The following is a 121,896-nucleotide window of genomic DNA, read 5'->3' as shown; positions in this document are numbered from 1 at the left end:
CTCAAAGAGTTGTATGCATTTGAAATGTGCTGCCTGGGAAATTGGTAGAGGCAGATTTCACAGGAACTTTCAAAAATTGGATAGGTATTTGAAAGTGATGAACTTCGAGGGCCAAGGAGATAGGGCTGAAAAACGGGACTAGCCTCTTTCAGAAGCGGGTACACACATGATGGGTCAAATGGCTTCCATATGTACTGAAAAAAATTGATCCAACTGTCACAACTCCCTCGCAAATGACAGAAATTCTAATATTTATACATTGCTTTTCACACACTCAAGTACGACTGCAATTTGTTTGAACCATATATCACAAGAGCACAACATTGTCTTCTGCCTGTCTTAGCTCTTTGCAAGCAGTGTAAATGTGTTATTCCTGTGCGTTTTCCCCTTTAAATTTTTATCCACTTGTTTTTATGAATGCTACCAATGATTGTTGCATCTACAATTCTATCAGGTTCGAAAATAAAATTTAGTTAGGTGAAAATAAAGTCTCCTTAGATGCTACTGGTTCTTTTGCCATTGACGTAACATATATACCCCCCGATTATTGACCCTACCATAATTGCTCTTTATTTATTCCACCAAAATTGCTCATGAAGTGGAAATACCCGATCCGTTCACTGGTATAAAGAGAACCCTGGCTTCTGCACCTGAATGAAGTCCGTCCTCCCTCATACCATATCCTCCACCCTCTAAAACTAATTAACATCCTTCAAAAGTGAGCACAATACAGTTCCCTCGAAAGAGACTATGCCTATGGGCATTATTGAAGATAACATCAGAGTATAAGAATATCATTCCAAATCAAACTGCTGAGGAATGTTATTACACCTCTCGGATGCAAGTGTGACTTGAACCCAGGCCTGCAGATTCAGATATGTGAATTAGAAAGCCACATGACCCTAAGATCAGAGGGTATTGACTATTAATGGGAGCACCAGAGACAGATCTGGGACCAAAATACAGCCACGTGACCAGGCAGGCGGCTGGCAGCTCGCTGATGCCGTCATGCCGTTCCCTGGGGAGTTCACGGGCTGTGCTCTGATTGGTCCGCGCCGGTCAAAACACCCGAGCGCGCGGACACGGATGTCACAATCAAGCGACGGAATTCAAATTAACGGAAGAGGCGCGAGAAACAATGAACGGGGAGGCGGCACTGCCCCGACTGGTGAGTGACCCGGGGGGGGGCACTGCCCCGACTGGTGAGTGACCCGGGGGGGGGCACTGCCCCGACTGGTGAGTGACCCGGGGGGGGGGCACTGCCCCGACTGGTGAGTGACCCGGGGGGGGGGCACTGCCCCGACTGGTGAGTGACCCGGGGGGGGGCACTGCCCCGACTGGTGAGTGACCCGGGGGGGCACTGCCCAGACTGGTGAGTGACCCGGGGGGGCACTGCCCGGTGAGTGACCGGGGGGGCACTGCCCAGACTGGTGAGTGACCCGGGGGGGCACTGCCCGGTGAGTGACCGGGGGGGCACTGCCCAGACTGGTGAGTGACCCGAGGGGGGCACTGCCCAGACTGGTGAGTGACCCGGGGGGGGGCACTGCCCAGACTGGGGAGTGACCCGGGGGGGGCACTGCCCCGACTGGGGAGTGACCGGGGGGGGGCACTGCCCAGACTGGGGAGTGACCGGTGGGGGGGGGGGGCACTGCCCCGACTGCTGAGTGACGGGGGGGGGGCATTGCCCAGACTGGGGAGTGACCCGGTGGGGGGGCATTGCCCAGATTGGGGAGTGACCCAGGGGGGGGGGCACTGCCCAGATTGGGGAGTGACCCAGGGGGGGGGCACTGCCCAGATTGGGGAGTGACCCGGGGGGGGGGCACTGCCCAGACTGGGGAGTGACCCGGGGGGGGGGCACTGCCCAGACTGGGGAGTGACCCGGGGGGGGGGCACTGCCCAGACTGGGGAGTGACCCGGGGGGGGGCACTGCCCAGACTGGGGAGTGACGGTGGGGGGAGAGTGGGGGCGCTGCCCCGACTGTTGAGTGACGGTGGGGGCACTGCCCAGACTGTTGAGTGACCCGGGGGGGGCACTGCCCAGACTGGTGAGCGACCCGGGGGTGGGGGGGGGCACTGCCCAGACTGGTGAGCGACCGGGGGGGCACTGCCCAGACTGGTGAGTGACTGGGGAGGGGGCACTGCCCAGACTGGTGAGTGACCTGGGGTTGGGGGGGGGGGCACTGCCCCGACTGGGGGGTGACGGTGGGTGGGAGTAGGGACACTGCCCCGACTGGGGAGTGACCGGGGGGGGGCACTGCCCCGACTGGTGAGTGACGGGGGGGGGGCATTGCCCAGACTGGTGAGTGACGGGGAGGGGGAGCACTGCCCAGACTGGGGAGTGACGGGGAGGGGGAGCACTGCCCAGACTGGGGAGTGACGGGGAGGGGGAGCACTGCCCAGACTGGGGAGTGACGGGGAGGGGGAGCACTGCCCAGACTGGGGAGTGACGGGGAGGGGGAGCACTGCCCAGACTGGGGAGTGACGGGGAGGGGGAGCACTGCCCAGACTGGGGAGTGACGGGGAGGGGGAGCACTGCCCAGACTGGGGAGTGACCCGGGGGGGGCACTGCCCAGACTGGGGAGTGACCGGTGGGGGGGGGGGCACTGCCCCGACTGGTGAGTGACGGGGGGGGGCATTGCCCAGACTGGGGAGTGACCCGGGGGGGGGGCACTGCCCAGACTGGGGTGTGACCCGGGGGGGGGGGCACTGCCCAGACTGGTGAGTGACGGGGGGGGGGGGCGTGGGGGCACTGCCCCGACTGTTGAGTGACAGGGGGGCACTGCCCAGACTGTTGAGTGACCCGGGGGGGGGCACTGCCCAGATTGTTGAGTGACCCGGGGGGGGGGGCACTGCCCAGACTGGTGAGTGACCCGGGGGGGGGCACTGCCCAGACTGGTGAGTGACCGGGAGTGGGGCGAGGGGGCACTGCCCAGACTGGTGACTGACCGGTGGGGGGCACTGCTCGGACTGGAGAGTGACCGGGGGGGCACTGCCTGGGCTGGTGAGTGACCGGTGGGGGGCACTGCCCGGACTGGTGAGTGACTGGGGGTCGGGGAACTGCCCAGACTGGTGAGTGACCTGGGGGATGCTGAGGGGCACTGTCCAGACTCGTGAGTGATCGAGGGGGGGAACTGCCCAGACTGGTGAGTGACCGGGGGGCACTGCCCAGACTGGTGAGTGATGGCGGGGGGGAGTGGGGGCACTGCCCCGACTGGTGAGTGACGGTGGGGGGGAGTGGGGGCACTGCCCCGACTGGTGAGTGACGGGGGGGGGCACTGCCCAGACTGGTGAGTGACCCGGGGGGGGGGCACTGCCCAGACAGGTGAGTGACCCGGGGGGGTTGGGCACTGCCCAGACTGGTGAGTGACCGGGAGTGGGGGGGAGGCACTGCCCAGACTGGTGACTGACCGGTGGGGGGCACTGCTCGGACTGGAGAGTGACCGGGGGGGGCACTGCCTGGGCTGGTGAGTGACCAGTGGGGGGCACTGCCCGGACTGGTGAGTGACCTGGGGGGGGCTGAGGGGCACTGTCCAGACTAGTGAGTGATCGAGGGGGGGAACTGCCCAGACTGGTGAGTGACTGGGGAGGGGGCACTGACAAGACTGGTGAGTGACTGGGGAGGGGGCACTGACAAGACTGGTGAGTGACTGGGGAGGGGGCACTGCCCAGACTGGTGAGTGACCGGGCGGGGCAGGCACTGCCCAGACTGGTGAGTGACCGGGGTGGGGCAGGCACTGCCCAGACTGGTGAGTGACTGGGGGTCAGGGAACTGCCCAGACTGGTGAGTGACCTGGGGGGGGGCTGAGGGGCACTGCCCAGACTGGTGAGTGACCGGGGGGGGGCACTGCTTGGACTGGGGAGTGACCCGGGGGGGGGCACTGCCCAGACTGGGGGGTGACCCGGGGGGGGGGCACAGCCCAGACTGGTGAGTGACGGGTGGGGGGGGGGGAGTGGGGGCACTGCCCCGACTGTTGAGTGACCCGGGGGGGGGCACTGCCCAGATTGTTGAGTGACCCGGGGGGGGGCACTGCCCAGACTGGTGAGTGACCCGGGGGGGGGCACTGCCCAGACTGGTGAGTGACGGGGGGGCACTGCCCAGACTGGTGAGTGACCGGGGGGGCACTGCCCAGACTGGTGAGTGACGGAGGGGGCACTGCCCAGACTGGTGAGTGACCCGGGGGGGGGCACTGCCCAGACTGGTGAGTGACCCGGGGGGGGGCACTGTCCAGACTGGTGAGTGACCGGGGGGGGGGGGCACTGCCCAGACTGGTGAGTGACCCGGGGGGGGGCACTGCCCAGACTGGTGACTGACCGGGAGTGGGGCGAGGGGGCACTGCCCAGACTGGTGACTGACCGGTGGGGGGCACTGCTCGGACTGGAGAGTGACCGGGGGGGCACTGCCTGGGCTGGTGAGTGACCGGTGGGGGGCACTGCCCGGACTGGTGAGTGACCGGGGGTCGGGGAACTGCCCAGACTGGTGAGTGACCTGGGGGATGCTGAGGGGCACTGTCCAGACTAGTGAGTGATCGAGGGGGGGAACTGCCCAGACTGGTGAGTGACCGGGGGGCACTGCCCAGACTGGTGAGTGATGGCGGGGGGGAGTGGGGGCACTGCCCCGACTGGTGAGTGACGGTGGGGGGGAGTGGGGGCACTGCCCCGACTGGGGAGTGACGGGGGGGGGGCACTGCCCAGACTGGTGAGTGACCCGGGGGGGGGGCACCGCCCAGACAGGTGAGTGACCGGTGGGGGGCACTGCTCGGACTGGAGAGTGACCGGGGGGGGCACTGCCTGGGCTGGTGAGTGACCAGTGGGGGGCACTGCCCGGACTGGTGAGTGACCGGGGGTCGGGAACTGCCCAGACTGGTGAGTGACCTGGGGGGGGCTGAGGGGCACTGTCCAGACTCGTGAGTGATCGAGGGGGGGAGCTGCCCAGACTGGTGAGTGACCGGGGGGCACTGCCCAGACTGGTGAGTGATTGGGGGGAGGGCACTGCCCAGACTGGTGAGTGACGGTGGGGAGGAGTGGGGGCACTGCCCCGACTGGTGAGTGACGGTGGGGAGGAGTGGGGGCACTGCCCCGACTGGTGAGTGACGGTGGGGGGGAGTGGGGGCACTGCCCCGACTGGTGAGTGACGGTGGGGGGGAGTGGGGGCACTGCCCCGACTGGTGAGTGATGGGGGTGGCACTGCCCAGACTGGTGACTGACCGGTGGGGGGCACTGCTTGGACTGGAGAGTGACCGGGGGGGACACTGCCTGGGCTGGTGAGTGACCGGTGGGGGGCACTGCCCGGACTGGTGAGTGACCGGGGGTCGGGGAACTGCCCAGACTGGTGAGTGACCTGGGGGGGGCTGAGGGGCACTGTCCAGACTAGTGAGTGATCGAGGGGGGGAACTGCCCAGACTGGTGAGTGACTGGGGAGGGGGCACTGACAAGACTGGTGAGTGACTGGGGAGGGGGCACTGCCCAGACTGGTGAGTGACCGGGCGGGGCAGGCACTGCCCAGACTGGTGAGTGACTGGGGGTCAGGGAACTGCCCAGACTGGTGAGTGACCTGGGGGGGGGCTGAGGGGCACTGCCCAGACTGGTGAGTGACCGGGGGGGGGGGCACTGCTTGGACTGGAGAGTGACCGGGGGGGCACTGCTTGGACTGGTGAGTGACCGGGGGGGCACTGCCTGGGCTGGTGAGTGACCAGTGGGGGGCACTGCCCGGACTGGTGAGTGACCGGGGGTCGGGGAACTGCCCAGACTGGTGAGTGACCTGGGGGGGGCTGAGGGGCACTGTCCAGACTAGTGAGTGATCGAGGGGGGGAACTGCCCAGACTGGTGAGTGACCTGGGGGGGGCTGAGGGGCACTGCCCAGACTGGTGAGTGACCGGGCGGGGCAGGCACTGCCCAGACTGGTGAGTGACCGGGGTGGGGCAGGCACTGCCCAGACTGGTGAGTGACTTGGGGTCAGGGAACTGCCCAGACTGGTGAGTGACCTGGGGGGGGGGGTACTGAGGGGCACTGCCCAGACTGGTGAGTGACGGGGGTCATTGCCCAGACTGGTGAGTGACGGTGTTGGGGGCGGGGGGGGGGGAGTGGGGGCACTGCCCAGACTGGTGAGTGACGGGGGGGGGGCCCTGCCCAGACTGGTGAGTCACGGGGGGGGGCACTGCCCAGACTGGTGAGTGACTGGGGGGGGCACTGCCCAGACTGGTGAGTGACCTGGGGGGGCACTGCCCAGACTGGTGAGTGACGGGGGGGGGGGGCACTGCCCAGACTGGTGAGTGACGGGGGTGGGGGGGGCATTGCCCAGTCTGGTGAGTGACGGGGGGAGGAAGGTTACTGCCCAGACTGGTGAGTGAACGGGGGGCCGGGGTGTCCTGCCAGGCCCGGTGAGTGACCGGCGCCTGATGGTGGGTGGGCACTGCCCAGATTGATGAGTGACTAGGGGTGGGGTTGGGGGCACTGCCCTGACTGGTAAGTGATTGGTGATCGGGGTCACTTCCCAGATTGGTGAGTGTCTGTGGATGGTGGGCACTGACTGGGCAGCTCAGTGCCCGGGGGTGTCGTGGGGCCACTGCCTATGCTGGTGGGGCCACTGCCCAGACCGATGAGTGACTGTGGCCTGAGGATGGGGGAGGCACTGTCCCGACTGGTGAGTGACTGGGGATCAGGGTGGGGAGGGGTGCTGACTGCACTGTTATGTGACCAGGGATTGAGGGTGAATGGCCCACACTGGTGAGCAACCAGTGATCAGTCAGTACTGCCCAGACTCGTGAGTGATCAGGAGGCACTGCCCAGACTAAGTGACTGGGGATTAGGAGGCATTGCCCGGATTAGTGAGTGACCAGGGATCGGTGGGGGTTTGGGCAGGCAATGCTGAGACTGGTTAGTGTTGGGGGTGGAGGGCGACTGTCCAGTCTGGTGAGTGACCGGTAATTGGAGGGCAGTGCCCAGACTGGTGAGTGATTGGAGGGTGGGGATGTGGGGCAGATGTGTCACAGAGATGTACAGTGTGGAAACAGATTCCTTGGTCCAACTCATCCATGCTGACCGGATATCCTAAATTAACCTAGTCCCATTTGCCAGCACTTGACCCATATCCCTCTAAACCCTGTCTATTCATACACCTATTTAGATGTCTGTTAAATGTTATAATTGTACCAGCCTCCATAACTTCCTCTGACAGCTCATACACGCATCATCCTCTGCATGAAAAAGTTGCCCCTAAGGTCCCTTTTAAATCTTTCCCCTCTCACCGTAAACCTATGCCCTCTAGTTCTGGATCCCCCCACTCCAGGGAAAAGACCTTATCTATTTATCCTATCTATGATTTTCTATACCTTTTATAAGGTCACCCTTCAGCCTTCGAAGCTCCAGGGAAAACAGCCCCAGCCTATTCAGCCTCTCCCTCCAACCCTGGTAAAAACCTGTAAGTCTTTTCTGAACCCTTTCAAATTTCCCAATATCCTTCCAATATTGTGCACGATATTCCCAAAGTGACCTAACTAATATTCTATACAGCCACAACATGACCTCACAACTCCTATGCTCAATGCTCTGATCAAAAAAAGAAAGCATACAGCTCCCAGATTTCTGGCCCTCTGGCTCAGAAAGGAATGGGGAGAATAGGATAGTGATAGTGATAGGAGATTCAATCATGAGGGGAACGTACAGGAGATTCTGTGGTCACGAGCGTGACTCCCGGATGGTGCCAGGGTCAAGGATGTCTTGAATTGCATCTACAGGATTCTTAAGGGGGAGCGAGAGCAGCCAGAAGTTGTGGTACCAATAATATAGGTAAGGAAAGGGAGGAGGACCTGAAAAGGAAGTTAGGTTGAAAGCTAGAAGGCAGGACGAGCAGTGTAGTAATTTTAGGAGTGGGCGGGAGATTTGATAGAGCTCTTCGGGAGCGTTTAAACTGGATTGGCATGGGGCTGGGATCAGATGATGGAGTAGGTCATGAGCTGCCAGATACAGCATGTCGTGAGTCTGTGAGGAGGGATAGGCACTTGAAAAGGCAAAGGTGCAGTCAGTGTGATGGATTGAAGTGTGTCTATTTTAATGCAAGAAGTATCAGGAATAAGGGTGATGAACTCGGAGCATGGAACTATGATGTTGTGGCCATTATGGATACTAGAGTATCACAGGGCAGGAATGGTTGTTGGATGGTCCAGGATTTAAATGTTTAAAAGGAATAGGGGGATGATAAAAGAGGTGGGGGAGTGGTATTGCTAATCAAAGATAGTACACAGCTGCAGAAAGGGCGTTTGTCAAGGAGAGTTTGTCTACAGAGTCAGTTTGGGTGGAGTAAAGGAACTGTCACTTTATTGGATGTTTTCTACAGGCCCCCAATAGCAACAGAGACACAGAGGAGCAGTTTGGGAGGCAGATTTTGGAAATGTATAGAAGTAACGGGGTTGTTGTAATGGGTGACTTTAACTTCCCTAATATTGATTGGAACCTACTTAGTTCAAATAGTTTGGATGGAGCAGTTTTTGTCAGGTGTGTCCAGAAGGATTCCTGACGCTATTTGTAGATAGGCTGTCTAGATTTGGTGCTTGGCAACGAACCATGCCAGATGTCAGATCTCATGGTGGGAGAGCATTTTAGTGACTGTAATCATAACTCCATGACCTTTATGATTATTATTATGCTATTAGGTAGGAACTGGGGTGCCTAAATTTTGCAGATGTTCTCCGAGTAATGCATAACAGAATTGTGGAGGTTGTTTAGGAAACACCTGCTGATAGTGGGACAAACCTGTCCAGTACTGAGGCAAGGAAGGGATGGTAGGTTGAAAGAGCCTTGAGTGACAAGGAATGTGGAACATCTAGTCAAGATGAAGAATGAAGCTTACTTAAGGTTGAGGAGGAAAGGATCAGACAGGGCTCTAGACGGTTACAAGGTAGCAAGGAAGGAACTGAAGAATGCACTTAGGATAGCTAGAAGGGGGCACAAAAGAGCTTTAATCAGGTAGGATTAAGGAAAACCATAAGGCGTTGTACACTTGAGTTGCAAGAGGATGGCCAGAATGAGGGTAGGGCTGATCAGGGATAGTGGACGGAACTTGGAGTCAGAGGAAGTAGGTGAGCTGCTTAATGAATACTTTGCTTCAGTATTCACTACTGAGAGGGACGTTGATGCTTCCGAGGACAATGTAAAACAGACTGATATGCTAGAACAGGTTGATGTTAGGAATGAGGATGTGTTGAAAAATTTGAAAAACCTAAGGATAGATAAATCCCCTGGGCCAGATGAGCTGTACAGGAAGCGAGGGAAGAGATTGCTGCGCCTTTTGCGTTGATCTTTGCATCCTTGCTATCCACTGGAGTAGTGCCAGATGATTGGAGCCTGGCAAGTGTTATTCCCTTGTTCAACAAAGGGAATAGGGACAATTCTGGGAATTACATTTTATGCTGACTAAAGTGCTTTTGTATTTTAGATGAATTTTTGTTTTTTTTTAATCAGATTGGAGTGTCTGAGTTAATTTTCAAAAAGAATAATTATGCATTTTTGCACAGTCTAAACCATTTGTTAATAAGTGTCGCTTGGAGAAGGTTTCATGATATCCTAATAATGTGTTCAGAAAAGAGCCTAGTTAACATGTTTCTGATGCTGAACTAAATACAGTCTGCTCTTTTTAAATTCAGGCTTTGTGACCACTAGAAGAGTAGGAGTAGCAAAGGAATCAGTTCATCTCTCCAACCCTGATCATAATCATTAGTGATAAGGGTTTAAGAGAAATAGGAAACAAAGATTAGTAACGTTAGTTTCTTTTCCCGAGGTTTCATACATGAGATGCAATTCACATGTACTAACTTCTGCGAACAGTTAAAGTTTATTAAAGCCTGTGCAAGCTAGGTGACCCCCTTTGACACTCTTCGCAGGCATGCAAAGTAGAGTCAAAAGAGGCCCCGAACAAAGAAAACCCATCCCCTTTATACAGGTCAGTTGGTAATGCGCACGGGTACTCCAGCCACTCCTCCTCCATAATCACGTTACCCCAGGTAATATGGTAGGATGAGGTCATCCTCTGAGATAATGTAAATACCCAAATCCTGGAGAATCGTTATGCAAATGATTTCCTGACTCACTGATTCTCCAAGACAAAGTAGGTGTGATATACTTCAGTATCAGGGGATGGCTATGAAAGCATTTTTGAATGGAAGGGACTAAATGAAAGTTTAATTTGATAATAGCAGTAGAATAGTAGTAAATAGCTGAGCAAATGAAGTGTGAGCCATCCGTATTGTTGTATGAATGTTGTCCCCATCCACTTCCAGAATGTTCAGCTTCTGGTGGAAGACAGTGCAGTTTAACCTTTAACATTACATTAATATCCAGAAAGAGTACAATTTAATCTTGTAACATTACAATAATGTTAAAAAAGATGGTAGAGAGAAGGCAAATCCATGGAGCTGTCCAGGCAGCCATAATACTGTATCTGATTGAAGAATAGGAAAACTAAGTAATTTCTTTGGATTTTTTTTTGCAGATACCTGTGATTAATTTGTGAGATGCGTAAACCTCATGGTCAGTGAAGCTTGTTTTAAAAAGTAATGAAATAGTTATCACTGATAACTGGGTGAGATAGAATGTAGAACATTACAGCGCAGTACAGACCCTTCGGCCCTCAATATTGTATCAACCTGTGAAAATAATCTGACACCTATCTAATCTACTTGGAAGGTGAAAGGGAAGATTTTAATAATTGTATCTGCTTTGAAAGTATTTGATATTGAATTGGTTAGATTTTTACATTTGTCCTTTTGCTTTGCAGGAATTGCCAAAACAGCCATATAGAAGTAGATACTACAGAGATAATGCATTTGCGAGGTAATAGAATTGTGAATTGTTTTAAACTAAAACATGAAGAGGAATCTGTGCTAGTACTCATTACATATTTATGGATTTAAAGATGATGACCACTTTATTTAATTTAAAAATCACAAAGTTGCTGCTTGTACAAAATCATTCAATTTGTTTTAATTGATTCTGCTCAGGTTATTGAAACTGATTTTTTAAAAAAAACTGCCACATTAATAAAATGAAAGAAGTGGGGATGCTGTAAATTTGAAACAAAGACTCACATTGCTGATGAAACTCAGCAGGTCTGACTGCATCTATGCTGAGAAAGCAGAGTTACATTTTGAGCCCTTTTTCAGATCAGACTGTGTTTTCCGACATGGGGTGCTGCCAGACTTACTGAGTTTCTTCTTGTTTCATTTATTCATTCATGGGATATGGGATCACTGGTTCGTCACCTTGAGAAGGAGGTTGTAAGCTGCCACCTTGAACCACTGCAGTCCATGTGCTGTAGTTAGATCAACAGTGCCTTTATGGAGGGAATTTTAGAGTTTGAACTGATTTTTGTTTTTTTTTTCCAAGTTTCATTGGTACTTTGTTTTGTAGTTCATGCTATAGTTATAGAGTCAAAGAGATGTACAGCACGCAAACTGACCTTTCAGTCCAACTTGTCCAAGCCAACCAGATATCTTAACCTAATCTAGTCCCATTTGCCAGCACTTTGCCAATATCACTCTAAAGCCTTCCTATTCATATACCCCGTCCAGATGCCTTTTAAGGAGCACAAGTACTTCCAGAGGAATGGTGAGCTACCTTTTCCATAAATCTTTGGGTACAATAAAGAGGGATAAAAACAGTCACCTGCGATGTTGATGGAATACCTATTTACAAGGTGAAATTTTGGAAAATCTTGGAGAATTCTGAGAACTTTGGGCTGTAATGATGAGTATGCTATGGGCAAAGTGGAATGGGACCTAAATGTTGGGATATTATTCTCGTTCTGAACTCCCCCAGCTCAGAGCAAAGACCTTGTCTATTTATCCCATCTATGTCCCTCATGATTTTATAAACCTCGATAAGGTCACCCCTCAGCCTCTGATGCTCCATGGAAAACAGCCCCAGCCTATTCAGCTTCTCCCTATATCTCAAATCCTCCAACCCTGGCAACATCTTTGTTAATCTTTTCTGAACCCTTTCAAGTTTCACAACATTCTTCTGATAGGAAGGAGACCAGAATTGCGCGCATTATTACAAACGTGGCTTAACCAATGTCCTGTACAGGTGCATCATGACCTCCCAACTCCTATGCTCAATGCTTTGATCAATAAAGGAAAGCATACCAAATGCCGCCTTCACAATTCTATCAACCTGCGACTCTACTTTCAAGGGACTATGAACCTACACTCCAAAGTTTCTTTCTTCAGCAATACTCTCCAGGACCTTACCATTAAGTGTGTAATACTCTGATCTGCTTTTCCAAAATGCAGCACCTTGCATTTATTTAAATTAAACTCCATCTGCCACTCCTCAGCCCATTTGCCTATCTGATCAAGATACTGTCGTTCTTCGCTGTCCTCGGCAACACCTATTTTGCTAACATCTGCAAACTTATTAACTATACCTCTTATGTTCACATCCAAATAAATTATATAAATGATGAAAAATAGTAGACCTAACATTGTTCCTTGTAGCACTCCACTGGTAACAGGCCTCCAGTCTGAAAAGCAACCCTCCACCCGAAGACAGGAAGACCACCCTCTGTCTTCTACCATCGAGCCAGTTCTGTATACAAACAGCTAGCTCTTTCTGCATTCCAGGAGATCCAACCTTGCTAACCATTCTCCCATGAGGAACCTTGTCGAATGCCTTACTGAAGACCATATCGATCGCATCCACTGCTTTTCCGTCATCAACCCTCTTTGTTAGTTCAAAAAATTCAGTCAACTTTGTGAGACATGATTTTCCACGCATGAAGCCTTGCTGATTATATGTAATCGGTCCTTGCCTTTCCAAATACATGCACATTTTGTCCCTCAGGATTCCCTACAACAACTTGCCCACCACTGATGTCAAACTCACCTTTCTTAAATAGTCGCACCACATTAGCCAGCCTTCTATCTTCTGGCACCCCACCTCTGACTCTCCATGATAGAAATATCTTAGCAGGGGCCCAGCAATCGTTTCCCACAGAGTTCTAGGGTACACCTGATCAGGTCCTGGGGATTTATTCACTTTTATGTGTTTCAAGACATTCAGCACCACCTCCTCTGTAATATGGACATTTTTCAAGATGGCACCATCCATTTCCCTGCATTGTATAATCTTCCATGTCCTCCACAATAAACACTGATGCAAAATTATCGTTTAGTATCATCCCCCCCATCTCCTGCAGCTCCACATGTGGGCTGTCTTGCTGATCTTTGAGGGGCTCTGTTCTGTCCCTAGGTTAAACTTTAGTCATCGACGTATTTATAAAATCCCTTTGGATTCTCCTTAACCCTATTTGCCAAAGTTATCTCATGTCCCATTTTTTCCCTCCTGATTTCCCTCTTAAGTATATTCCTATTGCCTTGATACTTTTCTCAGGATTGACTCGATCTCTCCTGTTTATACCTAACATGTGCTTCCTTCTTTTTCTTTACCACAATCTCAATTTCTCTCGTCATCCAGCATTCCCTAGATCTACCAGCCTTTCTTTTCACCCTAACAGGAATATACTGTCTCTGGACTCTCATTATCTCATTTTTGAAGGCTTCCCATTTTCCAGCCATCCCTTTACCTGCTAACATCTATCCCCAATCAGCTTTTCCAAGTTCTTGGCTAATTAAAATCAAAATTAGCCTTCCTTCAGTTTAGAACTTCAACTTTTAGATCTGGTCTATCCTTTTCCGTCACTATTTTAAAACTAATGGAATTATGGTCGCTGGCCTCAAAGTGTTCCCCCACGGACACCTCAGTCACTTGCCCTGCCTTATTTCCCAACAGTAGGTCAACTTTTGCACCTTCTCTAGTAGGTACATCCACATACTGAATCAGAAAATTTTCTTGTGAACACTTAACAAATTTCTCTCCATCTAAACCCTTAACACATGGCAGTCCCAGTCTATGTTTGGAAAGCTAATATCCCTTACCATAACTACCCTGTTATTCTTACCAATAACTGAAATCTCCCTACAGATTTGTTTCTCCATTTCCTGCTGACTATTCGGGGGTCTATAATGCAATCCCAACAAGGTTATCATCCCTTTCGTATATCCCAATTCCACCCAAGTAACTTCCCTGGATGTATTTCCGGGAATATCCTCCCTAAGTACAGCAGCAATGCTATCCCTTATCAAAACTGCCACTCCCCCATCTCGTTTGCCCCCTCTCCATCCTTTCTAGAGCATTTGTGTCCTGGACTATTAAGCTGCCAGTCCTGTCCATCCCTGAGTCACGTTTCTGTAATTGCCATGATATCCCATTCCCATGTTCCTCACCATGCCTTGAGTACATCTCCCTTCCCTGTTAGGCCTCTTGCATTAAAGTAAATTCAGTTTAATTCATCAATTTGTTCTCTGCTTAATTCTTGCCTGACCGTTTGACTCACTCCCTATCCCAACTGTACAATTCTCAGATTGATCTCTTTCCTGGCTATTTCCCTAGTCCTAACCACTCCCACCATACTAGTTTAAATGGTCCTGAGCAGCTTTAGCAAATCTTCTTGCCAGTCTCCTTCCAATTCGGATGCAATCTGTCCTTCTTGTACCCCAGAAGTGAATCCAATGATTCAGAATTGTGAACCCTTCTCCCATGCACCAGCTCCTCAACCACACATTCATTTGCTCTATCCTCCTATTCCGATCCTCACTAGCTCATAACACCAGAAGTAATCCAGATATTACTACCCTTGAGGAAATCCTTTTTAAATTGCTGCCTAACTTTCTATGTATTCCCTTAAGAATCTAATCCTTTTCCCTTCCTACATCGTTAGTACCAGTGTATACAATGAGCTCCTGCTGGTCCCCCCTCTCCTTTTTGAGAACATTCTGCACCCGCTCTGAGATATTCTTGATCCTGGCACCAGGGAGGCAATGCACCATCCTGATTTTTCGCTGCTGGCCGAAGAAACATATGTCTGTGCCACTGACTAGAGTATCTCCTATCACAATCGATCGCTTGGAACCCGATGTACCCTCTTTACATTGTAGCCTGTCTTGATACCAGAAACATAGCTGTTCGCGCTACATTCCCTCGAGAGTCCATCATCCCCTACATTTTCCAAAACAGCACACTTATTTGAAATGGGGATAGCCACGGAAAACTCCTGCACTAGCTGCCTACCTTACCTGGAGTTAACGCATCTACCTGACTGTATCTGTGACTTTTCTCCCTTCCTCTCAGTGCCATCCATCACACCCCCTAGCTCTTGTAAATTCCTCATTGTCTCTAAGTGCTGCTCCAAACAATCTATACGATTTGATAGGATTCACAACCAAAGACAGTTACTGCAGACATAATCATCAGTCACATGGAAACTCTCCACTAACTCCGACATCCAAGAGGAAGAGCATATCACACTTCTAAAGGCTATCTGACACATGTAAAAATTGATTCCCAACTTTTAGCCAAAAGTCCACACTCTGGTGTTAATCTGCTTGACAGAATTATGGAATGCCAGCTTTGAAGACAGCTATTCAACTGAATGTATGTCATTATGTAATGTTAAGCTATCACACATGCTACATTTGTGCAAATCATTGCCTTTAATATGACAATATGGTATCAAAAGGAATAGCAGATACATAGTAGAATTCAAACTTAAAAGTTGATGAAATTGCAGAGCAGCCAAATAATTTTGCAGGAGCTAAAGAATTGAAGGTATCAACGCAGAACATTTGTGACTGGAGGAAGGATACTTTACTTCGTTGCCTAAGAATAAATGAATAAACACTGACAAAGACCTACATGTGGCTGGTGTTGGACGGTGAGGTTGCAAAGTTAATGTCAACAAAAATTGCTAGAATGGACTTGGTTTCTTGAGGATCTATCCGAATCTTCACTCTGAGAAAAGACATTGCAAGGTTTTAAAGCTAGCCCTTATTGGAATGCTGCATTTATATTATTGTTCTGTGGCAGAAAGTCAACATTTCACAACGTCTTCCAATGAAATCTGATGACAGCTTACCCCATATAAATTTATTATCAAACATTGCTAGAACAATCAAGATGTATAGAGAGCAGGATTAAGACACCCATGAACTTTGACATGCCAACCAGGCAAACAATGAACAGTGTTGGAGAGAAAATAATGTTACTGAAAATATTTGCCTAAAAGAGTAGATTCATCATTGTGCTGTTGTATATGTCAGATGGGACAAAAGTAAATCCAGTGGCGATGTTCAAGAGAGAAACCCTCCTAAGACACGAATTCCCAAAAGGGTAGTCCATAATAAAGGCACAGGTGCCTTGAAAATATGGAGATTCTGATCATTATGTGAAGAAGGCTTATATAAAGAATAAGTCTTCTCTTTTGGGACTTTTTTCAGGTCATATTTTATTGATAATATTACTGAAGCTAGATTGCAAAACAGAGATATTGCATTAATTTCCAATGGTTTTACTGGTTTTTGTTTAACCATTAAATGTTTCTCTAAACAGGCCCTTCCAGCTTAGCATAAGGAAAATTGCTGAATGGCTGGATGGTCAGAGAAGAAAAGATATTCACCAAGGGAGGGAACATAGGACCGTTGATGTTAGCAGTCATATGTGAGTGGATTGTTTAGGCCCAGGATGAAATCAGGATGGAGATTTTCAACAAATCATTCAAGAAATGTGGAGAATTAAATGTGCTTGATAGCACAGAAAACTATTACTTGGAGAATAATAAGGCCAATGATGATGTGATTGCTAATGCAGATGATATTAGTTATGAAGTGAGATTGGACAGTCAAGAGTTGGTTTTCTTGGAGCAGAGGAGACTGAGGGTAACATGGTGTGGATGTATAAAATTAAAGGGCATAGACAGGAAGGACCTTTTCAGATTAGCCATTTTGTGTAATCACCGCTAGCTATGTTTTTAAATTTGGCTATTTATTAAAAAACACTCACAGACAGTCAAGTACTGAAACAATGATTCAAACTTTATTGCATGTACCCTTGAAGTAAGCAACTCAACTTGGCTGTTCCCTGAATTAATGAATTTAGCTATGATTCCAGCCAAGTGTTTTTCTCTGGAAGTGTCCAGGGTTCGAACCTTGTGCAGTGATGTTCTTCAAAGATTTGCTGCTGAATTGTTTTGGTGTTGGATTCTTGTTGTTTCTTTTGTTCTTCAGGTGATGATGTGAGACTATTGTTGATTCTTTAGAATCTATCTAAGTTATTGACTCCAGCCCAACAAGTCTGCAGCAAGCTGTCTCATCAGACGTAGCTTCCCTGTTCCTTGTAATATTTGGCATTGACTGTTTGAAAGCACAGCTTGCTTGTGATTAACTCTTTAAATTCTTTTTGCAGGGCAATCAGTTGGCCTTGTGGCAATAAAGCAACGAGTTGTCGAGTGGGTGTCTAAGCAGTTCTGTTCATGTAGCTTCGACTCCCTCTTTTCCCAGACATGGCTAAATGATTTTATTTCCTATATAGGTTTTCCTTGCCACTTACTAGTTTATTTCAGAGTTATTGTGGCTTTATTCCCTGTATAACAGTTTATATTTGATTCTTTCAATGAATGAGTAGTTATTAAATTTCTGATGTTTGTAATATCACATCACAATCTCATTGAATGGCTGAGTGGACACAGTTGGCTGAATAGATTAACTATCCTAACTATCATGGATACTACTGACTGTTTAATTTTAAAAACCTGGTTTATCTCTTGGTGGGCAGTGCTTGTTATTCATTAGTTTAATTAGTCAAATGGGTGATTTGTTCTTTTTAAAAAACTGGGTTCTTTGTAATTTGTCCATTTGGATGTTTAGTTTAATTAGTGCTGAGTTTATTTTCAAAACGAAAGCTGTTTTCTTCTCCATTGGGTTGTTGGTTTCTGGATAGGGGAAGATAGAAACTGGCATCTGTACTCAACTGGATTTATAATAAAACACTTGAAAATCTCAAAAGTCTTTTGCTGCCTTATTCAAGATGTGGTTAGCATTCTGTTAAACGTATTGAAATCCATTTTAAAGAAAAAAAACTTTTATACCTGTGATAAGAGCAGTCATTGTTGTGTATTATGTATCTCCTGTCAATTTCACCTAATTCATGACTTAGGTGAACTCAAACTCAGTATATTTTCAAAATTGCATGATAATTTAAGAAAAATATTATTATAGACTTTTTTGGAATTCATATTGAAAGATTGTGGATAGTGGTGCATTTGGATTCCTGAAGCTGTTTTCTTTAACAAGTCAAAGAAAGTATAGTTGGGCACCTTTTTTTTCCGAACCAGTTATTAGAAATAAAATGGTGCTATTCAACCAGCTGACTTTGTGGAGCTTCTGGATTTACTGAAAATCACATGTTGTCAGTTAACTGCTTGAATTACTGGAAATCACCTGCTTCAGGTATATGGCTTTGTTTTGGATGTTGTTTGGAATTTTTCTGGGTTACAGACTTTTGAAAGAAGGAAGCCTCTGACTCTCTGAGAAACCCTTTGTATGGGTTCAGTATCAGAATTGAAGTTTTGATGCAATTATTTTCTTGATAAGCATTTGAAATACTTCTTCTCGACATTTCCTGAATGAACTTGAGTTTCGAAAGTCCCAAAGACAACAGCCTGCATTTAATGACACCCCTCAACCTGTGCCAGAATGTTGACTGTAAACTATCTGGAACATTTCATTCTTTATCCTTTCTTTCCTTCAAGGTTGAACAATTATTGTTCAAAATTCTTTTCCAAAGTTAATCTATGCAGAGAAAATCCTTATTTAGAGGGATGTATATTCAAATTTTTGTACTGTCAGCTGTGTTAACCAGCCTTGCATCTTGGCTGAGTAAGTTTTGTTTTATAATAAATCTATTTTATTTACGACAGAAGCTTGATTGATGGATCTTTTTATTCCAAGCCTACTTTAGAGATGTACAATTGTCTGTATTGATATCTGGGTGAAGCATACATAGTGTGACTAACGTAATATTAGGACCAGAGGGAAACTGTGCACTCCACACAACCTCTGCCATATCAAATGGGCAATGTAATTTATTTAATTTGGGCGACAAATCAGTTTTAGTTTGAATAAAAGATTTTGGCTTTCAAAATTATCCACATTTTTAGATTGTTTTCAAAATATTGTTATTCCTAAAACCTGAACTGGGACTAATTTTCTAGTCAAAGTGAAATCTGAAGTGCAAAGGAAACAAATATCACTGAAATGATTGATCACCTGTTCTTAACAAAATATGAAATACTAAATTAAAATACTTTACTGTGTAAAATCCTTTTTTAACCAAGGCATCAATTACAACCCTGACACAAACTTATATTCTTGTCGCTAAGGTGAAGGGGATTTGTTACATTATGCAAACTGATGCCTGAGTTTGATCAGTGAAGTTTGACAAGAATCACTGTTGGTATTCTAGCTTTTAGCACAATGCATAAGCAAACTAGAAGGTGGTATTTGTATTACAAATATTTTTCAATACTTCAAAAAATTAAGTTTTCAAAATGACCTGACATAAGTATCAGAGTAATGAACACTAGGATTATTTTATCAGTTAGGCAAAAGTGAGGACTGCGGATGCTGGAAACCAGAGTTTAGATCAGAGTGGTGCTGGAAAAACACTGCAGGTCAAGCAGCATTCAAGGAGCAGGAAAAGTGATGTTTCAGGCAAAAAACCCTTAATCAGGAATGGAAGCAGGGAGACTCCAGGGTGGAGAGATAAATGGAGGGTTTTATCAGTTGATAGTTAGAACTTCTATTTTGAGATAGTATTGTGCACATAAGTAATATTCTCTTTGCCGTGGTCCAGTTGCACTTTAGATGTTGCACTCTTTGTTGAATGCTAATGAGAGACATTTCAAAATGAGCATCAGTGCAAATAAAATAATTCATTAGAAGGTAGTTGTAACCAACCAATTGTAGTCAATACCCTGAAACAAATATGTCATGAAGGACTAGCAAGATAAAAGACGAGCAAAACCGTATTGATTGTCATGGTTGTCATTGTGTATAACAGTTCCTCACAGCATTGTAAAGAAGTGAAAGTGAATTTCTTTATTTCCCTTTAAGTAGTGGCTGGCCATCTTTGTGTTTGAATTTCCATTCAGATTGTAGTGGGATAATGACTAAAATTCTGTTTATTTCATAGTCTTGCTTGGTGTTCTGAATGTCACAGTCATTTCTTTTGCATATTTTCAGATCAGTCTATGATACTTTATAAAATTGGAAAATCTGCACTGTTCTTTCCATGGCGCGCTCGCCTTATACCGTCATTATATGGTGGTTCAAGAATTCAATAAAGATCTTGTTGGTTAGTTTTAATTTGAATTTTGGTGATCTCTGTCACATCATTGCATATCATTATCATTGTCATCTAGATCTACAGCACAGAAAAATGCCCTTTGGCCCATTGTGTCCACTCTGGTTGTCGCTGTTGATGGAGGGTGTCTATATGTCATGACTATTAACTTTGGTTTTCCTAATACTGATTTCAGTTTGAGCTCCTTACAATCCTGAGGGAACCAACCTACAAGCTGCTGTGAGTGTACTTCATTACGGCATGACAACCCAGCATCAGCAAACAGCAACTCACTAACTCAGATATTGTGCAGATTGGTTTGCTGTCTTATCCAGTGATAAGAACATATTAACTCCGAGCTGGTGTAAGCATTTTGGGTCATCAGGGCTGTTGCATATTCAATACGATCGTGATCTTTTACCTATAGAGAAACAGAAGAGGCAGAACAAAGTAGGAGAAGAAGACTAACAAAGGATAAAGATTGTGAAAGTATTCAAATGGGCAAGACTTTGGGGCAGGGTAGGTTTGGTGGGCTTTTGAAAATGCATGCGATTTCTTGTTTTTATACTGTCTCTATTTATAAAGCAAGTATTGCCCAACTGTTAGAAAATATTGCTTATGTCCTAGCTGTGTCTAATTTTGGGTGCGCGGTTTAACAACAATGTTGTCTGAAACAAGATGTGAAAGTGATTCACTTGAATGGTACCAGTGATAAAATATTTAGTTATGTTGGCAACCTACAGACTAGTGTTGTTCTCTTTGGAATAAAGTCAGAAGTCACACAATGCAATATTGTTGTCCAACAGATTTATGTGAAATGACTAGCTTTTTGAGCACTGTTCCTGCATTAGGTAAACCTGACAAGATGAAGGAGCAGAGCTCCAAAAGTTTGTGATTTCAAATAGCCACATGCAGCTTTTTCTGTGTTTTGATTGGTGCAGTGAAATTATTTTTTTCAATTTGGACAGGTATATGGATAGGCAAGGATAGTAGAGTATAGCCAGATGCAGACAATTGAGGCTAGTTTAGTTTGGGAAACTTGGTCGGCGTGAATGAGTTGGATTGAAGGACCTATTTTCGCATTGTATGACTCTATGATTGTACAGATTAGTATAAAATCGCACGCTCCAATTTTTTCTAATGTTAAAAGTAGCCACAATTTGGTGGTTTAATTTGGATTAGAATATTGAGTAAATTCATAAGCCTTGTATCAGCTGGGGAATTAATTCACATTAAAAATGGTTCAAACTGTCTTAGATTCTGGACAAATATCTAAGAAGTTAATGTATTTAAAGATTATATAGCAATAACTCTACAGTAGTGTTGTTTAAAAGAGTTGATATCAAATTTTGGTACACTTGCAAGACCTTACAACTTCACTTTCAAATCAGCATTAGTTACTGAAAAGAAATCAGTGCTGTTTTGCAGCATTTTTATTATCCAGTAAGAGATGTAACATGCCACAAAGGCGAAATGTAGAGAAATTATGAAGGTTTATAAAAAAAGAGGTCTTTGCTGGTGTAAGTCCCTATGTAAAAACAAACTAACCATAACCCCTGGAAAGCTAATATTTAAAAATGTAGGCTGCTCGGAATAATGTTTCTTTATTCCTTAGGCTTGGGCATAGTATACTCTGAAATATTGATTAAGATAGGGTCTAATATTCACTTATGTAAGGTTCATGTTGCAATATTATGTTTGCATGGAAAATTAGTAATTTGAATTTTATTATTTTGGCTGTTTATGTTTAAACATTTACTTTTCTCAAGATATCATTGTGCTTTCTACTCAAATAATTCGACGATCCTGAAATTGATAGGGTCTCTTCTTGGCTCATCTTTCTGATGTATGCCTGTGATTAAAGGAAGGGGCGAAAATAACTGAATAACTAAAACTCCTTATCACTGACGTGGCTTTAATTTGTTGCACTTGATAGCTCTAAATGAATGCAAACGTTTTAGGAAGATTTGCCTCGTTATTGAACTTTCTAACTAGCTTTCAGTTTGTATGTTAATATATTTTGACAAATTGTTTTGTGTATCATTTGTTTAGATTTTAGATGTAAATTATAGGTGAAACAAAAACAGAAATTACTGCCGAAACTGCAGGTCTGGCATCTTTTGCAGAAAGCAGAGTTACCGCTTTGAACCCAGTGGCTCAAACGAAGGGTCACCAGATTCAAGATTAACTGCTTTCTTCCCACAAGTGCTGCCAGATCTGCTGAGTTTCGCTAGCAATTTGTGTTTCTGTTTCAGATCTCCAGCATCTGCAGTTTTTCATTTGATTTTAGTGAGTTATACGTGTTTTTGGGTGCACTAAAGTATGTCTATTTCTTATTATAATCTTTTTCTTTCTTTCAAATCTTTCTAGACTGCCAGGAAAACCCATGACCATCATCTCCGAGAAAAATATCAACACTTCGACCATTCTAAATAACTTCTTGGCTGGATTAGGTGAACTATTCTTAAATATCCAATTTAAATGGGATATATTGAACTCTATTCCATGGTGCTCTTATATGATTTGTGAACACGCTGAACTGGGATAAGTGGATGTGGTTACCATATTTGTAGAAGACCTGATCTTGATTGCATCTGCTAGACGGAGGACTGCAGGTGCTGGAGATCGGAGTTGAAAAGTGTGGTGCTGGAAAAGCACAGCAGGTCAGGCAGCATCCGAAGAGCAGGCGAATCAATGTTTCGGGCATAAGCCCTTCACCAGAAATTCCTGATGTCCCTGACCTGCTCTGCTTTTCCAGCGCCACACTTTTTGATTCTGCATCTACTAGATATCACAGTAAAGGAAAGGCATGAAAGGTCTTCAGAAAGTACTTGACAGTGGTTGAGTGGCAGTATGCTGCAGCCCTTTAAAGTAAATGCATGCAGATTAGTCTGAAAAATTGGTGGAGAAACCCAGAAGGTCTGGCAGCATATGTGAAGAGAAAGCAGAATTAATGTTTTGGGTCCAATGACCCTTCTTCAGAAAGGTCTGTTTTCATTCCACAGATGGTACCAGACCTGCTGAGTTTCTCCAGCATTTTTTGTTTCAGACTTCCAGCATCTGCACTTCTTTGTTTTATTTTAGAATGCAGATTAGTGTTTTCTCAGACATATATTCTGAGAGTTAGCAAATCTTGGATATGTAATTGTGATGAAAGTTTATGAAATTTATTTGGGAGCTTGGGTTCTAAAGTAGACCGAAGCATCTACAGCTCATTATTTGATTGTATTTTTTGATTATGTGGGTTAAGAAGGACTTAATTCCATTCTTGAGTTCTAAAACAGGTGTCTGGAAATTTGCTTACATGCATTTTAAATAAGGAAATGTGAACCCTTGAGGGGATTAGCTCCTTGTTTAGAAATGGAAGAGGAGAAAAAAATTGGACTGATGTCTTCTGTCCTAGGAACAGGGAGATGGACTGAAGTAGTTGGCCGGTTAGAAAGGGAGAAGTATTCACAAGTTCAGCATGCAGATTTCTTTCAGACAAAAGATCATTCAAGAGAAAATGCCTGTAAGACCAGTGCCATTCACCAGTCTCCAGAAGAATTAGGGCAGGAGAAAGGTTGTTTGGAGTAGTTTAAGTATGAGAGCTCCAGAAACTAAGGCTGTGGAAGAGGAGATTAAGGAGTCCGTTCCATATTAAGTAATAGAAGCAGTGTCAATAATTTATTTAAGGTCTCATGAAGTGACATTAATTTTAGAGGATGTAATAGCAGAGCATTTAGAAATACATAACATGATCAAGCCAAGTCATCATGGCTTTGTGAAGGAGAAATCATGGCTGACAAGTTTATTAAAGTTCTTTGAGGAAGTTAAAAAGCAAGATTGATTTGAAGGTGAAGCAGTGGGTGTAATATATTTGCATTTTCACAATGCATTTTATATGTTATCATAGAATATCTCCTTAGGAGATAAAAACCTGTTAGACTTAATACGTTAGCATGGATAGTTATACAGCATGGAAGCAAACACTTTGGACCAACCAGTCCATGCTGATCATAATCCCAAACCAAAATAGTCCCACCTGCCTGCTCCTGACCCATATCCCTCCAAACGTTTCCTATTCACATCTATCCAAGTGTCTTTTAAATGTTGTTGTAATTGTACCCATATACACCACTTCATCAGAAATTTTATTCCACACGTGAACACCCCTGTGGGTAAATGATGGTTTCATTTCTTTTATGGGAAATTAGCCGCCAGGATACATGAACATCAACTAGTCACAAAAAGACATGATCCACTCTCACTAGTATTCTTACGTACAGATGAAGAAGAGCACCACTTTGACTGGGATACCGCATCCATCCTAGGGCAAGCCAAACAGAAATGCATGAGAATTCCTAGAAGCATGGCATTCCAAACAGAACTCTGTCATCAAACACATATGATTCGGATCCCATTTACTGCTCCCTGAGAAAAAGAAAGGAAATGATGTCACCGACCCAAGGAAACCTGAACACATGAATAGAAAGTCAGCCATACCACCAGTGCTTCATGCGGAGGCTCACTGATGATGTTACCTTGTTTGGTGACAAAATGTTTGAAAAGGAACCTTCCAGCTCAGCGAGCAAACCAATATTACTGGATGAAACACAAACAAAAGAGATTAGAATACAGAATAACAACCTATCTGAAAACCCAACAGATTATCACAACCTAATGATGATGTCGCAAGTATTTGGAACAATACCCATAAATACCACTTGGCACACAAGGTAAAAATCAAACACAGGGTCTTCCAGGAGAAAGAGATGGCAGAGGGATTCAGCATGCAAAACCTTCCATGTGGCTGTTTCTTGGACCAGGAGCATCAAAACAGAGTGACTGCTTTCAGTGAGCAGAGTCAAAAAGTGTGGTGCTGGAAAAGCACAGCTGGTCAGGCAGCATCTGCGGAGTAGGAGAGTCCACATTTTGAGCATAAGCTCTTCATCAGGAACGTGAAGAAGTTCTCCTCCTCCCTCTACAAGGGACATTCTTGATGAAGAGCTTATGCTTGAAACGTCGACTCTCCTGCTTAACTGGTTGTGCTTTTCTAGCACCACAGTTTTTGACTCTGATCTCCAGCATCTGCAGTGCTCATTTTCTCCTGCTTTCAGTAATCAGTCAGACTGCTAAAAGACAAACTAAAGAAGAGAGAAGCTGAGCTGGGAGAACTGGCCACTAGCCTTTCATTCTGCATGTGTTTTGTTTTAAACTTGAAAGCCTTTTGCCTGAGGTAGTATATGTCATCTATAATCAAACTGGCCCCAAAGCCCTTCAAATCTAGACATTTTGGAACCATTGCTTTTACGACCTCCCTAGGAAAAAACCCAAGGACAACATAACCTTGTTAAAGGAGCAGCAGCATCACAGAATTACCATTAACTCTATCTATTCCTCTCATTATTTTATAAACTTCTATCAGGTCGCCTCTCAACCTCCAACAGTCCAGTGAAAAAAGTCCTAGCTTATACAGTCTTACTTTATAACTCAAACCTTTCATAGGCGGCAACATGCTGGTAAATTTCTTCTGAACTCTCTCCAGCCTGAGAATGTCCTTCCTATACCTGGGTGACCAGAACTGGGCACAGTATTCTAGATTTAGGCCTCCCCAATGTCTTGTACAACCTTAATGTGACTTCCCAACTCCTATACTCAAAAGACTGAGCAATGAAGGCAAGCATGTGAAATGCCTTTTTAACCATCCTGTCTTTATGCGACAGAAACTTCAAAGAATTATGTACCTGGAGGATTGGTTACCTTATAGAAGACAGAGTTGAGATAAAGGGGCATTTCAGAATGGTAACCTGTTATTAGCGGCCAGTGGATCACTGGTGGGACCACAAATATTTAAAATAGATATTAATGACTGGAATAAGGAAAGTAAATATGATATAACCAAGTTTGTGGCTAACATAGAAACAGGTGGGAAATGACCAGGATGATAGAGTGCAGAGGAATAAAGACTGGTTAAGTGAGTCAGCAAAAACTTGAAAGATCAAATATAATGTATGAAATTGTGAAATTATGCATTGTGGTAGGAAGACTAGAGGAACTGCATATTATTTATGATGTGGAGGTGCCGGTATTGGACTGGGGTGGACAAAGTTAGAACACATATAACACCAGGGTATAGTCCAACAGGTTATTTGAAATCACGAGCCTTCAGAGCGCTGCTTCTTCATAAGGCGAAGTGTCATGTGACTTTTGAATATCATTTAAATAGAGAAAGCTGCAAAAAGCTGCAGATCTGAGATTTGAAAGTGCTTGTGCATGAACTTCAAATAGATAGCATAATGTAATAGGGAAGGTAAATGGAACATTGGCATTTACTTCAATGGGAATGGAGTAGAAAAATAGAAAATAGGGGAGTCTTGATAAATCTGTTTGGGTCATAGCCAGACCTCAATCATAAAACCGTGAACAGTTTTACACCCCTTATTTAAGGAACGATATACTGGCATTAGAGGCAGTCCAGAGAAGGTTCAGCAGGCTGATCTTGAGATGAGAAGGATTTTGTTAGGAAGACAGGTTGTGTAGCTTCGGCCTGTACTCTTGCAAATTTAGAAGATTGAGAGGTTACCTTATTGAAACATACAAGAATATTAGCAGACCTGATAGGGTAGATATGGAAAGGTTACTTTCTCTTGTGGGAGACTGTAGGATTAACAAGTATAAACTCAGAATAAGGGGTAACTCTTCTAAGACAGAGATGAGAATTTCTTTTGAGGGTAGTGAATCTGTGGAATATTTTATCGCAGAGGGCTTTAGAAATGTATCGTTAAGTATATTCAAGGTTGATGTTATTACTTGGTAAGGGAATCAAGGGTTTCATAGAATCCCGACTGTGGAAACAGGCTATTTGGCCAAACGAGTCCATATTGACTCTCTGAAGAGTATGCTGAAAATGTGTTGCTGGTTAAAGCACAGCAGGTTAGGCAGCATCCAAGGAACAGGAAATTCGACGTTTCGGGCCAGAGCCCTTCATCAGGAATGAGGAGAATGTGCCAGGCAGGCTAAGATAAAAGGTAGGGAGGAGGGACTTGGGGGAGGGGCGATGGAGATGTGATAGGTGGAAGGTGGTCAAGGTGAAGGTGATAGGTTGGAGTGGGGTGGGGGCGGAGAGGTCAGGAAGAAGATTGCAGGTTAGGAGGGCGGTACTGAGTTGAGGGAACCGACTGAGACAAGGTGGGGGGAGGGAAAATGAGGAAACTGGAGAAATCCGAGTTCATTCCTTGCGGTTGGAAGGTTTCCAGGCAGAAGATGAGGCGCTCCTCCTCCAGCCGTCGTGTTGTTATGTTCTGCCGATGGAGGAGTCCAAGGACCTGCATGTGCTCGGTGGAGTGTATCCCCTCCTACTCTACATTTCCCCTGACAAATGCATCTAACCTACACATCCCTGAATGCATGGCCAGTTCACCTAACTGCACATCTTCGGATTGTGGGAGGAAACTGGAGCCCTCTGAATAAACCCATGCAGACACGGGGAGAATGTGCAAACTCCATGCAGAGTTACCCGAGGCTAGAATTGAACCCAGGTCCCTGGCGCTGTGAGGCAGCAGTGCTAACCACTGAGACATCATACCACCATGGGGAAAAGGCATGAAAATGGTATTGAAGATGATCTGATCATATCAGCTATGATCTCATTGAATGGCAGAGCAGACTCAATGGACTGAATGGCCTGTCTTTTGCTCCCATGTCTTGTAGTCAAAAGAAGATAATATTGAATTAATGCAGATGTTTGTTAGAAAGAAATGAAATATAACTATGCCAGCAGAACAAGGAGCTTTGAAGTGGGAACAAAATGACCCTTCACTGAGTTTTGAGCATTTTTAAGGTTGTTGTAGGGTGAAAGGGTTGAATATCTACTTTGAAGATTTTATAATGAGACTTTCACATAGTGCTTTTATGGTGTCAAATAGTTATTTTTCCCTTTATTATGAAATAAACTTGGGTGTTCTTTTGTTAAAAGTACATTGACAACCTCTGTGAATATGTTCAGTGACTGACCTTCCAGGTAAGCAAATTGCAAAAATAAAATTTACCTGCCATGGCATGTTTCACTGTAGGATCTGACATGTTCATTATTACCATCAGCTAAGGTCATGACATGAAACTGGAACAAGCAAATGAGAGGGTAAAAGATTAGTGTGTCTTATGTTGAATATTAAACATTCAAAAGAGCTCAAGTGTAAAGTTTGTGGTTACCCTTTTGAACAGTACTTTTAATTGTTTCACAGTAAGGATAGGAAACATTGTTTTATTGTTTCTCTTTCTTGTCATTTGGCATTCTATCAAAGGATAGTAAGTAGCAAGTGGCTGAAAGCATAGATGTTCTTGCTTAATTTTTCCATGGGGCAAATGACAGTTCAGGGTGTTATAATTTAGCATCTTCTCCCAACACCACCACTTGCATTCAAAGAGAGTTTCTACAATCAGATTGGCTGCTATGAAGAGAAATTTCTGCACTTGTATATGTCCTGTGTAGAATACTGTACCATGAGCAATTGTTTTTAATTATATACGCAATGCTTCAAATTATATGGGATACTGCAAGTGTTATCCAGTCTTGTCCTTGGAAAGAGAATTGAAACAAATATTTACATTCATGAAGTGTCTGGACAGAATAGATAAAGAGAAACTGGAGAGATTAAGAGCCTGCTCTAAGATGTTTAACAAAAGAAGAGGGATATGAAGATGTTTTTAACGCGGTAAATACTTGTAATCTACAATACACTGCCTGAGCATAGTGGATTTAAATTTGAAGCCTTTGAAGGAAAATTGGATCACTAAAAGAAAAGTAAAAGCATTTGCAGAACTATTTTTTGAAGGTAAGTCCTTCCAGACAGCTGGCATGTAAATGAGAAGTCAGGTGGCTGCCTCCTGTGACAAAATATCATATGATTCTATAACTCTGCAAAGTTATGCAATTAGACTAATACATACTTATGTTCAAGTACAGTAATTGCATAGTTGAAATATATAGCAAGAACCAGTGGTACAGATGTGCAGATAACAATTGAATTAGATTAGATTAGACTTACAGTGTGGAAACAGGCCCTTCGGCCCAACAAGTCCACACCGACCCGCCGAAGCGAAACCCACCCAGACCCCTACATTACCCCTTACCTAACACTACGGGCAATTTTAGCATGGCCAATTCACCTGACCCGCACATCTTTGGACTGTGGGAGGAAACCGGAGCACCCGGAGGAAACCCACGCAGACACGGGGAGAACGTGCAAACTCCACACAGTCAGTCGCCTGAGTCGGGAATTGAACCCGGGTCTTCAGGCGCTGTGAGGCAGCAGTGCTAACCACTGTGCCACTGTGCCACCGTGCCGCCCACCAATTAATTCCACGTTAGATGAGATGTCATCTTTAGAATGTCCACAAGCGTGACCAGGATCTTCTAATTGCTTGCAATTTGTATGTAACACCTTGTTCCCATGTTTATACTTCTGCCTGAAACATGTTGCAATGTTCCAGTCCAGTATCTCACTTTCTACTAAAGCACTTACCAGCCTTGTGGACTCAGTGCAGAATTGTTGTTGTTGGAGAACATTACTGCACAAACTCCTCACGGCAATGGTCATAGGTCTGACTGTATTTAGCTGCTTTCATTTATGACATTCCCTCCAGCATAAAATGAGTGGGGAAGTTGGTGATTGCGCAATGTTCCATACCATTCTCAACTCATCAGATACTGAAGAATCACTGCCAATTCCTAGGCTCGGGCTAAAAAATGACAAGAAATGTTTCTACCACTCAAGTGGTAAGCATTGGCCATCTCAAACAAGAGAGTCTAGCCATTGTCCCTTGACATTCGTTAGTATTGCCATTGCTAAATCCCCAACTATTAACATCCTGGAAATTACCATTAAAATTGAAGCGGATCACCTGTAGCTCCTGCTAAGATAAGGCTGGAGCTGGGAATTCTTAGGCAAGTGTATCACATCCTAACTTCTCAAATCATCATCTACAGAGCATAAATCAGGATGATGTTGGGATACTGTTCCTGTCAGCTGGATGAATGCAGCTCCAATAATATTCAAGAAGCTTAATACAAGCTGGACTGTACTTGATCAACAACTCCTTCGCAAACTTAAACATTTACTCCTTTCACCACTGATGTGCAGTGGCAGCAGGGTGTAGCATATGTAAAATGCACTGTATCAACTTCGATAGCACCTCTAAACCCATGAACCCTATCCCTGGAATCAAATAAGAGGGGGGCAAGGGGGCATGGGAATATCACATTTGCAAGCCCTTTTTAAGCCAAATATCATCTGGATTTTGAACTATATCACTGTTTCTTCATTGACACTCAGTTTGATTAGATTAGATTACTTACAGTGTGGAAACAGGCCCTTTGGCCCAACAAGTCCACACCGTCCCGCCGAAACGCAACCCACCCATACCCCTACATTTACCCCTTACCTAACACTACGGGCAATTTAGCATGGCCAATCCACCTGACCCGCACATCTTTGGATTGTGGGAGGAAACAGGAGCACCCGGAGGAAACCCACGCAGACACGGGGAGAATGTGCAAACTCCACACAGTCAGTCGCCTGAGTCGGGAATTGAACCCAGGTCTCAGGCGCTGTGAGACAGCAGTGCTAACCACTGTGCCACCGTGCCGCCCATAAAGAAGGCTGGCAGGAAGAACAAGAACATAATCAAGACTAGACATAATGCGAGGTATTGATAAGCTCCTGTGAGACCAAGACCTGAGAGCTCTCCTGCTGACAGCACTGTGCATGTATCTGTACCAGATAGATTGCAGTGGTTTAAGAAGACAACTCATTGCCACATTCTCATGAGTGATTGGGGTATGCAACAAAGGTTGGCCTTGTCAGCAATGCGCACTGCCCAAGGAGGAAAAAATTAAAAATGCTTCTAATCTTCAAGGATTGGTCACAAAATACCTCTGGCTAATTTCGTAATGAAGCATGGGCAATTCCTTTCTGACTACTGAAGATGTCAAGCGACATTACAGATGGAGAAATACAATACTTCACGAAATATCTATTATCCATATACAAGTTTTTGTCTTTCATACTCTCCAGTTCATTTTTGAGTGTTTGCTTCATGTTCCAGGAACTTGTGAAATAGATTGACCACATGATGAGAAATACTTCTCAGGTTTGTATTCGCTTTTGTTATTGGGTATCTTTATTCTTATTGCCCCAGTCCTCCTGAATTTATTTATATTGTACAGCCTGTTCACTTTGGCTAAATAATGCTTTCAAAATTTTGAAGAAATTGTATCATATTTCTTTGAATGTTTTGAAGTAAATCTCAGCCTTTCATGGTAACTAATGTATGTCCTTTGGCCCAATTTGGAATTGTTTCGGGGGACTAAGGTCACTCATCACATGACTGACCCAGGCAGTTGATTTCAAACCATAACTCTGAACGGGATGTACAATTATGTGTTGAATAATGGTGCAGACCTTTGTCTTGGTCTCGCAGAAGCTTATCAATACCTCTCATTATGTCTAGACTTGATTATGTTCTTGTTCTTCCTGCCAGCCTTCTTTTACTATGCTCCTTAAATTTAAAGCCAAATGACACTGATTATGTTCTAACCTGTGCCAAATCTTTCACTTATCCCTAATATATAATCCTATAACTCTCTGAATATTTATCTGCGCATTTCTTGAGTATCTCTTATTTTGATTGTTACAGCATTGGTGACCACATCTTGAGGTGCATGAGTTCTAAGTCTGGAATTGATTATTTAATCCTTTCCACTCTAACATGCTTTGCTTTTTGAAGGCAGTTCTTTAAAACATATATTTTACCAAATTTTTGGTTATCTGCTGTAATATCACCTCATGTGGCTCCGTATTTATGATATCCTATGAAATGCCTTGGATTGTTGCATTCCATTTAAGACACAATATAAATATGAACTGATATTGTTAGGTATAATTAGAACAACAGCTAAACTGCATCCTCACTATGGGTTTTGAATTACAGACTTATGCTATGTGTCTAAAACCAAATACAAAGTACATTCAAAAGCTGATTTTTGACATAAAGAATTGTTTTAATTATTTTGTTAACATTGAGGATGTCTGTTTTTGCCTGTAATAAAGTTTGAAGTGCATAGCTTCTTGATAGTGCTGCTGTGTAACAGTTACGATTAACTATTAAGGAATTCTCCAACCACAAATGGATAAATAATCTGAATGTTACACTACAAATTTAGCGTAATGGAATGAGTTGAGAAGTTACTTTTGTTTAAGTTGAACCCATATTACTGAAGCATGATTGGCTACAGTTATTTTTGGTGTTTGAAGCTTAAATTAATGAAGACTGAAATTAATTTGGTATTAATTTTTGACTATTTTTAGACAGTATTAATAACAGTGGTTCACATCTGGATTCTGCATCTTGCTTTAAAGTCCAGCTTCCAAAAGAGAAAAACCTAGTCAAAGAATCACCAACAGATCTTCAGGGTAACAAGGTAATAAAATACATAAATTTTATTTTATCTTGTTTGGGGTTTTTACATCACTAATTTGATTTTCTCTAATCTCTTAACTAGTCTTATTAGAAGTGTGTATTGTGATTGTTGTGATTTTTAAAAATCATAGTAAATTGGAGGTTGTATGGGGAATTGCTATTTTATTAGGAGGGAGATGAATTTATGTTTCTGTGAGAGAGTTAACATCGTTCCAGTGTTAACATTTGCAGTTTTCAGACCAGCTGCATATGGTTAACTGCTCTATGACAACTTCCAATGTGTCTTATTTCAATCTTCTGTTATGTATAGTGTGCTTCTTATTAACACCTGTATAATATATTTGGTGCACTTTATCTACTCAGAAATGTATTGATACAATGAGGTTAATTTCAGTTACGATCCTTGAAAGCAATAGAGTAATGAGATCTTCATTCAGCAGGTTTGGTTAGACTTGAGACAAGACCCCAGAGGTAAAAGGTTTCATAACTGTAGCTATTGGTCCGTTAAACACAAATTTAATGTGAATCTCTTCACTTAGTATACAAAAGAAAAGATACAATACTTTCCTGCAGGCTGGGTAAGATGGGGCACAATGATTGAAAATTAAGGGTTGGAGACACTTAAATGAAGGAAAGTGTTTAGTTTATATGCTTTTTTAAAAGATTATTTATTTTTTCCTCTTAGACATTGACTGCTGCCAGAACTCCATTGCAGGTACCTGAAAATAATCAGTCTCAAGTTGAAGATTCTTTCATAGACAAGAAAAAAGAAAGCAATGGTTTGTGCCACTTATTTCATTTTGTTATTTTGTAGTAATGTTGCTTCAGCACTTTGATGCATTTGCTGGGTTGATTGTAAGATGCAACATTGTAGGGTTTGTCACTTGCAGATTGGAGAGATAAACAGTCCTATGGAAAGTTCGTATGGCTTTTTTTTTCAATTTTGAGCTGTAAAATGTTCAAAACCCAGCAAGTGCTAGTTATTCTGTTCTTGAATATAATCAAGAGCTAAAATAAAAACAAAGAACTGTAGATCCTGGAGATCTGAAATAATATCAAATTGCTGAGAAACTCAGGTCTGGCAGCATTTGTAAGGTTACTGGACTCAATGTTAACTCTTTCTCTCTCTACAGATGCTGCCAAACCTGCTGAGTTTCTGTTCCCTGTTTCTGTTATAAATAGGAACTGTTCTGTTCAACTTAAAATATCTACTTTAGAAGTTTGTTTGAAATATCTACAGCATTGATTTAAGTAGACTCTTTAACAACACTTCATGTTTCAATGAGTTGGGTGAAAGAATGTAAATTATATAATTCGTGCTTATCAACTTCTTTAAAGTATCAAGCAAACTTAGTTAAAATCAATGATACTACCTTTATAAACTGGGTGAGAATTTACAGAGATGTAAATCTAGCAGGTAACAAAAATGACCAGACAGGGCTTTCTGTTTACTGTTTTTTTTTGGCTGTGTTATCAAATATGTGCCTCAATGTGAAGTTGAGACTTGTGCATAATGGGTATGATGGCTGAAATAATATAGAGCCAAGATGGCATCCAAAAGCATAAAATCAATCGGGCCAGATGGTGTGATTGGACATTTGTGTAAAAAACAAAAGGAAATTTAGACTAGATCATCTTGCACACATTATATTTAGCGTTATGTGCTGTCAGATTTTTGTCATTTATGTTGCAATCATGAGTGCTCAATTTTCTTTTCTACTCTCTCTCTCTCTCTCTCTCCGCTGGTTAAAATTAAAAATTAAATGCAACTAGATTGACGATGTGGTCAATCTCAGACCATATCAGGTTCGATATTTAAAACAAGTCTAAATTCCTTTAGTCAATAAGAAATAACTGGGTGATTTAAAAAAAAAACAAACATACTCAAATAAATATGCGAAGGTGAAGAAGCAGTTTGGGTTATGCAAGTATGTAAATACACACGCACCACACCCTGGAGAAAAAAGGTGGTTTAAAAATGACACTTTTTATTGAACTTTATTATCCCGCACTTAAAGTTTGGTAGAATATACATTATTGAAAAATACAATATTTATCTTGCATGAGAGTAAAATGTTTATGTGTTGGTAGAGATGCCCACCAGCTTTGACAAAGTCTGTCAAAAAAAGATAAAAGCATGGCTTGTCTTAAACACTGTTCTGATTTTGCAGTTATTCACTTACCCAAGTTGCTGGCACTTGTTGTCTTCCTGGTTCTAGCTGGTAGAATTCCTTACGCTGGACATGAATTATCTCCAGGCATTTTCCATGAGTGGCAGTGATGAATTCCAGTGGATTTTCAGCTCAAACTCTTTGCTGAAAGAGGTATTAAAAAGAGGGTGCATTACGCTGTGATGTTCAGTAACGTCAAATGCTCTCTCCGAGTGAGTCCAAAATGCAGTTGTAAAATGAAATCAAACTACAGGAGATGCTGGAATCTGAAATAAAACAAGAAAGTTCTGGTGTGTCTCAGGAGGTCTTGCGGCATCTGTGGAAGAAGAATCTTGAGTTTTGAGTTCAATATGATTCTTCTTCGGAATTGAAGGGAACTGGAAAAATGGTGTGCTGTATATTGTCGAAACTGTGGGAAGAGGAGCAAGAAGAAGAAGTAGTTAAGGTATCTTGCAGCTGGAATTAAACTTTTCTTCTGTCATAGCAATTCATCTGTAATGTTTAAGATATGGGGCATCACACATTCTTTGTGGACTAACAATTGGAAAAATATTTCTTTTATAGCAATTATTATTAAAAACATATTAGTTGCCATAATTAAAAATCTTTTCTCTGACTTAATGGACATCATAATTTAAATCTGTGCACTGATTTTAATGGCAACTAAAAAAAACCTCCAGATTGACATTGGTGCCTCAGTGAGACTAATTTCCCTCGGGAGGGGAAATTGAAGTAACAGATTTCCATCCAGGAAGATTATTTTCTTGGCCAGAATAGAACCTTTCTTGCACTGCCTGAAATATTCAGTCATTGCAATCTTTTGACACTACACCCCAAGCTCAGTTGGAATCAAGCTGTGCTTGTTCTACGACCATTGAATCAGATGACATGTTAATGGAATGTTCTATTTTGACCTTGAAGCTCTAAGTGCCATTCTAAGATAAGAAAAGATTATCCTTCTGGAGACATTAATAGGGTTGACTGTGACATGATGTCTAAAGAGGTACCCTTCGGGAAAAACAGTGAGAGAATTCAATTTGAACTTTGTTGTCCTCCTGACAAGGTGTTCCCTGCTTTGGCCTCGTTATAGTAATCATAAACTTCATAAATATTTTCTGCCAGAGGACAAATATAAAAAAAACTCAGGCCATCCCACATCAAATGCTGGCACCTCCTGAATTATGCAGTAGTTTGTGTGCTTGGAACTGATGCCTGCTGAAGCAACTTAGTCGATTGGAAAAGAATATCCAACTAATATAAAGACATTATAAGAAACAAAAAAGAAATGAGCAAAAGATCAATGTCTTAGCTTGACCAGTTGATATCGTCAAAAATCTTCATGCACCCAACTTGGTTTCAAAACAGTGGGACAAGTCAAGTCAGCTATACTGGACACCAGTGTCCAGACCATTGGCTTTAGACAACACTGTCGCCAAGACTAGTTTGACAAAAAAGATGTAGAATATCTGACCTTCTGGAACAACAATGAGCAAATTTTCTTGACTGTCAGAACAACTAAAGGTCACAAGTCAAGAAGATAACATTCCACTTTGAGGCTGACATCAAAAGCGAAATCTGGAACATGTGGTGGAAAGAGAGAGAACCTGAGCAATCCACGAGAATGTTCACCGTGCCACATACACATCATTGTTTGAAGCCACTAAAGCCATCGTTGAACAAATTCAAAATGGACAAAGTCATCTTCATTCATAGGATGGTGTATCCCTTCTTAAGAATACCAATGTTATCCTTCATTGCAGTTAAGTGAATTAATGTATATTGAAAAGAGCAGTGTATTGTGACAGTGATGGTGTCTCTACCTCTGAGCCAGGAAGTCTGCAGACAAGTCATAACATCTCGGAACAGGTTGATTAGAAATATCCATGTTGATAAAGTGGTGAGGCTCTTCTGGAGTAGTGAAGGTGTCCCTGCATCTGAACTAAAAGGTCTGGATTCAAGTCCTGCCTACCTCAGGTGTGTGTAATAACATGTCTGAGCAGGTTGACTCAGAATTAATATGTTGAGAAAGGAATGTCATATAGCTTTATTCAGGAAAAGATGATTGAAATAACTACACAAGGCTGGTATCATGTCACCAAGTCACCCTTTGTTTACATGTGCACAGTACATAGATTCTGGTGAGCCAGTCCTGACAAGATGACTAGATTCCTGTCTCTCGTGCCCAAAGTGTCTATGGAGAGTTTTCTTCTCTTTAGCTGGAATCAAGGCTGCATCCGTCTTGGTCTCTGAGGTTTCCTGGACACTACACGAAACAGGAGAACCCACAGTTCCTGACAGGCCTTTCGGCTGTTCTAAGGGGCCAGATATGTTTTGTGCCTGCCCAGTTTGTGAGGTAACAACTTTCAGGTGATCCATGTTTGTTCAGTACTGCCTCACCTATCAAGCTTTATATGTCTTGGGACTTGACTTTGGGTTGACTTCACCTCGTACTCATGCAGGGCCATTTCTATGGTTTTGACACCAAACCTCATCCCTGAAGGATTGGTGTTCCTGCTGCCGTTTCACTTTGCCCCCGGAGAGGGAGTCTTCTCCCTATTAACAACTTTGCTGGGGCTATCCCGTAGTTGCATGAGTGGTGGTCCTACAATCGATCAGGAACCAGGACAGTTGGTATCAAATGAAGCTATAGTTGTTTCTTTAAGTCTGTCTTGATCATTTGGCCTGCTGTTTCTGCTAGACTGTTGGACGATGGACAGTTTGGAATTAGCTGAACATGCTAAATGTCAATCAAGTGTTTCTGAAATTCGAATTCCCTGCAGTAAATGACATCCCATTGTCTGTGGTCAATACTTCCAAGAGTCCTTGTATTGCAAACAATGCTCGCAGCTTTTCAGTCATCATTCCTCACTTTGCCAATCAACTCTATGCACATCCAACCACTTTGGGCATCCACAAAGACCCAGGAACATCGAGCGCATGAAAAGACTGGCATAATCAATGTGTAACCGAGTCCAAGCTTTACTTGGCCACTCCCACGAATTTGGGCGGCGCTGCTGAAGGTAATGTTTGTCCTTTTAGGTACTCTGAGCACTACTGCACCAACACAGATATGTTGGCATCCATTCCTGGTCACCAGACATATATTTTTCCTAACGTCTTTTTGGAAATCCCTGAATGACCCAGTATCTGGCAGCGACCTTTACTTGGGATAATTGCTCTTGCTCCCCATTATTGCACCGGTATTGACCTCCATGAGAACTGGGTGACCATTTAATTAAACGTTTATTTTGTTTCTGATTTGGATGTTGCTATTCAATTTAACTGTTCCAAAGTACATGTAGGTGGCGTTTGCAGGGAATGCAGTCTTCTGGATACCAATCTATGAGTTCTCCTCCTCAAGTCAGGCCTCGTAGGACTCCTTTGCTGTCTCGAGTCCGCATACTAGCAACAACTACAATGGCTTGCTGGCCCGGATCCTGAAGAGCATTTCAGCCATTTGGCGGAGGCTCAGTTTTGTTTTGGCATTTTGCTGTGGGCTGACCTAGGGTCCTTCTCACAATATGCCTTGTGTGAGACTCTACGATTGCTTACGCTCAGACAGATAAGTGTTCACTTCCATTGGGATGCCCTCTAGTTCCCATGCTCCACTTGCTACATTTTGTCATGACAAATCCAGTTCTCATGCTTGCTTGAAGTCCAGTTAGCTTCAGGTAGTAGGCGTTTTTGCATGGTTATGTTATTAATCCCACATACCAAACAGGGTCTGAGCATCTTTTTCATGGTTAACCCAAAATCACATGCCTCTACCAGTCATCTTAACCGTGTTAAAAACTTGGTACAGATTTCCCAGTTCTCGAGCAGCCTCATAAGACCGATAGTGCCTCAGAATTAGACTAGATTTGTGGTTGTAATATTCCTTAGCTAAATCTGTCAACTTGTGAAAGACTTTGGTATCTGGTGCTTCAGGGCAAGTTAGACTCCTAATACCGGAAAATAATGCAGGTCCACAAACAGTCAGAAGGGTTATTTGTTGGTTTTCATCTGTTCCAACGTCAAACGCCTAGAAAATTAAATAGTCTTTTCCATATAACCGGCCTAGGCTGCGATGGCAGGATTAAACAAGTCAAACTTCCCAAATAAAGGATGATATCAGTAATGCTTACCCATTTAAAGATGACTGTGTTTCGAGTGAAATTTTTGAAAGCGTATACTGTTGTGCCATGTTTCCACTGAACTGACTGCCTAAAGTTTGGTATCTCGTCACCAAGTCACCCTTTATTTACATGTGCACAGTATGTAGGTGTTGACCAGCCGGCTCTGAGCCGGTCCTAAGAATGAGGAAACTCTGAATCTCCATTTTATACCTGTCACTCAGGGCTTCCCTTGGCCCAGGTTTACAACCCCAATCAAGGATTTCATAGTTAATAAGATCCACCTGGTCTTGGTTCCAGTCACTACAGAGATGAAATACAGTGAGGTACTGTATTCTGCAGGAATGTCTCGTAAGACCTGCTTTAAACAATATGTTGTGTCGCAAGACGTGTAATTTAAGTGCAAATAAAAGATTCATCTTTAGGCTAAAGTTAATGTGAATTAACATTAGTTGTCCCTCAATTTGAAGATGCTATTTGCTCAGCATCCCATGTTTCTGCCATGGTGGTCTTATGAGAGAAGAGACTAATTGTCAACCCTCCAATCTTTGGACATACGGGGCAGGATATCCTGCAAAATAGTGGGATTTGGTTCTGAAAAAGAGTCATACTGGACTTGAAACGTTGACTGTTTCGCAATCCACAATGCTGCCAGACATATGAGTTTTTCCAGCACTTTTTGTTATTATTTCGTATTTCCAACATTCATAGTATTCTTGTTTTATGAGCGGGAATTGCAAATCTGATACACAGTGAGCAGTGAACAACATTTTGTGTGCGGAATGAACATTTTTCATCTAACTCTTCCTACTTCCTAAGAAGCTTCTAATTTTTTTTATTGACTCTCAATTTGTTGTTTTCCTTTAAATCACAATTGAAGTAATTGTCTGAGAACAATGTGCTGATTCTGCAGTTTTTAATAACTATTAGTAATGACAGTTCGCTGAAGCTGTTTATTATGTGCGTTTCGCTCAACCAGTTTGTTTGTGTCTTTATAGATCAAAAAATCTTTCTTTTGGTGAAAATTGAGTAGAATTTATTTTTAATTACTTCTGTACTTTTTGTTTTGCAATGGCTGTTTATGCAAGTTTTATACATATGCATAAGTCCTTTAAGTTTTTTTTCCTTTTTTTTGTCTGAAGGCTATTGCAGTTCAAGTAAACGAACGCAGCTTCAGCTGGTAAAAGCAGCTGATGTTAATAACAAAACCAATGAGTGTGCTGGTGGTGGTGACAATATTGTTAACCATGATGATGATGGTGAAAGAGGCTTTGTTGATGAAGCAGAAGAGCACCATTTTGTTACATTGAAGATCCTAGAGCCAGAAACAGATGTGTCCCCTGTGGAAAAAAATGGGATTACTTACAATGCAGAAACATCAGTTATCAACTCAACTCCAAATGATTCAGCTTTACCTCCAGGATCTAAACCAAATATGAGGTATAAAAATGGTACCTTAGTTCGAGTAGAAGTAATAATAATAGACTTCGGCAGATTTGTTAATAGTAGTATCTTACCTAATCTTTCTATATCCACTCATTCTTCTGAGAAAATACAGAATATGTATTTTTATTTTACAGAATAGGCAATCAGCAGCTTGCAAGCTATGTACCACTTCATATTAACTTTGTATAATAATTTATGACAGGCCTTTTACATCACTGTATAAAGCTGACAACTCTGAGGATGTTATTTCTTCAATAACTCTCCTCTTCTTTTGTCTGTTTCTTAAAGTTTGTTCATTATTTCTGAGTCTGATTTGCTAAATTTTGTTTGCAGACTGTGTTTTGACACCAGTATTACACCTGTAATCCTGAGGAGCCCTCTTGATGCACTCACAAAAAAGAATATAACCCAATTCACTTCAGATGTTGAAAGACATATGACTCTGTCCAACCATTTTGGAAAGGAGTAAGTAACTCTGTAAATGTTCAGATTTCCACTGATGCTTTTTTTCTTACTCTTTTTCTGAAAGCATTGGTTGCCTATACAATTATGGTTCCACACGTACCATGCAACCTTCATGCCTTCAGTTTTAAGGACAATACAGCTATGTCCGATCCTGTTATCTCCTGGCTTCATAAAGGATCACTTAAAGATAAGAACTGTGGATTCTTTATTTTCCCTTCTCTAATAGAGTGGTGTTGAGTATAATAATAGCATCATAAGTGCTCCCCTGTCTGAGTAATGACACTGATTGATAATAAGGTTTCCTGATGTGCTTGAATGGATCAGTTTGTTGGGACAGTGAACTGCTAAACAAAAAAGCTGTGAATTTGTTCAAGTAATATAACCGTCCACAACATAGTTGTGTGCTGAATTATCTAAGAATTATTGTATTAATTTGCTTCCTTCTATTTAATTGTAGACTGTCTCACTTATTGTATTCTTGTTTTTCATATATAAAGCTCAGTATTTCATTCAGTGGGTCATTTCTCAGGACAATAGCTGAACAATCTGAGCCAATTTGCCTGCTTTAACGTTGAAATAATGTTTGGCAGTTATTTATCAGTCAGCATTAGTGATACATTTTCCATGGCAATATCTCTACAAATCAGATTCTACTTGCTAGCCAGTATAAATGTTGCTTTTCTTCCTGAATTAATATTCTTCTGAATTGTCCTGATGAATGCAAGACAGTGTTTTTTTTTTAGCCTACTCAAACTTCTGTTATACCTAACAACTATTTGAAATAAAACTATGAACTCAAGATGCATGGTATTTCTGTGTATAATTTGCAAAAAAAAATTAATTTAAATGAGACAAAATCTGGAATTTTGATATGCAGGTTGAGCATTTATATGCATATGAAAGGAATTAGAATACAGTTCTTAATCTAGTACTATTGCCACATTCTTTCCACAGACCTGTTGTTTCTGTATTGCCACCATCAACACAAATTGCTCCTAGTACATCAGCCCCTGAGTCTAATGACTTTGAAATTGAACTGGTGGGAAATGAGAGCTTCAGTTTTGAGTCAAAGATTATTATACCAAGGAAAACCCAAGTATTAAGCCAGAAACCAGAAAAGCAAGAAAAGAAATCTAGCTCAAGCATGCAGAAAGAGATAAAGAAAGGTAAACATGAAACAGGAGGAAAAAAAGCTGTCACAGATGAAAAGCAGGCTGAATTACTAACTGAGCCAATGCACTTGAAACCGTTGGAGGATGAAGAAGCTTTCAAACTAAATGAGCCAGTCAGAAAGTCTACGAACCTTCCGTTGAAGAAGAATTATGAGGAGCAGCTGCAGGAAGAATTACAGATTGAACCTATGTCTACTTCTAAAGTATTTTTAAATCCCAAACAAAGAACAGAATTTGGACCTAAAAAGCAAAAGTCAGGAACAAGATATGCTACAACTGAAGGCAACAGAAATGCTCTTGCGGCATTCCAGGAAGAACCACCTGTAGCTGTGACAGAAAAAGCAAATGAAATGGAAAAGCCCAAAGTATCTCAACAGGGAGCAATAAGTTCTGAAAACTTTGCAAAATCTAATAGTTTGGCTAATTTACCTAAAACTGGAGCAACCAATAAAAAAACACACAAAAGAATTTTATGTGCAGAATCGGAAACTCCAAACAAAAAGAAAGTGGTAAACCAACCTCTGTCATCAGGTAATTGTTTTATCTTTATTCTAAAACAGCATTTAATTGTTGATAGAGCATGTAAAGTAACCTAATCAAAATGTTTTCACTGAGAGTTATTGGCTGTTTAAAATGCACGTTGCTGTATGCATGTCGCTCTGTGTGTCTGTCCATTCTGTAGCTCCTGCAGCATTTAGTCTACCATTCTGCTCTTAACATGTAGCTGATGCAAAGGAAATAACCTGTAAAGTGTTTTGAAACAAGACGAAAGCAAATTTAATTTCACAGATCAATGACCGGGGGCATAGATTTAAGGTAAGGGGCAGAAGGTTTACAGGAGATGTGAGACAAGATGTATTCAACCAGAGGGAGTGGGAATCTGGAAGTCACTGTCTGTAAGGACGGTAGAGGCAAAGCCCCTCATAACATTTTAGTAGTACTTAGATGTGTGCTTACAATACCAAGACCTAGTGCTAGGAAATGGGATTAAAGTAATTAGGTGGTTGTTTTTGATTAGTGCCAATTTCATGTAAACAACATGCAACAATTCTGCTGCAAACTGTTTGGAAATAAATCTTGAGTTGATGATGGCTGCATTCTATGAAGCTCCTTTTCATTGTATGCTAAATTTGGAAAACATTTCCAGTTGTAATATTCAAGTTTATTTTCAGGTTTTCCTCGACACTTGTTGTCTATGTCTTGTATCTCATAATGGAAGGTGTCATCAACAGTGCGATGTATCAGCACTTGCTTAGCAATAACTTGCTCAATGATGCTTAGTTTGGGTTCTGCAAGGGCCACTCATGTCCTGACCTCAATACAGCCTTAATTCAAACGTGGACAAAAGAGCTGAATTCCAGACATAAGGTCGAAGTGAATGTCTTTGGTATCAAGAAATCCAAGCAATACTGGAATCGATGGGCACTGGGGAAAACTGTCTGCTGGCTGGAGACATACCTAGCACAAACTAAACTGGTGGCTGTTGAGGCTCAGTCACCTGAGCTCTAGGACATCACTACAGGAGTTCCTCAGGATAATATCCTCGGCTCAATCATTTTCAGCTGCTTAATCAGTGACCTTGCCTTCATTTATGACTCATCAAATACTGAAGCAAGCCATGTTCAAATGCAACAAAACTTGTACAATATCCAGGTTTGGGCTGGCAAGTGAAAAGTAACATTTGTGCCACTTAAATAAGAGGTAATGACGATCTCCAATAAACAAGATAACCATCACCTCTTGACATTCAATCGTGATATATTGACCACAAACTCAACTGTACTCGCTGTTTAATATTCTAGCCCCAAGAGGAAGTTTGAAGCTATGCATCCTGCAGCAAAGTAGTTTACCACTTAGCTCCCTAAGCCTGCCCACCATCTACACAGTGCGTGATGGAATCTCCCGATCTGGCTGCATGAGTATAGTTCCAACAATGCTCTAAGCTTGATACCATCCAGGACAAAGTAGCCCACTTAATTGGGATCCACAAACGTTCAGTTTCCACCACCAATGCTCAGTAGTAGGTGTGTACCATCTGTAAGTTACATTACTGAAATTCACCAAGGCTCCTTAAGCAACACCTTTCAAACCCATGATCTCTACCATCTTGAAGGGCAAGGGCAGAAGATATATGGAAACACCACCACCTGGAAGCTCCCCCTCCAAGCCACTCACCATCCTGACATGGAAATATATTGCCGATCCTTTAGTGTTCTTTAGCTAAGAGTCCCAATCTGGGCCCACTATGCAGCTAAAGCTGCAGCAGCCACTTCCCCGACATCACCAGAAGTCCCCGTTCTGGGCCTACCACAACCATGAGCCACTCATGCAGCCACTACCTCTCTACTTTCACCATGAGTCCTGCTCAGGTCTCCTCCGTGATGACACCTCCTCTGTTGCTGACAATAAGATGATGAAGAGGAGGAAAGAGAAAGAAGGATGCTGCAGACCTGGAATGGATGGGCTCTGGAGCCCAAACGCTATCTACCTTGTTGGTGCTGCCATCTTGGGAATTTTTTCCTGTATCTGTTTATTTCACAAAAGGTGATTATTCTATATGGGTCTGAAAGTGTTAAAGCTGAAGAGTGCCATAAGCAGCATTCACTAGCATGATGAACTTGTGGTATCTCAGGATCTTAAAGGAATGAGACCTACCATCTGATCCCCCTAAAAGTCTTTAACACTATCCATTATCCATGTAACCTGTAGCTAGTTGCTAATATGCAATAAATTATGTTTTGTTAACTACTAGTTAGAGGAGGAAATTGTTTTCCTCTACTATACAAGACTAAGCAGACTATCATTTCCTACACTTAAAGGATGGTGGTGACAACCTTCATCCTGAATGGCAACATATGAAGTACATGATTTGGCATGCCCATACAACATGCTACTGTAGGAAGGTTCATGATATTTTTATAATTTGCCAATTAGGTTCTAAAATGGAGGAAACAATCTACTTTAGTTTTCAGTTCTGTGAAGGTCAGATCTTGTTTTTGTTTTTAGAAATAGCCAAAAAAACAATTGAACAGTAGTCGAAATATAGCTTTTTCAAGAAATCATGTGAATTTAAATAAATTTATAAGGAATTCCCAAGGACATAATTGCTACTGACTAGTTTTGCAACTGAGGGAGTCAGAAAGGAGCCCCGACATGGGTTCGCTCAGAGGGAATTTATCTGTTAGATTTGCTTTCTTCGTAAGAGTCAGGGGAGAATTTATCAGTTGCTGAGAGAAAAAGCAAAAAGTCAGTGGTTGTATCTGAGAGGAATTCATGTCCAGTGGCAGTAGTGAGCTGAATTAGCAGAATTTTTAATGTGCTGGGGAGATACATTAATTGAAGTGAAGAGCCCAGAGTGAATTCACAGAACTTTGACGCAAAGCAAACATTGCAGCCATGCTTATTGAGTGTCTACAAAGTTGTTGCTGCCATAACATATTTCTTCCTGATATCTGTAATGAGTTTGTTTCAACTGTTTATTTAATGTGTTGCTATTTGTTCTGTTAAAAGTACATTTTCAGCGTCGTGAATATGTTCAGTGATTGACTTCCATGGTAAATGAAAAGAGAAAAATAAATCACACTATTAAACTAGATCTCATTCAGATATCTGTCTTGTCCAGTATTACTGTCAGCTGAGGTCTTAACAGTATACTGCAGTGAGGATTTGATTTGGCTGCTTGTCATCACATGATGAGCAGTGCTGTAAAACCTTAAGAATTGCCTTTAGTCACCTCCTTATGCAACGCAGTCAGCAATAGTGAATAGCTGAAGATTTAAGCGTCCTATAGAAGAAATGAAGTGGCTTGTGTGTAATTCCAAAATGTTAAATACTCTCCTAATGCCTATCCTTTAATTTAACATGAAAACTGATTTTTTTAAAGAAATAAAGTTTATTCTGAGCACATTAGTAACTTCACAGGAGCTGCATGTTCTCATTTTTTACTTTGCTTTCATTACCAGGTTATGCCACTTTGTCTAAGCTGTCCATGCCATTGACTGAGACTGTAGCAGACGATCAAGAATGTGGCAGGTTAGCTGAATTGGCAGCAAACGAACTAAATGCCAGCCTACTCAAAGGGAAGAACAAGAAAAAAAATACTGTGTATGTATCTTAAACTCTTTCAAGACTTTCACAAAGAATCATTTCAAGAAGATACAAAATTTAGAAAGACAGTATAAGTAAAATCAATACAAACATTGCTGGTTGGTTTCTTTAAAGTTTCCTCCTTGAGTTAGCTGATTGCTGGTGATAACTTGTTTCACACATGCTGGCACCCATCTACTTTTTCCACACAAGTGGCTTTTCTCAATGTGTGAACTCACTGCCTGAGCATTTTTGTGCATTGCCTGCACATACACCACGGAAACAGACCCTTTGGTCCAACTTGACATGCCGACCAGATATCCTAACCTAATCTAGTCCCATTTGCTAGCACTTGGCCCTTATCCCTATAAACCCTTCCTATTCATTTATCCATCCAGATGTCTTTTAAATCTGCAATTGTACTAGCCTCCACTGCTTCCTTTGGCAGCTCATTCCATACATTCACACCCACTGCATGAAAAGGTTGTCCCTTAGGTCTCTTTTACATCTTTCCCCTCTCACCCTAAACCTGTGCACTCTCGTCTGGCCTCCCCAACCCAAGGGAAAATAGTTTCTCTGTTTATCCTATTCATGCCCCTCATGATTTTATAAGCTTGTATGAGGTTACCCCTCAGTCTCTGCTCTAGGGAAAACAGGAGAAAGTGAGGATTGCAGATGCTGGAGATCAGAGCTGAAAATGTGTTGCTGGAAAAGCGCAACAGCCAGGCAGCATCCAAGGAGCAGGATAGTCGACGTTTCGGGCATGAGGCCTTCTTCAGCATTTAATTGAATAAAGACAAAATACTGCACTTGCTGGAAATCTGAAACAAACACACAATACTGGAGAAACTGTGGAGAGAGAGGATTAATGTTTCGAGTCTGGTCCGAAGAAGAGTCATACTAGGCTCAGCATTAACTCTGTTTTTCTCTCTCCACAGATGCTGCCAGACCTCTGAGTTTCTCCAGCATTCTCAGTGTTATCTGGACATCAAAGTATTATATTTTAAAAATTAAATTGTCACAAGTTATTTCTGTAAAGATCTGCTTCCTTTGATTGTGGAATTCAATGTTGTTAATACTCAACTATCCTCAAAACAAAACTATTGTCTTGATCTGGATTCTCTTTCAACTTCTCTTTCCAATCCTCCCACTTCCTCCAAACCAAAGGAGGAGCCATGGCATCCGCATGGGCCCAGGCTATGCCTGCCTCTTCGTAGGATTTGTGGAACAGTTCATCTTCCGCAGCTACACTGGCACCATTCCCCACCTTTTCCTCTGCTACATCGATGACTGTATCGGCGCTGCCTCGTGCTCCCACGAGGAGGTTGAACAGTTCATCCACTTTACCAACACCTTCCACCCTGACCTCAAATTCACCTGGACCGTCTCAGACTCCCCTCTCCCCTTCCTAGACCTATCCATTTCTATCTCGGGCGACAGAATCAACACGGACATTTACTATAAACCGACTGACTCCCACAGCTACCTAGACTACACCTCCTCCCACCCTGCCCCCTGTAAAAATGCCATCCCATATTTCCAATTCCTTCGTCTCTGCCGCATCTGCTCCCAGGAGGACCAGTTTCAATACCGTACAACCCAGACGGCCTCCTTCTTCAAAGACTGCAATTTCCCCCCAGACGTGATCGACAATGCCCTCCACCGCATCTCCTCCACTTCCCGCTCCTCCGTCCATGAGCCCCGGCCCTCCAACCGCCACCAGGACAGAACCCCACTGGTTCTCACCTACCATCCCACCAGCCTCCATATACAGCGTATCATCTGCCGTCATTTCCTCCACCTCCAAACGGACCCCATCACCAGGGATATATTTCCCTTCCCTCCCCTATAAGCATTCCGAAAAGACCACTCCCTCCATGACTCCCTCGTCAGGCATCTTCCCCTGCAACCGCAATAAATGCAAAACTTGCGCCCACACCTTCCCGCTTACTTCCCTCCAAGGCCCCGAGGGATACTTCCATATCCGCCACAAATTCACCTGCACCTCCACACACATCATCTATTGCATCCGCTGCACCCAATGTGGCCTCCTCTATATTGAGGAGACAGGCCGCCTAGTTGCAGAACGTTTCAGAGAACACCTCTGGGACACCCGGACCCAACCAACCCAACCACCCAGTGGCTGAACACTTCAACTCCCCCCTCCCACTCCACCAAGGACATGCAAGTCCTTGGACTCCTCCATCGCCAGACCATAGCAACATGACGGTTGGAGGAAGAGCGCCTCATCTTCCGCCTAGGAACCCTCTAACCACAAGGGATGAACTCAGATTTCTCCAGTTTCCTCATTTCCCCACCCCCCACCTTGTCTCAGTCAAATCCCTCGAACTCATTCCCAACCTGCAATCTTCTTCCTGATCTCTCCGCCCCCACCCCACTCCGGCCTATCACCCTCACCTTGACCTCCTATTGCATCTCCAACGCCCCTCCCCCAAGTCCCTCCTCCCTACCTTTTATCTTAGCCTGGTGGACACACTTTCCTCATTCCTGAAGAAGGGCTTGGATGCTGCCTGACCTGCTGCGCTTTTCCAGCAACACATTTTCATCTCTTTCCTAATACTCCTTATTTGTGCTGATCACAACAGACAGCTTCTTTAGCAAGGTTATGTTTTCTATAAACTGAAACTAAACCTTTATACTTTTAAAAAATGTGGGCTCTATAGACAGCCAGCCAAGCCAATAGATACATTTCTTTTAACTTAAAGAATTTTTATTGCGTAGAAGTAGGATTTCATCGCATCTTACATAATTTCAAAAGATTTTATTTGTGTGTTAAATCAGTTGTCTTTATAAAATTGAACAGAGAAGCAATAATGCCTGTGAGGTGTTATGCAACAGCTCACCTATTGTACTATTATAGGCAAGGACTAATTGGAGATAGTCAACATGATTTGTGCATGGGAAGTCACGTCTCACAAGCTTGATTGAGTTTTTTGAAGAAGTAACAAAGACGATTGAAGAGGGCAGAGCGGTCGACGTGATCTGTATGGATTTTAGTAAGGTGTTTACCAAGGTTCCCCATGAGAGACTCGTTAGCAAGGTTAGATCTCGTGGATACAGAACTGGCTCGAAGGTGGAAGACAGAGGGTGGTGGTGGAGGGTTGTTTTTCAGACTGGAGGCCTGTGACCAGTGGGGTACCACAAGGATTTGTGCTGTCTCTGCTACTTTTTGTTATTTATATAAATGATGAGGATATGAGCATAAGAGATATAGTTAGTATGTTTGCAGATGACACCAAAATTAGAGGTGTAGTGAAGAAGGTTACTGTGGGATCTTGATTAGATGGGTCAATGGGCTGAGAAGTGGCAGATAGAGTTTAATTCAGATAAATGCGAGATGCTGCGTTTTGGGAAAGCAAATCTTAGCAGGACTTATACATTTAATGGTGAGGTCCTAAGGGATGTTGCTGAACAAAGGTGTGCAGGTTCATTGCTCCTTGAAAGTAGAGTCGCAGATTGATAGGATAGTGAAGAACGTGTTTGGTATACTTTCTTTTATTGGTCAGAGTATTTAGTACAGGAGTTGAGAGGTCATGTTGCGCCTGTACAGGACATCGGTTAGGCCACTTTTGGAATGCTGTGTGCAATTCTGGTCTCCTTCCTATTGGAAGGATGTTGTGAAACATGAAAGGTTCCAGGATTTACAAGGATATAGCCAGGGTTGGAGGATTTGAGTTATAGGGAGAAGTTGAATAGGCTGGGGCTGTTTTCCCTGGAGCGTCGGAGGCTGAGGGTGACCTTTACAGAGGTTTATAAAATCATGAGGGGCATGGTTCGAATAAAGAGACAGTCTTTTCCCTGGGATGGGGAACTAGAGGGCATAGGTTTAGCGTGAGAGGGGAAGATATAAAAGAGACCTAAGGGGCAACTTTTTCACATAGACGGTGATACATGTATGGAATGAACTGCCAGAGGAAGTGGTGGAGGCTAGTACAATTACAACATTTAAAAGGCATCTGAATGGGTATTTGAATAGGAAGGGTTTAGAGGGATATGGGCCAGGTACTGGCAAATGGGGTTAGATCAGGATAGGATATCTGGTCAGCAGGGACAAGTTGGACCAAAGGGTCTGTTTCCGTGCTGTACATCTCTATGACTCTATTGCAGCCCATGGCAGAATTTGAGGAAGTGCCATATTATCTCCACTGAACTTATTTTTATCTTGAACTTCATAGACTCATTTTCTGTAGAAAATTTGGCCCATAATCATACCTTTTGTTAAGAAATAGATTATGTATAATTTATTAATATATAATTTATTATACCATAAAATCAGTATTAGAGTTTAACAGCATCTTCAAATCCTGCATGATTCAGAATTGCTTAAATGGCAAAATACAAAGCATTCTCTGTCCTAAAATTGCTCCTGTGTATGAACATAAGGCCAACTGACAAACTCAGAAACAAATACTTTTACACTGCTGACTTTTCTCAGGCTTGCTTTAGTCCTTCTAAGTACACAATTTGGTCGTGGTTGTGGTTTAGCACCTAGCTTTCTCTTTTTGACAGGCCAAATGTTCCACAACAAAAAATCTGTAAGCCAAGAAAGTGGTGAGGTAGCCGAGTACTTTGTAAGTAGTGCCAGGAGGTCTTTGTTTTTGTTTGTTATCTGCTTTCTTGACTTTTCCAATATTTGCCTGGCCAGCCTTTAGACTTTAACTTGCATAGCGATGCTCAGTCAAAACTCTGTTTCATGGTATTTTACTTTGCGCCAAGTCTTGTTCACTTGGCCCTCAAACTAGATTCCAGTCTGATGAGGCTTTAATGTTAATTTTCCTCATCCTTGTTTTCATAGGGAGAATAGGCTAGTTGTGCCTCTTGTGCTTATTCTACCATTTGGTAAGATATTGATTGATCCACTTTAACCACATTTCTCTTACAGTTAGGTAATAAAAAACAGGCGATTTCAGATTTAAAATTAAAAACTAATGTTATATCAATTGCTACTTGCATAGGAAAGTTCCAAATTTCTTCTTCTCTCTGCATATTGAAATGTTTCTTCACTTTTCAAAGATCTAGTTTAATTGACAGATGATGGTCCTGGACTCTTCAACCAGTGAAGTTAGTTTTTCTATGTCTGACTTATCAGCTCCTATCAACAGCATGAAAATTTTAAGAAGATCATCCTTTACTCTTGTACACAGGGAAATACAAACCAAATTTGTACAATCATTCTTTGTAATTTAATCCTTGGAGTCCCGGATAATTCTGGATTACTTCCAACGCCAATATACCCTTCTCAATGTTTGGTGTTTTGAATTGTTCCCTATTCCAGATATGGTCTAATCAGGACTTTGTGTATCTTTTGAATGGCTTCCACCCCCTTTCTTGTAGTCCTCTTGATATATATTCCAGCATTCTTTTAATCATTTTAATAATCTGCATGTCTCCATGAAATTTTAATAATCTATGTAGTTAAAATCCCAAGTCTGTTTGGATGTCCACTGTTTCTAACTTCTCACCATTTAAAAGTACTTTGATCTGACCTTTTTAGATTTAACATGGATGATCACATAGTTGCCTACATTGAAATTTGTTTGCCAGATTTTTGCCCAGCAAATTAATGGTTAATATCATTGTAATTTGTTTGCTACCAAATACCTTGCATTCAGTGCTTAATTGTAATTATCCATCACCATTCATAACTGGATGTGGCAGGACTGCGCAGCTTTGATCCATTGGTTGGCGAATCATTTAACTGTGTTTGTAGCATGATGCTTCCATTGTTTTATACAGTCTGCTAAACTTTGGCAAATAAAGTTAAGGAGAATCTAAAGGGATTTTATCAATGCATCAAGGACTCAAGGATAATGAGGGATAGAATAGGGCTCCTCAAAGATCGTCAAGTCACCCTATGTGTGGAGCTGCAGGAGATGGGGGAGATACTAAATGTGAATTTTGCATCAGTGTTTACTGATGCGAAGGACATGGAAGATAAGGAACATGGGATGTGGTGAAATGGATGGCGACCTCTTGAAAAATGTCCATATTACAGAGGAGGTGGTACTGGATGTCTTGAAATACATAAAGGTGGATAAATTCCTAGGTCCTGATCAGGTGTACCCTAGAACTTTGTGGGATGCTAGGGAAGTGATTGCTGGGGCCCTTTCTGAGATATTTGTAGTCACAGATGAGGTGCCGGAAAACTGGAGGTTGGGTAACGTGGTGCCACTATTCATAAAGCTGGTAAGGACAGCCAGGAACTATAGATCGGTGATGAGCAAGATTAGATTAGATTACATTAGATTAGATTAGACTTACAGTGTGGAAACAGGCCCTTCGGCCCAACAAGTCCACACCAACCCGCCGAAGCGAAACCCACCCATACCCCTACATTACCCCTTACCTAACACTACGGGCAATTTAGCATGGCCAATTCATAGTCAGCATAGATTTGTGTGTGGGAAATCATGTCTCACAAACTTGACTGAGTTTTTTGGGGAAGTAACAAAAAGGATTTATGAGGGCAGAGCGGCGGCTGTGATCTATATGGCCTTCAATAAGACGTTCGACAAGGTTCCCCATGGGAGATTGGTTAGCGAGTTTAGATCTCATGGAATACAGGGAGAACTAGCCATGTGGATACAGAACCAGCTCAAAAGTAGAAGACAGGGTGGTGGTGGTGGAATGTTGCTTTTCAGACTGGAGACCTGTGACCAGTGGTGTGCCACATGGATTGGTGCTGGGTTCAGTGTCTTTTGTAATTTATATAAACGTTTTGGATGTGAACATAGGAGGTATAGTTAGTAAGTTTGCAGATGACACTAAAGTTGGACATGTAGTGGACAGCAAAGACGGTTACCTCAGAGTTCAGTGGGATCTTGACCAGATGGGCCCGTCAGTGGGCTGAGGAGTGGAAGATGGGGTTTAATTTAGATTAATGTGAGGGGCTGCATTTTGGAAAAGGAAATCTGGGCAGGACTTGTACACTTCATGTTAAGGTACTGGGGAGCGTTGCTGAACAAAGGGGACCTTGGAGTGCAGTTTCAAAGCTCCTTGAAAGTGGAGTCACAGGTTGTTAGGATAGTGAAGAAGGTGTTTGGTATGCTTTCTTTAATTGGTAAGATCATTGAGTACAGGTGTTGGGATGTCATGTTGCAGCTGAACGGGGCATTGGTTAGGCCACTTTTGGAATATTGTGACCTTATAGAAGTTTATATAATCATGAGGGTCTTTTCCCTGGGGTGGGAGAGTCCAGAACGAGAGGGCATAGGTTTAAGGTGAGAGGGGAAAGATATGAAAGAGACCTAAGGGGCAACTTTTTCACGCAGAGGGTGGTGTGTGTGTGTGTGTGTGGAATGAGCTGCCAGAGGAAGTGGTGGAGGCTGGTACAATTTCAACATTTAAAAGGCATCTGAATGGATATCTGAATAGGAAGGGTTTAGAGGGATATGGGCCAAGTACTAGATTAGGTTAGGATATCTGGTTGGCATGGGTGAGTTGGACAAAAGGGTCTGTTTCTGTTCTGTACACCTCTACGACTCTAAAGATCCTTATGGGGAGATTTAATGCAAATACTGGAAATTATAAAGATACAGATTCATAATACTGTTATTGAATCATATGGTCATATAGCATGGAAAAAGACACTTTGCTCCACCTCAATGTCGACTAATTTCCCAAACTAAACTTGTTCCACTTACTTGCGTTTGATCCCTATACCTGTAAATCTTTCCTATTCATATACCTGTCCAAATATCTTTTACATGCTTTCACTGTGCCGACAACTACCTTTTCTTCTGGCAGTTCACTCACATATAAACCACCCTCTCTGTGAAAACATTTCCCCTCAGGTCCCTTTTAAATCTTTCCCCTCTCACCTGAAAAATATGCCCCCCCCAAACAAAAGGGGAAAGAATTTTGCTATTCACTTTAGCTATATCCCTTATGATTTTATAAACCTCTGCAAGATCACTCTTCAACGTCCTATCCTCCAGTGGAAAAAAAATCCCAGCCTGTCTTTATAACTTGAACTCTCCAGTCATGGCAACACCCTGGTAAATTTTTTGAACTCTCTCCAATTTAATGATTTCTTCCTATAGCAGGTGTGAAAAGAGCTAGTGGAAAGGTAAGATTTTTGTTACAAGTTACTTGTTATGATCTGGAATGCATTGTCAGAAGGTGACTGGAACTATTTTGCAGACAAACCTTGAATGCAAATGAAACCCCTGCGATTTTGAACAGCAAATGTGAGACGAATAAACAAAGGAATTGTGCAGCTGACAGTGGTGTCTTATCCACCTCATTAATTGGAAAACGGAAGAATGGACAAGTATCACAGTTTCTTAATACCTTTGGGATAAAGTGAGTCTGGTACCTTCTTTAACCAATGTTTTTAATATACTTTAAATATTTACCGTATGATCTAATAATAAATAATTAGTTTAATAACATGCAGCCATGTTTATAATCTGAAATTAATGGCTTACAACTTGTGTTGACTTTTCAAGCTAGAACAGTTTCAATTTTTAAGTCTACAGCCATTTTTCATTTGATGAGTTTTGGAACTTTTTCTACATTGAACAGCTAAATGATATTAGAATGAAGAAGTCACAGAAGACCCTGTGAAGTGTATTTTTTTAAAAAAATCAGCTTATAAAAAATATTTTAACATGCTCTGAGTTTAAAAAATGTCATGGAGATTTATCTCAACTGAAACTGAAGTAACAGAAGTATCAACAATTTCTTCATTGGTATTGGGGGAAACAAAGAAAAAAATGTTTATTTTAAAAATAATGCATCTTATTCTTCAGCAATCCAACCTTCACCTATAGATGCAACTTTTTGTAATTTCTGTGGCTTAACCAGTTAGGTTTCTGGTTAATAGTAAGCCTCAGCATCTTGATAGTGGGGATGGTCATGCAGTTGAATATGGAGAGAAGATGGTTAAATTCCCTTTTGTTGGCGACAGTCATTTCCTGGTACGTGTGATACGCATGTTACTTGCTCCTTACTAGCTGAAACCTGAATGTTGTCCATATCTTACTGTGTATGAAATCCAGAGTGCTTCAGTATTTCAAGAGTCATTGAACACTACAATCTTCAGTGCATTCCCACTTCTGCATTTATGATGGAGGAAAGATTATTGATGAAGCAGCAAGGAATAGTTAGCCTAGGGCATCACCCTGAGGAACACCTGTGGCAGATGTACTGGAGGTGAGATGGTTGACTGTAGCAATCATCGCAACTTTTCTGACTGTCCCAATTGGCTCGGGTGAATGTAACAAATTAAGAAGGTTGGCAATAGACACTTTTAAATACCTAATATAAAAATACCCAATATAAAAATATCCTCCCTCAGTCATTTGAAAATGGTAACAGAGCATTTATCATATTGTTAATATTACTGACCACTGTTATACACGTGATTATGTCATTATGCCAAACAATATTCCTTACACTAGAGTAGAAATTGATAATTTTTCAAAAATATATTCTTTACAGGCCAGCTGTTTCTGAATTACCACAACCAAAGAAAGATAATCACACAGATACAGCATGTATCCGTGAATTTGAGTTTGAATTGGAAGAGGAGAGCTTCTGCATTGAATCATGGATTACAATACCGAAAAAAGCTATAAACCAGGACCCAGCTGAACAGGAGGAGAAGTCTGCCTTGCCTGCAAGTAAAACAAAAAAGAAACAGAGATTGCAGAAGACCGAACAAAAAAGAAAAATAGTCATTCAATTGAAAAAGAAAAATGATGAAAAACAATTTAAAAATGAAAATAAGCAATCAAAAAATCAAAATCAACCAAAAGGATCTGGGAGAAGAGCTACACGTCAATTAAGAAATAATAAAACTGTTTTTAATTCAGAGAGAGAAAAACAAGAAATAGAAAATTTATCCTTATCACACACTGAGCCCTCGTCATCTCCCAAACTAAAAAAACAAAGGAAAAAACAGGGGGGATCAAGAAAAAAATCTGTAGGCAAGTCTGACAGAGTTGAATTGCAAGATGAATTACAAGATTTGTATGCTAAGGATAATGAAAACAGAAGTGATAAGCCGCTTTTCACCGAGCGAGATATGACTCCTGAGAAACTTGTGGAGTTTGGGAACACAGTAAATTTGCCTGGGTTCCATAATGAAAAAGAATCAGAGCCAACTTTAATTGCGAACCAGCAAATTCAAAGCCGAAAGAAAACAAAGAGAATTCGGGGTCGAAAACCAGCAGGTAATTTTTTTTCATTTTTCTGTTTGTCTTTCCCGTAATGATATGGATCACCTATTGTTTTGTATAAATAAAACTTATGAATATTATGATCTAACAGTTAACTGTTGAGACTTCAGTTACTAGAGATAATATCAGTAGGTTTCCTTTTAGGTACGTGACTTGTTTTTAGGTAGCAATTAAATGGATATTCAGAATTTGAAATTGTTAGCAAGCATTGAGTGCAGTATAAGAAAGAGACTAATTGTGTCTCCTACATTTCAGACCATTGTCAAATTGTGCTTCTTCGTGTGGGTAGTGCTGGAATTATGTGCAACTCTTGTGGAGATACAATTAGTTTGTGAAAAAAAAATGGTTGGAAGCGTTGTTGCTAAAATCTATAATTGGAAAATGGATCTTGCATGTGCATGTTTTCTGGAAGAATTTGTATATTCAAGATATTTTTTTAATCAAGATAAGCCCTTCCTAGCCCAATATCTGTATACTGTATGTCTATTCAGTATATTCAGGTGTTGTTTTTGTTAAAGATGCAAATTATTTTTGCAATGTTTAGCTTGTGAAGGGCAGCCAATCGGGTTTCTGTGGAAGGAGATATAACATTTGGTACATTTTTTTGCCACATTTCAGCACAGTTGGTCTACTTAATCTCAAATTGTTATCTTACCTCTATACACTTTCTTTTATTATTCATTCATGGGACCTGAATATTGCTGGTCAGCCCAAAATTTATTGTAATTAAAAGGTAGTGCAGAATCACCTTTTTGAATTTCTGCAATCCTGCCCTTAAGGTGAAACACACTCCCAGCCTTTTAGGGAGGGAGATCCAGGATTTTGACAGACATTGATAAAACAATGGTGATACATTGCCAAGATATTTGCAGGTGCTAATGTTAAAATGAAACTGCTGCCTTTGTATTTTTTTATGTAATTTGAAAAAGGGTGGCAAATAACTGCAGTGCGTCTTCTAAATGGTATACAATACATACAGCATGTCATTGGTGGATAGATGAATGCTATAGGCGGTGAATAGGTGTCAAATAACTGTCCTGCCTTGACTTGAATGGTGTTGAGCTTCCTTCCCACTATTAATCTTTCTGGCGGGAGAGTCATTGAAGCAGGTGAAGGTGACTGGGCACAGGATGCTAACCAGAAGCACTCCTGCAGTGATTACTTAGGGCTGAGATGGTTTGCCTCCAGTAGTCGCACTCACTTTCCTTTGTTCTAGATTTGACTTCAACTATTGGAGAGCTTTGCCTCCTGATTCCCACTGCCAATTGCCAAAGTTAATCAAATACTTCTGGTTTCAAGGGCTATCACTCTTAAAGTCACAGAGTCATACAGTATGGAAACAGACCCTTCAGTCCAACTAGTCCATGTTCCCAAACTAAACTAGTCCCACTTGCCTGTGTTTGGTCCATGTCCATCCGAGCATTACCTATTCATATACTCATCCAAATGTCTTTTAAATTTTATGATTGTACCTGCATCCACCATTTCCTCTGGCAGTTCCTTCCACATGAAACCCTCTTTGTCTGAAAAAGTTGCCCTTCATTTCTCTTTTAAATCTTTTTCCTCTAACCTTAAAAACATGCCCTGAGTTTTTAAATCCTCCACCATAGGGAAAAGACTTTTGCTATTCATCTTATCTATGCCCCTCATGATTTTATAAACCTCTACACGGTCAACCCTCAAACTCCTACGCTTCAGTGGGAAAAAAAAGTACCAACCTATCCTGGTTATCCTGGTTATAATTCAAACCCTCCATTCCCAGCAACATTCTGGTAAATCTTTTCTGAACCCTTTCCAGTTTAGTGATATCTTTTGTATAACTGGATGATCAGTACTGCAGAGGTGGCCTCACCAATGTCCTATACAACCTCAATTCCAACACACACAGGTCTGAGCAATGAAGACAAGCATGCTAAGACAATGCACATCTTTTCCACCTCAACCACTGCTGTTATTGGAACAATATCTCTGGTACATTGTTTGGATTGCAACCAAGCCAGTTTTGTTACGCAATCATGCCTGTATTAAAACTTTGAATGTCCATTGGAAATTTTGACAGTGCTACTGCAAATCTTCTTTGAGGGAACACTACTACAGTTAAGTAAATGGGTAAGTATAGGCTGAAGACAAGCTGGAGTGATTTTTAAAACAAGAGCCAAAATTTGAAATTCAAATGATCAAAATAAAATTCCAGAAGAAACTTTGCAGCTAGATTTTGAAGGTTGAAGATAAAAATACTGTCATTCACTGCCTCAATGTTAACAATAATTGGCATGATGGCTCAGTGGTTAGGACTGCTGTCTTACAGTGCCAGGATCCTGAGTTTGATTCCAGCTTCAGGCAACTGTCTGTGTGAAGTTTGCACATTCTCCCTGTGACTGTGTGTCTCTGGGTGCCCGGTTTTCCCCCTTCAGTTCAAAGATGTGCAGGTTAGGTGAATTGGCCATGCTAAATTGCCCATTGTTCAGGGATGTGTAGATTAGGTACATGACACAGAGGAAATATAGATAATAGGGGTAGGCGAATAAGCCTGGTTGGGATACTCTTTGGAGGGTCGGTGTGGACTTGTTGGGCCAAATGGCCTGTTTCCACACTGTAGGGATTCTTTGAATAATTTCTAATCTGGTGTAACTACATCCTGCAATACTAACAGAATTACTAAGTGCATGATCTGGGGCAAAAAGTAAAAGGTGCTTTATTTGGAGAAGTTTGAGATAAAGCCAGGATTCCATATGCCTTAAAAACTTCTTTCTCAACCTGTTTTGCCACCTTAACTGATTTTTGGAAACATAGCTCCCCCTCCTCCCCACTACCCTCCCCCCTTCCCCCCCCCCCCCCCCCCCCCCCCCCCCCCGCCCCCCGCGGTCCCCCTCTGCTTGTGCAGCCTTTGCACTGTATCCAATATTCCTGACCATGTGGGAAATTGCTCAATGCATGTCCTAATACACAACAAGCAGGACCAATTCAATTCAGCCAATCATCACCCCATCAATCTACTCTCAGTCATCAATAAAACAATGGTATCATCGACAGCGCTATCGAGCGGCACGTCAATAGCAATAACCTTCTTCTGGACCTTAGTTTAGGTTGCGCCATGGCCACTCCGCTCTTGATCTCAATTACAGCTTTGTTCCAAACATGGAATGCCAGAAATGAGGTGAGAATGACTGCCCTTGACATCAAGATCGCATTTGATTGATTGGGGCATCAAGGAATTTTAGCAAAATCAGATTCAGTGGGAATTGGGGGAAAGTCTCCACTGGTGGGGTCAAACCTGGCCAAAATAAAGATGATTATGGAGATGCAGAGATTAATCATCTCAATTTATCGCTGAAGGAGTTTCTTAGGGTAATATCCTTGGCCCAACCATATTCAGCTGCTTCATCAATGACCTTCCTTCTATCATAAGGTCAGAAGGTGGGGATGTTTGCTGATGATTGCACAATGTTCACCATTTATGACTCCTCAGATACTGAAGTTGTCCATGTTCAAATGCAGCAAGATCTGAGTAATATCCAGGCTTGGGCCTAAAAGTGACAAGTAATATTCGTATTACACAAGTGCCAAGCAATGACCGTCTTCAACAAGAGAGAATCTAACTAACACTCTTTGACATTCAATATCACCAACATCAAAGGATTCCCTGTGATCAACTTCCTGAACATTATTGTTGACCAGAAACTGAATTGGACTAGCCAAAATATATATATGGTGGCTACAAAAGCAGGTCAGAGGGTAGGAATCTTGCAGCAAGTAACTATCCTCCTGACTTTCCAAAGCCTCCTGCCTACCATTTACAAGGAACACGTCAGGACTGTGATGGAATGCTCTCCACTTGGCTGTACAAAGGCATCTGTTCGATTCAAACCACATCGGTAAACATTTACTATCTCTGCCACCGCCACTCGGTAGTAGCAGTGTGTATGAGATGCATTGCAGAAACTCACAAGGCTCCTGAAAAAACTTTGCAAATCTATGAACTACCATCTTGAAGGACAAGGACAGCAGATATATGGGAGCACCACCACCTACCAATTCCCCTACAAGTAACTCACCATGGCGATTTAGAAATAAATTCCAATTCAGAGAGTCTCACAGCATAGAAAATAATTCCCTTTGGACCTCAGTGTAAACGCTGACCAACAAACTGCACTAATCCCATTTCCTTCAATGTCAATAGGTCATAATCTTTGAATTCCCTCCCTAATGTCAATCTGCCTACTGGAAATAGACTTCAGTGATTTATGATAATAATTCACAGCCATCTCCTTAAAAGCAACTAAGCATTGGTAATGAGTGCTCACCCAGCCTGTATGTCCACATCCTGTGAGTGAAGTTTTGAAAAAAATCACTCTTCCTCATTCTTCTATTGGAAACTTATCACTTCAAATATCTGTATATTAAATTTAACCTACATTTCTACCCATTCCATCTGCCAGTATCCTCATTATAGTTCAAACTTCCATGTTTTGTGCTATCTGCATATTTTGAAATTGTGCCCTGGGCATCCAAAACAAGGTGGTTAATATAGACAGGGAATGAAGTTATCCTCACACCATCTTCATCACTTTATTTCCTGTTACTCAGCCAAAATTATACTGGCGCTGTCTCTTTTAGTCTTTGGGCCTCACCACTGCTGACAAGCATGCTACATGCCTTGTATCAGAATCCTTTTTAAATCACATTTATACCATTTCAACATGATTACCATCATCAACCTTCTTTGGTGTCTCGTTTAGAGTCTTGATTATATTAGCTAAACATGATTTTGGCTTTCCTTAATTATTACACAGTTTTGCAAGTGACTGTTAACTATGCCCCATATTATTGTCTCTAAAAGTTTTCAAAACCATCAAGGTCTCTGGCCTCTGGTTGCTGGATTTATTCCTGCATCATTTTTTGACTAAGGCTATAACATTCTCAATTCTTTAGCTCTCTGGTACCTTCCATGTATCATAGAATCATAGACTCCCTATAGCATGGAAACTGGCTGTTTGTCCCATCGGATCCACACTGACCCTCCAAAGAGTATCCCTCCTATACTCTCCCTATCCACGTAACCCCACATTCCCCATAGCAAATTCACTTAGCCTGCACGTCCTTGGGCATTGGGCAATTTAGCATGGCCAGTCCACCTAATTAGCATGTCATTGGACTGTGCAAAGTAATGTGGAGGAAACCTATGCAAACATGCAAATCATAGAATCCTTACAGTATGAAAACTGGCCACTTAGCCCAACAAGTCCAACACTAACCCTTCGAAGAACATCCCACTCCGACCCATTCCCCTACATTTCCCCTGACTAATGCACCTAACCTACACATCCTGAACACTATGGGCAATTTAGCATAGCCAATTCACCCTAACCTGCACATCTTTGGACTATGGGAGGAAAGCGGAGCACCTGGAGAAAACCCATGCAGACACTGGGAGAATGTGCAAACTCTGTACTGACTGTCGCCCGAGGCTGGAATCAAAAGTGGATCCCTGGCGTTGTGAAACAGTAGAGCTAACCACTGAGCCACCATGCTGCCCCTAAGATATGTATCTCAGGAGTTTTGGAAGATTCTGGCTGAGAACTCCATAATTTTCTCCCCTTTTAATAAATTCTTTACAAAATTTTAACACACAGAGTGCCTCAACCTTTCACGATTTTGACAGCACCTCCATTCTTGGTAAAGGCAGATGTAAAGTACTAATTCAGTACCTTAGCCTCCATGCGTAAATTCTCTTTATGGTCCAGTTGTGGCCCTGCTCCTCCTTTTACTATTTACATGGCTGTTGAAGACTTCTATTTTTCCTTTTAGGAGTTTCATACTCTGAAAGCAAAAGGCATTTTGTTTTAACTAACTATCTGAACTTTGTGTTGTGCCTGGTTCATATTTGCTTCTTCAGTCTGATATCCTTGATATGTATCATTTTCTACTACTTCATACACTTTCATCATTCAGAGAGCTGTTTTTTTTTTATCCCGTTGTGGAATGTGGGTGTCACTGGGAAGACATAGTGATATTGTGATAATGTCACTAGGCTAGTAATCCAAAGATTCAGGCTGATGCTCTGGGTACATGGATTCAAATGTCATGGTAACTGATTAAATTTAAGCAAGTGTTCATTATGGTATCCATGGCAAATATCAACAACTGTTTGAACAATCCTGTTTGGTTCCCTAATGTCCTTGCTTGGGAGAAATCTTTTCTGGGTTGGCCGATGTGTGACTCCAAGTCCATAGCAATGTTATTCGCTCTTAATGTCTTCTGAAATGGGTGACCCTCAGTTTCAGGGCAATTAAGGATGACACTCTTCCTCCTCTGCTCCTCATGTCATTACTCACCCAATCTACAAAGGAATAATTCGAGTTCCTCATTATAATTACGCTATTGTTTTTGTAGTTTTGCAGATTAGTTCTTTTATGTCTTTCCCATTAGTTTATGACCTTTTTGAATACACTTGGCACTGCCATAGTATTTCTATTGTTTTTTAGCTAAAATCAGATAGTTCTGGAGAAATTAAAGAACAGAATCTATAATATTCTCCTTGAACAAGCTGTCAGTCTTTTTCTTTACTTCTCTATCTTGCCTGAATTAGGATTATTTCATATCCAGCCCTGCACTTTTTTGAGCCAAATGTCTGTAATTACCACACACAGATCAAACCATTGTTCGATAATCATTGAGGATGCTAGAGATTCTCGGCAGGTCTGGCAGCAGCTGTGGAGAAAGAAACAGGTGTAATGCTTCAAGTCCAGTATGACTCCTCTTCAAAACTTAGACTCATACCAGACTCAAAAAAAAACCTCTTTCTTATCCACAGATGTTGCCAAACCTGCTGAGTTGCTCTAGCATTCTGTTTGTTTGCATTCGTAGTATTTTGCTTTTATTTGAGAATTCAATAATCTATTCAAATATATTGAATGGTATGGGTTTAATTGGCAGGCAAAACAACTTGTAGGACATGCAACTATTGTCATTTTTGCCTAGTTGTAGCACTTTTGCGTCTTATTCCAGAGGATTGTACGTTTGAGTGGAGCTAGTTTAATTCTGCATTGCAATATTACCAGAGGTCCAGTTTTACAAACCAAAGTTAAGATCTGACTAGTATCTGATATATATACCCCAATCTTTGAAGAAATGGAATTTTACATGCTGACAAATATTAGTTCCTCATGTGTTGCCGCCAGATAAATGAACTGAATATTTCCTGTTTCTATGATAACTGCTATCATTGTCTCAATATCATGCTAGTGGGCGGCACGGTGGCACAGTGGTTAGCACTGCTGCCTCACAGCGCCTGTAGACCCGGGTTCAATTCCCGACTCAGGCGACTGACTGTGTGGAGTTTGCACGTTCTCCCTGTGTCTGCGTGGGTTTCCTCCGGGTGCTCCGGTTTCCTCCCACAGTCCAAAGATGTGCGGGTCAGGTGAATTGGCCAAGCTAAATTGCCCGTAGTGTTAGGTTAGGGGTATGGGCGGGTTGCGCTTCGGCGGGTCGGTGTGGACTTGTTGGGCCGAAGGGCCTGTTTCCACACTGTAAGTCTAATCTAATCTAATCTAATCATCTACTTCAGACGTACTAATTAGGTGAATTGGTGCTAGAGTAAGTGATCGCCCTGAAGATTGGGATAAAATCAGAATTTAGCAAATCGGAATCACAGGACTAAAACAATCACAAAGGCTAAGAAAATTAACCTTGAGGGTGAATTGGCAAGGAATATAAAAACTGACAATAAGAACTCTTTAAAATATATACAGGTCATACTGCTATAACACATATTTCGTCAATGTGAGGTTGCTGTAATGCATTGACGAATAGGGGATGTTGTTTCTTTTTTTCGATTAGATTACTTACAGTGTGGAAACAGGCCCTTCGGCCCAACAAGTCCACACCGACCCGCCGAAGCGCAACCCACCCATACCCCTACATTTACCCCTTACCTAACACTACGGGCAATTTAGCATGGCCAATTCACCTGACTCGCACATCTTTGGACTGTGGGAGGAAACTGGAGCACCCAGAGAAAACCCACGCAGACACGGGGAGAACGTGCAAACTCCACACAGTCAGTCGCCTGAGTCGGGAATTGAACCCGGGTCTCAGGCGCTGTGAGTCAGCAGTGCTAACCACTGTTTCTAAAGCATGAATTATCAAAACATGTTGTCTATAGTGTGACAGCATCACCAACACTGTGTTATTTGTATTGCGTGATTCTTGTACAGTGGGAGGTTGTACAGAAGCATGACTATTGCATTATAGAAGAAATGAGTGTAAAACAAAGAGAGGGGTCAAAGTGAACTTAGAGCTCTTGGAAAATGAATCTGTATTGACAATTATGGGGAACAATGAAATGGCAGAGGAGTAATACTAAAGTATATGGGGAAGGAGTTATACCATCTCCATCACTCAAGAAGTAGTATTAGATAAACTAATGGGGCTAAAGGGAGATAAGTTCTTATGCACTGACTTCTTGGATCCTAAAGGAAGTAGCTTCAGATAGTGGATGCATTGCTTGTAATTTTCCAATAATTCTGGGATTATGGTGAAGTAACAGGATTGGAAAACTGCTAATGTAACACCCCTATTCAAAAAAGATGACATAAAGTAGGTAGCTGTAGTCCGACTAGCCTGGCATCTATTGGGAAAGTATTGGATTCAGTTATTAAAGAAGAAATAAACATTTTGGAAAATCATAACTCAGTCAAGCAGATTCAGCATGGCTTTGTGAGAGGGAACTCATGCCTGACAATCTTATTAGAGTTTTCTTGAAGTCTCAACTGGAGTGGATTGAGCGGAATCAAGTAGATGCGTTGGTATTTGGACTTCCAGAAGGCATTCGACAAGGTACCTCTCAAAAGGTCAAATCCTAAGTTAAGAGCTCACTGTGTTGGAGGCAGTATATTGGCAGGGATAGAGAATTGACTAATGGGCAGTAAACAATGAGTGAGGATAAGAGTTTCTTTTCCAGGCTGGTGACCTCTTCCCCCCCCCCCCCCCCCCCCGCCCCCAGTGTCAACAGGGATCCACAATTGTTTAAAGTATATACATTAGTGATTTGGAAAAAGGAAGTGAGTGTACTGTAGCCAAATTTGCAGGTGACATAAAAAAGTGGAAAGGCATGTTGTGAGAAGAATGTAAACAGTTTAGAGAGGTATTGATAATGGGCAATAAGTTGGCAGATGGAGTATAGTATGGGAAAAAGTGAATTTGTTCACTTTGGAAAGTAAGACAAGAGAAGAGTATAATTTAAATGGAGGAAAACTGTAATACTGGGAGTTCTTGGGCATAAAGCACAGAAAGCTAGCAGACAGGTGCAGCTGGTAATCAGAGAGGCTAATGGAATGTTAGCCCTTATTTCGTGGGAGAAGTCGTGCTGGAACTGTACAAGGTGCTGTTGATATTATTTGCGGAGTACTGTGAGTGGTTTTGATCCCCTTGTTTAAGGAAAGATTTCATTGGAGGCAGTTCAGAGAAGGTTCACTAGACCAATGCTGGTGTTGATGGATTATCTTAAGGGCAAAGGCTAAACAGCTGAGACACTATTCATTTGAGTTTAGAAGAGTGAGAGGTGATCTCATTGAAACATATAGGATTTCTGAAGGAGTTTGACAGAGTCAATGGTGAGAGGATGTTTCCCCTCATGAGGGGGTCTTAAGACCAGAGAGCATGGTTTCAGAATTAAGGGGAGCCAGGTTAAGATTGAGATTAGGAAAATTTTCTTCTGAGGGTTGAGACTCTTTGAAACTTCCTTCCAGAGAGTTGTGGGGGCAGAGTCCTTGTGGGGTTTAGTTATGGATTTATGATTTAAGCATTGGATCTATTAAATGCTGAGGAGTTAGTCTATTAAATACGGTGTCTAACGTTTTCTGAGTACTTTCTAATTTCATTCGTTTCCCCCCCCCAAAAAAAAAACAAATCTCCAGAATCTTTGAGGGTTCTAGGCGTAAAGACATTGCCCAGTGAAAAATTGTAATATTTCCTTTGGCATAGGCTACGATAGTAATTACACATTGCAGGTTGCGAATGCACAACTGCAATCTACGCTGGAATAATGGCTGTTCCATTAGCGAAAATAACCAGGACTATAATTTTACAAACCCCCAGGTGACCATGCCCAAAACAATGGTCAAGGATTTACTGAAGTTGAAACTTTCACAATAAACAGTAGAAATTAGAAATTCTTCGGAAAAAATAAACTATGCAAATAGATAACTTCAAAGTGATGTGCAAAGGCATTTTGGTAATTCTAAAGTACTTGCGAGGAGAAAGACATTTCTACCTTGACACTGCAAATTAATAATCATAAAAATGCATTGCATGTATATTTATCCAAATAACAGTTTTAAGTAAATGAAAACGTTACCAAGTCGCAATAAATGTTCCAGAAAAAAAAGCTCTGTTTCTATTGCAAATTTATTTCAAAAGTATCAATCCGCAACCCATGTGATGAAAAGTACACATGCCAGCAGACAGCAGATAGAGTGAACATTCTTTGCAGTTTGGGATTGCAATTGTTGGTTTTTTTTAAGCTTCTCTCTCTGCAGTAAATAGCCCATTTCAATGTCTGGTAAGTGCAAACTAGCTAGTTTCTTTTCAAACGACCTCCTGGCGTGTATGAGCACACGTCCGAGACCGTTATTTCAGGTGAATGGAATATATGATACTTATGGGACTAAGATATATGCAGCAGCAGAAATATGCTTCATGGGTGCAGACATGCAGCATTTTGTCGAATTGGTAATGGACAGTTAATTTTTTTTTGTTCGTGGCTTGTAGCCTTTTTCTCTTTTCTGCATTCTCAACATACATTATGCAAGTAAAATGTGATCTTGAAACTGTAACTGTGAGACCAGCTTTTTAAGATCCTTCATATATTTGTGATAATTAGCAATCCTTTGGAGGAGGGAGTGTGTTTTGTCGGCGTTTGCTAATTAGAAATGTATTTAAACATCGTGAACCACAAGGTGCATGGCAGATTGCAAGTGCATGCCTCAATTGGTGCTGGTTTTCCCGGTCGGCGTGCAACAGCAAGTAGGACAGTAGGATTTTGTTTTAAAAATTAATAATCAAACTTTGAAATGTGATTTAGTTTGCAACCAAGTCATAGGTTTGGTTAATAGTAGCATTTTTATTTTGATTTAACTTTTTAAAAATTACCCAATTGAGAGATGTTATTACCACCTTTGGAGCAGATGGGACACAAAAAAGGCAACCAACAACATTTATCCAGAAAGTACAATGAAAGTCACGTGTTCGGGTTGTTAGTTTTTTTAATGTTGGCCATCGAATGCCGTCAACTTTCTAGTTTGGTGTGTTTTATTAATTTTCTGTTGCATGAAGTATGTTTGCAACATGTAAACGGAAATGCTGCAGTTCATAGCACAACTATCTGGAATTAACAGTGTAATGATGACCTTGAATTCATTGGTTCGCAAATGTCCTCGAGGGAAAGAAACTGCTATTCTATCTTGTCTGGCCAACATGTGACTCCAGACCCACAGCAATGTGGTTGACTCTAAATTGCGTCTGGGCAATTAGGGTCACGACGCATGACCCCGCCCCCACGTCGAGCAACGTCACCACGTCTAACTCCGCCCCTACTTCGATCTCTGTCCCCGCCCCCAGCTCCAGCTCCAGTCCCACACCACGTCCTAGCTCCCAGCCTTGCCGGATTTTCACCATCCCTCCAGATCTCCCCCTCTCTGAGGATGAAAGATCAGTCCTCAGCAGGGGCCTCACCTTCGTTCCCCTACGCCCTCGGATTAATGAGTTCAACACGCGGCGAGATATTGAACAATTCTTCCGCCGCCTTCGCCTCCGTGTCTACTTTCACAACCAAGACTCCCGCCCACCCTCTGACGACCCCTTCTCCCGCCTCCAACACACCCCATCCACCTGGACACCCCGTGCAGGCCTCCTACCCGCCCTCGACCTCTTTATAGCCAACTGCCGCCGTGACATCAACCGACTCAACCTGTCCACCCCTCTCACCCACTCCAACCTCTCACCCTCAGAACGTGCAGCCCTCCACTCCCTCCGCTCCAATCCCAACCTCACCATCAAACCCGCAGACAAGGGAGGCGCGGTGGTAGTTTGGCGCACTGACCTGTACACCGCTGAAGCCAAACGCCAGCTTACGGACGCCTCCTCTTATCGCCCCCTTGACCACGACCCCACCTCCCACCACCAAACCATCATCTCACAGACCATCCAGGACCTCATCACCTCAGGGGATCTCCCATCCACCGCCTCCAACCTCATAGTCCCACAACCCCGCACCGCCCGTTTCTACCTCCTGCCCAAAATCCACAAACCTGCCTGCCCCGGCCGACCCATTGTCTCAGCCTGCTCCTGCCCCACCGAACTCATCTCCCAATACCTCGACACGGTCCTGTCCCCTTTAGTCCAAGAACTCCCCACCTACGTTCGGGACACCACCCACGCCCTCCACCTCCTCCAGGATTTTCGCTTCCCCGGTCCCCAACGCCTTATTTTCACTATGGACATCCAGTCCCTGTACACCTCCATCCCCCATCACGAAGGACTCAAAGCCCTCCGCTTCTTCCTTTCCCGCCGCACTAACCAGTACCCTTCCACTGACACCCTCCTTCGACTGACTGAACTGGTCCTCACCCTGAATAACTTCTCTTTTCAATCCTCCCACTTCCTCCAAACTAAAGGAGTTGCCATGGGCACCCGCATGGGCCCCAGCTATGCCTGCCTCTTTGTAGGATATGTGGAACAGTCCATCTTCCGCAACTACACTGGCACCACCCCCCACCTTTTCCTCCGCTACATCGATGACTGTATCGGCGCTGCCTCGTGCTCCCACGAGGAGGTTGAACAGTTCATCAACTTTACTAACACCTTCCATCCCGACCTGAAATTCACCTGGACTGTCTCAGACTCCTCCCTCCCCTTCCTAGACCTTTCCATTTCTATCTCGGGCGACCGACTCAACACAGACATCTATTATAAACCGACTGACTCCCACAGCTACCTGGACTACACCTCCTCCCACCCTGCCCCCTGTAAAAACGCCATCCCATATTCCCAATTCCTTCGTCTCCGCCGCATCTGCTCCCAGGAGGACCAATTCCAACACCGCACAACCCAGATGGCCTCCTTCTTCAAGGACCACAGATTCCCCCCAGACGTGATCGACGATGCCCTCCACCGCATCTCCTCCACTTCCCGCTCCTCCGCCCTTGAGCCCCGCTCCTCCAACCGCCACCAAGACAGAACCCCACTGGTTCTCACCTACCACCCCACCAACCTGCGCATACAACGTATTATCCGCCGCCATTTCCGCCACCTCCAAACGGACCCCACCACCAAGGATATATTTCCCTCCCCTCCCCTATCAGCGTTCCGCAAGGACCACTCCCTTCGTGACTCCCTTGTCAGATCCACACCCCCCACCAACCCAACCTCCACCCCCGGCACCTTCCCCTGCAACCGCAGGAAATGTAAAACTTGCGCCCACACCTCCACACTCACTTCCCTCCAAGGCCCCAAGGGATCCTTCCATATCCGCCACAAGTTCACCTGTACCTCCACACACATCATCTATTGCATCCGCTGCACCCGATGTGGCCTCCTCTATATTGGTGAGACAGGCCGCTTACTTGCGGAACGCTTCAGAGAACACCTCTGGGCCGCCCGAACCAACCAACCCAATCACCCCGTGGCTCAACACTTTAACTCCCCCTCCCACTCCACCGAGGACATGCAGGTCCTTGGACTCCTCCACCGGCAGAACACAACTACACGACGGCTGGAGGAGGAGCGCCTCATCTTCCGCCTGGGAACCCTCCAACCACAAGGTATGAATTCAGATTTCTCCAGCTTCCTCATTTCCCCTCCCCCCACCTTGTCTCAGTCGGTTCCCTCAACTCAGCACCGCCCTCCTAACCTGCAATCCTCTTCCTGACCTCTCCGCCCCCACCCCACTCCGGCCTATCACCCTCACCTTGACCTCCTTCCACCTATCCCACCTCCATCGCCCCTCCCCCTAGTCCCTCCTCCCTACCTTTTATCTCAGCCGGCTTGGCTCTCTCTCTCTTATTCCTGATGAAGGGCTTATGCTCGAAACGTCGAATTCTCTATTCCTGAGATGCTGCCTAACCTGCGGTGCTTTGACCAGCAACACATTTGCATCTGGGCAATTAGGGACGGGCAATAAATGCTGCCTAGCCAGCGACACCCTCTTCCCTTAAAAGTTGTTAAAAATTCAATTGGATTGATCAAAATACTATATATTTTGTGGCATGGTGATAGTATCCCTGCCTCTGAGTCACACCGGTCAGGTTCAAACATTTGCACCAGAGACACAAGTTAGGCTGCATAAAGAGACCTTTGAGTGCAGATTCATAGTCCCTTGAAAGTTGAGTCCCAGGTAAATAGGATACTGTAGAAAGCATTTGGTATGCTTGCCTTTATTGGTCTGTGCATTGAGTAGTCATGTTGTGGCTGTACAGAACATTGGTTTGGCCACTTTTGGAATACTGCTTTCAGTGGTCTCCTTCCTATTGGAAGGATGTTGTGAAACTTGAGAGTGTTCAGAAAAGATGAACAAGGATGTTGCCAGGGTTGGAGAATTTGAGCTATAGGGAGAGGCTGAATAAGCTGGGGATATTTTCCTTGGTGTGTTGGAAGCGGAGGGGTGATCTGATTAAGGTTTATAAAATCATTAGGTTAGGGTGAATAGCCAAGGTGGGGGAAGTCCAAAACTAGAGGCCATAGAAATAAAGTGAGAGGGGCAAGATTTAGATTAGATTTTTTTTTAGATTAGACTTACAGTGTGGAAACAGGCCCTTCGGCCCAACAAGTCCACACCGACCCGCCGAAGCGCAACCCACCCACACCCCCACATTTACCCCTTACCTAACACTACGGGCAATTTAGCTTGGCCAATTCACCTGACCCGCACATCTTTGGACTAAAAGGGACCTAAGGAGCAGCTTTTTCATTAAGAGCATGGTGCACGTATAGAATTGAGCTACCGGGGCAGTGGTGGAGGCTGATATAAGTACAACGTTTACAAGGTATATGGATGGGTATCTGAATAGGAAGGGTTTAGATGGATTTGGGCCAAATGTTGGCAAATGTGACTGGATTAATTTAGCATATCTGGCATGGATGAATTAGATTGGAGGGTCTTCTTCCATGCTGTACAGCTCTATGACTCTATAGCTTGGATTTGTGAATGGACAATCATGTTAGAAAGGCGAAAGTGAGTACTGCAGATGCTGGAGATTAGAGTCAAGAGTGTGGTACTGGAAAAGCACAGCAGGTCAGGCAGCATCTGAGGAGCAGGAAAATCATGTTCGAAACCATGTTGGAGTTTTTTTTCATGGCTGTTACTGACAGAATTGGTCTGTCAACAGAGTATGCCTTGTTTTCTAGAAAACTTTTGTCCCTCTCAGGAGCTTGGGCCCTATTCAGTAAAATTAAAGCACAGGGGTTAGGAGGTAATGTACTAGAATAGATTTAAGATTAACCACAGACCGTTCGTGGAATAAAAAGCCCTTTCTTGCATTGGTAAACCTGTGACTAGTGAGTTACAGAAAATACCCGCCCTCCACATGCCCACAAGATATATAAATGATTTGGATTTGGGGATCATATGTAAGCTTGGACGACACAAAGGTAGATGGGGATATGAGCTGTGTTTAAAATGTAAAGTAACTTCAAGATGATTTAGCGATTTCCTGAATGGACAGATCCAGTATGAAGTGGAAAATGTGGGGCATCTGTGTGTCCTCAACAATAATTCACTGAAGATAATATATAGACGCAGCAAGCAGTGAGAAATGTTTGTGGAATGACAGCCATTACTGCAAGAGAATTGAGGTACAGGAGTAGCAAAGTCATGCTTCAATTATATAGAATCTTGGATTGGACCACATTAGGAGTACTGTGTTCATTTGTTTGGTGCCCTTAACCTTGCCACAGAGAGAGTCCAGTGAAGATTCACCAGCCTAATTACTGAGATGATGATATAGAGTAAAGAAGAGCGATTGGGGAAATAGGGGCTGTATTCTCGCAAGATTCAAAGAATGAGCAGTGATCTGATTGAATTCTGCAAAACATTTACAGGGATATAAAGGGTAAATGCAGGTAGTCTAAGCCACCAGATGCAATAAGGCACAGGATTGTTTATTCAGAGTGTTGTGCATCTTGGAATCCTCTCCCCAAGTAGAAGCTCAGTCGATCAGCATGTTTAACATACAGCTTGACAGATTTCATAATATGGATCTTGAAAAGATATGGCAATAATGTGGAGAAAAAGACATGGAAGTGTATGATTAGCTATGGTGGGCTACGCTCAGCAGGCTGAATGGCCTGCTCCTACTCTTGTGCTGCTAAGTAGTTCCTACCATGAACTTCCTAGGATTGCCATTGACCCGAAGCCAAGCTGAGCCAGCCATGTAAATACAGCCTTCAAGAACAGATCAAATTGGGAATTATTGATAGTAACAGACTATTTTTCTGCCTCCCCTCTTTTACCTTACGAGTTTCCAACATCTGCTGTTCTTCTGACTAAAATTTCTTTATATAGAAATCATCAAATCCCTACATTGTGCAAACAAGCCATTTGGCCCAATAAGTCCGCTCTGACCCTCTGCAGAGTAACCCACCCAGACCCCTTCCTCTTACTCTACATTTACCCCTAACTAATGCACCTAACCTACACATTGATGTGACATTGTGTGCAATTTAGCATGGCCAATTCACCTAACCTGCACATCTTTGAACTGCGGGAGGAAACCCATGCAGTCACGAGGAGAATGTGCAAGATCCATACAGACAGTTACCGAGTCTGGAACTGAACCCAGGTCCCTGGTGCGGTGAGACAGCAGTGCTAACCACGGAGCCACCGTGCTGCACTAAATTTTAACTGTATTTCAGCTAATACCCCTGTGACATTTCCAATTTCAGATTTCATTGTTGCAAGATCTTGTTGAGCTTGGCCCGCCATAGCTGATCATACACTTTTTTTCCCTTTCACTGTTGCCATATCCTTTTAAGATTACTATTGTGAAATCTGTCAATCTGTATACTAAACATGCTGAATGACCAAGCGTCTACTTGGGGAGAGGATTTCAAAGATGCACAACATACCTTAAATTTAAGACAACAATTTCAAATAGTCTGCTGTTATATCCTCCATTTCCAAAAACCACTGAACAAAATTCAACGCCATCTTCAAATTCCATGCAGTGAACTTCACAAAAAAAACCTCATTTCTTTAAAAAGATAGATAGACCCCTCTTAAATTCAGTGGATTCAAACTCGGGATGATTGACGGCAATTGTTAAAATCCCAGCTGATTTTATTATTGAACAAGCCACATCCCAGACTGAAGCGTGCTTGATGGTCTTGTCTTTAACTTAATGAACTGGTTTTGCACTGAAACACAAGCACACAATGCTGCCTATCTGGTTTTAATGATAAAGCAGAGTTTACTCTGCAAACAGCAAAAAAGCTATTTATAATAACAGAATGTGAAAGATTTCTCAACATCCTGTAAAATGCAATAGTTTCTATCCCAGCAGCATCATGTTATAGTGCTCAAAACAACAGGGAAAGATTGCTTCTCTCTCTCATGTATAAGTTTAATTTAACTGTTTGTTTCTATTCCGAGTCTTAAGAATTTGATCATCTCTCCCTTGATTAGTTTCACAATTCTGTTTAGACTTTCTCAGCTTAAAATACCCCTCCAGGATTTTGGCTAAGCACACCTGGATTGAAACTTACAAACTAAAACACTTACACTGAGGTAAACTGTTTTCTAACATCCCTGAACTAACACTTTTTCCTAACAGCAACTGTTTCATATGTATAACTTCAACTAGGAGTTTTTAAAAACTGAAACAAAATGGTTTCCAGGCTATTATGTTTTCCCTAAGCAAAGATAAATCGGTTTCTGAATCTTTTAACTGAAAACATGCTCATGCTCTTCAGTGTTTCATCTGTCCACTCATAAATGCAGACAAGTTTAATTACTGCTCCAGGCAGTCCACTCTCTTACTGGTTTAAAAAAAGGATTCAGAAATATATATATATATATTAAGATTACCCATCTTGTATTGCACTGTTAACACCACTAGCTGAAGGAACTGAGGACATTGTTATTAAGTTTGCAGATGACACAAAGATAATGGAAGGACAGGTAATGGAGAAGCTGCTGAAGGATTTGGGCAGGCTTGGAGAGTGGGCAGAGAAGTGGCTGGTGGAATATGATGTGTGAAAGAGTGACATTCTACCACTTAGTCTATGCCGCTATTCTTCTTAACAATCTCCTAAACAGAGAAAGTCTCCCAAAAAAAAGCTTGGTTGAGGGTGGGGGGCACAATGGCTCATTGGTTAGCATTGCAATCTCACAGCTTTGGTTTCTTTCCACAGTCTGAAGATGTGCAAGCTCGGTGGGTTGGTAATGTTAAATTGCCCATAGTGCCCAGAGATGTGCAGACTAATTGGATTAATCATGGGAAATGGGTAGGGGATTGGGTCTGGGTGGTATGCTCTTTGGAGGGTTGGTATGGTCTCAATGGGGCCTACTTCCACACTGTAGGAATTCTATGATTCTAAATCTGAAACACAAAGGTACTTGGGAGTCCTAATTCAGGATTCTTTTAAGGATAACAAGGCAAATGCAGTGTTCAGATTCATTTTGAGAGGACGAGAATAGAAGAGCAGAAAAGTACTGCTGAAGCTGTACAAGACTGGTTAGACCACCTTTGGAATATTGTGAGCAGTTTTGGTCCCCATATCTAAGCAAGGATGTGCTGGTGTTGGAGGGGGTACAATAGGGGATGTTATATGAGGAATGGTTGAGGATACTGAATCTGAATTTGATGGAGTTTAAGATGATGAGGGCAGATCTGATTGAAAATTATAGAATGCTGAGTGACCTAGATAAAGTGGGCATGAATAAGATGTTTCCACTAGTAGGAGAGACTAGGATCTGAAGGTACAGCTTCATAGTAAAGGGGCGATTCTTTGAACTGAGATGAGGTATCTTTCAGCCAAAGGGTGGTGAATCTGGAATTCATTGTCGCAGGATTCTGTGGAGGCGTAGTCATTGAGTGTATTTGCGACAGAAATAGATAAGTTCTCAGTATGGGTATCAAGGGTAATGAGACAAGGAAATAGAATGGAGTTGAGAAACATATCAGCCATGATTGAATGGTGGAGCAGACCCGTTGGACTGAAAGGCCTGATTCTACTCCTATGTCTTATGGTTTAATACCTGATGGGTTTAATGCCCAGAGAAACCATTTGAACAGGCGAGCATGTTTGGTAATTTTGCAAAACATCGGCAGCTAAAAGGCACTGATCTTGTTTGCTGTCCTTATCAATGTTTTTCACTGTAAATTAAGTCAATTTGCTTGGAATTGCCAGTGATTTTAGTGCATTTTTAGTTTTAGGCTTTTGCAGATGTGGCCTGTTTGACACCATTTCCGTTTTAATTGATAATTTTCTCTTTGTACTGCAGAACTTCTGATTCAGGTCAGGTGGCCTTGAATTCAAGCTTGAAGGTAAAGGGAGGAAGTTATACAACGATATAAGGCCTAGCTAGGCCAGCTGAGCTGTGTACTGTTCTGAATATGGCATTTTAAAATTGCAGTGCTGGTGTTGGAAGAAATGCAGCACAAAGTTACTAAGATATTACCAGGACATTCTATTAATTTGAAGAGGAATTATACGAGATACAAAATTATTTACTGGTAGTATTTAGTAATTGTCAGTGGTGATTCGATGGTTTGTTGGAATTTGTTTGGATGGAGAGAAACCTGTTCTATTGGAGGCTGAGTATAGGATGAGACATAATCTTTAAAATCTGAGGCAGGCCATTCATGAGAGAAATTGAAAGTCACTTATTCATATAAAGGCTGCTAGAAATTCTAAACTAAAAATACAATTCAAACTCAACACTGACTTTGAATCTGCGATTGACTTTTGCTTCATAAGGATATAAAAGTATATAATGCCAAAGTTGGTTGGTTGGATTAACATATAGATCAGCTGTGGTCTGTGAATGGTGGATCAGGCTGATTTCCTTATTCCAGAGACTCTGGTGAATAATCTTGGTGTGGCGTCGTTGTGTAATGCTGCAGGACTGCAGCAATTGCCTAAGGTGCTGTCTTTCAGATGAGATTCTATCTACTTGTTCAGGTGAATGTAGAAGATCCATGACACTATTTGGCAAGAAAAGGAACCTAGTGTTTTGGGGCAATATTTTTCTGCAGCTGTCACTCAAATAAATTATCTGGTCATTATGTTATTGCTGTCTGTGGGAACTGAAGTGAATAAATTGTATACTGATTTGATTTGATTTGATTTATTACTGTCAAGTGTAGCGAGATACAGATGTCATTCCCCCCCCCCTCCCGTATTCATGGGTGATACATTCGAAGACCAACCGTGGATGCCCGAAACCACAGATAGTAGCGAACACTATCATTTAAATGGGATATTTACCTCCCTGGCAGCCCCCAGCCCTTATTTCTGGAATGTTCCATGTAAAATTTTCAGGCCGTAGTAAACAGCGGGAACCAAACACGGGAGTTCTACTGTACAATGAAAAGCTTGTAAAAAAAACAAATGCAGAAATCTAGTGTTACAGCTGCAGAAGAGATGCAGAGAAAGATCAACTTTAAAAATGAGCGGTCAGTTCTAAAGTCTGATAACAATGGGGAATGAGCTGTTCTTGAATCTATTAGTATGGGCTTTCAAACTTTCCTATCTTCTGCCTGATGGAAGAGGATGAAAGAAAATATAACCAGGGGAGGAAGGGTCTTTGATTTTGTTAGTTTCCCAAGACAATGGGAAGTACAGATGGAGTCAATGGATGGAAGAATGTGTTACAATATTTACTGTGTTACTATATTACAATAGTGACTGCATCTCAAAAAACAAAAGGCACTGTTTTAAAAGAAAACATATTTTCAACTTCTCTTTGAATGTTGTCTTTCTGTTTCAGTGAGAAAGAAAGAAATATCAGCAAAGGAAACTCTGCCAAAGAAACCTGACTACTATAAGAAACGTTTTTCTTGCCATGGGTTTGAAGAGGATCTTCTACAAGATAATCCTGTGGATGTATGTACCAGGAGCCAGAGGATTGTCAGACCACCACCAAAGTGGTGGATAGTACAGCATGCTGAAAACCATCCACAAAACATATTGAAGGCAGACTATTTGACAGATTTAGATGGCAGTTTACAAGATCAGATGGTAAAACCTTTAACATCACAAATGAAGAAGAAGAAAAAGAAGATGGGTTTGAAATTAAAAAGTTCACGTGCACAAACAAAGAAGAATATCATACACAATTCAGAGGTGCAAAATGTCAATGAAGATGTTTCTGAATGTGATGTTTCTCCAGCCAGTTCACCACATCGCCGTTCAAAGCACACAGCTCAAACACGAGCAGCTAATAAATGTGGCAACAGTTCAGTTAGGTCACCAAATCACTGGTCAAAATGCACAGGGCAGCAGGAAATATCTAATAATTCAAGTGGGCCGTCATATCACCAGTCAAAACTCTCAGGTTACCAACGCATAGCCAGTCAGCAGGACAATGGTTCTGATAAAGTCCCAATTAAGAAGCAAAGTAGAAAACATAAGTATTCTTCTGTGCAATCTGTACCAAAAAAACGATTGTTTTCTGAGGTTGAAGAAGATAAAAAGGGAAAACCCTTCGACATGCATCTGCTGAACAAACGAAAATCTACATGGAAATCAAAAATTCATGATTTTGATGTGCAGAACGAAAAGGAAATCGAAGAGGGGGAGGAGAACTGTAGTCCACTTCGAAAACCAGACTATGTTTGTACAACTTCAAGGAAAACTAAGAACAGTACTCCGGTATCATCAAAGCCATCATCACAGAAATCCTCTCAAGAATCTGTAGCACCCTTTACTGAAGCTTATACTGACAAAAAGATTCCACAAAGACACCTTGACAATTGCAAGTCTCCAGGTAACCAAAGTCAGGTTCTAACAAGCGCAAGAAGGTCTGTCACCAAGCCTGTTGATGAATTTGCAACCAGGCCCCAGGTATCTGCTGGTACTCCACACCAGGCTGTAATGAATTCCAGAAAGTATAGCACAACTAAGTGCCAAGATAAAACTGCTTCCCCGCAGCATTCCGAACAACCAACAGATATGAGTGAGGAAGATGACAGACCAGAACCTTGTACTTCTGTGCAAAACAAAAGAACTGTAAGGCAAAGATTTCCTCACAATAATTTGTAAGTAGGCAAACATGTTCAGTACTTGAATGTTATAATGAATGTGCTTTAATTGTAGCTTTCAATTATTCCGCCTGAAGGTATTATCTATCATTTTGCTCAGAATTTAAAAAAAACTATTTTGAGAGTTGGTGAATATTAATCTTCAGTGCTTCAATATATGTCGCCAGTTTGTTAGGAAAATTATGGCAATTTATAATGCAGTTTCTCCCCACCAACTTGCTAGTATTGATCCATTTATATTCAAAGCACCTAATAAATTTTAAATGTAAAATAATACAGATACCCAAGGTTACTCCACGAGACGAGGGAAGAGATTGCTGCGCCTTTGGCGATGATCTTTGCATTCTCACTGTCCACTGGAGTAGTGCCAGATGATTGGAGGGTGGCAATGTTATTCCCTTGTTCAAGAAAGGGAATAGGGATAATCCTGAGAATTACAGACTAGTCAGTCTTATGCCAGTGGTGGGCAAAGTATTGAAAGGAATTGAGAGACAGGATTTATGATGACTTGGAAAACCATGGTTTGATTAGAGATAGTTAGCATGGCTTTGTGTAGGTAGGTCATGCCTCACAAGCCTTATTGAATTCTTTGAGGATGTGACAAAACATGTTGGTGAAGGTGGAGCAGTGGATGTAGTGTGCAGTGGAAACTTGATTATCTGAATATTAGATTAACTGAAGGAGATCTCGAGGTCCTGACAGAAACATTACATCAAAGACGTGTTTCCAACACTGATCGCGTCTTTTGTTTACAGTGATAAAAAGTGTACTCAATGCTGCCAAGAACAGTCTTGGACTAATGGGAGCTCAGGGGGGCTGTGTTGGACGGGATTGCCAGGGGGTGGTGGTTTTGGTTGGGTGGGGTTGGGCAGATGAGGGTGTTGGGTCGGGGTTGGATGGGGTTTGGGTGGGTACGGACGGGTGACGGGGTTGGGAGGGGTGGGCATGGGGCGGGGCATCGCGTGCAGTGTGCTGCTGCCTAGTCTGAGCAGGGAGTAGACTTTATAGAAAACTCTGAGCCGCTAGAGGAAAGGCAATTTGAATCAATTAATCGAATAATCAATTATCCGAGCGAAATAGTGCCTGCCCATCTCGTTCGTATAAGCGATATTCCTCTGTACTTGGATTATGGCAAGGTCTTTAAAAAGGTTCCCCATTGTAGGCTCATTCAGAAAGTAAGGAGGTATTGGATACAGGGAAATTTGGCTATCTAGATAGAGAATTGGCTGGTTTATAGGAGACAAGATGGTGGTAGATGGAAAATATTCAGCCTGGAGCTCAGTGATCAGTGGTGTTCTGCAGGGATTGGTTCTGAAATCTCTCCTCTTTGTGAGTTTTATAAATGGCTTGGACGAGAAAGTGGAAGGGTGGGTTAGTAACTTTGCCAATGACACGAAGGTTGGTGGAGTTGTGGATAGTGTGGAGGGCTGTTGTAGGTTGCAACGAGACATTGACAGGATGCAGAACTGGACTGATAAGTAGCAGATGGAGTTCACCATGGAAATGTGTGAAGTGATTCACTTTGCCAAGTCGAATTTGAATGCAGAACACAGGGTTAAAGGCAGGATTCTTGGTAATATGGAGGAACAGAGGGATCTTGGGATCTATGTCCATAGATTCCTCAAAGTTGCCACTCAAGTTGATATGGTTGTTAAGGCATCTGGTGTGTTGGCTGCCATTAGCAGTGGCATTTGGTTGGACCACACATGGAATATTGTGTTCAGTTCTGGTTGCCTCATTGTATGAAAGATGTGGAAGCATCAGAGAGTGCAGAGGAGATTTGCAAGGATGCTGCCTGCACTGGAGGGTGTCTCTTAGGAAGAAAGGTTGAGGAAGATAGGGCTTTTCTAATTGCAGTGAAGAAGGATGGGAGGTGACTTGATAAATGTGTACAAGCTGTTGAGAGGCGACTTCCCATGGTGAAGAAGTCTATCAGGAGGCGGCATAATTATAAGGTAATAGGAAGAATGTTAAGTGGAGATGTCAGAAGTAGGTTCTTTCCACAGACCGTGATCAGTATGTGGAATGCACCGCCAGCAATGGTAGTAAAGTCAGATACATTAGGGACATTTAAGCATCTCTTGGGTCGACACATGGAAGATAGTACAACGAAGGGTGATCTTAGAGTAGGATAAAAAGTCGGCACACCATCAGGTCCGAAGGGCCTGTACTGTGCTGTACTGTTCTATGTTCTGTCATGAATGCTCTTACATGCTTTCTGATGGAAGAAATGACTTTTTTTCGCCTGTCTTGTTTTGCACACTTTTTTCAGGATTATATTAGCAGTTTTAAACATGAGATAGCTGTGGACGGCACGGTGGCACAGTGGTTAGCACTGCTGCCTCACAGCGCCTGAGACCCAGGTTCAATTCCCGACTCAGGCGACTGACTGTGTGGAGTTTGCATGTTCTCTCCGTGACTGCGTGGGTTTCCTCTGGGTGCTCCGGTTTCCTCCCACAGTCCAAAGATGTGCGGGTCAGGTGAATTGGCCAAGCTAAATTGCCCGTAGTGTTAGGTAAGGGGTAAATATAGGGGTATGGGTGGGTTGCGCTTCAGCGGGTTGGTGTGGACTTGTTGGGCCGAGGGGTCTGTTTCCACACTGTAAGTAATCTAATCTAATCTAATCTAATCTAAAGCTGTACTGTTTTAATAAAAATACAAATAGTACTGCAAAAATTTTGGAGATCTTGTGCTAATTACATTTATGTTGTTTTTGTATATTACTTATGTTTATGGGAAATTGGTGATGACTGTGCATTGTTAGATGGTGTTTCAGAAAAGAATTCTTACATGTAGGCTGATTTGAGTTTTAACACTGGTAAACAGGTGAAGTTAAAACTATATATGCATTATTTAATGTTCTACCAGAAAGACAATTTGCTTATTTTCAGTTAAGTATTTGAGAATAACAAGTTGAAGGATTCTTTTTATTTTTAGGCCTGTTTTTAATAAGAGTGGGCCAGGGTCATGTGCGAATTATGAAGAGGAGTCATTTGATCCAGGTGAAGAAGATTTTGAACATGGAGAAATAATGGGTAGGAGTAAAAATATTCTGTGAAAAATATATGTTGGTTTAAATGTTAGAAGTAGCACAAAGAATGTGAACATTCTTTCAAAGTAATTTAAGTCATTATGTTACATTTATGTTTAAATGAGCATTAGCTCCTCTTGCCTGCTGCGGACTTGTCGAAAAGCTGATTATTTATGTATTGGTAGATTATTTCAATATTTATTGGTTGTTGAATAAAGAGGGAAAAGTATGATATAGTTCAACCTGAATTTGACCTCATCTGATTTTCACTCGAGTTATTTCTCCAACAAGAATTGTGTCCAGATTATTTTTCCTCATTATTTGGAGAAGTAGGGGTTGTTGTAATGATCTCTACTACTATCTTGACTCATATCTAAATCTAAACACTGTCTGTAGAACTTGCTTTTATTTGGCGCTTTTAACTTAGTGCCAAAATTTCCTTTTTCCTTTTGTCACTACCAGGTTTCTTGGCTAATATTTTGTTGCATCTTTATGTTGTCCTCTATTGCTTATGTCAGCTAGGTGTGGTTCTGTTGGTCAGTGTCTGTTTCCAGCTCACAAGTTGAATCAAACTGATTTTTCCCAGTGATGGAAGTAATGGTTATAGTCTTCAAAATCTTAAGTAACTTTCAAAAGTGTGATCTGCACAAGGAGGTCTGTAGTAGTTGCTTGAGAAATATTTTGGATTCCTTCTCTAAACTTGTGTCCATGGCGGACTGCAAGTGTACTTGAAGCCAAAAGATCCAATTTGCGTATCAAAATAAAATGCATTCACTGGGTGTAATCAGAGTACTACCACCATGATCCAAACAACTTAGGTTGTTTGAATAGCAGAAAGGTAGGAATAAATCTCTTCAGTTACTTACTTGTGGCCTCTAGTTCTGAATGAAACTCTCAATAGAGGATTTGGTTAACCCTGTTGAGTAGCATCCAATTGATATCAGAAGTGAATTGGTTTCAAAGGGAGAAAGATTGCAGGGACATTTCTCTGTAAGCTCTTCATTCATCCTTTTCTTTCTTTTAGACTTTGGTGATGCCAGTGATGATGACAGTTATACAAAAGAGAGCACCACTGAGGAAAATGGTCAGTTTATCATCGGTTTAAAGCCTGTATTCTTTTGTAAAGCAGATATGCATTGAGTCACTGGTGTTAGTATAATTATTTTGGCTTAATTGTAAGCATTCTTGTCTCTTAATTAGAAGGCTGTTGGTTCATCCCCTCTCTAGGTCTTAACTGATCTCTGACATACTTGCACGTCCTAAAGTACCTCTATGTAACACAATTCACTCAATCTCTACATTAAAATTAACAGTGCAAATGGTAATTGAGGCTAAATCGGAAATAGTTGAAAGTTTGAACTGCCCTCTTGTCAAAGTGTTTCCAAACTGCATTACTGAAAGGCTATGTTCCTTAGTCTTAAACTCACTAGCCAGTATTTCTCTACACTGACATTCCTCTTAATGTGTTAAAAACTTAAATCAAATCCCTGCTCAATTATCTAAATGCCAACTATTTAGTGTGTAAAATATCTCCCTGATATTGTAAATTTGCACTCCAGGTATCATTCAAGTAAATTTATTTACTTCATAGCAAATACAGCAAACTTGGTTTTATCTGGCACTCTTAATAAATCATGATCAAATACCATGGTCTACTGTGATGTCTGAGTCTTTATGTTGTAAATAAAGTACAGGTAGACAATCCTTTATCGAAACCCTCGAGACCAGCTTCTTTTGGATTTCGGAATTTTTCAGATAAAGGATTAAATGACATTTTTATAGTAAAATTTAAAAGAAAATTCCTGAACAGCAGACCCACCTGTGATTACTATGAGCACTGAGACAGAATTGGCACCTGCCAGTGCTGGGCCACGCCGCTACGTCACAACTGAGTTACGTGAGTTGAGTGGGTGTGGAGTTGCATTAACTGCATGTCAAGCAAACTTGTTAATGAGAAAAGAACTTGAGGAAAAAATTTTGGAGCTCTTCGGATTTCTGGTAAAGGATTGTCTACCTGTCTAACGGTATGTGTGCAGCCCTTGTGTTATGTTTCTGTTACTTAGTATGTTTTTACATTGACTTTTTTGAGCGATGTTAAAAAAAAATCTATGTAATGTGTCGAAGCTTCAATTGGTCAAGGTTTACTGCGGTTATGCGTACCTTTTGATGACCTGGAAAATTTGATCAGCTGGCATACTTCTGATCCCATAGGTGCCAGTTAATAAAAGTTTTGCTGACCATCTGTCCTCGTATTGTGGTACATAAAATACTCTCTCACGTGTTGAAGTCATGTCTTTCTGTTGCAATATTGTTGCTTCTACCCTTTATATTCTAATCCTCTAAATATAAATAGTACAATCCAATTGACATATTGATTATTTACTGCACATGTCCATGAAATTTTGGTATTCAATGCACCTGGGCACCAGGTTTCTTTGAGCCTCCAGTGTTTATGGCTTTTCTTCATTCATGATGTACAGGAGGCCCTATTTATGAAAATTTTAAAGACCAGATATACAAACATTTCATGTGCCTACTAATCACTATTTTATGCTGTCTGACATTATGTTCTTGCTTGCATACAAGTCAACTTGCAGATGGACTCCAAGACAGAACCTGTTTGTAACCTCGGCTGCCTCGACCTTGAACCACCTGTCTCGGATTTTATTTTGGATTAATGGTGCTGGAAGAGCACCGCGGTTCAGGCAGCATCCGAGGAGCAGCAAAATCAACGTTTCGGGCAAAAGCCCTTTATTAGGAATCAGCAAAAGCCCTTCATCAGATTATTCCTGATGAAGGGCTTTTGCCCGAAACGTCGATTTTGCTTCTCCTCGCTTGCTGCCTGAACTGCTGTGCTCTTTCAGCACCACTAATCCAAAATCTGGTTTCCAGCATCTGCAGTCATTGTTTTTACCTTGTCTCAGATTTTAGTTCTATCAATGTCGCTTGTATTTCCTGTTTACAAATATTAATTACTTTACATATGTACATTTTGCCTTATATGGTGGAGACAAATACAAGATACTTAGTTAACAATTTTGCAGTTTTCCTTATTCCTCATGATATATTTTTGTCTTGGCATGTTTTATTTCTCCTATTTTTACTCATCAGTTCTGAGGAAGGGTGACTCGACCTGAAATGTTAACACTGATTTCTCTCAACAGTTGCTGCCAGACCTGCTGAGCTTTTCTAGCAATTTCTATTTTTGTCTTTTACTTTGTTAACGGTCTCTAAATTTTGTTTTTAATTTCTTTCTCATTTATTTTGATATTCTGTTCTTTTCCTCTTTAACAATTCTTTACTGATTACTAAAACCCCCACAATCGTCTGCTACCTTTGTTATAACTGTGTACACTTTTAAAGTTCAAACCTCTTTATTTACAGATGATTTTATTGTTATTTTAAATTAATTATGTTGTTTTTCTTGAGCAATAATGCCAGTTGATGACAGATATTCATACCCGAGTATTAAAACGTCTTACCAGTGATGTGCTACATAAAAGTTGTCAGTTTAGCTATTAGACCTTACATATTTTTTCAGAGGAGCTAGCTCAATCTGAAGAAGCATGTGATTGAATAAAATCAGACCTCTTCATATAAAAATGAACACAATTTGTTTCAGTAATCTACAAAAGCCAAGGAATTCATTTGTTTCTTTTTAAACATGGCAATTTAACATCTGGATCAGCCTCAAACTATTTGCTAAAGCAAAGGCATAAGCAAGGAACAGTTGCAGAAAAACAGGTTTTATCCATTTAGAATATTAGTCCTGATCTGACTTTAGGATTTGTTTCCACTTGGGGTTTTAATGTCATGTCCTGTAATTTTAATCCCTACAAATAATCTTTAGATCTCAAATCTTACCTTCCCTCAAGTCAGCACAGAGACATTTTTATTGAATATAAGTTTTGTGTGCATGAGCAAGTGGATGCAGGTTGGGATCTAAGCTAACTTACCAAGTGGTAAGGCCTTGTTCTGAGTGAAGGTCTTCAATGTACAACCTTTGATTTTGAGGGGAGGAAATTCATTTTCAAAAAAACCATCTTGACAAAATTGAATTGAAACAAGACTGGGTAGGTTTTATGTGTTTTATAGAGTTGGAGGATATATGTTATGTTGAACGGAGAGTGCAATGCTTATATTTTTTCTGTATAGTGCAAGAGGTCTAATATTAATATTCAGCCATGATTACCATATTGAACACTTTTTCATTTTAATTTCCTCAGTTTGTTTGCATGCCTGATTTGTACTTTTTTCCCCTCTTATCTCGGGTGTGTGCAGACCTTGCACTGTTATAGCCAAATTTTTGCTGACAACTCAATTCTTTTGGAATTTGTTTTGAATTTTCGAAGTCATTAAATTGTGCATAATTTAGAATATAGAAACCGGTGTTGATTTAAGACATTTTATGTTGATCTTTATCCTTCAAATAGCAATAATCCATTCCTCCTCCTGACTCTGTAATTGACAAAACTCTATTTTTCATTAGAATATACAGATCAGATATTGGCTAACTTGATTGAATCTCCTGAATGAGTATTCTTTTAGTATTTGCTTTTTGACAAGTATTCAAAGGAGAAAAAACCAGCACCATAAAATGGCCACAGGGATCATAATTCTCTTAATTTAGAGAATAATGCCACAATTTTAGTGGTGGATTTATCCTGGCATTTAATCAATATAAGTTAACTGTTTGAATTCTGTATCAAACTTATTAAAAGTGTGTTATGATGATGATTAAAGTAAGTTAAACTACTTTCTGGTAATTTCAGTTTGTTTTTATTATTTGAACAGATAACCGTGAGAAGAGGCCATTTGAAAGAGCAGTGCAAGAAAGTTTGAAACCTACCTGTGTTTGGAATGTTAAAGAAAGCAGTGAAGTATTTGTAGGTTTGTGTCCTTGCCATTGCACAAACATGAACAGCACATAATTGAAATAATAGGTGATCACTGGGCTCAAGGGTTTTCTGTTCTTCATTTGTCCATAAATACATTGGATTTGTTCTAGATCAGCAACTCAAATTTCTTCAAGATTAAATTCATACAAGTCTAATTTAACCAAAAGTAATCTGGATTAAAATTAGAGGACAAAGGAAGCCATTTGACCTGGTGTCATGAATTATTCCATACCAGAGCACTTCAAAAAAAAAATTTGTTCTAACTCTTCCTCGTGTTTTTTTTTTGTCAATATATTACCTTTTAAGTGTTATGATTGACTCTGCTTTATTAACTGGTTGCAGTCATGCAGTCGATCTTAATGTGCTTTTCACAGACCTATTTCTAGATTATATTTCCAATTTTTCTTTCCAGCTATACTCCATACATTTGGAAAAATAACTCAATTAAATTACATTTGTCATTTTCCTATTTTGAGTATCTTGCCTTTGTTGTCACTGATACTGGGATGTATGTGCAGCCAGTCAATGTCACTGTGAAGCAGAATGGGAGTATACAGCAAATCAGCATTGCTGAAGCAGAATAAGAGAGCAGACCAATATGAGAAATTTAGGATGGCTTAATTACAAACGTGCTGGGATGTGTATCCAGACAAATTGTATCACCAGGGCTAGATCTTTAAACTAATTATTGGGAATGAGGGTTCAATTGAAAGCAAGTTTTTAAAAAAAAACTGCAGAGATGCAGGGCAAATGATAACCAAGGAGTCTCACAAAGGGATAGTAAAGTGCACCAATAATTTGAACCAGAATAAGTGACAATGATAAAAAGTCATAGCTTCAGGATCTTTAACTGCACACACACACAGCATTTGTAAAAAGATGGATGAATGGACTGTACAAATAGAAATAAAGATGGACAGAAATAGGAGAAACTCAACAGTTCGAGCAGTATTTGTGGAAGAAAACAAGACTTAACATGTTTGACTCCTCAGTGATCTATTTTCAGAACTGTTCGAAAGAATGGTCACTGACCTTGAAATGTTAACTCTATTTTCTCTGCACAAATGCTGCCAGTCCTGCTGAGTTTCTCCAGCAACTTCTGCTTTTGTTCGTTTCAGATCTCCAGCATCTGCAGTTCTTTGTTTTACAAACAGAAATAACAACATTTAATTTGGTTGTTACTGCAGACGCAAGGTTGAAGGGTGACCAGGACTAGGGATTCAATATTCAAGGAATCCAATATTTTGGGTAAAATAAGCAAAAAAAGAAAAAGGTGATGGAGTAGCATTGGTAATAAAGGAAGATATTGTGCAGTGATGAGCAATGATATAAGTACAATAGGTTGTGACCTGGAAATAACTCATAGCAAGGGAAAGAAGTCAAGATGGGAGTCAGCTATAGGTCCCCAAAATGTTATCTCACTGTTGGACCAAGTATAAATCAGGAAGTAATAAGGCACGTAATAGGGCCACAGCAAATGTTTTGGGTGATTCAAGTCTGTGTATTTTGACTAGACAACTCAGGTGAGCATCGGTTATGTGGAAGGTAGATTTGTAAAGTACATCAGGGAGTGTTTGTTAGATCATAACATCGCACAACTTACCCAGCAACAGGCTATTTTAAATCTAGTAACATGCAATGAGATCGGGATTAGGATGAGATTTTATAGGTAGAGATCCTCTGAGAGAATTGATGGCCACTTGAAGAATGAATTTGAAGTTTACCTTTAGGTAGAGAAACTTGGGTCTCAAGTTAGCATCAACAACTTTAATAAAGGCAATTGCTAGGGTACAAAGAATTGTCTATAGTGGGCTGGGAAAGTAGACTAAAGAGGAGGCCTGTATATGAACAGGAGCACACATTGAAGCAGATGTTTCAAAACTTTTAGTAAAACATTGTTCTTGTCAGAAAGAAGCATGAATCATCTGTGGTTAATGGAAGTGGTCAAGGAGTGCTTCCAATCAAAAACAAAAGCATACAACGTGGTGGAAAAATAGTGGTAGGCCAGAGGATAGGGAATTTTCTCTTTAGGAACCATAAGCTGTTGACTTTAAAAAAAAAATAGTAAAAGTGGCTTATAAAAACAATTTTGATGGAAATACAAACAAACCATCAAGTTTCTATGGGGATGTAGAAAGGGAATGACAAAAGCAAGTGTGGAACTTTGAAAGGATATCATTGGGGAATTGATCATAACAAACAGGGAACAGGGATAATTTAAGTCAGTACTTGTATATTGTTCTTCACTGCGGAGGACACTAAATAGTGCAGAGATAACAAATAAGAAAGGTGTTAATAGGAGGGTATGTCTTCTAACAATGTCTCACAAGGGACGAGGTATTTGACAAACTGAAAGCAGAAAGGTTGTCCGGACCTGATGGTCTATACTCAATGTTTTAAAGGGAGTGATTACAGAGATAATTAGGGATGTGAATAAATGCTGGCCAGCCAGCCATGTCCACGTCACACAAGTGAGTTGAAAATAAAAATAGTCGAAATATTAGAACTCTCAGGATAGCAGTAACAGGTTAGGTCAGAGTCAGCATGGATTTATGAAGGGGAAATCATGCTCGACTAATCTATTGGAATTTTTTGAGGATGTAACTTTGAAGATGGAGAAGGGAGATCCAGTGGATGTAGTGTACCTGGACTTTAAGAAAGCCTTTGATAAAGTCCCACATAGGAGGTTAGTGAGCAAAATTAGGGTGCAAGGTATTGGGGGCAAAGTACTGACTTGGATTGAAAATTGGTTGGCTTACAGGAAACAAAGAGTAGTGATAAACGGCTCCCTTTCAGAATGGCAGGCGGTGACCGGTGGGGTACCGCAGGGATCAGTGCTGGGACCGCAGCTTTTTACGATATATATTAATGATATAGAAGATGGTATTAATAGTAACATTAGCAAATTTGCTGATGATACAAAGCTGGGTGGCAGGGTGAAATGTGAGGAGGATGTTAGGAGATTACAGGGTGACCTGCACAGGTTAGGTGAGTGGACAGATGCATATTAGATGCAGTTTAATGTGAATAAATGTATGGTTATCCACTTTGGTGGCAAGAACAGGAAGGCAGATTACTACCTAAATGGAGTCAAGTTAGGTAAAGGGGCAGTACAAAGAGGTCTGGGTGTTTTTGTACACCAGTCAATGAAGGCAAGCATGCAGGTACAGCAGGAGGTGAAGAAAGCTAATAGCATGCTGGCCTTCATAACAAGAGGGTTTGAGTATAGAAGCAAAGATGTTCGTCTGCAGCTGTACAGGGCCCTGGTGAGACCGCATCTGGAATATTGTGTGCAGTTCTGGTCTCCAACTTTAAGGAAAGACATTCTGGCTATTGAGGGAGTGCAGCTTTGGTTCACGAGGTCAATTCCTGGAATGGCGGGACTATCTTATGTTGAAAGATTGGAGCGACTGGGCTTGTATACCCTTGAGTTTAGAAGACTGAGAGGGGATCTGATTGAGACGTCTAAGATTATTAAAGGATTGGACACTTTGGAAGCAGGATGGGTGAGTCCCGAACCAGAGGACACAGCTTAAAAATACGGGGTAGGCCATTTAGGACAAAGATGAGGCGAAACTTCTTCACCCAGAGAGTGATGGGTGTGTAGAATGCTCTGCCCCAGAAGGCAGTGGACGCCCAGTCTCTGGATTTGTTTAAGAAAGAGTTGGATAGAGCTCTCAAGGATAATGGAATCAAGAGTTATGGAGATGAGGCAGGAACAGGATACTGATTGCGGATGATCAGCCATGATCATAATGAATGGTGGTGCAGAATCGAAGGGAAGAATGGCCTAGTCCTGTACCTATTGTCTATTCAGGAGGGTTCCAGCGGATTAGAAGACCATCGGTTTCAGGCCTTTTCAAAAGGGAGAAAGACCAAAAGGAAGAAGCTGTAGGCTTGTTTTCCTCCTCTCCTTTATTAAGGGAGAAATGGCTAGACATTTAGAAAAAGCATAACATAATCAAAAGAGAGTTGATGTGGCTTTGTGAAAGGGAAATTATGTTAACAAGTTTGCTAGAATTATTTGGGAATATAACGTGCAGAATTGATTAAAGAGAGCCTATAGATATAGTTTTTATTTTGATTTCCAAAAAGCATTTAATAAGGGGCTACATAAAAGGTCATTAAAACAAGCTAGGAACTCACTGTAATGGTGATAATTTATTGGAATGGATTGAAGTTTGGATAACACACACAAGACAGAGCCGGGATTAATGCTTACGTTTGGGTTGGAAAATATAACTAGTTGAGTGCCACGAGGAACAGGCCTCAATTTTTACTGTCTATATTAATGACTCGGAAAAGGGGCCAGACCATTTGCTGGTGATGCAAAAATAGCTGAGAGAGCATGTGGTGATGAAGATATGAGAAATTTCCAAGAGGGAATGGTTTCAATGGGCAGGCAAAATGTTGGCAAATGGGGTTTAATGTAGTAAAGTATGAGGCTTTGCACTTAAGTAGGCAGACAGAAAAGGCAGCCTATATTTAAACGAAGTAACTCTTAAAAAGTGCAGAACAGAATGATTTGGCTGTTCTTGTGCATGAACCACAAGAATATTTGCATGAGGGCGCTCTAGGTAATTAAAGTGAATTGAATTTTGGCCTTTATTGCCAAAGGTTTGGAGATGTTTTTACTTGTTTGTGAGTCTAGGGCATCGCTAGCTCCAACAGTATTTTTTAAAAATCCAGGTGCTATTTCGTTAGAGAGTGAGCATGGTGGTGGTTTAACCTGAGAGTCACCATGTCTCAGGCAAGGGGAGAGGTTGAGAAGAAGAGTCCTTTCATGGTAACCTCAGCCATGCTGTGGCATCAATTTGCATCACAAGCCAGCTACCCAGCTGACTGGCTTGTTCAGCCATGGCAGGATTCAATCCCAGGTCCTCAGACTGTGGCCTAAGTCTCTGGGTTAATATCAACTAGGAGGCAGTGAGGTCTGCAGATGCTGGAGGTCAGAGTTGAGACAGTGTTGCTGGAAAAGCACAGCAGGTCAGGCAGCATCTTGGGCCAGGGCCCGAGACGTCGATTATCCTGCTCCTCGGATGCTGCATAATCTGCTGTGCTTTTCTAGCAACACACTCTGCATTACTAGGCTAGTGATAATGCCACTAAGCATCTGGCCTAAGTTGCTCGCGAGAAGGTGGTGGTGAGCTGCTGTCTTGAACCACTGCAGCCCATTTCCTGAAGGTAAACCTGCAGTGCTGCTAGAGAGCCATTTCAGGATTTTGATCTAGCAATACTGAAGGATTGGCGAAACATTCCTTAGTCAGGTTGATAAGTGACTTGGAGAGGAACTCTCAGGTGATGATGTCCCTATGTATGTGCTGCTCTTATCCTTTTAATGGAGGTGTTTGTGGGTTTGGAAGGCACCATCTAAGGATCTTCGGTGAATTTCTGCACTGCATCTCGCAAATAACTCACATTTCTGCTACTGAGCATTTAATGGTGTGCAGGGAGTGGATAAGCTGCCAGTAAATGGGCTGCTTTGTTCTGCATGGTGTCAAGCTCCTTGTGTGGTGGAGCTACACTCATCCAGGCAAGTGGGAAAATGAGGAAATCTTGGTGCACCAGTACAAGCTGATAGTGATGAGGTTGTACTTGCAGTACTGTGTACAGTTTTGATACCTGTATCTAAGAAAAGATATATTGATTTAGGAGGCAGTTCAAAAGAGATTCTTCAATCTATTACCTGGGATGAAGGAATTGATTTATCAGACTGGCAAAACAGGTTGGGCCTTTATCATTTTGCAGGATGAATGTATTGAAACATGCATGATTCTTTGGGAGTGTGACTGGATAAATATTGAGAAGATTGTACACTCGTGGGAGAATCTCAAAATAGGTGACACCATTACAGAATTAGGGAATACAAGTTTAAAACCGAGATGCATGGGAATTTCTTCTTGCAGAGGGTAATGATTGTTGATTTTTTTTTACGCCAGAGAATTCTGCAGGCTAGATCACTGAAAACACTTAAAGAGGAATTAGATTTTCTTTTTGAAGTAACAGGAATTAAAGGTTATGAGGTGCTGGCATTAAAAAGAGTTGGTGCCTCGCACAGATCAGTCATGATCAAATTGAATGGTATGATGGGCTTGAGGGGCTAAAAGGCTGCTCATGATGCTTTTTCCTATGTTCTGATGTCATTGTTTGCTAAGCTTCCTTTTTCCTGTTTGTCAGCAAACCTTGATGTTTCCCACATAGCCAGTTCAAACCTATAAAGAATGAGTGAGATTTTGATCAAGCTCTCAGGGGGAATATCATTAACTGAAATTTGTCAACCTGAGAATAGCTATAAACTTACACTCTCATTGCCATTCTAGCAAATCCTCTTTTTTTTTGCCACATCACCTTTCCAATTATAGGCCTTCACCTTAGCGACAGATTTATTTTATATATGTTACAAAAACATCATGAAGCTCCAGTTATGCCATATTTTTCCTGGATTGGTTGTTGCTGTTACTAATTGTATCCTTCAATATTTTGTTTCTTTTGATTTCAACTAATATGTGCAGTTGGCTAGCTGATCTCTTTTCTGATTTTGAATATGTGCATCTCTCAACCAGTTGTTTGGAAGAATTCTTGTTCCCGGGAATTTTTATAGAATCTGACTTGAGCTACTTCCTTTACCAACCACTATTAAGCTTCCACAATGTTGACCCTCCCCCCTAAAGGCTTTCTAGTTAGGTCAACTATTTGAAATTTGCAGTCTTAAACATTACAGCAGTAATATACATTGCAAGATTAAAAGCTGACTTTTTAAGTAAGACACAATAAATGTGTATTTTTCAGATCTAAAAGAACACAATATAAATAACAGAATTTTAAGTATATATACACTTGTTTGGTCAATTAGATTTACTTTGGACGTTTTATTTGACTTTGGGCTTTTTTCAGTTATAGCATGGCTGAGAGAAACCATACACGAAGTGCAAGTATGAAGCAGGCAGTTAATATTTCAACTAATGAGTTGCTAATGCATTTGGGCAAAAGTAGTGGGTCAGTGTTTTTTGAACTTTCTGTTGATTATTTTTAATTCAGTTTACTTTGCAGTGTACATCTTTTTAATCCTTGATTTTTCACTTTCAGACTGTGTTAAGACTTCAGATATGTGTGATTTCTTCTATCCCTTAAAGACAGAATATGAAGATAATAAGTCCATTGCCATCTGCAAAAGCTTAAATTCACAGACATTTTCTTGCGGCAAACTGGTGTTGGGACCGTACAAAGAAAAGGGTTGTCAAATGGTTTATAAAGATACTATGGTAAGTATGTTTTCCCATATATTAGTCATAGAGATGTACAGCACAGAAACAGACTCTTCGGTCCAACCTGTCCACGCCGAACAGATATCCCAACCCAATCTAATCCCATTTGTCAGCGCTTGGCCCATATTGCTCTAAACCCTTACTATTCATATACCCACCCAGATGCCTTTTAAATGTAGCAATTGTACAAGCCTACTTCACTTCCTCTAGCAGCTCATTCCATACTCTCTAATAAATGAATTAGATGAATAATTAAATGAATAACTTGCCCCTTAGGTACCCAGCACTCACTTCCCTAGCTTCCCACAGAGTTTGAGGGTACACCTGCTCAGGTCCTGGGGATTTATCCAACTTTATACGTTTCGAGACATCCACTACTTTCTCCTCTGTATTATGGACATTGTTCAAGGTATCACCGTCTATTTCCCCACATTCTATACCTTCCATATACCTTTCCACAGTAAACACTAGTGCAAAATACTCATTTAGTATCTCCTCCATCTTCTGCAGCTCCACTCAAAGGCTGCCATACTGTGTGTTGTGGGGCCCTATTCGCTCTGTAGTTACCCTTTTGTCCTTAATGTATTTGTAAAAATCCTTTGGATTCTCCTTAACCCTATTTTGCAAAGCTGTCTCATCCCCTTTTTGCCCTCCTGATTCTCCCTCTTAAGTATACTCCTACTACCTTTATACTCTTCTAAGGATTCACTCAATTATACAGTCCCAATAAGATGATCATCCCTTTCTTACTTCTCAGTTCCACCCAAATAACTTCCCTGGACATATTTCCAGGAATATCCTCCCTAAGTACAGCTGTAATGCTATCCCTTATCAAAAACGCTATTCCCCCTCTCTTGCCTCCCTTTCTCTCTTTCCTGTAGCATTTGTATTCTAGAACATTAAACTGCCAGTCCTGTCCGTCTCTGAGCCACGTTTCTGTAATTGCTATGACATCCCAGTCCCATTCCTAACCATGCCTTTCATCAACCAGAGTTCATCTGCCTTTCCTGTTGAGCCTCTTGCGTTGATATAAATGCATTTTAATTTATAGTCCTGCCTTGTTCTCTGCTTTGTTTCACTTGCTTATTTTCTTAGCTGTACTGGTCTCAGATTGATCTCTTTCCTCACTATCCAGACACAGAAAATAGCACTATCATATTGCTCTACAAAACACTGCTTCAGGTTAACTTAATACTTATAGCTTATATTTTGAAAATTTAATCAAGAGACAGATCCCAGTAAAAACATATAATTAAGAAAGAACCCATTCCACTACTATTGTAGATGTATAGCAAGGCTATACTTCACATTATTTACTTATCTGTTTCTTAGACTTAGACTTAGACTTACAGTGTGGAAACAGGCCCTTCGGCCCAACAAGTCCACACCGACCCGCCGAAGCGCAACCCACCCATACCCTTACATTTACCCCTTACCTAACACTACGGGCAATTTAGCATGGCCAATTCACCTGACCCGCACATCTTTGTGACTGTGGGAGGAAACCGGAGCACCCGGAGGAAACCCACGCAGACACGGGGAGAAAGTGCAAACTCCACACAGTCAGTCGCCTGAGTTGGGAATTGAACCCGGGTCTCTGGTGCTGTGAGGCAGCAGTGCTAACCACTGTGCCACCGTGACCTCTCCCAAACAGGTTCCTCCAAGATCAATTGTGAATTTCACTGTTTAAATTTTGCTCGACACATCTGATGTCCAATAATGCGTGAATTCAAACAGCAAAGGCAGTAACTGCGCAGATTTACTGCTGTGTCAGTTAGTTGTGTGGGTTTCTTGGTTTCTTTCTTTCTCTCCCTTACAGTCCATGTGCTTGCTGCCTTTGTTTGTCTTTCTCCCTTTTAAGAATGCTATTGTTTTGAGTTTTTTTTCCCTAAGTTCTAAAACAATTGCAACAGCATATAATACAGTAATTGCTGCTCCTGGAATTTGAGGAAATCACCTCCAATGCCTAAAACATCTCAAAAAGGAGCAGCTTTTTATAGCCAGAAATTTTTCCCGTCCTCCCATCTTGGATTACCCAGACTCCTGATTCATTCTTCAGAGAAACCTTTTGGGGTGTTTTATTTTAAATGCAAATACTATATTTCTGTTAACTTTGCCATTACTTGACTAGCTTGAGCTCATTTTGTATATTTGTATTTCATAAACTTTTAAAGTAATCTGTGTCCTCTTGTGCCTAAAGCCCATGAACAGGTCCCCTTGTCTCCACTGCCTGACAGTTTCCAAAAATATCTGTTTCAAAGTCTCATCTTTCACTTAGTGTAAAAAGTGAGGTCTGCAGATGCTGGAGATCAGAGCTGAAAATGTGTTGCTGGTTAAAGCACAGCAGGTTAGGCAGCATCCAAGGAACAGGAAATTCGACGTTTCGGGCCCGAGCCCTTCATCAGGAATGAAGAGAGTGTGCCAGGCAGGCTAAGATAAAAGGTAGGGAGGAAGGACTTGGGGGAGGGCCGATGGAGATGTGATAGGTGGAAGGAGGTCAAGGTGAGGGTGATAGGCTGGAGTGGGGTGGGGGCGGAGAGGTCAGGAAGAAGATTGCAGGTTAGGAGGGCTGTGCTGAGTTCAAGGGAATCGACTGAGACAAGGTGGGGGGTGGGGAAATGAGGAAACTGGAGAAATCTGAGTTCATCCCTTGTGGTTGGAGGGTTCCCAGGCGGAAGATGAGGCGCTCCTCCTCCAACCGTCGTGTTGTTATGTTCTACCGATGGAGGAGTCCAAGGCCTGCATGTCCTCGGTGGAGTGGGAGGGAGAGTTAAAGTGTTGAGCCATGGGGTGGTTGGGTTGGTTGGTCCGGGTGTCCCAGAGGTGTTCCCTGAAGCGTTCCGCAAGTAGGCGGCCCGTCTCCCCAATGTAGAGGAGGCCACATCGGGTGCAGCGGATGCAATAGATGATGTGTGTGGAAGTGCAGGTGAATTTGTGGCGGATTTGGAAGGATCCCTTGGAGCCTTGGAGAGAAGTAAGGGAGGAGGTGTGGGCGCAAATTTTACATTTCCTGCGGTTGCAGGGGAAGGTGCCGGGAGTGGAGGTTGAGTTGGTGGGGGATGTGGACCTGACGAGGGAGTCACGGAGGGAGTGATCTTTGCGGAACGCTGATAAGGGAGGGGAGGGAAATATATCCCTGGTGGTGGGGTCCGTTTGGAGGTGGCGGAAATGACGGTGGATGATACGCTGTATACGGAGGTTGGTGGGGTGGTGGGTGAGAACCAGTGGGGTTCTGTCTTGGTGGAGGTTGGAGGAGCGGGGCTCAAGGGCAGAGGAGCGGGAAGTGGAGGAGATGCGGTGGAGGGCATCGTCGATCACGTCTGGGGGGAATTTGCGGTCCTTGAAGAAGGAGGCCATCTGGGCTGTACGGTATTGGAACTGGTCCTCCTGGGAGCAGATGCGGCAGAGACGAAGGAATTGGGAATATGGGATGGCGTTTTTACAGGGGGCAGGGTGGGAGGAGGTGTAGTCCAGGTAGCTGTGGGAGTCAGTCGCTTTATAGTAGATGTCTGTGTTGAGTCGGTCGCCCGAGATAGAAATGGAAAGGTCTAGGAAGGGGAAGGAGAAGTCTGAGACAGTCCAGGTGAATTTGAGGTCGGGATGGAAGGTGTTGGTAAAGTTGATGAACTATTCAACCTCCTCATGGGAGCACGAGGCAGCGACGATACAGTCATCGATGTAGCGGAGGAAAAGGTGGGGGGTGGTGCCAGTGTAGTTGCAGAAGATGGACTGTTCCACATATCCTACGAAGAGACAGGCATAGCTGGGGCCCATGCGGGTGCCCATGGCAACTCCTTTAGTTTGGAGGAAGTGGGAGGATTGGAAAGAGAAGTTATTCAGGGTGAGGACCAGTTCAGTCAGTCGAAGGAGGGTGTCAGTGGAAGGGTTCTGGTTGGTGCGGCGGGAAAGGAAGAAGCGGAGGGCTTTGAGTCCTTCGTGATGGGGGATGGAGGTGTATAGGGACTGGATGTCCATCGTGAAGATAAGGCGTTGGGGACCGGGGAAGCGAAAATCATGGAGGAGGTAGAGGGTGTGGGTGGTGTCCCGAACGTAGGTGGGGAGTAAGTGGGGAACGTAGGTTGCTTTCACCAGCAACACATTTTCAGCTCATCTTTCACTTGCCAGCCTGCTGATTTAAGATCTTCTTGTCATACCTTTCATAACCTTCAGGTATGTTCTAAAGCCTCTCAGCATCAGGTACCTTGGTTCGACTCCAGCTCAAGGTGACTGTGTGGAATTTGCACATTCTCCCTGTGTCTGCTTGGGTTTCCTCCAGGGGCTCCAGTTTCCTCCCACAATCCAAAGATGTGCAGGTTTAGTGAATTGACCATGCTAAATTGCCCATAGTGTTCAGGGATGTGTGGGTTAGGTGCATTAGTTACAGGTAAAAGTAAAGTAATAGGTAGGGGAATGGGTCTGGGTGGGTTACTCTTCGAAGTGTCATTGTGGACTTATTGAGCCAAATGGCATCTTTACCGACTTTAGGGATTCTATGATATGTCAACCAATTATTTTCAATTTTTCTCATTTTTCATTCGAAGCCTCCTTCAAAGTCTTCCACTTGTAGATTTCTCCTTTTGTGGAAAGGTTTTAAAACTTAATGGTTAGGCAGAAACATTCAGTGGATTCTGAATGTGAGACCTGCTGGGATGAATGCTGCGCAGTTAAAACTGCAACTCCTTCCCACCCTCCACACTTGGAAAAAACATCTGATCGATGTCAACATCATTGTTTCTATTTCTAAGCACTACACTTAAGGAGCAATGCAAAAGCCTTAAATTGTGTTGAGGCGATTTAATAGAATGGTTCCAGGACTAAGGGACCTAAGTTGTGTGAAAGGTTTGGAGAAGCTGTGGTTTCTTTGCTTTGATTAGCGATACAGGTGTTCAAAGTCATGAGTAACATCAAATAAATAGGAAATATTTCTGATGCCAGAAAGGTCAATAAGAAGAGGGTACGGTGCAATCCTTGGAAAAAGAGCTAAAGATGATATGAGGACTTTATTTGATCTGGAATGTGTGTTCTGTAGGGATTATGGAACCAAATTCCATATTTTTATTCAAAATTGGATGAATGCACAAAGGGAAAAAAATAGCTAGAAGGAAAGAATAAGGGAGGAAGATTAATTGCTAGCTTTACCGAAGAGCTAGTATGGATAATGAGCTCAGTGGTCTCTTTGTTGTTATCATATTATGAGTTGAATTGCGAAAAAAGACTCACTTTTTAAAAAAAAATCGATGAAACATTTGGTATTCATTATCACAAATATCATTGATTGATAATATGACACACTTCTTACAGTAAATCCTGCTTGCTATCTGACCAGCTTTATGTTTGTCTGGAATTTGTCGCCAGTGGCTGAACAAGAGCGCTGTCTGCTAACCTTGAAGGAAACTGCCCAGAAACATTTTTGCTTTTTCACTAGCCTGTGATAAATTAAATCTAGTGCCAAGTTATGGGGATGCCCTGGTGTGCAACAGCATGATCAGTAAGCAAGGAGGATCCAACCGCATTGAAGTATTTACACACAGCAAGCCAAGAACTTAAGAGTACTCGATATTCTCTCTCCCTCTCCCTCCTTTCTCTCTGCACCTTTCTCCCACTCCCCCTTCCATTTCTCCCTAGTTTAGTTTTGAACTTCTCAATTTTCCTCTCTGGATGTGATATTAATGACATTTGAGCCATTTTACAGTTCCTGACTGTTTAACTAGAGTTTAACTATATATTGCTTTCCAATTTTTTGTAGTATCAAACTTTAATAAACAGTGAAATCCATTCTGTTTTTGCTGGATCAAATGTAGTACTTGACAGGGTAGTTATGAAAGGTTGTTCCCCCTTGTGGGAATGTTTAGAACCAGATGGCTTAATCTTAAGTTAGCATACTTAAAACAGAGATTAGGAGGAGATTCATTTCTGCAGGTAGTGATTCTGTGGCATTCTTTATTGCAGAGGACTGTCGATCCTGGATCATTAAGTATATTCAAGGCCGAATCAGGCAGATTTTCAATCAGTGAGGGAATGGGAAAATAGCAGAGCCGACTCAATGGGCTGAATAATCTATTTCTGCTCCTATGTTGTACGGTGTTAATCTCTGATTTAGTAGCTTACTTTTAAAACAGGTTCCTTAGTTTTAGTCTCTCCCAGGAGAAAAAAATTGATTGCCCAGTATTCACCATGTCCAATACCCTTAGGAAATGCACACAATCTTTCTAAAACCACTTATTGTCTTTTATATCGAAGAAGTTGCCATTTAACTTTGTCACATTCTTTTTAACATTAGAAGAATCCCGCGTGTGGCTTTTTAATGTAAAACCTAGCTTGTTTTTGATGCACAGGTATTTCATATCCTGAAAGGAGATCTCGGGATTACAATATATCGTACCACATACCATCTCAAAGAGGGGGATTACTTCTATGTGCCTTCAGGTAAATGTTCTTTTACCTTTTTGTTTTTATTTGCTGGTAAATTTATGCTTTGTGAGTAGCTGCAGTATTTCACTTTCAATTCATCTGCCAGTACATGGCAGGCATTTAAATATGCACAAATTGATGACTTCTGGTCAGGAAGCACACTTTACAATACACCTTAGGTGCACATTTAAATGTTAGCATAAATCCTGATTCCTCACAGTGAAGGGATTACATATTTCACCAAGGAAATCAAATAGCTGGAGAGACACTAAATCGCAAAATTGATTTTATAGGATTATAATTGCAAGTGAGATTTGTCAGAAATTCTTTCAGTAGCCAAGTTAATTGAGCATTTCAGCACAGTTCACTAGCATATCCCTCATTAGTGTGCAGGGTTTCAAAACCTGCATACTAATGTGATTAAATGGCCCCAGTAATTAAAAGATGAAAGACAGGCAATAAGATGGCTGACAGACCTGGGGCATTTTGTAATTTACAAAATGTATTGCCTTTAACACAGATTTAAAATAATTAAATTATTACTTAATTGTCTTTGTTTCCCCTGTTATAGGTAACACATACAATGTTACAAATCTCCAGGATACTGAGGCCGTTCTGCTTTTCACACAGTTGAAAGGATCCAAGATGGACTAACCAGTTTGTAAGGAGCTGTTTTGGACCAATGCTATACTTTGTAAATTTATAATTCTTTTTAGAATACTCAAACCATTTGGAATAGTTAAAACTTAAATATGTTTTTTAATGATCCACTGTTTGTTTTCTTATGAAGTATGAGGAATATTGCGCTTTGGAAATTGTGTTCAGTGCAGTTAGTGTTTCTGAGCATACAGCTTGATAGCCTCATAATAAAGCTTCTCAAGTTTTTACCATTTGTTAGTGCAGTTTTGAATATTTTTGGAATAGTTAAAATGTTTTTTGTTAGGAATTAATGTGCTGTTATGAAATATATGCTGCTTTGAACATTTATATCTGTATCATTGAGCTGGATGAATAGATGGATAAACATGATATGTGATGAAACATAGCCTACAATTGTGTCATTTGATGTTTTAGTTCTCCAATTTTTATAAACAAAGGTGAGGAGACCATGTTGACTAAAGGCAGCTTCATGACAAAACATGTTTATGGCAGCCGGGATGAGAGGTACCACATAAATTCTTGCTGATGAGCTGGTTACATTTAACCTGCTTGGAACTATGCATTTCATGTCATTGCTTTGTCACATTGGAGTTCTGAATCTTAGTTAAACAATGCTAGTGGAGAGAGAGAAGTGAAACTAAATGAAAATGACCTTTCACCCCTCATGCTGTATTTGGGATTGAATGCAGTCCATTTTAATAGAGCAGAAATCTCTTCTGTCCATTAGCTCTATGGATTGCCTTTGAAAAGTTTGGATATTTTCCTTGCTGTCCCTGCCAGGCATTAACCACAAACAGTAAATGATCCAGTTTCGTACCATATTGATGATTCTTTTGACTGTGTTTAGAACAATCAAAGATTGCTAGTCGTTGCAAATAGAAACCATTTCCCAATTTAGAATGCTTCTCGTTCAGTCTTGGCTCCATTAGCTGTGGAGCAAGATTTAATCAATATGTTTTATTCCTGTAAGTTCCAAAAAGTGTGCAATGCAAGACAATACTATAGTTTCCTTCTCTCACTCCAGCATAATATGACCCTTACAATTGAGATTACCACTTAGTTTTGGATTAAAATAGTTTCAGTTATAGATTTTTGTCCAGTGTTTAAGATTACCCAGTTAATTTTACACAGTCTTGGAATGCGACAGTGAAAATTTTTATTTTGTTAGTATTATCAATTGTGACAAACTAATTACAAGAGGCATTTATTTATCCAGAATAGTTTATGCTAACTGTGATACCTTTTAGGTAGCAGTCGTATATTCAGGTATAATTAATTGGTTTAGAAATGCTTTGGATCACCATGGGTATGTGAAAAAGCAATAAAAGAAAGCTGTGAATTCCTTTTGTTTACTCCCTGGGTTTCTGTTGCTCATTTCAGTTTCCCACTAATATTATTAATATGGCAAACATTTTATTAATTGGCATCTATTGGACCAGGTGTGTGCTGGTTGATCAAATATTCCAGATAATCAATGTAAAAACACACACTAAGTAATCAGAACATATAGCAGGGAGTAAGTATACACATCACTGCTATACTTTATTCACAGCATAAATCACTTAAACAATAATGAAACTTTGCCTTAAATAAAACATACTGGCAGAGAGCCTTCTCACACTCGCCTTCAACTAACTCAGAACACCAGACATGCTCGGACATCATGTTAGATCACAGTATTTGAGGAGAAATTCCCTTTAAATTGAATCAACTGTCGATATTTTGTGTAGCCACTCGATTGAACAAAAAGTATATTTACGTTGAGATAAATAAATTAAAACTCTTAATTATACAGAATAACGCAGTAAATGTCCCAGTATTTGAGCTACATAATTTTTACCTAGTGTGCCAATTCATAAGATGCCAGTTAAAGCAAAGTTTGCTGTTTAACTGAAATTCTTCGATCTTTTGTACTTATGGAATAAATTCTGTACTTTGTTCCACATTTTGTATCTACTGAACAAGAAACCAACTTCACCCAACTTTTTCCTTCATTGTATCTGATGTAGTTTGCATTCTTTCAAATGGAAAGAAATTCTGTCCAGAAAATATTTGAAAACCTGTGCTTATTTTTGTAACAGCCAGTAAATTTATTGTATTATAAAGAAAGTGTTTTATTTGAAAAATGGATGTTTGAGATGCAAGTACTTAACTAAGGTGCAAAGATGTTGAAGCATCTAATGTTTGTATGTATATATATTAAAAAAAAGAGCTCCATCACATCTACCAAAAGTTGGAAAAGATGCCATTTTTCCCTGAGTACCTTGTCTTAAACAAAACATATGCATTTGCAAATAAAAGATCATGTGATTTCTCTATGCTGACTCTCAGAATTACTTTCTTATTCTGATGTTGCATAATTTTGGGATGTTGACTATCCACCATGAATTTCTTCAGCATCTCTCTGTGTCTTTGTAATGCCGTGTATTTTGCTTGAGGTGGAGGAGGAAAAATTCATTGTATTGATGAGCGAAAACACAGCAATAAAAAATGGAACTGACAACTTCCTCCTATATTTGCTGCTGTGTCCAGCAAGCACAAATGTTGATCTAAGGTTCTTAGTGAACCTTAGCTTATTCTGCTAGTTATTTCAGAATAGGTTCTATCTTATTTTGCAAATTAGCTACAATTTCTATAAAAAGTAGATTTATCTTCTATGAAGTCAGGTGGAAATGTCATTGATGACGCAATTCAACCCACTATCACCTTCCAGTTTCCCTACTGTTGCTCAGTTAACAGATATCTGCCATCCAATATTGAATGAACAGAACTGCCCTTCCCTTTGCATATTGGTATCTGAATTCACAGCATTTATTGTATAAACTCTCTTCCCCTGCGACCAGCTCTAGTCCCTCTCCTTGGCAACTGTCGGAGATGAAACCAGACAATTCTGAGCATTAATATTGTTTGACCCTAAGCTGCACTTTCAACTGTAAATTCCAGCCATTGCTAAGACTGCACCTCTACCTATTGGCTGACTTCACCCCTGCCTAAGTTGATATGTGCCTAAAACTTTCTTTCATGTCTATTCCAAAGCATTTGTGGCTGGTCTCTTTTAACCTCCTACCCTGTGTCGACTTTAGTCATCCAAAACTCTATTCATCCCCAGTCCAATTTACCTGTAACTGCTGTGTGTGTTAACCTACCGGAAAGATGTTGTGAAACTTGAAAGTGTTCAGAAAAGATTTACAAGGATGGTGCCAGAGTTGGAGGATTTGAGCTACAGGGAGAGGCTGAACAGGCTGGGGCTGTTTTTCCTGGAGCGTTGGAGGCTGAGGGGTGACCTTATAGAGGTTTACAAAATTATGAGGGGCGTGGATAGGATAAATAGACAAAATCTTTTCCTTGGGGTCGGGGAGTCCAGAACTAGAGGTCATAGGTTTAGGGTGAGAGGGGAAAGATATAAAAGAGACCTACGGGGCAACTTTTTCACACAGAGGGTGGTATGTGTATGGAATGAGCTGCCAGAGGATGTGGTTGAGTCTGGTACAATTGCAACATCTAAGAGGCATTTGGATGGGTATATGAATAGGAAGGGTTTGTAGGGATATGGGCCGGGTGCTGGCAGGTGGGACTAGATTGGGTTGGGATATCTGGTCGGCATGGACAGGTTGGACCGAAGGGACTGTTTCCATGCTGTACATCTCTATGACTCTACCTTGGTTCCCATTGAGCAGCATGTTAATTAAAGTTCCAACTTTTTAATCCTTACATAGTCTTGTACTTCCAATCTTTGTCACCTCCTCCAGCACTAAATTTCCAAGATATCTGCTTATCTAATTCTGGTTTTGTGTGTCCCCAGTTTTAGTAATTCCATTGCTGACAGCACCTTAAGATACTTAAGCTAAAAGCTGTGGAGGTCACCCCACTATAGTTTTCCACCTTTTTGCCTAACTTTCTTTTTTCTAGATATCCCTTAAAATGCAGGTTTTGGTCATCTGACATTGTATTTCCTTATGTAGCCTGGTGTCACTTCGTGCTTGTGTGAAATATTGTGGGAAACTAATCACATTGAATTTGTTAGATAAATCCAATTTAATGTTAGAATTGCCTTCTCCCTGAACATGAAAAGCGTACATACTGAGCAACTTTTCAGCTTTGGCAGCTATCTCTTTGACATCCTGATTAGGGTGTGCTGAGAACTATTCCAATTTAGCTTGTGAAGCTTCCTAGTCCTTTGTTCAGTTGAAGACTTTTTCATAATATTTTCATTTAAGTTTTCCTCCCATTCAAAGTGATCCATTTAATTAATTTACTTATATTTTTTTCTCCCAAGGCTTTATTACTGTTCCTCAAAGATTTGTTGTCTGTTTGATCCTTCCAATGAACATTAGAATGTAATACTATAAAGCACTGCTGGCATGCTGTAGTAGGGAATAGGGGTTCCAATATTGTGTACTCAGAACGTATGCTGTTATGGGTAGGAGTACTAGTCATTTTCTGATGCTGTTTGTGCTATTTTAACCTGGAGTGGCTATAGTGTAGACTGCTTCATTAGCCTCCCTTATAGCTGAAAATTGTTCATGGTGCAGTGTCAACTTTGAAAATATGATGGCTGCCTTTATGGAACTTCAGTTATTTAATATTTTTCTCCATCTATGCTATTTTTTAAAATATATTTTAAGTATTGCAACAAATACAAAACAATACAATTCAAAACAATACAAAGAAAGAACACAAAGTAAAAAAAAACCCAACCTGCCCTCATGTAAAAATGTATATAGAAAAAGATGTCATAAAAAATCACCCGACTAGCTATTTAACTAAATAAATAATAACCACCAACAAACTAATAGACAGCAGTAACTCAACTCAGCTAAACAAGACACTCATATGTTCACAGTTCCTCCTCCCTGGATATTGGACTCCTAAAACACAATCGTTATGGCTATATAAAAACCCTTATTGGTGTAGCAGATAAATCTTTGTCCAGGTATTCCAAAAAGGGCTGCCATGTCTTCTAGAAATTCTCAGTTTTGTGATGTACCATACTTGAGAAAAACCAAGGGGATGTGCTGCATAACAATTTTCCGCCAACCCGACAGGCCCGAGGACGGGTGGGGTTGCGGATACCCAACCCAGCAAATTATTCTTTCTTGTGCAGAAAGTAAGAATATTGAAAAATATTTTCTTATGCGCATCTGCAGAGAACACACTGGGCAGGTCAAGAAGAAGAGAGATCGGGTCCTTCTCCACCCTTACACCCAAAATCTCCATTGCACCCGCCACAGCGCTCCAGTATGTTTGAAGCCTACCACAAGATCAGAGACAATGGGAAAGAATGCCCGTACAGACCTTGGAGCATGTTGCACTTGGAGCATGTTGAAGATAGCCCTCGTTTAAATTTTGACAAATGGTCTGGGTCCAAGTCAACCTTGGAGAGAATCTTCAACTGTAAAGCATGGGTCTTATGCTACAGCTGTACAAAACTCTGGTGCGGTAGCCGCACTTGGAGTATTGGGTCACCGCATTATAAGATGGATGTGGAAGCTTTGGAAAGGGTTCAAAGGAGATTTACTAGGATGTTGCCTGGTATGTAGGGAAGGTCTTATGAGGAAAGTCTGAGGGACTTGAGGCTGTTTTCGTTTGAAGAAGGTTGAGAGGTGACTTAATAGAGACATGTAAGATAATCAGAGGGTTAGATAGGGTGGACAGGGAGAGCCTTTTTCCAGGTATGGTGATGGTGAGCACGAGTGGGCATAGCTTTAAATTGAGGAGTGATAGATATAGGACAGATGTCAGAGGTAGTTTTTTTACTCAAGAGTGTAGTAAGGGTTTGGAATGCTTTGCCTGCAACGGTAGTAGATTTGCCAACTTTAAATACATTTAAGTCATCATTGGACAAGCATATGGATGTACATGGAACAGTGTAGGTTAGATGGGCTTCAGAGTGGTATGACAGTTCGGAGCAACATCGAGGGCCGAAGGGCCTGTACTGCGCTGTAATGTTCTATATTGCAAATTGATACCATTCTTGCATTTTCCCAAGTATCTTCCAATGCCTTTGAGGAGATTTGAACACCTAGCTCTCTCTCCCGCACCCTGCAGAGTCGATCAAACTCATCCTAGGGAGCGCCCTCCAATTGATGTTACAGAGTGTTGACAGAAAGTGTACTCTTAGCACTGAGCACCCTATTCTCAGTGTTGGATTCATAGGGATCAATCAAAAGTGTGGTATTTTTGTGAACACAATCCCTAACTTGAAAGAAACGAAAGAGGTCCCTGTTAGATAGCTCATATTTCTGTGTTAACTGATCAAAGTACATCATTGTGTCTCCCTGAAATAAATCACCCATGCAAGACACACGCCTAGCTGCCCAATGGTTGAATCTGAAAACCTAGCATACCGACTATAACTGTAAGCAAAGACTTTTTGCCACTGTTGCCTTCCCTCTACCGAATTGCCTTCCATGCTTTAACAGTATTGATAACAATTGGGTTATAGTAATATTCCCTAATTGTCTTCATTTTGTCCAAAAACAGCAAGCTCGTAAGGGGCAACTTGCCTGGGAGGTTTTGATATCTGACCATATTGAAAAAGAGGGTCCCCACAGGTCCAATCGCTCACGTGGAATAAAAGCGAGCTTAGTTGGTGGCTTTTCATGTCCACATGATTTACTCCCCCAATGCTGCTTACGATGTCAAGTACAAGAGCTGAACGAGCCATTCAGTTGCCTGAACATTCGCTTATTGAAAATCAGGGGGAGCATCCATGCAGGGTTTCACAAGCGGGGGAGAATATTCGTTTCAATAAGTGCTATCTGACCCAACCATTAGACTGGGAGTGCCTCCCATCTTTGAAGGTCTTATTTAATTTTGTCAAATAATTGAACCAAATTTGCTTTGAACAGCCAATCCAGAGTAATGAATATGGCCAAATACACAAACCCCCTCCCCCTTTGACCACTTAAATGGGAATTGATATTCACCCTCAAGACCTAGCACCTTTGTAAGACCACCCATAGGCATAGCCTCTGATTTTGCAATCTTGCACCCCAAAAAGGCACCAAACACACTGATGCATTGTATCAGGTGCGGCACCGAATTGCTGGATTTGACAAAAAAAGTTAGGAACATTGTCCGCGTACAACGAAATCTTATGAAATTTTGATCCCACTTCTGAAAACTGTTATATTGGGATCCCTATGAATGGCCTCTGCCAATGGTTCAATCATCAATTTTAAAAGCAGTGGCGAAAGGAGACAGCTCTGCCGGCTGCCCCTACAAATGTTAAAATTGCTTGATCGCATCCCATTGGTGATGACCGCAGCAAGTCACTGTAGAGAACCTTTACCCATCTTATGAAGACTTCGCACAAGCCAAACCACTCCAGAGTATAGAAAAGGTACAGCCATTCAACTCGGTCAAGTGCCTTCTCTGCATCTCGAGAAATCACCAATCCCTGTACTGACTGTTCTTATGATTTGGAGATGCTGGTGCTATAAATTCTGTGTCTTACAATTGTGTACTCCACACCAGCTGATGAAGGAGCTGTGCTCCGAAAGCTAGTGCTTCCAATTAAACCTGTTAGATTATAATCTGGTGTTGTGTGATTTCTAACTTTGACTGTTGATGACATGCTTGAATTGCATTCAGCAGCCTCCTAACATTATTGGAGGATCTGTGGCCCTTTATAAAGCCAGTCTGGTCCTCTTTAACAATCGAAGGTAATGCAGTCTCCAGCCTTAACGCGAAAGACTTTGAGAGGATTTTAAAGTCCACATTTAAGAGTTAGCACAGTCCTCGGAGACCTTCCCTTTTTTAAGAATAAGTGAAATATTGGCCTTTCTTAGAGATGGGAGACAATCATGGCTGTATGAGCCATTAAACATGTTAAGCGTCGAGCCTGACAATATGTTTACAAATTCCTTATAGAATTCACTGGGAAATCAATCAGGACCAGGTGCCTTTCCACCCTGAAGCTGCTTCAATAGCCTCCTGCACCTCTTGCTCTGATAAGGGAGCATTGAGAAACGACTCCTGTTCGGGGATCATGCTGGGAAGCTCCAGATCATTGAAAAAGGAACTTCATTTTGGCCCACCTCACAACCCTCTGATTGATGTAACTTAGAGTAAAATCTCTGGAATGCCACATTACTCTTTTTGGAGTCACATGTTACGTTCCCAGACCCTTCCCTAATTGCCGTAATGGTTTGAGGGACACTCCTTTTCCTGGTGAGATATGCTAAGTATTTGCCTGGCCTGTTGCCATGCTCATATAACCTTTGCAAAAGTAAGCTCCTTCTTTGCTGTCTGTGTGAACACAGAATACAATGCAGACCGCAGTGCCATAGTCCTCTGTAGCTTGACCAACAAGGGCCTGTCAAAGTAAGCCTTTTCGGCTGCCTTCAACCGTGCTTTGAGGTGATGTTGCTGCTCACCCTTCTGCTGCTTCCGATTGGCAGAGTAGGAAATAACTAACCCCCTGACATAGGCTTTGGCAGTTTCCCAAAGGACATTGGGCTACTAACTGAGCCTGAGTTAATGTGTAGGAACACCTGAAATTCCCTAGAGAAGTACTCCACAAACTTATTACGCTTGAGATAAAAGGATCCATTCGCCAGTTCCTTGACTCCCCCCGCCCGCTCCGTAACATCCTCAATCTTAAGCAATAGGTACACTGGAGTGTGATCGGAGATGGTAATATTACCAATCGTACAGGATGCCACTAAGTCCAGGATTGCCATGGGGATCAGAAACAAAAATCAATCCTGGTGTGACGTCTGTGCGGGTTGGAAAAAAAACGTAAAATCCCTGCCTGTAGGGTGGAGATGCCTCCAAATGTCAACCAACCCTAACTCCACAAACAGATCCACTAATTGTTTAGTTTGTACAGAGGGTATCAGGGGCCTTTGGGCAACCTGTGTACTGTGGGTTCCATGAGACAGTTAAAATCTCCCCCTATGATGATATACCAGGACTCGAGACTGATCAGTTTAGAGAATGCATCTACCAGAAATTTGAGGGGATGGACTGGAGGGCAATAAACATTTAAAGCACCCGTTTATCAGGGCTTTGAGAATTACAAACCTGTGTGTGTCTTTAACACACTCTAGTAACTTAAATGGGAGATTCCTCCTAACCAATATAGCTACTCCCCTACTTCTGGTATTAAAAAATGAAAATAAACCTGATCGAAACCATTCTGCTCTAGTTTCAAATACTCCCTATCGTCTAAGTGTGTCTCCTGTAACAAAGCAATATCCACCCTTTCCTTTCGAAGACACAAAAATAACTTCTTCCTCTTAATTAGTGAATGACTCCCCTTGATATTCTAGGTACATCATTTAATCAAGTCATTAGCCATTACCTTCTGCAGTAACATTTAAATTCGAGAGGAGGAACTCAAACCACAAATTACCGAACGTTAGTGTCAGATGATCCATCGAACATAAAAACTACATAAACTAAGTTAAAAATCACACAAAACACACCTGCATACACACAGCATGGTTTAAAAAAAAGGATAAACAGGAGTGTCAGAGGTTCTGTTCAGTCTGAGAGCTGGCTCTGAGACAGCTGGATCAGTGTCAAGGGGTCTCCATGTGTAAATAAAGGGGGACTTGATGATGGGATACCGGCCTCAGTAGAGTTATTTCATGAAGTTCCTTCGTGGTGTTAACTTGCTCACTTTAACTGACTGCATCCTCTGCTTTTAAAAAGAGAAAAAAAACACACATCAGGTTATAGTCCCACAGGTTTAATTGGAAGCACTAGCTTTCAGAGCGCTGCTCCTTCACTACCACCCGATGAAGGACCAGCGCTCTGAAAGCTAGTGCTTCCAAATAAACCTATTGGACTATAACCTGGTACTGTGTGATTTTTAACTTTGTACACCCCAGTCCAACACCAGCATCTCCAAATCATGATGTACATAAATTAAAGCCACTACATTTAACAAACTTACAAAGCTATCAAAGATTATATACAACAAAAACCCAAAAACAAACCAACATATAATGCTTAATGGCGCTGAATAGGGGAACTCAGCCCCTGCCCCAAGGGGGCAGCTACCCATCCCAAAACCGAATTTCCCATCCCACTGCCAATATATAGCCCGGGCATTTAAATACCTGAACCGGGTATAAACTGCCCATAAGTAGGCACCTAGCCATCCCAGACAGGAGTGGGTACTGCAGATGCTGGAGATTAGAGTCAAGATTAGAGTGGTGCTGGAAAAGTACAGCAGGTCAGGCAGCATCCGAGGAGCAGGAAAGTTGACCGGCGATCTGAATATTTCTTCTCCTGCCCCTGTTCTCGAGATCATCCACTTGATCACGCAAATTACAGACCTGTGTCTCCAGGGCTTGGATCCTATCCTTGGAGGAACTGGTATCAGCTTCCACCACTGTGGTTCTGTGATCTGCCTCATCCGTCCTCTTTTCCAGGTTTCTTAGCTGCTGTGCATGCTTCTGCAGCATCTTAGAGATCAGGGCCAGCTTCTCCTCTATCTGCTAACCCAACATCTCGTGAGATTTCATCAGCTCCTTCACCAGGGCCTGGTAGGTAATCGAGTCTGAGAATCCTGCAGGCTGGGCTACGGGCCTGCCCTCGGACGCTCCTCTTCCCTTCTTTGGCATCCCTGGACGGAAAAAACACAGGTCAGTTGACTTTTCACAGTTTCCTGAGACTCCATGACCTTTCCAGAGTCCCAGGATATTGCATTTGTCCGGGTTGGGCAGATTAGTTTGTCCCATTTGTGCTGCAGTGCAGAGTTCTGCAACGCGATCCTCCTAGATCGCTGCCATCTTGGATCCCCCATGTCATTCTTTTTGATGCTATTAATTTTATTGCTTTTTATTGGTGAGAGAGAAACCAGCTGATCTGTCAAGTTATTTTTTGTTCTGAACAGTAAGATGTTTGTTATAGTCTCAGGTATTCTGCAGTCCAAGTTTGGTCCGAAGAGTGAAGCTTTTGATTGATTTGAAGACCTCTTTTAATTTGAATAACTTGAATTGTTTTTGGTGGAGGGAAAGTCAACAAAGACAATATAACATTCAAAATTGAAGGGCTTTGATAAAGTTAGCAAAGCAAAGCTTTCTGCTGGCAGGTTGGTGATTAATAAATTTGAGACATTTTCCAAAAGACTATAGTAGCATGGTGGCTGAGTGGTTAGCACTGCTGCTGCGCAGCACCAGGGACCTGGGTTCAATTCCCTCCTTGGGCAACTGTCTGCACAGAGTTTGCACATTCTCCCTGTGCCTGCATGAGTTTCCTCCGGGTGCTCTGGTTTCCTCCCACAGTCCAAAGATGTGCAGTCAGGTGAATTGGCCATGCTAAATTGCTGATAGTGTTAGGTGGATTAGTCAGGGGTAAATGTAGGGGAATGAGTCTGGATAGGTTGCTCTTTGGAGGGTCGGTGTGGACTTGTTGGGCCGACGGGCCTGTTTCTACACTGTAGGGGATAAAAAACAAGGATGTGAGATGAGAATTTATTTTCATGCAGTGACTTCTGATGACCTGAAATGTTACCTGAAAAGGAGGTGAACCTAAATTTATTATTGATTTTATAAAAAGAGTTGGGTGTATAGGTAAACACAAAGAAAATGCAGGGCTATGGGGAAAGAGTGGGCAATGAGACCAATTGACCTGACTTTTAAAGCATGGGGATTGGCACAGCTGGCTGAGTGACTTCCTCCTGTGCTGTATGTTCATGAAGTCAACATGCTGAAAAAAAGAAGCTTGCTGTTTACGTTTTCCATCTTAAAATCATCAGGATGCAAGAAACTCAACTTTCAACCGGAACAGAAGTTTATCCTGTTTGAGAAAACTACCATCTGAGACGATCAGTCAGACTTGCAATGTGGCTCACGTATGCATGCCAGAAGCTATGTGCTTTTATGCACAGTACCTTGCAAGCAGAAATAGCATTGTGCCTTTTATAAAATTAGCAAAACCATTGGGATGATGATTCCTGGTATACTCTCAATGGCAACATCTTGACCATTTAGAGGCTTGACAGCCAACCAATCAACACCCTTTTCTCATGCAGTATAACATGTTTGTGCCTGTCCTGATGAGTTCACAGCAAAGTTTTAACAGCATATATATCTTCATCAATATTTATGTTCTGTGATAAGATGATAATATAAGTCCATCTTGTAATGAACTGCAAGCATACATTCGTATTCTCCCAATATGTAAATGTATGTTGCATTCCCTTTTTGCAGTGCTCTTGACCAGAAGTGCTTTGTTGGAACTAACATGGGCAAGGCTATAAAATTATAGCTTTTCTCCCATCTTCTTTCATCAAACCAGTTACCTGTAAAAATGCAATATAACTGCTATCCATCAGTAGTGAAAGATGTCATTGAATAAAGTAATAATGATTCCTCAAAAGTCGGGGTGTGGACACTGTTAAGGACTAGACCAAGCCCCCTCAAAATATTCAGAAGATAGTCTAGATCCTAACTTTTCTTACTTTAAAAGTAAATGTAAGGTGTTGCTTTCCAGACGCAATTCAATTTGTCAAGCTACTGGATTTAAAGCAAAACCTATTTTTTTCATCCACAATAGTTGAAATACAACAAAAGCAAGGAGGAATTAAAACAACTTAACTTTATTGGAAATCTTAACAGAATAATAGGTACAGTAACTATTACTGATTAACTGTTTCAATATAGTAACATGCCATAAACGCGCCATTGACAAAAGGCACATTCAGTAAACAGATTGGTTCATATGCAACTCCCGCAGCAAGAAGAGAACTCCAGTGTTTGGCTGTAACCAAAAGAGGGGAAGTAATCGCTTCCACTTCCTTGACCCCAACAGCAACTGTGGAAAACTAAAAATCCTGGTTCATGGGGGCTTGGTCACACTCATTTAGGCTGCTTCTATTGTTCTAACTTAAAAAAAACTCCAAAGTGCCTCAAGCTGTTCACTCTAGTGACTCTGGTAGACTGCTCTGCGACTTTGCCTTTAAACCTCTTCAAACACAACAGGGCAAAATGCCTCTTAAAGCCATGGTTGATTACATTCCCCCCTTTAAAGACAAAACCATCAATATACAAAGATAACTTCATTTAAAAAATAAATCTTTACTCTTATGCTATTATTACACCAATGCATATACATTGTATTGACTCTAAATGTGCAGACATTCATTAATTTAGTCCATTTTTTTCCACCACCAACTGCCTCTGTCTTTCCTCATCAAAGTTGCAACAACACATCGGTAATTATGTTCTCTCGTCCTGCCACTGGTATAACTTGCAAATTGAATGGCTGCAATAAGCTCCATCTAAACAGTCTGGAATTCTTTGTCCTTAAATTTCTCCAAAAGCTTTAAGGAGTTATGATCAGTATATACAATTGTCTCAGTATGGCAACATAAATGTTGCAACAGCAATATCAAGCTCAAGGTTTCCTCATTTGTGAAATGTTTCTGTTGATGATGATTCAGTTTGCTGGACAAATGCCCAATAGGTCTTTCTATCTTATCATCATCATCATCTTGCAAGAATACAGCACCGGCACCCACATCGCTTGCATTGATAGTCACCTTGAATGGTTTTGCGTAATTAGGTGAAGCTAACACTGGGACAATGGTTAACACAGCTTTCAGGCTGTCAAATTCTAATAGTCCTCCGTCCACTGATGTTCTCTGTACTACTTCAACAAGTTTGTCACTGAAGCAACCACAATGCTAAAATTTGGTGTGAACTTCTGATAAAACCACTCAGTCCCAGGAATTGTATTGCTGCCCTTTTCGTCAATGGTATGGGAAGCTCCACAGAAACTTGTGGAGCCATGGCCTAGGAATGTGATTTGGGCTTTTACAAACTCATTCTTAACCAGGTTTATTATCAGGCCTGCCTTCCGAAGTTGATTGAACATAGAATCATAGAGATATACAGCATGGAAACAGACCCTTTGGTCCAACTCATCCATGCTGACCAGATATCCTAAATTAATCTCATCCTATTTGACAGCACTTGCCCTATATCCCTCTAAGTACTTCTTATTCATATACCCATTCAGATGCCTTTTAAAAGTTATAATTGTACCAGCCTCCTCCACTTCCTCTGGGAGTTCATTCCATACATACACCATGCTTTGAATGAAAACGTTGCCTCTTAGGTACCTTTTAAATCTTTTCTCTCTCACCCTAAACCTATGCCCTCTAGTACTGGACTCCCACATGCCAGGGAAAAAACCTGTCTATTTATACTATCCAAACCCCTCATGATTTTATAAACCTCTACAAGGTGACCCGGCAGCCTCCAACACTCCAAGGAAAACAGCCCCAGCCTATTCAGCCTCTCCTTATAGCACAAATCCTCCAACCCTGGCAGCATCCTTGTATATCTTTTCTAAACCCTTTCAAGTTTCAAAACATCCTTCCTATAGAATGGAGACCAGAATTGCACACAATATTCCAAAAATGGCCTAATCAATGTCCTGTACTGCCGCAACATGACTTTCCAACACCTATTCTCACTGCCCAATTCCGATAGATATTGCAAATGTTTCTTCCATGTATGACTAAAAATCACTAGATTGTTGATGTATGCCACATAAATGAAATTACTTTATTGGTTAGTCTTTAAAATGTGTCTGGTGCAATCCATTTAGTGTCATGAAAACCACAAATGTCCTCGCTGTTTCAGATAAAGGTTTCAGCCAGTATCCTCTGAATAAGTCCAATTTAAAAATATAAGTTAATTGTTCCAACTTCTCAATGCAATCTCATCAATGGAATAGAGTGTGAATCAGATTTTGTAACTGATGAGGGGCTTATGCTCGAAACGTCGAATTCTCTATTCCTGAGATGCTGCCTGGCCTGCTGTGCTTTGACCAGCAACACATTTGCAGCTGTGATCTCCAGCATCCGCAGACCTCATTTTTTACTTGACTTTATGATAATCCACATATGTAATTGTTGGATACCATCTGATTTTGGCACCTTCACTATGGGTGAGTTCACTTGGATTATATTGTCTTTGAGCCTTTTTGAACCTGAGCAACCTTAGAGGGTTAAGTCTGTAAGGATGTTGCTTAATTGGAACAACATTTCCTATATCAAATATTTTACATAATTCGATTAATACTTCCCAGATTATTCTCACATATTTGCCCATGTGATTATAACTCTTTCTGGTCATTTCAATTTTCCTCTTGAAGGTAACTTAGTAAATTGTCTCAAATTTTGAGAACTTTCTCATTGTCCAATTTAATTTGAGGAATATCCAGTTCAGCATCATTTGAACTTAGTTCTTCACTCTGTGTTGTAACCACTAACATGTTCTCCTTTTGCTTCCCTTTCTGATCAAAATACCTTTTGAACATATTCACAGAGATTTCTTCCTATCTGGCATTCTTGTCAAATAGTTTGCGCATTCTCCCTGTGTCTGCGTGGGTTTCCTTCAGGTGCTCCGGTTTCCTCCCACAGTCCAAAATTGTGCAGGTTAGGTGAATTGGCCATGCTAAATTGTCCATAGTGTAAGGTGAAGGGGTAAATGTAGGGGAATGGGTATGAGTGGGATGCTCTTCAGAGGGTCGGTGTGGACTTGTTGGGACGAAGGGCCTGTTTCCACACTGTAAGTAATCTAATCTAATCTAATTCACTTCACTCATGACCTCTTCTGACCTCATGCCCCATAATTAATCCAAATGGACTGAATTTGACAAATTAATTTGGTGCATCCCTAATTGCAAAAAGTTCAGATGGAATTCCTTAATCTCAATCCTCTGGATAATCTTGACTATAAGCTCTCAAGTTGTTTGTTGAAGTTTGATGCCATCATTCTAGTGCTCCCTGCAATTCTGGATGCTATGCAGTAGATTTGAATCATTTTATTCCCAAACTTTCTACAAATTCCTTGAATAACTATGATGTAAAATTTGACCCCTGATCTGATTGTATCTCTGTGGGTAGTCTGTAGCTTGTTAAAAAAAAGTTACTCTTATGCAATCCTTTTAGCTGTAATACTGCGTAACGGAATGGCCTTTAGAAATCTAGTTGAGATCCATTATAGTCAACAAATACTGGGTTGCACTTTTTTCTTTTAGGTAGGGTTCCTACTCAGTCAATTAAGATCTTTGTAAAAGGTTCCTCAAATACAGGAATGGTTTAATCGTTGGCTGAAGTTTTCAGTTACCTGACACATATGGTCTGTAGAAAATTTCAACCACATCTTTATGAGTCCAGGCCATTAAAAATGTTTTTGGATTTTGGCTTCAGTTTCCATACTCGCAAATGACCTCCCACTAGTAATTCATGTGCTACTTGCAACACTTCCTTTCTCGAATGCACCCAGTAACACAACTTGATGAATGCTCATTTCTCATCCACCTGAATATGTGATAGATTCCATTTTTTCATAAAGACTTTGTTTTTAAGAGAGTAACATTCTGGGATACACTCAGATTCTTCTGTGTATGCTTTTTGATGTAACTGCTTTACTTTTTCATATTTCAGTCAATTTCTCTGAACTAAAAATATCCACTTTGTCCTCCATCTGTTCTTTTTTTTATTTTAGCCATTTGATCAAACATAGTGTCTGACAAATGAGCTTCAACTTCCTTATCTTTATTCTTTGATTTCTCCTGCTGCTTCAACCCGTGGCTTTGTGACTTTGCTACCACACAGTTAGGAAAAATCCCAGACATACTTCCTTAATTACCTGATTTTCCACTGGCTTTTCACCACAATAGGCATCACTCCTATCTGTGATCCAGCTATGTTTTCCTGCTACTGAAAATTTCTCTTATTATCCACCACCACTTCTCACCGAACTCTCCAACCTTCCTTTATATAATGGAATACTGTTCTTTTCACAATGAATTCCACATATTACCACTTTTTCCTGCAACGTTCCTTCTGAATTGCAATCTCTTCATCTCTCACCATCAAAGATTGACTTGCTCTCGTATCTCTTAAAATTTTAATTTCTTTACCTACTCATCCCAGCAGATATGTGAGTAAACCTTACCCTCGCAAGTAAATTCTTTAAAGAGACTTTCTTCTTAACCAACCCCTGGTCAGGTTCTACTTTCTTGAGCAGCATTTTAGCTTCCACTGTGCTTTCCTTTACCACTATCAACAAAACTGACTGGCTTATCCTGTTTGCCCACAACCCTCTTCCTAGTGCTTTTCGAAACAATCAACACCGCATCTCCATGTGGCCTATTTTATTACAGTGAAAACACCAGAGTTTCTTTATAGTTCTCTTTCCTGATGGGTTTCCTTTTTACTCTGTGGTACATCATCTTCAGTAGATCTCGTTTTCCCGTACCACCTGAATATCTCTCTTTTCTCCAATTTCTATCCCTCACAAATTGCAATTGATGTCAGAAGCCAAACTTGTAATGAATGAACCAACTAATAATCATCTGCCATTTTCATTGCTAATTTTGCAGTCTTAATTCTCTGCTCTTTCACGAATTCCCACTACTTCAAGAAGTGATTTTTTAAAACTCCCCCCAAATAATCATCTCTCTGAGAGCATCCTATGTTTGATCTATTTTCAATACCCTTTTCCACCTATCAAAATTAATTTGGTTAATCCTTTCAATCTCTATGTATATTCGACAAGATTCCTGACCGTAGGTTTCTGCTATTAGCTCATATGTTCTCAAGATGGTATTTTCCATCTCATCAGAGTCCCCAGGTACATCCACAGATAGTGATACAAGTATCTCATCAGCTGTACCTATTAATTTTGTTTGGATCACATTACTCATGTGGTCATCGGCCATTTTATTTGTTCATCCACTTTCTCAAATTAAATGATAAACATCCTTCTCATTGAACTTAGGCAACACTTGGACAATACTTAAACAGATACCCACTGGGGATCTTTGGCTACGATGCGTTTGCTTGTCATCACGATTCTCCTCGCTAAGCCTACCTTCTACCTTTGCCTCCACCCTTTTGCCAGCTTTCCTGTCTCATTGCCAACTCCTGAAGTTCAAGTTCTTCAGTTATTCTTCTGCTTTTAATTGTAATTCAGACCATTTCATTTCCTTCTCATGTTCAAGCTTCTTTATTTTTAATTGAATTTGAACCATTTCCAAAGACTCTGATGGCATTCCTGGCAGTGGTAAATGCTTTGTGTTGCCACAACCATCTCCCCTTTCCTCGCAGACACAGGCAAATCCAATTCCAGCTTGTTTGGCAATTCCAAAAGCTTTGCTTTGCTCACTTTCTGTAAAATTCCTGAAGTGACCTCTTCCACCCACAAGAAACCCACATATTTTGTGAATGCATGGAATGCGTTGCCAGCTGTGGTGATGGAAACTGAGTCATTGGGGACATTTAAGTGACTGCTGGACATGCACATGGATAGCAGTGAGTTGAGGGGTGTGTAGGTTAAATTACTATCTTTTACATTAGGATTAAATCTCGGCACAACATCGTGGGCCTAAGGGCCTGTTCTGTGCTGTACTTTTCTATGTTCTAAACTCCGAATGTCTGTTGGAGGCATTACTCTAGAAGGCACAGCCTGGTTTAAACCAACCACATTCAACACCTGAAACACAAGACATTGACACTACCACTCACTGTCTTTGAGACCAATAATCCTAAATCCACCTGGAATTAGAGATTTTGATCTCGGGCAAGAGCTCCCCCACCACCCCATTTGTTATGGACCAGACCAAACCTCCTCAAAATATTCAAAAGACAGTCTAGATGCTATTTTAAAGGTAGATGTTAAGTGTTGCATTCCAGATGCAATTTGATTGGTCAAACTACAGGGTTTCAAGCAAAATACGTTATTCATCTACTATAGTTAAAATACAACAAAAGAAAGATGGAATTGGAATAACTTAATTTTATTGGAAAACTTAACAGAACAATAGATTGGTAACTTACCAATTAACTGTTCCAACATAACAATGTCCCATAAACACACTCTTAGCAAAAGGCAAATTCAGAAAACAGAGTATTTCACGTGCAACTCCTGTAGGAGGGAGAGAACCTCCAGCTTTTGGTTGTGGCTAAGAGGGAAAAAAAATAGCTTTCACTCCTTCAAGAATCCATCAGTAAATGGTGAAAATTAAAAACTAAAAGTCCTGGTTCTGTGGGAACTTGACCACACCCATTTTGGCTGCTTCTACTGTTCTAACTTTATTTTTAAAAATCCCAAGACTCCTCAAGCTTTTTCGTGGCTCTGATAGACTACTCAGTGCCTCTGCCTTAAACCTCCCTTCAAAAAAAAGGACAAAATGCACCGCTTAAAGCCACAGTATGCTGATTATATTCTGGGAGAACCAGAGTTTCCGATTTGTGACATGTCAATTTCCATTGCATTAGATTAACTGGCTCTATCTAACCAAGGTATATCTTATTTTTTGCTGAATGCTGATTCAGTAATTTTTGTATCAGTGTTATCAATATCATCCACGTGCTTCATCCTAAGAGGGTTGGCTTCCACACTGCTTTCACCAGATTGGATGGGTGAAATCCTGGTTTAGTTCTGTACTGAATGAATGATTTCACTTGGGTAGCAGTTGAGGACATTCCTATTGGTTCACATTCCCTGACTGATGAGAAAATAGCCTAGCAGTCCTGCTGCATGGAAATTATGATCAGTTGTGAATGGAAAACCTGGTATTTATTAGATTTGTGGATAAATGATGCCAAAACATTGAAGTACCTTAGTTGGAATTAATGCTCTCAATGGAGAACATTGGAAGGAGGAAAAGTGGGATTTTAAACATATAATTGATGTACCAGAGGACTTTAGCATGTGAACTGTGAGATGATGATAGATTCGTTGTAATGTGCTGCAATTCATTGTGATCAATCTTAAGCTAGAGCCACAGCAAAAGGATTACACAATGATATTACAATGTAATATCGTGTCACTGTGTTTTTTTTTCCTGCAATTTTGTTGTGTTGTAAAGACTGTGGCTAAATCTACCTACTCTAGCTATTTTGATTAAGGTAATCTAGGATCTGTTCGACTCAGTACCCCACAAGTACAGCATTCAACTATCAAGTTTTAATGAATTAAAACTGGCTTAATGACCATTAAAGGCTGTTTTTATTTCCATACAGTGATTCATGTTTCTATAATTGTAACTAACATATCTTAAGGTAAATAAGTTGTTATTTTCCAGGGGTTTAAAAATAATTAATTCCCTGAAGTAAAATAGGTACTTGGCTAGAAATTGAAACATTCATTTTCTACCCACTGAATTTTTAAGTGGATTTTTAGGCTTTTGAAAAGAACTTTTTTTTTAAACTGTAATGGACGATTCACATATGCCATCAAAAGAAATCCGAAAATAAAAATTCCTCCTTGTTAAGAGATTAAATCCAAAAGGTCAGTGTTGGGTTCACATAGCTTCCACAAATCTGAGAGGTAATTTTTTGCATGCATTTTAACTGTTTTCTCTTTCTTACCCTGGATTTTTCCTTTTTCCAACTGTTCTATTTCGATTTGAAAATTTCTTTTGTTGAATGATGTGGTTTAACAGATATAGCTACCAGCAAATAATTTTGAAATAATATTGCTCATTTTGGCACAAGACATAATCTTGAAATGATTTGAAGTATACAGTTGTTCAAATGGGCCACAACTGTGGGAAATTCAAACTTTGAATTACTTGTTACTTTCATTCACAACAGCTGAAGAATGCTTCAAAGGAAGTTTGTTCTGCACAGCATTTTAACAAAGGGATGCTTTAAAAATTGAAGAAGCAAATTTTTGAGTTTAGTAATGCTTTCTGAATAAAGACAAAAATAGAAAATGCTGGAAAAGCTCAGCAGGTCTGGCAGCATCTGTGGAGAGAGATCAGAGTTAATATTTTCGATCGAGTGGCTGTTCCTCAGAACATCCTGTATGTACCTGATTTTAATTCATTGGACATGTTTCGTCTAGATCCAGATCACCACATCAGCACAGATTGTGCATTTTGTAGGATTTCATAGCACATTAGGACAAGTCTGCCCACAGTGGGAGAAAATAGATGGAGTTTCATCAAAGACAGGGGTGAGGAATTTTTCCAGCCCATGTTACCCATCTTGGAGGTGCCTGTCTACCCAATTTTGTACTAGGAAGGCAGGCATGATGTGAGGTGT

General features: G+C 41.7%; 1 protein-coding gene across 6 annotated transcripts; it reads left to right on the top strand.

The window, feature by feature from the left end:
• The first annotated feature begins 1,109 nt into the window (after nt 1–1,109).
• On the top strand, nt 1,110–103,166 carry LOC132825082 (uncharacterized). 6 transcript variants are annotated; one of them, XM_060840088.1, is made up of 18 exons: nt 1,110–1,168; nt 10,768–10,823; nt 22,593–22,675; nt 32,624–32,685; nt 33,370–33,463; nt 40,110–40,407; nt 40,747–40,878; nt 41,833–42,581; nt 46,013–46,154; nt 54,300–54,461; nt 55,602–56,335; nt 77,328–78,597; nt 81,538–81,635; nt 82,656–82,715; nt 86,426–86,521; nt 93,616–93,791; nt 100,130–100,220; nt 100,777–103,166. In XM_060840088.1, the coding sequence occupies exons 1-18, from the start codon at nt 1,139–1,141 to the stop codon at nt 100,857–100,859; spliced, it is 4,416 nt and encodes a 1,471-aa protein (XP_060696071.1). In that variant the 5' UTR covers nt 1,110–1,138; the 3' UTR covers nt 100,860–103,166. The 6 variants fall into 6 exon arrangements, with proteins under 6 accessions (XP_060696071.1, XP_060696065.1, XP_060696064.1 ...); XM_060840082.1 differs by having other exon boundaries at nt 32,573–32,685; nt 81,538–81,602; XM_060840081.1 differs by having other exon boundaries at nt 32,573–32,685.
• Nucleotides 103,167–121,896: the final 18,730 nt, after the last annotated feature.

Source organism: Hemiscyllium ocellatum, chromosome 2 (assembly GCF_020745735.1).
Source record: "Hemiscyllium ocellatum isolate sHemOce1 chromosome 2, sHemOce1.pat.X.cur, whole genome shotgun sequence".
Taxonomy (NCBI): Eukaryota; Metazoa; Chordata; class Chondrichthyes; order Orectolobiformes; family Hemiscylliidae; genus Hemiscyllium; species Hemiscyllium ocellatum.
This window is presented reverse-complemented; position numbering and strand designations above follow the sequence as displayed.

Coding starts and splice junctions, on each gene's coding strand:
- LOC132825082 (XM_060840081.1), top strand. CDS start 1,139: ATGAACGGGGAGGCGGCACTGCCCCGACTG. Junction 46,155..54,299: donor AACAAGAAAAAAAATACTGT/GTATGTATCTTA, acceptor ACTATTTTGCAG/ACAAACCTTGAATGCAAATG. Junction 93,792..100,129: donor TGGTTTATAAAGATACTATG/GTAAGTATGTTT, acceptor TTTGATGCACAG/GTATTTCATATCCTGAAAGG.